We start from the raw sequence: 121896 nt of genomic DNA, 5'->3' as shown, positions 1-121896 counted from the left end.
CGCTGACGCTGCTGATGACAACGACGTCAACGTCGCTTAGTTGTTAATCTATGTCGTCTGTTGTGGTGGGCGTTGTTGTTGTTGTTGTTGCGGCGCTGACTACGTTTTGGTGACGGAAGGCAGCGACAGCGACAGAGCAGTGGCGTTAGCCGCAGCAGCGGAAAGCGACTGCGAGTCGATCATTACCCACAAAAGCCAAGCAGTGCAGATTTTCGCAGCAGTTAGAATAGAGACGCGGGCTTTGGCGTTGCTGCGCTGCGCTGCCGCTGCCGCGATAGATACTGCGACTACAGCTGTTGATATATATTTGTTGTTGTTGCTGTTGTTATTGTTTTTGTTTCTACTGGGGACCGCCTCTGGTTCTTGTTTTGCCGTTTAGTTTGTTGTAAATAGCAGCAGTAACAGACGAATTGCTATTGCTGCTGCTGCTGCTTCTGCCCTTGTTGTTGTTGCATTTTCAATTTTTGTTCGTCGTTATAAATTGAGTTGAAAGAACGCGTTCCAGCTTAGTCGTGTTCCAGTAACGGTTCCGCGCATTTCGCACAAACAAATAAAACATTCAATCAAATCAAAATAAAATCCAAAATCCAACCAAATCGTAAAATATTTATATATATTTCAAAAAAAGATCTATATATATATTCCAATAAAACCAAGCAAGCAGGAGGAATTTCCTCGACGTGTGCAAAAAGTCACAGCTGTAACAACAACAACAACAACAAAACACACACAGGTGCGCAGTCCACAGCAACAACAAAAAAACAAAAAAAAAAAACAGAACATAAAAGTTGCAATTTCCTAGAGCTTATTCCGATATAGTCGTACATATACATATGTATATTCATATACTCGTACATATGCATGGCATATGAATTTTTTTTTGTATCTGTTTGGTTTTTATCGTCAAACGCGCCAAACGTTAGAAGTGTGCCAAGCTAATTGTTTATTTTTTGATTTATTATTAATTTCTTCAATCCACAATTGCCATCACCACTGGTCTCGCCTCGCCTCGTCCCGTCCCATCGTCTCTAATATCCAGTATGTCTGGTAGAATTCTGGAAGACTCGCCCAATGCGCGCATCAACAAGACCATTCTGGATCGCTATCTCTCGCTGCCGCTGCAGGAGAATGTCGTCCAAGCCACCTATGTGTGGATCGATGGCACCGGCGAGGATCTGCGCTGCAAGGATCGCACGCTAGACTTCATACCGCAAAGTCCAAGCGGTAAGTGCAAAACACAATATTCCCAGCATAGAATTCATAGAATTCTTATATGTGGAGCGATGTGCCAGTGTTATTATTATTATTATTATATTTACTAATGCAGATGCAGACATATAGTAGATGAGTAGGAATGTCTTAAACATCATTCTAAATGTGTGTAAAATAGTTTGGAGTGGGGTTGACACTGCTAATAGATTTCTTTAAAAAAAAAACCATTAAAGATTCTTGAATATCGTTCAAAAATTTTGATAATTTCAACACAAATATATAAATGCTTTGTAGCAGAATGTTATTGGTACTTTTCCAAAACATTCCTATTAATAAACCGATATGAATACATTATTATACATTCTGTATACATTCTAGAAATACTCGTTTTATAAGAACAACTAAGTGCTTGAAAACATTTGAAATATATTGCAATTTTTTCTAATATTAGATATTTATTGGAATCGAAATCTGTTCCTAGTGGACTATCATATCATTCTCATATTAGAATTATATACCTGTTGAGAAGTTGATAGAAAGGCATGGCTCGTGTTCATTTAACACTTCAAACAATTTGAAAACACGACAGATTTAGTTATGGAATTCTATATTCTGTAACAAGGATTTTTAAAAACAATTTAAAATAAACTTTCATAGGAAATGAATACATCATGAATATATAAAAGCTACAGGTAGTGCTCACAGATATTAGTTGAGAAGTAAATAGATTTTCCACTGAAGTCTTTTCGATCTACAAATTCCGCTTGTATTCAAAAGATGTGACGAAATCAAATTTGTTGACCGTAAATTGCTGTGTTTTTTTGTGTTTTTTTTTAACAAAATATTGATTACCCCACATATGTGTAATAAAAACACTTCAGAATCTTTAATTGAAAGCAATCTAAATGCTCATTAGGCGTAATTGCTGGATTTAATTCGTGTCTTTTTTAATTGCTTGCGGAAATAGGAGCAGTGGGAGCCTGATAAAATTTTGACCCTTAGGAATAAAGTAGGAGCCACTGTTCGGTCGGCCTAGACATGGCAATAGACTTAGCAGCTCTTATCTAATCTCGGACAAACCCATTCCCATTCGATGTGACAGTTGTGAGTACGCCGGTAATTTATGGGCGCCATCAGCAGACCTACAAATGTATACGTTGTTGCTATTGTAGTCGATTTCTCGGGCACTGTAAATATCGCTTAGCAATAATTAGAAAATAATTTGGCCCTGGCGTTCGCTCGCCAAGAAGTTCAACGTCAATGTCTTTGAATTATACAGCCAATCAAATGAGACTCTTTCTTATTTATTTATTTTTTTTAAATACTAATCAGGGCAGCTGAGAGATCATAAAAGCGCGCGCTTTTTTTCACTGATCACATTTCTCAACAAATTTGAATTTTGCTTTGCTTTTATTTCTATTTTGCGACGCATTTGCTAGCTACGCACTTGCCTGACTTGTGTTATATAACTGAACGATTTGAACTTTGTTAATGTGTGCTCGGAAGTGTGTGTAAAATCGTACTGATAATGATAATGATGCCCAAAAGAGCTCGGCCTGTGTGTGACGGCATTGAAATGCTGCCCATTCAAGTGGGTTTCATTATGGATTTCTAATGCGCTCATTAAAGATTTAACATTAGCGTATATTTTGAAAATACCGTAAATAGATGTAGCATATCGTGGAGATGCTGTTCCACTAAGCCGATCAAATCGGATCACTAACCAGTTCAATGAAAACCTTCAACTTGCAGCAATTCAAAAAGTCAACTTTCTTTTAGGGAAGATTTTGAAGCCGACAAAAAAGACGCTTAAATTAAATAGAATTTTCAAACTTTTGTGGAGCTCATCGGCTTCCATTTCTACTTCACTAAGAGATTTTTGCAAAAAAAAAAAAGAACCAAGATGTTTCCCAAAAAGAAATACAATAAAAATAATTCTCAGCTGAGCTATGTAAATCATTATAAGAAACGATAATTCTGACACATGAGAAACCCACAGATGTTATTTGTTTATCACCGTTTTACCCCTTTTCTGGGTCAAATAGCCGAAAATCACGTTTGCAATTCTAAAAGTCAACTTCCTTTTAGGGAAGTATATATATTGAAGTAAGATTTTGAAGCCGACAAAAAAGACGCTTTAATTAAATAGAATTTTCAAACTTTTGTGGAGCTCATCGGCTTCCATTTCTACTTCACTAAGAGATTTCTGCAAAAAAAAAGAACCAAGATGTTTCCCAAAAAGAATTTAAGAAATACAATAAAAATAATTCTCAGCTGAGCTATTTAAATCAGTATAAGAAACGATTATTCTTACACATGAGAAACCTACAGATGTTAGTTTTTTTTAACCGCCTGTTTACCCCATTTCTGGGTCAAAAAGCCGAAAATCACGTTTGCAATTCTAAAAGTCAACTTCCTTTTAGGGAAGTATATATATTGAAGTAAGATTTTGAAGCCGACAAAAAAGACGCTTAAATTAAATAGAATTTTCAAACTTTTATGGAGCTCATCGACTTCCATTTCTACTTCACTAAGATGTTTCCCAAAAAGAATTTAAGAAATACAATAAAAATAATTCTCAGCTGAGAATCAGTATAAGAAACGATAATTCTGACACATGAGAAACCCACAGATGTTATTTTTTTATCACCGTTTTACCCCTTTTCTGGGTCAAATAGCCGAAAATCACGTTTGCTGATTTTAAAATATTTCTTTTTAATTCTAAATGTTTTGCGCACAAGAAACATAAACTAAAAATAATTTCATAGTCAAAACGTGGCCCCTAGAATAGAGAATACAGAGAGCTTTAATGGTCAACCATAAACCTCTTCGTTTAGATTTTCTGTGGGCCGTGGCAACCAAGTTTGTTAACAGCAGCTCACTATACTTTTTTATTGTTTTATTGTGCTCTATTCATTGGCTCAATGCCTTGGACAACATTGCGTATGTGTAATATTTATTGATAACAAGAAACTGTGGCGTACTTGTTCAAGTTCTACAAGCGCTGTATTAAAAAATACAAACTTGGCATAAAACAAATCACATAACAACAATTCGCTGGCTCCATTTTCTTGTTAATTGTTGCCAAGGCCAAATCGGCGACGGGCACGCGTAATACTAACTATATATATCGTTATATCGTTATATCGTAGACAGGAAGTGCGGGTTTACGCTGCTTTTGTGTCTGCGCTCGTGTACGCTAGAACATTGTCTAGAGCACTGGCCTTTGCCCTGGCCTTATCACAAATGACATCACGCATGCACGCACGCACACGCTCACGATCACGCACGCCGCATGTGTAGTTAACACACAGTAGCACCAACTGACCAGCAAACAAACAGTGCATCAAATCAATATCTATATGATAAGCGAACAAAAACAAATACAAAAACAAAAACAAAAACAAGGACAAACGAAAGAATTCATTGTTTTTTTCTCATTTCAAACTAAACTTGATGTTTTATTTTGAATTGTTGCTTCATTTAAGATCCGTCCTATAAGGACAATTATGAAATGAGTTCAAGATTAAATGGGCTTCAAAGATAACAGTTAAAACTTATTTGGAAGGCTCTAGTTGACCCGGGCGGAGTCCTTTGATGCTTGAGTTCAGTTTTTTTTTTTTGCCCATTACAATACTTGCCTATAAATTATTCAAAACTGTTGCCGAGGTATTTGCTGCTTTTTTTTATTTTCAAATATTTGTCTCAAATATAGCGTTCATTCAAACCGATTCTATTTGCCAACTTACTCAAAATTTGACTTGCTTTTGATATCTTTTTTGCAAATATACAGCTGCACTTTATTTTAGTTCTGTTAACAGCAAAAATTCTGAACAATAAGTATATAATCCAACTATGATTATATAGAAGCATTAAAGAGCTTCAGATGCGATCCATTTTGTGGAAAGAATTAATGCCAATTCCAATTCACTTTTGTTTGACTTAAGTATAGATATCTGTACTACTTTGTGTTTAATTTGTTTGGCAAATGAAAAGATAATGGCAGCTACTAGTACTTATTTTCAAGTCTAACGATTTATGGCTGCAACTAACTTGGCCAACAACTGCAACTTGGTAACTGAATGCTGCAGAGAATTGGAAAAGTAGTTTAATTTCTCGGAAGTAAATGCAAGAAAAGGCAGAAGGAGGAAAACAATAACAAAATCGTGCCATGCGCGTAGCAACAGTTTAAGAAGCATGGATAACAACAACAACAACATTAAGTCACAAACAAGCAACTCGTCTGTCATTTTAATTGCCTTGCTGTTGCACTTGAATATTTTGTTATTATAGTAACAGCGCGCCATAAAAATACACACACACGCAGACACACACACACACACACACACATACATAGGTAAGCACTAAATGCGCGCAATTACTAATTAAGAATCTGTGTTGATATTTGCGCTTGCGCTTTTTATTACTCACACAAAAAAGCAACGCGAACGCGCCCAGGCACGAGCAACAAAATGAAAAATCCAAGTATATACGAATATATACATACATATGTAGACTGAAATGCATTGCAAGTTGCGGGCCATCCCCCGCCCGCGCCCCAAAAACTGAACAGAGTTCATCAGAAATGTTCGGTTTCCATTTTATTATACAAGTAAGTGCTCGCTCACTTGTATTTTTTCCTCTCAGTCATGGTGGCGGCGTTTTGACGAGCAAACAAAAGCCTGAGGTGTCAAAGAAAGCAAAGCAACAGCAACAGCAACACGTTTGGACATTGTTGTTGTTGTTGTTATTGTTGCTGCCATTGTTGCGGTTCATGCCATTGTTGTTATTTGTTTTGGCAGAAAGCCACACAGCTGTTCACGTCGCCGTCCCATGTGTCGTATACGCAATGTCGCAGCAGTTCAAACGACGCCGTCGCGATGCCGACGTCAACGCGTTTTTTCTATTCTATCCGAACACGAATGTCTACAGCAGAAACTCGTTATAGTTTTTGTTTTTGTTTTAGCTTGTATTTGAGATAAGACAACAGGTCTGGGCAATGGGTCTGGCCAACGGGTCTCCCCAATAAGGAGTTTTCGAAATTTCCGCCAGCCATTTCCGCCTTCCACTTTCACTTCCTAATTATAATACTTAATTAATTAATTTATTTAAAAAGAACTGCTCTACATAGGAGCAGTGGGGAAAAGCTATAGCACATTTATTATAGTCTACGAATACTTATTCACTGAATTGAAGCTCGTTTTCGAAAAACAAAAGCGGCACAACTAGATGTCGTGAGTCCATTTGCTATTATTGATAATTCCTATTAATCATCAATTATTTACACAAATTTTCATTTGCTATAAACAAACCAAAGCTGCTCAGGTATTTTGCTTTTTAATAAAATATTTATACTATGCGTTCGATAATGGAAGATCTTTGTTCCATCCATAAGCAAATCAAATTGTGTGCGAACATGAAATATTTTGTTTATAAGCTAATTTCTTTTGCAGAAATTGTTCGCTCAAATACGCACTATTTAGTCGCATTAAAACGAAAGGAAATTAAAATTGCTTAGCCTATAATGCGATACAATTTTGGACTATGGTTCTAGCACGTCATAATTTGTCGCACAATTAGCAAAGGCGATGAAACAGAAAAAAAAACGAAGAAACAAAAAATTAGCAAAGGCAGTATCGGCAGAAAATTGTAAAATATAAGCCCTACTTGTAAATAAATCCATATTAGCATCCACAATTTATTTTACAAATGAATCCACCTATCAAGAACACATTAAGCTTCCCATAAGCTCAAGCATAAATGAATATTAGTAGATTATACCTATTTGGAGAACATTTAGAAACAAAGCCGTACATATTAGTATATTTATTTATTATTTGTGTTTGAAACTAAAACAACAAGATAGTAGAACTATTTATATTATTCGCTTTGCTTTTAAAATTCGTATTCGGAAACCCTTTCAACTGGATACAGATCTGGAAAGCTACTAAGCAGAGACACAGCATTGTCTCAGAATCTTTGTTCTGTAGAGATGGGTTTTGGAGCGAATCTAATGAACAACATCTGTCTCATAACCAAAGGAAAGTTCTCGTTTGATTTAAGAATTGATTTAATTATAGTTTCAAAGATTAGATTTAAACATAAATTGCATCTAATAGTTCAAAAGTAATTCTCGATTTTGGCAATTTATAACTACTAGTGAGTTAGTTATAGGCAAGCAGACTTCCCTATAACATCTGATAGCAGGTCGTTTTAATGGGTGTATGCTGTACCTTTATTTAATCATAAATACTATATATATGGGTTTTGCCAACTCATTGCTTGAACTTGAAATGTGCAATGTATGGATGGCAGCATTATTTCTCCATCGTCTGCCTCTCTAATTGACTTGCAATTTCAATTTCAATTTCAATTTGTTTGCTTCACATTTTGCATGTCACTTGCAATTAGGGGGGCCAGCCATATCCAGAGTCAGAGTCGCAGAGTCGCAGAGCCGCAACCAACGGTTAAAGGTCAACGCTTTAATTGAAATAATTGGAAATTGACATTCACGCATGCATATTTCATGGCTCTCCATCCACCATCCACCACCCACCACCCACAAGACACGTGCTCTGTCAATAATATTGAATGCATGTCAAGTGGAAATTGTAATTGTTGTTGTTGTTGCAGCTAAGTGCTATTATTGCCGCTGTTGTCAATCAATTTGATTTAGGTTTTGAAATTCAATTGCATTGCACTTATTCTAAATTATAGAAGACCCCCTACCTTGGCTGCCACAACTACATACATACTCATACACATATGTATTAGGGATGAGCGCGTGATCAAAATCATCGGCACAATAGCACAGCTTTGTTTAAAATTTACCCAAAACCGAACAAATCAGATCAGTCGCTTTGAAGACGAAATCAAACATTTTCCAAGCTTACAAAAATTTGAGAAGAAGTATTTAAGTAATAGATACTAGATTTATATTATTTAAAACAATAGCTGTGAATTTTGTTTTTAAAAAATGCTTCTTTTTTCATTTATTCTTTCATTACTTCTCAAAGAACAAGTATGTTTTTAAAATGCTCCAAAAATATAAGCATAAGATTCAAAAAATTCTGTAAATACTCCCATAATATAGGAAAGTCCAAAAAACTAAGTAAATAACATTGGGGTTCGTTTTGAATTTAATTTGAAACGCATTTAATATCCATTTAATACCCGTCATTATTCGGGCATAGACAATATGTTCATATGGCCGACAAATTTCTTTGGTATATTTTACCAAACTTTTAAATTAGCTGTGTTTTGTTTTGTTTAGTTCAAAGGTTCTTTATGGGTTTCAGATCTGAGAATGAATTGGCCACTCAAGGACGCCTAGAACTACTTTTCTTGAGTTTTATGAATATTATTTTTTTGACTACATTTTAACACGTTTCGTTTGTCTCCATATTCTCTGCACAACTATCTCTAACGACAGACCACCCAGTGTGGAAGTCATTTGAATAAGAGGTTTAAAAAATCACCTTTTAAACAAATATGTGAATATTTTCGATTTGAAATCGAATCGTGTTTGCCACTCTAATTACTTTTCTTTTACGTTTCGCTCGATTCTCTGCACAACCATCTCTAAGGACAGACCACCCAGTGTGGAAGTCATTTGAATAAGAGGTTTACAAAATCACCTTTAAAATAAATATGTGAATATTTTCGATTTGAAATCAAATTACTTTTCTTTTACGTTTCGCTCGATTCTCTGCACAACCATCTCTAAGGACAGACCACCCAGTGTGGAAGTCATTTGAATCATAAGTTCTTTGTTGACCACTTGAGTGCACGATTGTGGGGCTCATTGATTGACATTGCTTATGCACTTTTATTGGAAGTTGCTAAGCACTATCATCATTATCAACGCACACATAGACACACACTTGCAATGTAACGGTCATTGGAAGTCAAGTGCAATCAATAATTTGCCAATTCGAATGGCCTACAAACACTTGAAATCGTGTGCAATGTGTGCATTAGAAATTGAATTACTTTTATTGTACGATATTGGAGCATTACGAAGACAAATTGCAGGCATTTATTGAGGCCTATTTGTTGCTAACCAGCAGGTAATAGCATTGCGTGGCCTCTAATAACATTTAATGAGGCCTGATTGAAGCGCAACCTTTGGTGGGGAATTACAATTTGCAAACACACTTGCCAATCAAATTACTCAAAAGGTAATAAAATATGAATGGGTTTTTTTTTCATTCAACAAATAATTCATGATCCATCCTTTCACAGCACTAGTTTGCCAAACACAAATCATGAGCGGCAATTGAAGTCAGAAATGCAACCTATTCTTATAAAAAAAAAAAAAAAAAAACCAGCGATTTATAAGGGCCTTTAACTGAACAATGGAGAACTGAAAACATCAAAAGCATTCAAAAGGCTTCTTGTTTGTGCAAAACATTGCATTAAAAGGCACGGTGATTTTTTCAAGTAAAATAAACTCTTTTTGCCGAAATAACAAGTCCTATTGTTAACAATCAATATTGTTATATAGCTATTTACAATTCTATTATTAACTGCAACTTGTACTTTGCTGCAATTTCTGTCTACAAGATAAAAAACAAACCAATTGAAAACTTTCCTGCAAATAAATCACGTACGAGCGTAGCAAAATTTTTTATTTACAGCTGTTTAGTGAAGAAACAAAAAACTGCTCATTAAATGAAAACAATATATGCACATAACCTCAACTTTATACATATGCATATAAATAGATATATATGTATGTAGCGCCTGTTACATGCCTTTTCACACATTTCCAAAGCACTTGGCAAGTTCAATTTTCTTGCTAATTTGTGGTCGCCCGCAACGGACGCATATACTATAGGGACTTAGTCAGAGATTAGGTTTCAACCTGGCCCAACTAATACGAGTATGCTTGCAAACCTAATGAATATTCACACACAGTTCCAGCGACTTGTATTTCATTAATCACTCGCTGGCTATCAGTAGAGCCCCCTAGCCCACTATGTACATAATATGTTTATTTAAATACAGATATAAATGTATATAGCTTAAGCGAGAATAGAAGAGGTGTGTGGAGGGGCCCGATATCAGCTTGTAAATGTAAACGCGCTTTCAAGGTCACCCCCTTTTTTGTTGTTGTTTTTACAACAACAGCCTCCATTTCCCAGCCCGACAAACTTAAGCGCAAACGCAAATTTGCATAAGTGGTATTTTTCTCATTGAAGCTATTTATATGTAGTTGTTGTTTTGTTTTTATTATTATTGTATTATTTATATAACAATGCACAACAACAAAACCCAACAACAACAGCTGCTTGCACGCGCAGCCCGCCCAGCAACGCTTTTTTCTTTTTTCTTCTTTTTTTGTTGTTGTTTGGTTTATTTATTGCAATAGAATGTAATAATATTTTGTTCTTTTTGATGGACAGCTCTGAATATTAAAATGCAAGTCAAGTTTCATTTACATAGAAAAAAACAAAAAACAAAAAAAAGTTAAACAAACTAGAAATAATAACAGCACGAAATGAGGATAAGGCTGATGATGCTGTTGTTGATGAAGATGATGTTTGATTGATTGAAGATGATGATGTTGTCGATTACACCCCTCGCCACTTGAATAGGACCCACCCACCCCTTAACTCTGTTTTCTATCGCACACTGCTCCAAAAAAAAAACATGCCAGAGGACTTCTTTTTCATTTTAGAAACTTAAAATGTATGACATTTTTGTTATTTAACTGGAAGTTCTTTTTATTCAAGTATCTAGAGAAAATTATTAATCAAAAGCCGGCAAAACGTGGGCTACTAATTTTGTGCCATCACAACAATTGGAATATTTTAGATTAAAAAATGTCTGCCTTATTAAAGAGGCTAGGACTGTTTGTTGCTGACGATGTTGCTGACGAAAATGATGATAATGATGTTGATGATGCTGATGATTAGGTTTGTGTAAGACTGTGGGCGAAATTAAATATGCCTGCAATAATTTCATTTATACTATACATATACTATATACTTAGTATATTAGTATGCTGCATTAATTTATTGTTGTGCAGCGCTAAATGGAAAGTGTTAGCTAGCAACAGGAAATGCTTGATTGCAGCAGCTGGTATTCTTGTTGCTTTTGTTATTGTTATTGTGGTTAGTCGCTGGGCGCGAAATGCAACCGAATACCAATTGGCACTAATTAATTAGAGTAGTTCATTAGCAGCGCCAATTTGTGGGTTGTAAACCAGCACTTGTTTTTGAAGGTCATCTGCTAATTGCTATTTGGGTCAGCTCTCTAATTTGGCTTTTAATGCGAATTGAAATCATCAGTCACTAAACGCTATTCAGTACAATCTATTTAAGATTATCTGGATTGGGATCAATAGTTGAAATACTTCTTAAAAGTTCTGAAGATTTTGAAAAAATCAAAAAAATATCTAACACATTTACAGTAGAGTAAGATATTAGATGATATTGCAGAGACTGCAATATGAAAGATGATATATGTAATTTACTGGAGTGCAAGAAAATAAAACTTAAAAAGAAAAAAAATAATTTAATATAAAAAAATAAATAAACATTTTTTTTAAACTTAAAAAAATATATGTTTATCAAGTATTAGGAAGACTAAAGGTTGTACAGAAAATACAGCTTAGTTGGAAATAATACCATGGTTCTATGATGGTATGATGACAATTTAATAATAATAAACACATTAATAATCCTCAATTTTAGAATCGCATCAAAAAAGCTATAGTTTTAGTTGGAATTTTTAAGATTTGGAGGTAAAGAAACCTGTCTTCTAAAAACAAAATTTACCGCTAAATTAACTTAAATTTTTCATCTCTCTTAGGGAATCGATAAGTTAATCAGTTTTTTAATGAAAACTTTATTCAGCTTAAATCAGAATTTAAGCACAAAAATGAGCAGGATCTTGGTTTTGATGGGAAATAATTTCATAGATCTTCAACCCCTTCTTCCCTTGATTTGCGAGTTTAAGATTTGGTTTAGTAATGGGGGTTTCATAATTATCTGTTGCATATTTTGAAAGCTTTTTTAACAACTTGCTCTCCGATTTTCTGATTTCTTATAGAGCTGCCTGTTTGGAATTACGATGGCAGCTCATGCTATCAGGCAGAGGGCAGCAACTCGGACACATATCTATATCCGGTTGCCATCTATAAGGACCCCTTCCGTCGTGGCAACAACATTTTGGTCATGTGCGACACCTACAAGTTCGACGGCACCCCCACCGAAACGAACAAGCGCAAGACCTGTCTTGAGGTGTGCGACAAGGTTAAGGATGAGGTGCCATGGTTTGGCATTGAACAGGAGTACACATTCCTCGACTTTGACGGCTATCCATTGGGCTGGCCCAAGAATGGTTTCCCCGGACCCCAGGGACCCTATTATTGCGGTGTTGGCGCCAACAAGGTGAGTTAATTCCGGACTTAAAACTTTAAACTGCAACTAACGACAAATGCGTTCCCCTTAAAGGTCTATGCTCGCGACATTGTGGATGCGCATTATCGCGCCTGCCTCTATGCTGGCATTAAGATTTCCGGCACCAATGCCGAGGTGATGCCCGCCCAATGGGAATTCCAGGTTGGTCCATGCGAGGGTATCTCGATTGGCGACGACTTGTGGATGGCTCGCTTCCTGTTGCATCGCATTTCGGAAGAGTTTGGCGTAAGTAGCAACAAATCCGTAGCACTTCGATTAGAATTACCAACTGATGGTAAAAAAAAAATTACAGATTGTGGCCACCCTTGACCCCAAGCCCATGCCGGGTGACTGGAACGGCGCCGGTGCCCACACCAATGTCTCGACAGAGAGCATGCGCAAAAATGGCGGCATCCGGGACATTGAGAAGGCCGTGGCCAAGCTATCCAAGTGCCATGAGCGTCACATTCGCGCCTACGATCCCAAACAGGGCCAGGACAATGCACGTCGTCTGACCGGCAAGCACGAGACGAGCTCTATTAACGATTTTAGCGCTGGAATTGCGAATCGTGGCTGCAGCATACGCATTCCCCGTGGCGTCAACGATGACGGCAAGGGCTACTTCGAGGATCGCCGTCCCAGCTCCAATTGCGATCCCTATTCGGTGGTGGAGGCCATTTTGCGCACCATCTGCCTGGACGAGTAGAGGGGGCTGGAATGTTGTTGTTTTTTTTTTTTTGCGGATCTGGACCCAAATCGAGAAATGGCTTTATTATTATACCTATGCATACCATACCACATACATAACAATCGATGCGAGCAGCGGAACGATTTAGTCATAGCAGTCAGTCATAGGCGTAGCCCCGGGCGATCGCACATTCTATATATACCTAACGTATTTCTTGTTCGAGTACAGTGTCAAATGCAGAACTAAAGTTAAAGCTTTTTTTAATTTTTTTTTGTTTTTTTTTTTTTGTTTTTGTTATCATTATGTTGAATAAGCATTGTCTTGCTTTATGTTATTAGAGAAGAAAAAAAAAATAGGCAACTTCATGGCACCAAACGATCAATTTACCTCTAAGCATAAAACAGCCGATAAAGACAGGCATCCCATTCCCCATTCCCCATTTCCCCTAAACATTTAACCCCAACTGCACGAACACACACATCCTTGACCACGAACAAGCTCAAGCTCAAGCAAAGAAAGAAAGAAAGAAAGAAAGAAAGAAACGATATCCCTACATAAGACAATTATATAACTGTTAATGATATTAATTAATTACATTTAAACCTATACTATATACTCTCTAGTTAAGTGAATGCACCAAAAAGAATAAAAAAAAATTATAAAACATTTCGAAACAAATGGCGTTCGTAACTCTCCTGGAAGGCTTCAAATTTGGAAACAACTGGCTTATCAGTGCATCTAAAAAAAAAAATCATTTCCAAACGTAAACTTTAACAAGAAAGGTAAAATTTTAATGATTTAGTCAATCATACAGTTCAGTTATACCCCACCTAAAAATCTAAGGAATGTGGCAAAATTTCGGCTTCTTAGCATCACTTACCTTTTTTAAATTATAGGCATCGGACAAAAATCCCCATTCGACTCAATACAACGATTAAGAAACACTTCAAACGAGTGTTTTAAGTCCTTCGGAATGGCGCTTTCCTTTGATCAACAAGCTCAATTTTCAGAAAAGGTAGCCTATACGTAGAGGTTTTGACAAAAACTCAGCCACATATGCCGATCGATGAGACTACATTTTTGGTAAACTAAGCAAGAACACTCCTTTCGCAAACCCAATTGTTCGATCACAAGTAAAATTTATAAATTAAATTAAATCGTAAATCACCTTGATTAAATGATCCGAATAATATTGCCTTGTTCTCATTTAAGGTGATATAATGTTTCGAAGATGATTCTATTCCTTCAGCTATTTGGAGTAAATAAATTATTAAAGATAGTTTTCTTATAGATGCCATTTTCAGAACTGGACCACATAGAAATGGGGAAGCACCAGCTTTCAAATAAAATAATAATCATTAAACGAAAAAAAAAAAACAAAAATAATACAGTCGAACTGAGAACCCCCTCCTATTTTTAAAATATAAATCGTTGATTTGGAGATATTTAATTCCATTTCCATTAATTTGGGAGAAAACGTTGGAGGATTTTTGAAAAAATCACTCACTTTTTCGACTGCATTTTCGGGAATCACGAATTTTGGCTGACCAGCATGTTTTTCGTCAATCATCAAGCCATCACGACCATTCTAAAATCACGTATACCACTCGTGGGCTCTGCCAAGATAAATAATTATTACCATAAGCTTGGTGCATCATTTGAAAATAATGCTCAATAGCCTGAAGGATTTGTTTTCGTTATTCCTTTTTATTGTCAGACCCAAGACACTGCAGATTCCATTAGTAGAAGCATTCGTTTACTTCCCATAGATTATTCTCTGATGCCTCCTCCTCCTGATGAAGTCTTAAATTACAGTGACGTGTCAGCTATCCTATTATGATTCGTAGATATTCTGTTTAGACTTTCCTTTTGATAACCAGACACATAGAAACATTTATTTACCATCTTTGATTTCTCTCGTGTAAGCTTTCCCATTATTTATCACAGATTTTATTTTTTATAATTTAGCAGCATTTAAGATTTGTTTTTTTTTTTCAGTTCTACATTTAATTGTTTTGGATTGTTTCCTCCTCTTGCTTTGCGATGCTTTCCATTTGATGGTCCACTAATCAATCGTATCTTCCACTTCCATGCACATTTTATAATAGAAAGACCCCGTGGGTTCTTCAAATTGCACGTGCTTCAGAATCTGGGTTGTAATCTTGATGTCCATTTCGTAATCGTCTGCGACCCCTTGAACTGCAATCAGTTCTAAGAGCTGCTCGTCTCGCTTGATAAGCAGCTGGCGGGCGATATGAATTGCAAAATAGAATACACATGTGTTGATTTTCAGAAATTCATTTATTTTATTTATGTTCCATCTCATTTATACTAAAATGTATATATGTATATATATATATATATTTTTTTTTTTTTCGACTTGGGATTTTTCAGTAGTAATTCATCATTTTATTTTATGTATAATTTAATTACTACATTCATAATAATTGCATTTTGCATTTGTTTGTTGTTTCTTGTAACGTTTTGGTTCACAAAATTCACTTAAATTCTAAAAAAAATCTACATTTCGTTTCTGCTTTTTGCAAATATCAATCAATATCGAACAATTACAACAAAATAGTATATCTCCAATATTTTACTCGCATGCATTTTAAATTGAAATCAAGGTGCCCGAAGAGACATTCCTTTTTTAATATCATTCCTAGGTAGTAGTATGTGTTGCTGTCAAACACACTTTACACAAATTACAACACAAAATTGTGGAAGGTATATTAACTAAAGTGTAAACAATAAACTAAGACAACTAAACAAAAACAAAAAAGCGGACTCCTAATTTGTAAAATAAAAACTAATTAAGAAAACAAACTAGCAAGGGAATTTCCTTTTCTTCTCTTCTTGTTTTGTTGTTGTTGTTGTTGTTGCATTTCTTTCAGCAAAGAATTGGAGGCTTCAATTAATTATATTCTGTATAGATGATGTGTGGTTATTTAGATTATTTATTGCGCCCCGCCAGCTGACAGCCACAGCCAAATTTTATTTAATTTTCGCACCGTCGGTGAGAAAATGAATTGCGTTTCCCCCAATGGATCGGTCCAGTCCCCCATACATGAGGCGAGTACGAGTACATATGTGTGTGTATATCTGCTGTATCATTCGCATTTAAAATCAATTTCAATAAGCTGTGAAATGCCTTCACACTTTATTTATTTAACAAATGCTGTGATACAATATTTAAATTGCTTCTACCATACGACGTCGAAAGTTCAAGCAACTCTATGAGTCAGGGCCCGAGACCGAGACCGAAACCGAAACGAATCAGACGACTCCACATATCTATAACTATTTAGGTTTGTGTGTGGTTATTATTTGCGGCTACAATTCACATGGTCTGGCTCTATTTCTTGGTATTTATACTTGTTTAGTAGATATATTATCGAAATATTTACACCTTTGCGAAGTGCAGCTAGTGCGTCTAGACTGTTGGAAACAATTGATTGCTAAGCAATTTGCCAATCTAATTTTTATCAATCCATTCCCCATTCAGGTGGAAATATTTTGCTGCGCATATTTATTTAATTGTTAACTTTTCAAATATTTCTATATAGGTCAGTACCGGCGGCAGCTGACGTTGAAAGCGAACTCATTATAGCTGTACTTTTCTGTCGTTTTTCATTTGTTTGGCTGCAGTTTTGGCTTCTATTCTCTTTAGCTTGGCAAAGTAATTCTTTCTTATCTGTAGATGTAGATATATAAGTATATATATATATATATATATATTTTCCTTTGTTTATATATTGATTCTTGGTCACCACAACAATTCAGATATGTATTTATGCATGTGTGTCTCTCTAAGCTTTCATTGACTTCTATATGTTTAGTACTAGTTTATTTTAACTTTGTTTTTTTTTTTTTTTGCAAAATTTCAACTGTTTATGTTTTGATTCTTTAAGTACTTCGGTCACAAATTAAACAAAAAGAAAAATAAAAAAATACAGAAAACAAAACGTAATAGAAACAAACATTAAGAGTATATACTTATAAGTAGTATATGTATAAAACTATGATATCGTCCCATTTGTGCGCAATATAAAAAATTAGCTCGTTATTCGAAATAAAAATACATACAAGTACATATATATTAACATTTACATAAAACTTAGCGGCTAAACAATTATCGAGATTTTCGTTTCTTTTATCAGCGAAGGCTATAAATACATATACTCGTACATTGTATATAATATATAATGAACAAATATTGTTTGTGTATAGTAATAGGTGTAAGTGTATATGTATCAACAGTTTTCAATTTAAGTATAATATTAAGTATGTATATTTCTTGAATGCTTCTCCTCTGCTTGCCACAAATTTTTGTTGCGATTGAAAACAACAGGAATACACGAGTAAGTGTCTAAATTGTAAATACAAGTACACATACATACAAATAAGTAGTATAGCGAGCAGCAGGAACATGCGACAACGTCATCTTGTTTGTGGGAATGTGAACCCCCCCTCCTAGCAAACTATATATGTATATGTATATACTACATAGTATAATATTGCTTTATCTTTGTGTTCACAACTGAGGGACTAATACTGGCAAAAATTGTGCTGAACATTGAATTGGAAATGGAAATTGTTGTAATTACAAAAATTTGTGACACTCTTGGGCCTTAAAAGAAAACATTCTACACTAAACAATTAATTGTCATGAGAAGCAAATGGTTATCAAAAACAATAATAAGAAAACAGAAAAATACGTTTTTTTTTTTTTTTGGAAGCGCTTTGAATGCATTCGAACACATTTCTTCCTTCCTACATAACATTTAAAAAAAAATAATAATAATAATAAAGCAAATAGAATTGTGAGGATGCGGAAAATAATATTAAAATTTTGGCATACGTTTGCAACAAACACTCGAGTGCTTAATTAAGATTTTCTGTTTTATAATTAGTCATTAGTTTGTAAAGTCAACATCGAAAACATTTTGCCTGTAACATGCACTCTATATATATGTATATACTTGTATACATACAAGTATATGTGTATGTATGTACCTATGTATATATATATAAATATGTATATATGTATACATATGTATATTATATTGCACTTGGAAAACTTCACTAAAATGCAGTTGATTTCTGTTTAGCTGCAAGCTGCCGAAGTTGTTTTTGTTTTTGTTATTGTTGTATTGTTTTGCGCTGTCCATATGCTTACGAATATCTGTGTACACACATATATCGTCTACAGTATTATGTAATAGCTATATATATACTTGTATAGTAGCTGTGGCTACTCTACTATGCGTGTGTCTGTTTGTTTATCAACTACAAATAACGCTAGTCAAGTTTTTAACCGAATATCGTAACTCAAAAATGTCGTCTTTCGAATATCGTGTTCTCGAATATCGTATTTCGAATATCGTAATGCAAATATCGTTTTCAGTTGACTTTTTGTTAGAGTTTTGAAATGTACTCTTGTATTATTCTTTTTTGAGACTATTTTTAAGTGTATTTTTTTTTTTTTTTTTTGTTATACATTTTGGCAACGCTTGTTAACATTATGAAAAAATTCGCGCTTTTTTCGCGCTTGGTTTCTGCTAAATAGCTTTTGTGTATCATATTCTTTGATTTTGCTTCGCTCATTAACAAATTCATGTATTTGTAATTATAATGATATATGTATGTAATAGAATTTATGGAAATGTTAAAAATAACAACAAAACAAAAATTGTGTGAACTCATGTTTCATTCTCGATGTTTCTTTCTTCTTTTGTTTCGAGTTGCATTTTAAAACTTACACTTAAAAATGTTTTTGTTGTTGTCGTGCATAAAATTCATAATTTATGTTCAGTATTATACTTTACTTTATATTTAAAATACATACACATTTCATATTTCGCCATGTGCTTTCTTCTATGTAAACTATAGGTGTTTAACATTACAAGTGTTAACGAAACAGAAAAAATATGCTTCAATAATAATAATAATGATGACAATAGACTTTGGAATTAAATAAATAAATATGAGTGTTAATTAAAAACATAACAGCAGTAATACTTAAGAGTAATGTAAATTTAATAATAGTAGCATTACCGAAAAAAAAACAAAAAAAAAATATCACTAAATTTAAATAATAAAAATATTTTGTATACAAAATATATATAGATAATATTTTAATTTAAATTCAACTACTTATATGAAGTTTTCAATATTTCTGTGGGTCATTGTCGCTGTGCCCGTTCCGACGATGATGGGATGGGATGGGTTTTAATGGGATCCGCACAGAAACATCTATACCGATGTTTTTATATATAGATATAGATATATATGTTTATATATAAATACAGCTGACATATTGCATTGAATATTATGTGGATAGCTCCGTACTCCCGCGCCGTACCATATTCAGATCGTTAAAGTCAATTTCATTGGACTCTATCGATTGGATCGAACCACTGCGCAGTTTATTGGATGGGAATTTGCCGCGACTTTTCAGCGCCGTTAACTGCAGCGGAAATTTTGGCCGATTAGTGTTGTGGTTGTTGTTGCATTGTTGTTGTAGATGTTGTTGTTCTTGTTGGTATTATGTGCATGGGTGCTTTGATTTTGTTTAACTACGCTCTTTCATGTTATCATTAGAGAGTTGTGTTTTGTGTTAAGAGAAAGAGAGAGAGAGAGAGGCACGAACCAACACCATCATACACACGCATAAAAGCACGACAATGAAATAGAAACACAAAAGTTGGATATCGTACGGAAGACAACAACAGCAAATGTGTTGTTATGTGCTTACGTAACTAGTATGTATTATATATGTATATGTATAGTATGTGGAAAGCGTGTTTAAAAATTTTCCTGATTATTGTTACAAAAATTAGATAGAAATGATCAAGCGATTCGTGTTGGCATGCAAAATATAATTACATCGATCGGGTCGAGTGCAGATGTGATGATGAAACGTATTTGATTTCAGCTTTCATTTCGGTTTAGTATGTAAGCATGTATCCTGTAACAACATACAACAGATAGTGTGTCAGAACACATAAAGCAAGCCCATACAAGTCTATAAAAGCATGTTCGACCGTGTGATCGTCTGTCTGTCTGTATGAACGCAAAAATCTTAGAAAGTATAGCAAGTACAGCCACCAACCTTGGGGTGCAGGTTCCCACATAGGTTTTGTTCTTTTCATCCCAGCCCGTTATAAATATTTGTCTAAAATTTTAGTGTAGCTTCTTGTTAATGTAGGCTGGCTAAAACTGGCTAAATCTCCGCTTATGTAAAATTAACTGACATGCCATTCTTTGTGAAATTTTTCCTAAATTTTCAGAATCAAGCTGCGAACTTTAAAAGCTGCAGCTTTTCAAAGCGATGTTAAATAGTGGCAAACGGTTTTTGGGTGGCATTAAAAATAAAAACACCTTTTTTTAAGCGAATGTTGTAAAGCATAAATCATTCACTGCTGTAGCTAACAATATAGAGATAAATAGTAGTGGAAAAATTAGCATACATATGTATATAATTAAGGACTAGCGACTATGAGATCTTTTTGATATTGATGTATATAGAAGACAGATCAAATTCGTATTGAACATATAAACTGAAGGAAATTTGAAAACCTTGGCAAAAGGCAAGGCATTGCAGACAAACTAACCGAAAAGCATTAAAAAAATAATTTGGTAATATAAGTATTATCTATGACATGCTTCAAATGGTAAAGATTGGAATTCGAAGGTCTAGAAAGGTCATGCAAATATAGTGGATCTGAGCTAATCAAGTGGTACAATGGATATTGAAATGGAGGTATAGAATAGGAAAATAGTATCAAAATACATTAACAAATAACATCAGGCATGAGTAGGGATTATGATCAACTTTACTGGTCACAACTAGGAGTCTATAAACGTATGTATACTTAGGTAATTGGCATACAATGATTTGAGCAGTAATAGAGACCTTATAATGCGGTAAGTTTCAGTTTTTTAGTTGCTCCTTTCTTTTTTGGTTGTTGTTCTTGTTGTTGTAGAGTTGATTAAAATTAAATTAATGTTATGGTTAGGGTTGAATATAAATAGTTGGCTGATTATTTTCGATTAGCATTGCGAATTAGCTTAGCTTATCCATTTCCACGGTTCAGTGTCGGGACTTGTTATAGGCGTGGGATACTAAAGAAGAGACAAGTTGCGTGTTTTGTTCGATTGTTTTTTTTTTTTTTTTTTTGCATTGTGTGAAGAAGAGATTTTGATGAGAAACAACAAGATTATTACAAATATTTTTAGCATAGGTTTTTTTTTAAATGTAACCAAAATCGAAAGAAAAAACGCAAGAAACAAAGAAGCGGCTCAACAAAAACAATAAAGCCATGGTAGCGCCGACGAATGAGGACCTTGGCAAGCGCTAGCGACAATGCGAGGCTCATTAAGGACACAGTTTAAGCTTTTGCTGTCCCGATAATGGGTGCCGTTTACATTAATTAGTTTGCGAATGTGAGGAGAGTGAGTGTATTAGGTGTGATGGAAAAATGATTTGATTTTATTTATTTTTTCGTTTGTTTTGTGTCTAGGCATTGTTTCTGGTGCGCTTAGTAAATGAGAAAGGAAACCAAAAACCAAATGACTGAATAATGGTGAAAATATTGGGATAGCACCTACCTCGGCTTTCATGTCGGCCAACCTGTCCTGCAGGTCGCGCACCTTGTCCGACTCGTCCAAGTTGGCGCGCAGTTCGCCCTCAGCCAGCATTTCGGAGTTCTGCAAAGAGGACAGCAATATTTAATATAAAGATTAAAGTTATAGTAAAACAAGAGAAGTTCTCTTATCCCCTTTAATTATTAAACAAAGTCGACATCAAAAGTTTTAAAAGAAAAACTTGTGAAAGAACTTGTAAGCTGACATCAGAAGTCGCTGGATTTGGAGGGGATGTGGTAGGAAATGGCTTTGCAAAGCAATAAAGCCCCTCTCGAACAGCCTACAACTATATTGACTCTATTGAATCATTCCTAAGGTAGCTATATAAACTATGGAGGCTATATATTAGCTATATGGGTGGGATATCGATTCGTCTCATTTTCATTCCGTCTGCCATTTGCGATTTTAAAAAGAAAATGTAGCAAAACCTAAACTTTTTTATTACTACGCTCTAACAAAATAAAAAAAAATATAAAAAAAAAATAATAATAATAATAATAATAATAATAATAATAATAATAATAATAATAATAATAATAATAATAATAACAATAGTGTTGTAGTATAGCTGGTACAGCGGTATAACGAGATAGGAACAATCAGTTGGAATCACACTGCAACTTTCATAAGAGAAGAACATATCTTAAATAAAGATGAAAGATTTAAAAAAAAATTATGCTTTGACTGTTAGATCTGTTTGTTCTGGCCATTCGTCCGAAAGATCTTTCAGGTTTTTAAGCATCAAGCTAATTAGTCTTACGATAAAGCGAATTTCTTCGTCAACAGCAGGTTCTTTAGAATTTGCCATTCCGATATTTAATCCCAGTTGACCAGCAACTAGTTGAACATTTGGATAAGTAAAAGCCCCTATTCTGGCACTTGGCAGAGGAGTTGAGAGCTGCGGCATAGTTGATGTGGAAATCGTATCAGACATGTAATCTTTTCTTGCTTTCAATTGCTATTTTCGTTACGTTTTCTCTGATCGATCGGGAATTCACAAAGCAGGAATGGAATGGAATTTTGTTACCATGGTTGGCAAATCGGATCAGACGGACATCAATTTTTGTGTCTATGAGCGGACAAACCTTTGTTTCCAGTCGAGATATCTCCTGTTTCAGTTCGGCAACCGTTTGGCTTTGCTCGGTGAATTTGATTTTCACATTCATCAGTTCATCCTTCATGCGAGATTCCAAATCCGAGTATCTACATAGTGAGGGGGGGTTTAGTATTATTTTTCTATTTTCTGTGCATCTTCTTCATTCGCCTCACCTGTGTTGTTGTTCACGCGCCTTGTTCGACATCTCCTTCTCGCGCGACACAGCCATTTCCAACTCCTCCTTCAGCTTCTTGTTCTCCTCATCCTGGCGACGCAGCTGATTTGTTGAGACCTGCACCTGTGTCTCCAGCTCCATGACCTTCAGACGCAGCTCCTTCAGCTCCGTCAATGTTTCCATTTCGCGTATACGCGTGGTCATCAGCTCCTCCTCGAGCTTCTGTGTGTGCTCATTCGCCTTTGAGTTGTCAAAGAAATTGGTGAGCAACTTCTTGGGCGTCGAGTCCATGGCGGCTGTATTGTGTTCATTCCGTTGGTTCTCGGCCAGCTGGCGTTGCCATTGTGTGCTCAGCTCTTGAACGCGCTGTTTGAGATCCTTCAGTGAGAGCGAAGCCTCGGCTTCGCGCAGTTTACTGGCAATTAGCTCGTCCTGCAAATGCGCCACCGAATTATCGGGCGTGCTTTCGCGCAACGTCTTCTTATCTTCCTCGAGCTCCTCGATTTTCGCCTTCAAATTACGAATTTGATCCTCGCTCTCGGCCAGAGTCTGACGCACTTTGACAAGCTCCTCCAGCAAACAGGAGACCATTTCGTCACGCTCCTTCAATTCCTCCTCCTTGGTGCACAGCTCATCGATAGATGATTGGCGAGAATTGTTCTACATAAACGAATTTCAATATCATTAGTGGGATATACGATAATAAAGTGCAAGTAAGCAGTCAAGCATGCAGTTAATTACGATTAAAGGTTGTTTAAATGTTACACAAGTATATGAATTGTAGAGAGGCTATCTCTTGGACAGTAACTTATCAGGATTCCTTCGAATGAAGGGCGCTTCAATTTACAAATGTTAAGTGAATTATGTTTATTTACATGGAGTAGAAATATGCAGAATAAATTGAAATATTAGTAGTTAGTAAACTGATTCATGCAATTACAATTTCTAGGGATTACGTTTCTTAAATCGAATCAAAACTTTCAACAATTAGTGCTACTGGAGATGAAAAAGCTCGCCCGAGAACGAATTTTACTTACGCTATCGATAGAAACATTCTGTGTATGCGTTGCGCAAGTTTATTTTTTATTTTACAAGTTGTTTATAACAAGTTGTATGTTTAGGGAACATTTTGATAGATATTTTTGTTTAATACCACAACCATGGGAAATAAAATAGAAATAGAACATCAGTTATTAGCAACGATTCTCACACTCTTTTTGGGGGTTTTGCTTGTTTTAGTTACAAAACTTGCTGAGTAAACGATAATTGAAACTTACGTTCTCCTGCAGCCTTAAACTGAGTCCTCGGACCTCCTCGTTGGCATTTTCCAGCTGATGGGATACCTCCAGGAAGGAGCGACGTAGCTGCATAAGTTCCGTTTGGATCGCATAGCTGCAATGGAAACCCGTATATACAGAGAATTAATTTGAGAATTAGAATTAGTTTGAATTAGTTTCGTACGCACCTCGTCTCCTCCTCCTCGGCCCGCGACACCTGACCCCGCACCAGACGATCTGCCAGCTCGGCACTCTCAGCCTCGAGCAGCTCATTGCGTTGCTTCAGCATACAATTCTCACGACGTAAGCGTCGTAGTTCTACCATCTCCTCCTGCTCCTTCTTTTTCAAGTCTTGATACTCTTTCTCCATTTTCTTCATGCGCTTGCTGTTGATCTTAATCGAGTAGGCCAGGTTGAAGAAGCCCTCGGTATCGGCCTCGACGCGACCGGGCAGCTCTTTCTGGAAGAACTTGAGCATGGCCTCCATGTCCAGGCAAAGCAGCGTCTCCTTGCCCGTCAACAATAGCGCCAATGCCACCTTGAATATGAACTCCATGCCCTCGCTGAGGAACACGTCCATAATGCGACAGCTTAGGTTCACATTTAGTGTGGTAGTGTAGAGGGTCAGGAACCAGCTGGAGGCATACATTGTGGTTTGAAAGCCCTGCTGCTGGAAGTGTATGTGCATATCGGGAATTTGCTCCTGCACCAGATTCTCCAGTTGGTACATGCAGAGGCCCAGTTCCGACATCGAGGGCTTGAACATGTGACGCATACGATGCTGCTGCATGATCTGGACGAGCACTGCAAAGGCCTCCTCCTCGGGCATCTGCATGAGCAGCAGTCCAACAATGAAGCCAGAGCCCTGGCAGTAGCCCACCTCGCGATCATGCAGCGAATAGGCCTTGATCACATTGAAGAGGGCCTCCTGGCCGGGTCCATCTTTCTCCTTGAAGAAGTCCACCTCGGGATACGTGCGGGCAATGTCCCGTCTGATCACCTTCTCGCATGCCGATGTCGCCTTTATATAATCCGCATACTGTTTCTTATCCGCATCCGCTGCCCCACTCAATTGCTGCCACACAATCGCCCGAAAGTGGTGCGGAATGCCGCGACGAACCAACTCTCGTACACAGGGATTTTTGCGCTTCAGGGCACCCTCCCAATCATTCAGTATGGTTGCCCAGATGGTCCAAATATCCTCTTCAGCCACCGAGTTGCCGCCTAGTGTTATCAAGAAACGATATAATGTCATACTGGTTTAATGATCGGGACTTGAGCTGCCAGCTAAACAATAGCAATGGCAACAGCAAAACATTCTTAATACTATTTCCCAACTATTTATCTTTTACGTATCTGTCAAATCGTAAATATCTGACGTATTTGTTAGCAACGTATCTGAACTAAGTAATTTAGTGGGTTTCAATCGAAAGTAGTTTTGTGTTTTTAATGAGAACCCAACGATAATAAACTTCTACCCCAAAACCTTAAGTTGATTTCTGCCTTCAACGGAAGAAAGAAAAGTTTATGAACGCACATAAATTTTCGCTTTGATTGTTTATTAAACCCCCCCCCCCCCCCCCAAAAAAAAAAAAAACCGTCAGATTATCTGACGTGTAGTCAGAGCGCCTATAGTCGATAATAGTTTAATTTTTCGACCATTTTTGGATGCAAACAGAACGATTAGACTTACATATACACAAGAAGTAAAAGAACTAGAAAATAACAGACAAGGTCAATTTCTGGATGTGGAATAAATACCCGTCAGAAAAATTGTTAATTAAATTTTTGCAAACAGAACGATTAGACTTATACACAAGAATTTAAAGTAGTAGAAAAGAACAGACAGGGTCAATTTCTGGATGTGGAATAAATATCGATAGTAGTTTTGCTATTTGGCTAAAGAATGTCTCTACACCTTGTCAATAATTGTCAGAACTCTTTCTAATCTAGCTAGCACCTTAAGTCTTACGATCTGCAATACTTACTCGATGTGAGGCTTATTTGACTCGTATCCGAGTTCTTGCGACTGTGCGTGGAGTGGAGCGAGTTGAGGCTCTTCGCATCGCTCTCGATCAGCTTGTTGGCGGCCTCCAGTTTGGCTAGCAAATCCAATTCCGAGTTGGGCAAATTCTCTTCGGCTGTGACGCACTTCACCTCCATTTTCTTGTTGCTCTCCGTCTGTGGCTGAGTCGCTGTTGTGGTCAGTGTCATTGCAGACTTGACGAGCGAAACTGCTTGGGGGGCTATAATGTTGGAATTCTCCTTCTCCTTTTCTCTCTCTCTCTTTCTCTCTTTCTCCCCTTGTTTGGCTCACTCTTAAGATGCGTTTATTGATGTTGGTTTTATTCTTATTGCAGTTCGATCTCCAACGTTTTCCCTTATTGTTGATTGTTAAATGTGCTTCTGGATTGTATTTGTTGCTTCAGTTTAAAGCCTAAGACCCCAACGATTGCTCAGCGCGCTGCATAGTTCGGCTCTTCACTGCAATTAAATGGGAGATACAAATTGATAATTAGAAATATGTCTATAATGCTATATTCGCTTACATACAATTAATAATAATGTAGTGATGTTGTTGAATGGAAATCGACAGCCACGCTTATAGTCTGTCTGTCACGTAACTCTTGATTTGGCCAACTAATGCCTCGAATTTCCAAACTCACAACTCACTTTCAATTTATTGGACAAGAGTGGAACCTTTTAATGTTGACATTTAAAGAAGAAGAAGACAAAATTGAAATATGCGTGCCACATAATACGAGCAGCGCTAACAACAAAAATTTAAGTAAACCATGTTCTTGTTCTTTTTTAAATAAATTTCATTGACTTTTCTCATTGTTTACACAATACGTGCGCCCCAAAAAATAAAAAATTGAAACAGAAGCCTGCTCTGGGCTTTTACGCCGAAGCGTCTGTTTCTGTTTTGTACAGAAATGATAAAAAAACGCCGCCGACTGCCTGTCTATATGTGATGGGTGTACGTATCTATCTAGCCGGGTATCTTTGTAGCTGCCTTTGCTGGCGAAGCAGCCAATAATACTTGAACAAAAGTGCCTAATGCGCATGACGACCGAAATATAATAACAATAATAATTTATAAATAAATAAATAGGCCGTCTAATTACTTAATGGACATGGCCAGCCAGCGGGCAAATTACAAGCCAACAGAGAGCGAGCAGCCGGTAAGCCGGCCCATTCAAATGATCTACTGGCAAAGGCCCGGCAGCGTTACTTTTTTCAAATGACACACACGCCTGTGATTGCCGGCTCCCTGACCTAATTTGCAACTTTCAGGCCAGGCCGGGCCAGGCCAGGAGACAAACAAAAGGCTAACTGGGCCAATGCCACTTGAGGCAATCACAATGACCAGTCCCAGACCATTTACATGAGCCTTTTGACCTTTATGAGTTACAGTACGAAAGATATAGTTTATAATAATAATAATAATGGACCTCAGCAGTTCCTTGATTGTAAGATTCAAGGGGATAGGCAGGGGGAACGTTGACCCCCCCCCCCCCCCCCCTTAAAAACAAATTTTCCATACAAAGTCGACCTTAGAATGGAACTGAGTTGGATTTGTTGAAGTTTTTTCATTGGTCATATGTATAAATTATTTTTTAAATGCATCGTGCATTATTAAATCAAAATTTTAATTTTTTGGCCCCCCCTTTGGTAAAAGCTGCCTACGCCCTTGGTAGGATTTCAATATCAGCTAATATCAGGAAGTAGTTTCAGTCTTTTATAGAAAAGATATGAAACTAACATTTTCATAACACAACAAAAGCTTTGGGAACCACCAGTGAGAGCTGAATATTCGATTTATAATTATCGACTAAATCGCTTCCCATTGAAAAGGTGAATTACTTGTATTTTAGTTTAAATTTTCTTTTTGTGAGACCTGGCCGTATAAAGCTTATCTTGCTTTCTGAATTATAGGACTGCTGGCGACAAAAGTAGATTTGTAGTCCACAAATATGCTCGCTAAGTTTTGGGATTCTCTATAAACCAAATTATTATTGTTATACGATTCGAATTGTTAATCGGATATTGACACTGTTTGGGTAAAATATCTCACTTATGTAAATAAAATGTAACGTTATTGTCTTAAAATTGCCTAGTCTAAGTACATTATTACAACACCTTGCAGATCTGCCTTAGCCATAGTATAGCTTCCTATATCTAGGCAGTGCAAGATTCAGGTATATTGATTCGCCTTAAAGTAAGTTTTCAATTTATTTTTTAGATAAAAAAAACGATAACAATTGTGTAATTAATACAAGTAAGAATATAGTTATTCGATCTGAAAAATTGAAGTCTTAGATATTGAATAGTTTCCTGGGAGTTGAAAACTTTCATTCATTTTTGTATATACTTTGTAGTAGTTTTTCGATAAAAAAAAGGTCGCAACAGATTGATCTTTAAAAGAAAATACTCTATTGCAGAAGAATAAATTACTGAACTAGTTTATGAAATAGCTCTCATTTTTTTTCAAACTGGAATTTGTTATTATTTCAAACAACTCAGCTAGAAATTCAACATTTTAATCATTAAAATTTAATGTATTCGGTAGTTCAAATATATTTGTATACCCTGTGCCCAATGCCTAAAAAGACTTATTACTTGTAGGGTTGGGCAAGGTATGCAACAGGTAGAACCATCTTTGTCGTTTTATCTGTCTATCTGGTTTGATTTCGCAAACATTTGATCCTATGATATGTAAACTCTCCTAATCCCTAGTCAACCCGAGTTTATTTTATTTGTTACCCTTCATTATCCGCTACAGAGTTTCGTCAATGCTATCCACAAGCCTAAAGCTACATGAACAAAACTTTGCATATGTATGTAAATAATAGATAATCTCTACCTCCATTTTAAATTAAATTTAAAACTGAACACATCAATTAAAGCCCGAAACTGAAGTTCAACAAGTTTTGCAATAATTTGGTAGCCCAAAAAAATTAGTCATCATATACTAGTTATACGTGAGACGTTTTAGGCAGCTCCCACACAGCGACGAGTACATTTATACATGACATCAATGTCCAAAACAGGTATTACCCATGCATGGCATGCAAATGATGGATGAGCATCGTGCTCGATTTTTTGTTGCTAGCCAGGGAGATAACAAATTTAGTTTTGAATTGCACAAAATAAGCAACATTGCATAAATCTTTATATCCATATAAGTACATACTATATATATATATATTCATACATGACTATTTTATATAAAACACCATAAACAATTACTTTACATCTAAAGTGTTAATGAAATCCTTCAACATACATTGCATTTGTGCTTCATAATGTTTTTTTATATTTAACTATTTACATAACATATAAGTGATGTTCGTCTTTCTGTCCGTCTGTATGAACGCAAGGTTCTCGGAAAGTATAAGAGCTAGAACAAGCCAACTTTGTATTCGTACTTCTCTAAGCCATAGGCGTGTCAAGTTTGTGTCCGTTCCCGCAATTATGGATTTTTCCATAACTCTCGTAAATCTTAAAATTTTTTACTCAAACGTAAAAATAGTAAAGAAACTTATAGTTGGGCCCGCTCGGCCCCAACACTCCATTCTTGTGTATATTACTTTTTGTAACAGCATTGTGCAACGATATAGATATGATGAAGGAAGGATTATTGTTTGGTAAGCCATGTGACGCGGCGCGTCATGTTAAAATATGCAATCGATTGTTGGCTATAAATTACGACATCGCATGGCAGTACAAGATAAGGATAGCAATGAACTATATACTATACATGCATACGAGTACATGGATGATTCATTGGCAGACGACGCCCACAAAACGAGAAAGATACGAAAGAACATATGAATCATACATTACACCTTGGGGCAATAAACCGCCAAACTGTGTTCCAAATTGTTTCGTTTCGTAATCACACAAAATCGAGTATTCACGTAAGTTCAAAGTTACGTAAAAAATGATGTTCCTTTTTTTTATCCATCACTTAATTCAATTTAAAATTCGTTGACACGGCAATTGCAAGTACACAAATGGACCTTCTCCGCCACCCCAAAACATACACACACACACACACACACACACACAGACACACGACAGCTTCCGCATGTGCAACGAAGCGCAGCGCGCGAAAACAATAACAACAATTATATAGTAACAAAGCAAACAAAAATACATAACATAATACATAGAAACGGGTGGGTATACGAGTATACGAGTGTGTACATACTTATATAAAAAACAAACAAAACAGATGCACAAAATAAGTAATAAGTGGTCACTCAGTGGTGACCCTGCAGTTCGCCTTCTCCGAGCCAAGCTACCAGGAGTAAGCATAACTAGACTCACGTCGAACAACAAAATGGGAACACTATATCTATAACTATAAGAAAATTGTAATCAAAATGTAAATAATATTTAAAATTGGAATTTCTTTTCATTTGCACACATACTCGTATATCAACATTTTATGAACAATTTGTTTACGTTAATTTATTATTGATCAAATATAACTAGCAATATCTAATCCATCTAATATAGGCAATATCTATTTCCTTTATATAACAAAAAATAAAAGTAAAAATCTAACATGCAAGAGTTCCTACGAAACTTAAAAAAAAAAAACCAAGTTGCACAGATTTCAATTTTATTGAAGTATACTGATTGTCAGAAGGGTTTTGCATTTTAAAACATACTTCTGAAAGCTGCTCTAATAATAAATCTATTAAATAAAAGATTCTTATGCTTTAAGCCCAAGCTATAATCGATACTAGTGAAGAAAGTTTTTTTTTCGTATTCACATAAGACGTTTTGGTCTCCGAGATATAGGTGATTATAGGAGCGCCCCCCATAGGGGGGAAGTGGGGGGAATTTCAAAAAAATAAAACAAACTTGTATAGCGTACACACATAAGGCATCTTTATGCAAAATTTGGTGTCTTTAGCTCTTATAGTCTCTGAGATCCTGGTGTTCATACAGACGGACAGACAGACATAGATCGGCGAGTCGATTGTCATGCTGATCAAGAATATATATACTTTGTGGTATTTGCCACGCCTCCCTCTGCTTGTTACATTTCTCATCTCTCGCAAAGAGTATAATTAAAATATAAATATATAATATATATACATATATATAATATATAATACAAATTAAGTCGACTGTGCCACAAATTTACGAATCTCCTGCTACGATTTGCAGTTCCGAGTGTTCCAAACGAAAATTTTTATCGATCTTAACTAATTTCGATAAATATTGAATTTTGAAGAAGGTTTTTAGGCGCTGATACGCAGCCAAACAGATCTGCGGGGCAAAACTTTTCTTTTTTGAAGGGCGCTACAAAGACGAAACTTGTTGCCATCCGAGCAATGGGGTCATTTATCTATTGGGTCGTACGCTCTGAGTTCGGCAAATTTCGTTTCATTTTGGTTCGTTGCGGTTCGACTTGGTTCGACTTGGTTCGACCTCGAACGAGAGACCGAAGTGTGCAATTTTCAGATGCGAATATGAGATGAAATACTACTATTCGTATACATATGTATGTATAAAGAAAAGAGAAGAAGGAACAAAAGTGCAGCTTAAAATAGTCGCGATAAAGCAATTTGCGTGCGAACTTGTGAATATATATGTACATATGTATGTATGCATGTATGTATGTGCATACATATGTGAACAAATCAAATTCTCGCACGCAAATTAAGGCAATAAATAGAAAAAACATATTCAAGTCCAATAATCGTATACGCAATATGCAATATGCGCAAAGGCCAAATATACATACATATGTAGGTATGTATGTACATACATATGTAAATATGTATGTTGTATGTACATGCATGCACAGGGTGTTGATTATGGGAGCGAGCTGTGGAGCTGCTATTTCTGTTGTTTTTGTTTTTTTGTTGTTGTTGTTGTCTTTTGAGGCTTTTGGTCAGCGCCAGCAGGCCAACAAGCACGCTAAAGATATGAGCCACATAGCACACTTTTAAACATCGATACGCTGCGATACGTGTTGATTAGATTGTGAAACGGCAACAACAGCAACAGCAACAACAACAACAACAATAGCAACAGCAGGCAAAGCAACACAGACAGGGAAAGCAACGACAATGCCCAGCAGTAATAACAATAACAACGTGGCGAGTTAGTCAACTTTAGTTCGTGCTCGTGAGTGTGAGCGTTGTCTGTGTGCTTGTGTGTATGTTTGTGTGTGTGTGTGTGTTTGTGTGTGTGTGTGCGAGACACAAAATCGCAATACCAAATCTGTTCAAAATAACAAAAAGTTAGTTCATTTTCACGCTCAGTGCGCAACGTTGAGTCGCATGCACACTGGAGAAGCGCAGAATATCAAAAGCCATTAACGCCTCCCAAAATTTAAAAAAAAAAATCCGAAACAGAAACAACAAAAAAAAAATAAGTGAGCAACAAAAATAATAAACTGCTAGAGAAGAAAATGAATCGATAAAACATATAAACAAGGTAATAAGAGACAGAGAGAGAGACGGAGATAAAACGAAAACAATTATTGAAAATCAACATAAACACTTAAAAATAAAAATCATAATAACCATCGTCAACAACAACAGCAATTATAAAAAAAAGGTATACAACTAACTTGAGATCCATAACAAAAGCAACACACACACACAAATAGCATACAAACACAATTTTGTGCACACACTCCCGGTCAATTGAATGGGACAACAGTCCACTGATCTAATTCTTCAGTAATGTTTAAATAAAATTTACACTAGCGGAATTGGAATGAATACTTCTGTTTAATTCCGAAAAAAAAAGACAGAGTTGTTTGATTCCGCAAAAGATTATGGAAGTCTTCAACAGGCTCAGGATGTGAACAATTTTCAAGCTGTTCCTAGTGATTGGCCAACGTTTTCATATCCATGTTAACAAAGCGTTGCTTATAGTTGCGTTTACTAAACAATTCCTTTACAAATCTTAATCCGAACCCATCAACTGAAGAATCAACCAAACTCTTATCATAGATATCAATAAAAAAAAAAAATCTCAAATATTCAAACACATAAACACAAAGACTTCAAGAAAATGCTTATCGTTGTGTTTACTGAACAATTCCTTTGCAAATCTTAATCCGAACCCATCAACTGAAGAATCAACCAAACTCTTATCATAGATATCAATAAAAAAAAAAAAAAAATCTCAAATATTCAAACACATTAACACAAAGACCAAGTCTTCAAGAAAATGCTTATCGTTGCGTTTACTAAACAATTCCTTTGCAAATCTTAATCCGAACCCATCAACTGAAGAATCAACCAAACTCTTATCATAGATATCAATAAAAAAAAAAAAAAAAATCTCAAATATTCAAACACATTAACACAAAGACCAAGTCTTCAAGAAAATGCTTATCGTTGTGTTTACTGAACAATTCCTTTGCAAATCTGCATCCGAACCCATCAACTGAAGAACCATCGTAACTCTATTCATGCCTAGATATAAAAATGAAAAAAAAATCTCAAATATACATACAAACACAAAAGCACATCATCTTTTTTTTAAATCAATTAACGTTTAGAGATGAGCAAATATTTGCCGTAAATAATATCTGAAATCTTACGACAAAGCACAACCGAACCTATTCAGTTGATCGAGAGTGTAGAAACAAAGACAAAGCGAACGATCAGGTTGCTTCACTTTCAGTTGCCGCTCAGTTTTTTATTTCAGTTGCTTTCGCGCAAAACAGGGAGCACAAGGTTAAACGAAGAGGAGAGACAATAGCCGTAAAGGGGTTATGACGGCCACAACAGTGCAGCCCACGCAGCAGACGACGGCGAGAATGGAGCAAGTGAAGATGTCGCGACACTTGTCGCAGTCAAGTTCGTGCACCAGTGTAAGCACCCTTACGACTCCGGAACTTTGCGAAATCTTCTATGTGGAGAATCGACGTAAACAGCATATGAAGATCGAGGTGCGGTTGTGTTCCCAGGGCGTCTATTTGCGCCGCCAAACCGAGACCGAGTACGTTAACGAGCAGCTGATACCCATTGAGGACATCATTGGATCTCGTTGTGGGCCGCGTCTCAAGAAACGTGCTCGCGGCGGTCTCAGTTCCTGCAAGAATCCCAGCGAAACACAGAACGATGAGCCGGCGGCTCCACAGGCTGACGCCGATAATAGTGCATATCTTTATATCTACGCCTATTTGAAGCAGGAGAAGCCGCTGCGACGAATACAGACTTTGCGGATCTTACGCTTTCGCTCAAACAGTGACTATGGCTCCAATTTACGGACCGCTGCGATCTGGCATCGGAGTATACGGGAGCACAAGATGAGGTCCAGCAGTAGAAGCTGGGACTCGGATGGCAAGCAGCTGCTCATCTTGCTCAATCCCAAGTCGGGTTCGGGCAAAGGGCGCGAGCTCTTCCAAAAGCAGGTAGTGCCACTGCTGCGCGAGGCGGAAATACAATATGAGTTGCACATCACGACGCATGCGCAACACGCTCAGGAATTGGTGCGCACGCGCAAGGATCTACTCGAGCGTTTTTCGGGCATCATCGTAGCCTCGGGCGATGGACTCTTCTATGAGGTACTCAATGGATTGATGGAGCGCATGGATTGGAGGCGAGCGTGCAAGGAACTGCCACTTGGCATCATACCCTGTGGATCCGGGAATGGATTAGCAAAGAGCGTGGCCCATCACTGCAATGAGCCGTACGAACCGAAACCGATTCTTAATTCGACGCTCACGTGCATTGCAGGCCGTGCCACGCCCATGGATGTGGTACGCGTAGAGCTGGCGCAACGCAACAAACACTTTGTGAAGTATTCGTTCCTCTCTGTCGGCTGGGGACTGATCGCAGACATTGACATTGAGAGCGAGCGGTTGCGATCGATTGGTGCCCAACGCTTTACACTGTGGGCCATCCGGCGACTAATAACGCTGCGCACCTATCACGGCAAGCTCTACTATTTGCCGATCTCAAAAAATGCCGCAACACCCACGCCCAGCAACGTCCCAGCCAGCACTGACCGTACAAGCGACGATCCCCAGGACGATGCCCAATGCGATCCCGATGTATCCGGCCACCTTGCCGCTCGACTCTCGTTACCTGTTAACACAACTGAGTTTAAGGATCTAGCCGACGATGATCCGCCGGACGACACAGGCATCACGCTGCCAGCCAATGGTGAGGATCAGGATGAGGATCAGTTTGTCGACGCCCTGTCCATGGATCGATCCATGTATCGCCAGCATGGGGACAGTTGGCATTCGGCTTTCTCTCGCCGCACTGCCTACTACTCGATTGCGGGACAGAGCATGCGCTCCAACTGCAGTCGTACGCCGAGTCTAGCCCAGCGCATCGAAGCCGCCAATGCCCAGTTTGCGGAACTGGTGCCCACGGGCACAATGCCAGCACTACAGTTACCTCTGCCCACTGACCAGGGCTGGATATGTGAAGAGGGCGATTTTGTGATGGTTCATGCCGCCTACACCACCCATCTGGCATCCGATTGCTTTTTTGCGCCCGCTTCCAAACTAAACGATGGAATCATTTATCTAATGGTCATACGAGCCGGTGTCAGTCGATCCCAGTTGCTGAACTTTCTGCTCAGCCTAAACGATGGCAGCCATTTGCCCGAACCCGATGATCCCTTCATCCGTGTCGTGCCCGTGCAGGCGTTTAGGATCGTCCCCAGTGGGTCGCAGGGCATTATGACAGTGGATGGAGAACTTGTGGACTATGGAGCCATACAGGCCGAAATCTTTCCCGGAATGATCAATGTGATGGCCACCAATGGGCAATAGCGTACAAGTACCATTGTTCCATTACGTTTCGAAGCTCAATATTTTTATTGTAATTTTTTTTAAACACTTTACACCTTTTTTTTGCTAGACCTATTGTAGTCTTATGTGGTAGTAAGTATTATGCAAGTTAATTCTTAACAGTATACATACATACATATGTATTAGTATGTGTGATTGGTGAATCGATAGATGGATTATGTTATAATTATTATTATTATATTTCTGTGTGTTAAATGTGTGTTTGAAATCCACACAAATAAAAGGCCTCCAAGGCATTAGCCCCCACTCAGCTGCAGTTTCGATTAGATTACGACAATTATGTGACGCAGATCATTCAGTTCAGCTGCTGGCTCCGCGATTTCAAGTGCAAGTGAGCAAAGCCCAATACGCCCAATACCCATCCAGCTATAAATTAATACAAATCGGTCGTATGCCGCACCTTATCTTGAGACTCGACGCTTGGCTAGTGGGCGACGTTCAAGTGAATTTTATGGAGGGGCCGGAGTCATCAATGCTCTCCATTATGATGCAGCGATAATTGTGGCCATGGCAACGAACAGTGTGTTCAATTCTAAATAGTCCAATTGTATTTGGAGAGTATATGAACTTTAGAAGCAGTGTTCTATTTAAATTTTCCTCTCAAGTCAAGATAATTGTTGCCGATCGTTTTCACTTTTCCTGCAACATTAAGGCAGCGGAAGTGTCTTCCCTCACCCACAAATGCATTGACAAGTTGCTTAGGCTTTTCAGAAAATAACGAAACTATCGATACATCGATTTATTAATTGATCAGAATAGCACATTTCTGTAAAATATCAATAAAGTGTAAGCAAAGAAAAAATATCAACAACTCCAGCAGGTATAGTCGACTTTTCATACATGGCCTGTATAGTGGAGCTATATAAAGAAATCAAGCGTATCAATGGCTTTTAATTATAGCACCACTATCGATTGCTCCTTGTTTTACGGCATCTTCAAAAGACCCATTTGAAAGTATTGTTGCATTTATATAAATATTTAAACAAGAAAAGAGAATGTCGAGGGGGCTCCAAACTCCAGAAGAAAAAAACAAGAAAGGAATGCAAAGTCACTGTACCACCCTCAAAAAAAAAAAAAAAATTACTAAAAAAATTTAATAATTTAATTAATTAAATTAAATATAAAATACTCCATATATGCATACATACATTTATATATTTATATATACGTATACCAATTTTGGTTATTCTAGCTCTTATACTTTCTGCGATCCTTGCGTTCATACAGACAAACAGACGGACAGACAGACAAACGGACATAACTATATCGACTCGGCTTGTCTTCCTGTTCAAGAATATACATACTTTGTGGGGTTTGCCACGCCTCCTTCTATGTGTTACTTGTACACTCGCACAAAACTAATATACCATTTTACCCTTTGGGTATAGGGTATACAAAAACAATCTTGATCTGCCTAAGGCTTAGGAAAGCCTCGATACCAAGTTCGGTTATTCTAGCTCTTGTACTTGCTGAGATCCTTGCGCTCATACAGACAGACGGACATGGCTATATCGACTCATCGTCTTATACAGATCAATAATATATGTATGTATATACTTTTAAGGTTCTGCTACGCCTCCTTCTCTGTGTTACATACATTCGCACTAAGCTACAGGGTATAATTATTTGATTCTTTATTCCTTACTGTTTGTGAATGATTAAGAACTCGTGGGTATTAAATGAAAGAAATGTTTATTTTATGTACTTTAGTATTTATTACTAGATCTGTTTGTTTTTCAGTTATCTATAAAATAGTTTTGATGCCATCATATAATTGAATGCTATGTGCTATTTATAGCTAAGCCTAAGTCTATTTTAATAGACCTTAAGCACAAATTAATTCCATCATTGCTTCGTTCCACATAAAATATCATAAAACTCCCTGCGCTATCAGTTCTTTTAAGCGAGCTATTTTATCAGAGCGTTTGCACTTCTCACCTCATTCAACATTATCTACGACATGCCCACACATTCTATATAAATATAGAAAATTACCAAGAATTACAACATTTTCAAGATAAACTTGTTAACATACAGTGGTTAAAAATTGTTCATTTCAAAGGAGGTGTAATTGTCCAGCGAGTGATGTTATTTGAAAAGTTCTTTAATTACCAAACTCTTCACAACTGTTGTATATAAAGTGTTAGTTGAAGTATCATCTTGGCAATACATCCACCTATAAATAATATGAGTAAGAATATTACAGAAAACATGCGGCTGGCATGAAGTCTTGAAGTACTCATAGACACACCCACATGGACTTTTGCGAACATTCCAATCGAATTCTATTATACATTTGTATTCGCTTTAGAAGAATTTCATTTTGTTAGCCCGCTAATATGTGTTGTTCTAAGCTTTAAGCTTATGGAAAATGCATTCATTTCAGACCCTGACGTAACTCGTCCAGCGAGGCATTGGGGGCGTTGGGGCCAGAGAAGGCAACTGGCACAAGTAACAACGCCCTAGTGTTTGGGATGAGGATAACGAGACACGAACGAGGACATGGCATTGCATGCCACAGCAAAAATTCTCATATTTTGACACATGTTAAATGTAATTCTCTTAACAGAATGTGCAGGTATATGTACATACGCCCATGTTCCTCAGCATACGTGAGCAGCAGCGAGAAAATAAAACCGACAAACTGACAAAGGCAGAGTAATGTAAAAAAACAGGTAAAGAAAATCCATGGATGGCTCCAAGGAGACTAAATTGCATTATTTTTTTAAAATTCCAGAATGACTTCTACATTGTCTCAGTTTTAAGCCTGAAAATATTACGCCTTGAACAGCTATATGATATAGTCATCTTAGAATATAATAAAGGTTTTAGTTGCAAACATTTGTTGGAAGCAAAATTTGCCTTGAAATGAAAAACTGCTCTTTGGTCGGATTCAAAACTTGTTCAGCATTATAAGCTAAAAGAAGTTTACTATTTATCTCGAAAATGTTTAATATTTCAAATACATCGATTCATCGATTAAAGACTTGGCTGTTAATTTTGGACTTTACACCGCTAATTAGTATAAAGCATTTCTGATAATGATAATGCATTTTCAGAAACGCCTTGGATGTCCTAGCGCACTAGCGAGGCACCTGGTTTCTAGGCCCAGAAAGAGCATATTATAAAAGTAAGTAAAATAAAAAAATAAAAGGTAAATAACATTATAATCTTCAAGCATATTTTATATTCTATAGAAATTTCAAAATACATCTAATTCTGTTTTTACACGGTATTTTCTTACACGATTTTGATATAACACGGTTTGAAAATTAAAAATTTCATATAAACTTCTTTAGAGATAAAGAAGGAATCCCCAATTTTTGCATATGATCAATGTCTCTTTTTACACGGTTGTGACTGGAAACAATCAACCGTGTAAAAACAGAACTAGGTGTAATGTACATTGATTTAAGTGCAATCCTATAGATGTATCCTATGGACAATTGTTATATTCCCCTGTGACGTACAACTCTTAATCCAGTTGCCACAATAAATAGCAGTACACCTGTTTAATAAAATGTAGTACATATTTTTTCATAAAAGTAAAATAAAATGCCTTAATGCATACACATTTTCTAGACAATTTAAAAAGGTCGTTTTTTGTTGAGCTAGCAGGTTTAATTTTTTTCTGTGGCATACTTTTAGGCATGACCTAAATGGCTTGCGTTTTTTATTTGATGGGGAACAAGGCAAGCGCTTACACACACACGCACACAAACTCGCACCCGCACTCACACTTCGAAAGAATAACTCAGACTTAATGGCAGTAACAAAAACAAAAACGAAAACCAACAACAACAACAGTCCTCTCTCAGAACATATAATAATGAGCGGACAAGAAAAAAACGTACTACAAGTTGGGTTTTTGCTGCCGAAAAAATAATGTGGACAGACAAAGCTTTTGTTTTGATGATGACTTTACTTGAAATATCCATATCCATATTTATGGCTCTTGTGGCGCGATAATTCCTAAATATGTAGTACATTCTATATGAATATATTTGGCAGACACAATTATATGGAGAGAAATGCCGTCGAGCCGTGCTCAGAGATCTTGTTAATGGCGCTTTTGTCGGCTGATAGCACAGTCGCGGCCAACGCCACGAGCTTTCAAAGCCAGTGAATCATGAATAATACTTACATATATATACTATATGTTTAAATTTCCAGTCTGATTCATTCATAAAAAGTCTCGTGCGGCGCGCACTATGCTACAAGTATCCATCTATCTATGCACATATATATGTACATATGTATGTATGTACACATTTTTATGTGTTATATACACACACATGTGCTTATTTGCTGGCTTGCTTATAGAAATGTGCACATAAATATGTATCTGCGGTTTCTTACCAGCAGCAGCTAGAGACCCTCGAGTTGTATCTCATGTGGTAAGCGCACACAAAAATATACGAGTAGCATCCAATCCAAGCAAGAACAGCCATGGTAGGCAACGGTAACGCGACTCGGTTTCGTTTCCTCTATTTTCTTCAGTTATTTTTCTGATACTTTTTTTTTGTTTTGCCGCCAACGACGACCAGAGAGACCGCTTGCTGCTGGCCGCTTGGGTGCCGTCTATTTGCCAGCTACCAAGCAAACACCGTTAGTTGACTGCCCACACAAGCACAGCACCCGGGAGTACAGTGTGCATCGCCTATCAGCTACAATGCATACACTTTCATTTGCAGAAAATATTTCATAACATTTTACATTAAGAGCACTGTCAGCAAAGGTTTATTTTTATTTGTCGGGGATTTTTTCATATTTGTGCCTTCAATTCATTGAAAATCTTTGTTGTGCAGTGTGAGAGAGGTTCATCTTTAAGAGCCAAACAAATTTATAATTACACCTAATTCTGTTTTTACACAGATTTGATTTAACACGGTTTGAAAATTAACAAGAGAGAACGCTACAGTCGAGCAAGCCCGACAGTGTAATACCCTGTACCCAGGTAAACTTCCGTCACTGAGTTATATGCGCCCAAAGCAGCAGCAAAAAGAGGAAGAAGAAGAGCGAACTTGTTGCTGCAGTTTGTGGGGGTTGTACTGGCGAGAATTTGTTTCGCTAATAACTTTTCTTAGAATTGACCGAATTGAATAAAATTTTGAACAACAGTAGACAATTATATATAAATTATGTGTGCAAAGTTTGGTTTAGGTAGCATTTGAAATGTGGACGCTATTGACGAAATTCTGTAGCGGGGGAAGGGGGGGAAAATTAAAAAAAAAAACATAAACTCGTCCTTACTCGGACCTAGGAGAAGCTGGATGCCAACTTTGGTTATTCTAACTTTTATAGTTTCTGAGATCCTCGCGTTCATCCAGACGGACGGACAGACGGACAGACGGACGGACATGTCTAGATCGATTTCTCTCGTCATGCTGATCAAGAATATATATACTTTATGGGGTCGGAGATGCTTCCTTCTGTATGTTACATACTTTGCACAAACCTAATATACCCTTTTTACCCTACGGGTACAGGGTATAAAAATTGTATATATAGTTACACGACTTTATTTTGCATATGATCAATGTCATTTTTTACACGGTTTTTTAGGAACCGATCTACCGTGCAAAAACAGAATTAGGTGTATTTATATTAGTATACATAAAACTTGTATTCGTGCCAAATATGTATATATCGATTGAATTTGATTCAATATTTCTTGAAATGGCACAATTCTTTCTAGCTAACTGCTCTTCAAACTTATCTTCATTTACTGCGATTTGGGGCACGAGTTTAGTTTATAAACAAATGCCAAGTTGGCATACAAATAATCAATAATCAGAAACAAACTACAACACAAATGTTACCATGAAACATTATAAAAACCAACATAAATAAGTAAAATTTTTCATCTAAACATTCGAACTTATTAAGAATTTCAAGCACTTACAATTCAACTTCCCGAAAAAAAAAAAAATATATACAAGGTGCGTTCTTTAAAATATATTTCATGACAATCGGATAGATAGAAGCCAAGTTATTGGAACACTTTTGTGTTTGGTAGGGAAACGTGATCCTGAAACCAAGTGTCGAAGCATCCAGATGAGCCAAAACCGAAACAAAGTGAAGATAATGTTGCCCGACAATGTGACTGACTTTTTGACAACAAATCTAATTTTAATCGCCAAAACCATTAGCTATTTGGAAAATAGTAGCATAATCCCATGCAAGTAAAGCGCTCTAAAAACGTCAAAGCCACTTAAAAGGCTCTTTACCAACATTCCGAACAACATGCCGGCCAATGGCCTAAAACACTCGTTCTAAATGCCTCGGAATCTTTATGATTAATGACTATATTTGATTAATCATTTTTGCCAACATCTATTTTTAGTAAACAGTCGTGTTTATCTTGGGTCTCATCTTATATAGCTTAAGAAGGCCTATTAGCCATGCTATAATTTCTCAATGTTAGCTTATAGTCTTAACGCTTCCCTAGCCATTATAGAGAGTTTCTAAATTGTATTTGTCAGCAGTCTATATTGTTGTTGATATGAGACTTATGTATGATAATAAATAAACCATATACTACGAGTATATTCCCCTAAATAAGCAAACAAGTTTCATGTTTCTGATTTCTGATTTCTGCAGACGAAATGTGCGCCATCAGATGTCTTTTCATAATTGTTTATAGCTTTAATTAAGCTGCGAACAGACCTCAATTTGCGTTTTGAATTTCATTTACATAATCGCAGCCGTTTGTTCTTCATGAAAATAAAAACCTCCACATATACACATACATACTTGTATGTCTAATAACGGTTTTAGACACTTGACTGCAATATATTTAGATAATTGTACGATCATTTCCTTTTGAATTCACGTGCGAAATTAGTCATTTTTTTTAGCGAAAGCTGAATGTATAATTGTGGCATTAATGAGCGACATTCTTTATACGCGATTTTACCTGTACACCTGCCTACATACATGCTTTAATATTCCAATAGATATACACTACACACATCCACATATATATTATACATTTGTATACAAGTATATATAAATGTTCGCATTGGCAATAATTTTGTTGTGCATTTCATATCGCATTTTATTTCGCTTTTATCTTTTGGCATGTTTCTAAATGTCTCTCTTCCCCCTCCCGTCCCCTCCCCACCCGCCACAGTGCCTCCATTGCCAACACCCTCACCATGATGATGACAACGATGATGATGAGCCAAGAGCCAACATTCAGCTGCCTGCCTGGCTGGTTCGTTAGCTGACTGGCTGACTGGCTGATTAGTTGGTTGCTTAGCCAAAAGTTTAGTCAGAAACCTGCTGGCGGTGCGCTGCGGTCTCTGTGCGGTTGTCACAACCCAAATAAAATTGTTGTTGCTGGAAGCTGAAATGAATAATGCATTCCATTCAGTGGGGGGCTTAGGGACGACGGCAGACACGGATGAGGCATTTAGTTAAGCTTTTCGCTCTCGTCTCGCACGTTGACACACACACACAAACACTCATTAAATGCATTAAAATTTTCGCGCTACTCTCTGGCCCCGACGACTATGAATGACTAAAGGCATATCGTATGCGCAAGCTTTAAGAGTTTCTCGGCTGAATTATTTTGTAGAAAACAATTTTTAATCGCATAATTAAAAATACCTTCCTAAAAAGATTTCAGACTACAAATATGGAAACGATCGATAACCATATGTCATATATGTATGTCATTTAAAGTGATCAATCAATAAGAATCGACATAACATGATCTTTAAATGTTTTTATATTTGTTGGCATACTACTTATATCATAAACCCAGTAATGGAGAGTCGATCTAGAGAAATGTTATTGACATTAATGGAAAAACTGAAAGCTATTTGAATCTCTATATATATAGAACAGTTTGTGGTGACTGACTGATTGGTAATCAACGCACAGCCCAAACGGTAAGAGCTAGGAAGCTGATATTTGGACACAAGATCCCTCTCAGAGTGAACGTGAGCACTAAGCACGTAAACACAATCAACACCCCACAGCCCAAACGGTTAGAGCTAGGAAGCTCAAATTTGAGCTCAAGTATTCCATCATATGTAGTGTAGGTGGGAAAATTCGACCTCCAAAGGGGGGAAAACGAGCTTAAAATTATTAGTTATAGTGTTCATGTGTGTGTACGTTTAACGAAATATTTTGGCAAGAACAAAAATGTAACGGACTACTAAACAATCATCATGCCCATCATGGGCACTAAGGATGGCTTTTGGAAAATTCGACCTCCAAAGGGGGGGAAACGAGCTTAGAAATATTAGTTATAGTGGTCATGTGTGTGTACGTTTAATGAAATATTTTGGCAAGAACAAAAATGTAACGGACTACTGAACAATTTTTTGTCAAGAACAAAAAATGTTCATTTAAATACCTTAAATGCCTTCCTACTGGTAATTAATAAGGTGAAAACATATGTGTAGGTCATGCGCACACAAAGTAAATACAATTTGGAATATTATATTGAGCCGGGTTAAGGCGGGTAATACTTGCTAGCCTTTTATATACTAAGGGAAAGTCAAAAAGCGGCTCAAAAATCAAGGTTATAATCGTGGTGTTATGCATTATGAATGATTTCCTTCCTATGAATAATATTATTAAACAATTAAGAAGCTTTAAGTGGAATGTAAGAAGATCTACTGAAAAGTATTTTTTTGACAGCTTCGAGGATTTTAAAAAGCGTTTTAAAACAAGACCTGATTTGAGGGCGGATACACTATATAATTATTAAAATATTCACATATATTTTTTGTTACAACATTTTGTCAACCTTTTCTATTCAGGCAATGGAGGAGAACTCATTTGCTGGGCCAGACCCTTGGTTCTACTTATTTACTGGCCATGATATGTCGCTTTGGGTCAGATCTGTTAGCCTAGTACTGTCAAAATTCTGGCGAGCTCCTACAAACCCAAATGTAATTTGAGCTCAATCATCAAATATGCATGATGTTTGTTGGTCACGTGCTGCAGCCACACCCACCTGCACCCACCTGCACCCATCCATCCATCCAGCTACGCCCGCCGGCAACGCGCGTTCAGCTCAGCTCATTAACCCAATTTCATTTCATTTGCTTTTTGCGACTTTGTTTGTTAGCTGACTGGCCGGCTGGCCAACTGATTGACTGACTGACTGACTGACTGACTGAGGAGCAAGCCCCGTTGACGCCGTTTTGACGTCAATGGCCGCCACCTCATTGGCTTTGTAGCTGTATCTGTGCGTTGCAATTAAACGTTATTGCGCGTCAAGGCAGCGCCACCTTTGTTTATTTTAAAGGGTTCCAATGGTTCCAATAGCGAAACATTGTTGGACACAAGAACTGAACTGATCTGAGCAGACCAGGACAGACCATACCCGGACCCGGCCAGACTAGTCGAACAAGACAGAGTTGGCGATTCATTTGGCATCCGTGGCTGGGCACAAATGCAATTTTAAAATTAATAGCAGAGTGGCGACAATTTGTTTTAATTAATCAAATTGAATGGCGTTTATTATGATGCTGACGACGCCGCCATCGTCGTCAGCAGTGTTGTCAACGCGACAAAAACAATAACAACGAGGAAGGCAACCATATGGCGATACCATGGCGATAGCATGAAGGCGTCGAAAAAGGGGTATGTGTGGGTGGGTAAGCATGTTAATGAGAACAACAAACTAAGACTGCGCGAAAAACACCAGTCAACAAATTAATAAATAGTTGATACAAACTATAATAAGGCCTTCAATTTCCATAGCAATTGCGAACAGTTAACAATGGAAGGTTAATTAAAAGATAATGAGGCACTGAATTTTCACAGTTTCAGAACAGTTTTTCAGATTCTTCGTAAGCTTTCGTTTGCAATTTTATTTATGAGCTTTCACTTAAATTGAAAGTGGAGTTTTTCTAATTAACCTTTGACGAAGATGTTAAGTGAGGCTTTGCCTTTGTTCTTAAAATTTAATTCAGTTTCAAAACTTGAGAGTACTCTTAACTTTTTGAAGGCAAAGTCGAACTCTAAACAAGAATCTTAACAGTACACAGTGCGTTGAAAAGAAATCTGCATTTTTAGGTATTTTGATCAAATGCGACCCCGTCTTAATTAACTTTGTCGAAGATAGAGACTTCGACTTTAACATCATCTTTAAGAATTAGTATTCAAGCTCGAAAAAAAGAATCTGATCTATAACACTTGACTAAACTAAAGAAAAAGCTTTATTTCTGAAGCTTAAAATTGACACATTTTTGAATCCAGCAACAGAAATAATTGTTTGAAAATAATATCCGGGTTTTGAGGCCCTTCTATCTCGTCTTAATCATTTTTGACGAAGATGAAAACTCAGGCTTCCCATTTCTTTTTAAACTTTAATTCAGCATCACAAGAGTTAAGATGAAGAATGAAGAATCGTTATCTAAAAAGCTTAACTAAAACTCATCAACCAAGGAAACTGAAGATTCGCTATTAATTCTTCATCTATAAAAGTCATTCAATAAGATGAAAACTGAAGCTTCATGCTTATTTCTGAAACTTAAAATGGGCGCTTTTATTAATTTAAGTTGGCAAGACATCATCATCATCATGTAGATTGGAAATTATAGCTCCAAATATGTTAATATAATTAAGACTTTTCAAATGGAACACCTAAAAATTTGTCTGACTATGTAACTTAACTGTTGTGGCTCTAGTTCTACCTTTTCGCCGTCAGACATTAGATTTATATTGCATAGCTGCATTCTATAAATTCCAGCTGGTAGTCTAGTGTAGAAATAAGTGGCTTTCTTCATTAGTTAATGAAACCAATTGTCCGCCACAACTTCTTAGGGTTACTGATTAATCTTTAACTGCCGTTTCATGGGAGTGCTTCGAATAGCATGCAATGCAGGAAGAACAAAAGCAATCAAATATTTATTTCGTTTTGCTATCAGAAACATGGAGAAATTTGTAATTTACAATTCTGAAAAAAAAGAAGAGAAAAAGGCAACAAAAGCATACAAAATGTTAGAAAGGTTTAAACTTAATGGAGAGTTTTTTAAACCAATTTTGTCGCTTTTGTCTGTACATTTAAAAAGAAATTGATATCATTGGGGCAAGTGGGGCTGCATAGAGGAAGCTGTGAACTACGAAAGGCAATAAAAACAAAATTTATCAGCTCAGAGCGATGGCGACAACGAAGACGACGACGAAATGGGGAAATAAAATGGGCGAACTAAACATGTCTGGCAGAGTATACATATATACATATGTATGTGCTTCTTATAAATAAATATGAACAATCCATATGTGGTTGGTGCATGTATAGGTTAGTACTTGTACAAAAATATAAATATGTACACATAAGAGTACATATACATATACAAATCGAAACTTAATGCAGCTAGGCAAGCAACTCTGATAAGAGAGAGCGGGCGATAGTCGTCAGAGATTCGACGCGTAAGTTCCTCAATCGTTCAGTCACGCTTTAGCTTCAATTGTTTAATATACTCGTATAGTATAATCAACTTTATCAGCAACGAATTGACGCAGCAAGCTAAAGAAGAGGGCGTGCGGAGTCAGAGTCGGAGTCGGAGTCGGTCGGGAGTGGAGTCTAGAGAATGAAAGCCCCAAAATGTACGAGTATGTGGCCCAGATTCAAGCTCGAATTGGGGGCGTCAGAGGAACGAATATATGGTATATATATGTATATTTGCATACACACAACAATGCATATGCATGTGTCTGTATGTTTGTGAGCCAAATTTGACTCTCACTTGGTGGACGTGGCAGCCCAAAAACAAAAACATTGACAACGAGTCAGAAACAGCCACAAAACAACACACGTGCAAATACAGAAGGCAAAAAGCAAACAACAACAGCAATTACGAAATGGGCCAACAAACAGACAGACACACACACACATACACACAGAGACACACTCTCTTGAACAACAACAACCAACGATCCACGCTTGCCGCTCCCTCGAAACGCACTTGTTGCCACTCGCACTTGGAAAATGCATCAAAAATAACAACAATTAACATGAAAACAATCGAATTTTCAGTGACCCCCTTTCTCAATCAATAACCATTTGATTGACTTACAGTGAGTGCACACTAAAAGGGAACACTCTCTCATCGATTAATGCTGCTATTTTTTACACTCTGAACAGAGCTACTCTATGTGTTCTACTCTATGTGTTCTTAAACTAATTATATTAGAAGAAGAATTCGTCATCATACTTTCCCAATTAAAATTACTTACAGTGAGTGCACACTAAAAGGGAATACTCTCTCATCGATTAATGCTGTTTAATTTTTATATTTTTTGTACTCTGAACAGAGCTACTGAAGATATTATCGGATGTTTAGGGCATAACTTCATCTATGAATGTTTAAGATTAATTTTAGTTTAATTTAAAAATTTATATTTTATTTGTTCTTAAACTAATTATATAAAAAGAAGATTTCGTCATCATACTCTCCCAATTAAAATTATCATCGATTAATGCTGTTTAATTTTAATATATTTTTTGTACTCTGAACAGAGCTACTGAAGATATTATCGGATGTTTAGGGCATAACTTCATCTATGAATGTTTATGATTAATTTTAGTTTAATTTAAAAAGCTATATTTTATGTGTTCTTAAACTAATTATATTAGAATAAGAATTCGTCATCATACTTTCCCAATTAAAATTACTTACAGTGAGTGCACACTAAAAGGGAACACTCTCTCATCGATTAATGCTGTTTAATTTTAATATATTTTTTGTACTCTGAACAGAGCTACTGAAGATATTATCGGATGTTTAGGGCATAACTTCATCTATGAATGTTTATGATTAATTTCAGTTTAATTTAAAAAGCTATATTTTATGTGTTCTTAAACTAATTATATTAAAAGAAGAATTCGTCATCATACTTCCCCAATTAAATCATTAACTTGAATAGACCTAATTTTTTTTTTTTTTTGGTTTCAATTCAAAAATACTGCTTTTAAGTTACCTAAGGTTAGATCGAATATTTTGATATGGGAAATAATTACCATATTTTATTCATCTTGAAAGTTGTATAAGCCAGTTTTTGTTTCTAAAATCCAATTTTTTAAGCGGAATTGACATTGGTAAAGCGAAATTTGAGACGGAATCATATCATGATATTCTCGATCAAGAAATGGTTCACTACGTGAGGGCGTACTGTATCTGCAAGTCCATGGAGGGTCTCTTGCAACTAGCTTAGCAGAACACCCAGAACACTTCAAGGTACACGTGGCGTCATTTCAAGATACACTTGTACGAGTATGCACACATTTGTGTGCATCTGTGGTTTCAATTATCGCTAATAGAGTTATTTATAGACAATACAACACAATACAACTTCACAGACACAGATGCAGATACAGATATAGATACAGACACGTGAGTCAATCACAAGCCAAGTAAATATGGCTAATGACGATGCCGATGAGCTGTTTCCCCAATTGCTGCCAACAATTATGCATTGAGACCGAAAATAAAGCAACTTCAAAGAAATTCAGCCTAGTTTCTGGCACACATTAATGTGAACGTATACTTATGATTGCAATTTCGACAAAATGGAAAAAACTAAGACAAATATATACACATGTAGTAAATACTATACATACATATATAAATAACTGGCTCTCAAAATGTAGCCAGCAAATTGTTAAAGTGAGTGTCGAAAGATTGCAGAAAAGTAAAAACAGCAATCTGAAGCAGACAAAGTAACGCTATCTATTCAGTCGCCGAAGATAACATGCTCTTAAATGCTTTTTATTCTCAACAAAAATTGACTCTACTTTTATACATAAATTAGTCATAAGTTTCTGGAATGGAATGATTTCTAAATTAAAAATCAGATTAAATGTAAAGCTGTACTACAAATATGTGCCGGTAATTTAAAGTGAAATCGAGCGGGTATTTGAACATGGATAATTCCTTTTATTTTGAAATTAGCAGCACTGTCAGCTGTATCAAAATTTCTTCATTGTTTTCATGTAAACATTTTGAAGAAAGTGATTTGTGCAATTTTTACAATGTCCGAAATTATTCAACATAGAGGGGAATTATCTGCAGCCAAAATGTTAAGAATATTGCAGAAGGCTTTCAAAAATGAAGCTATGTAAAAAACACAAATTTCTGAATCACATGAAATGTTGCAAGATGATCGAGAAAGCGTTAAAGACAAATTGTTGCTACAACTAGAGAGCTTGATAGATTTGATTAAATAAATACAGATTTTAAAAGTTACAACCAAATATTTGTAGACAGTAGTACAAATACAAGTTCAAAAGAAACTCATTCACTTATTTGAAAATTTGAATCAGAATGAAGATTGAAATTATTTAGAATTCCTACAAACAGCATCCATAGAAACGGCTCTTAATCCAAATAGTTTATGTTAAATTATAAGTCTTCATTTGTTAAAGAAATCTTGTGAATGAACATCAATTTGACAGAAAGGAACAGGCACTTGACTGCATTACAAATGTCGAGACTTAGTTTATAATACCTTATATAAGGGTATAAGCACACACGCATACTGCCATGTATGTATATAGGTTTATACAATATTAACAACTTAGTGAGCTGCAAAATTGAAGCCGTCGTCTCGCAGAAAACAACAACAAAACTGCACATTCACGAAGCGAATTTGAAATGCCAACACGTACGAAATACTGACATACATAGATGTGTAAAGTTCCGCTCAAAGAAATATGTATACACACGTATATATACTACATAAGTTTATATTAATGGATGTGTTTAAGCGAATGAATGCAAGCAGAGTTATGAAGCTAGTAGGTGATTTATTTTTTACGCTAATCAGAGACAATAACTTCATTTTTTAGAGGACTATACTGGAGCACTACGCAGATGATTCGCACGGAAAAAATTTAAAAGAGGTCTGGAAATGAAGAAATTGCAAATACATTCTTGACTAAAAACTGAACTAAATGAATACTTGAATTGTTGAATTATTAGTATCAATAGTTTAATTTATTCGAAGATTAATTTATTTGAAGGAATATTAGTTATTTAATTTAATGGAAATGAAGAAATTGCAAATAATTTCTTGACTTAAAACAGAAGTAAATGTAAACAGTAGAATTGTTGAATTATTAGTTTTTAATCAAAAGATTAATTTATTTGAAGGAATATTAGTTATTTAATTTTTCAATTTATTAATTTTCTACGTGCATGAAGTTGCAGGAGACAACACAGTCCAGAAACCCTATCAAACGTATAGTATGAGTTGCATGGCAGAAATATTCCAAAAATCGAGTAGAATCTTAAAGTCCGATACAATCAATGTTGTAACAATCATTCCTATGGCAGCTATATGATATACCGATGTAGTACGCTGATTTTGATGATTCAGATTTTAGAAAGGCAGACACTATAATAATTGAAATATATGTACCAAATGTGGTTTCGATTCGGAAATAGCAAAAATGTTTCAGCCTGATTGTTGAAGCGATCGTTCTTATGAAAGTTACACAGATTTTAAGGAAACTTAAGAATGAGACAGCAAATTTCCAAAGTTGAGTTTAAGCACAAAAAAAAGTGTACTAATCGTATTTTTCCCACCGATCGTTTTTATGGCAGCTATATAAAATAATAAGGCTATATTTGGTTTATCATAAACTTACGGCTCTACGGGCGGACTCATGTACATAGAGTCTGCCAAACCTCCCTCTGCCTGTAACATACACTCGGCATTTACTTGTAACTTTTTGTAGTACACTCTTCAGCTCTTCTAATGGGAATCACTCTGATTACACACTGAAAGCGATCTACAAGTAGAATCGAACTGAGTGAACTTAAAAGCTAAAACTCAAAACTGAATTTCTGTGTTTCTATTTATGTGGGTGGGAATGTTTGCATCTGTATTCGAAAGAGTCGTTCATGTGTGTTTGTGTGTGTGTGTGTGTGTGTGGGCAGATACGATTGTATCTTCAATGCGTTCGCTTTGCACTGTGTTGGGCTTAAAGGAAATCGCTGACACCGCCGCCAATTGCAACAGACGGCAACAAAATTTCAAAAATGATTGGCAACAATGCAGCAAAGCACAAAATGTCGGCAGCATTACCTATTGTTATACTACTAGTTGATGTTTTTTTCTTCTCTACTTTTTTTTTGTTTTGTTTTGTTGCTCGTTTTACATAACGGTATAAAAGCGGGCGCGCGCGCATAGACAGACAAAGAGGCAGACACAACGGCAGCTGCGCAATGCCAACTCTGTACACACAAACATATATGTATATGGAAAATGTATATACATATATGTATGTATGTAGATGCAAAACATGGCTAACTTCTGTTTTTGATGTGGTGTTGCTACTTTTTAGTTAACAAATGCTTATTGTTTTGTTTTGTTGTTGTTGTTCTTTTTTTTTTCTTTATTTACAAACACGCACACGCACACTCAGACGCACACGTTCACGTGAGCATCGCATTTCTCAAGTGCAAATCATTTTGACACATTTTTGCGGCTATTGGCGAAGGTCAAAACGCTTTGTAGTTGGCACTACAAAAAAAAATAAAATAGAAAAAAAAAACGCACACAGAAATGTATGCAAATATCATAAAAAGCCATGAATCTAAAAAGCAGAAAAACACACTCTTTAATACACAATTGCGCGCAGAAACGCTTGAGAAGATAATTAATAAAAGTAATATAAAAACAAGCCAAACAAAAACATATTTATGTACACTTCACTTTAAGAAGAGACGTCTAACGTCTAAGGACGCGCTAAAGGCCATTGTCATCAAGAATTCAAAACAGAAACGATCACAACAGCTGGAGTACTTTTCGAGTACCGCTCTCAAAGAACAATCAGATACTACATACATGCATACATAAGTATATAAATACATACATACATAGTATATACATACATAGGTAGATTAGTAGTTATTGCAATTTGTCCAATTATCGAATGGCGCAAAACTGCAATCGAGGCCAGTGCACCAAACGAAGATGTTGCATCTACTTGTAATTACAGCTCTGAAACGAAGAACTGAATTTGAGGAAAAGAACCACGACATCACAAAACGGTCAGCCACGAACACGTGCAAATTAGCGGGTCTTCAAAGGTAACTACTAGACGTGGTGTTCAAGTTTAGTGTCTTTTAATAAATGGAGACACTCCCAGTCGTGATGTCAACTACATTGGAAAAGTTAACTTCATTTTCCCACTCGAATGTACACATGTACACATGTATGTACATATATTAATAAGCACAACGACACCCACATTTCCGCGCATACACTGCACAAAACAAAAGCGACGCATTTTTTTTTTTTTTTTTTGCCAAGGATGGCCACTTTTATCAAAATGCCGACCACTTACTGAGTGTGCGTGCCCGTCTGTCTATCTGTCAGTTTCTGGCTTACTATATTTCTCTATTTTTGCATACACACATACTACACATGTTTAGCATTGTTTTATTTGCTGCTGTGTATAGTTTTTGTATATGTCAATGTGATTTAAATAAATAAACAAAAGCATGACCAAAACGTAGCCACCACAACCAGCATTCAATTTGAATAAAACGCACGCACGCGAGACGCACATAAACACATCTACACACACAGACACACACACATCTGCATACAAATATACTTGCATACATAACATTGACGCGTAGGTGTGTGTCTGACGCCTGCGTGGACGCGAACTGTGACAACATCCCTGTAGCTCGGGAGGTGTAATTTTTAATAGATCCCTGACCAACCTTGATTGATTGTCATTCCTAATTAAGCATACCCTGTCGCTCTTAGTGGGAGTGTTTCAATGGCGGCAAGCTTGTAATGTCTTTAATTGACCTTTCGGATCTGGGCGCTGATGTTTTTTCATTTACGCAGCATTTCCCAATCATTGGATGCGTGCTGCAGAAAGCCGGTTCATTGGTCTAGCATGTTCCACAGTTGCCACCCACCCGAGATTAGACCAGTTATGGCTGTTGAAAATTCTTATTTTATTATTTGTATTTTTTAATCTTAATTTGTCTCCTCTTTTCCAACTATATTGTTCTTATTTACTTCACCTTTCTAAATATTAAAATCATTGAGCTAATTAATTTTGTATACTGCCAACATTAAATAAATAAATAATAAAGATAAAGTACTAGAGTAATACCATGCCGTGGTGGGTCGTCTGAACTACAGGGGAAAGTGGTGGCAAGGTGGCACAGCTCTTGTGTGCAAAGTGGCAACGCACATGCATACATTTGTATGTAAGTATGTATGTATGTAGATACATTAATGATACGGCACGGGAGAGATGACAGCAAGTGAGAGCGAGAGAGTGACAAATGTGGGTGGTTGGCAAATTGGAAGACAAGGTTACAACAACAAGACAACAAAGCAGCTGATGCGGTAGGAACAGGACGAGCGAATGTTGTTGTTTTTGTTACTGCTGCTGGATAGGCGGTGTAACTGGAAAAGGGAGAGAGAATTGTCGTGTTGGGTTGCTCTTGTTGCGCTATTTTTGTTGTTGTTGTTGGTCCATTTAAGGGCGGCGGCGTATCACACGCATACACCACACATACACATGCATATGCATGTACATAGGAACTGCGAATGACTGATGATCTTGATGCGAAAGTATATGATAAAAAAAAAGAAAAACAGCAAGGCAAGCGTAAACTATTTTATTAATGCGCGCTAACAAGAAAGTATAAAATTTTTAATTTTTCGACTACCAGCAGCAATAAAAACACCGCAGATTTAAACACACATGCATACATACATATGTACACAATTTGCCAACCACAAGCATTTGCTGGATAGAAAGTTTGACTTTTGGATATGCTTCTTTTGTGGCTATTTGTTTTTTATTTTTTGTAAATACTCTGCAGAGGTGTACGTTTCATATTTGATATGGTTTGTATATTTTCAGTACTTTTTTTTACCAAGCCCCTTGTTTGTGGCCTTAACCCGCACCTTCCCACATCTCCAATAAGAATCCGATTCAGAGCATATACCCATACATACATACAATGAACAAATGTGTGTATGAAAATATATACATATAGTATGTGTACATTTGATAAGTGTCTTTAAACTTCGGTCTCCTTTGTAGCTAACGTTTTTTTTGTGTTGCTACTATAAATTAATGTTAAAGTTTCTTTACGACTCACCGTTTGGCTTTCGCGTTATTGTTGTTGTTATTGTGTTATTGCTGCTGTCTCTATTGTGGACCGCAAATAGAGCAACGAGCGTGCGGCGCGGCAACTTCTTTTGTGGCAGACAAAGCGACTGTTGTTTTTTCTATCTGAAGCCTTTGTTTTTGTTGTTGGCCACTACTGCAACTACGACGGCAACGGAGACGCAGCAGCAGTAGCAGCAGCTACAATAAAAAGCTCACGTTGACGGCGGCGTCGTTGGGTTCTTATTTTTTTCAATTAAAAATGCATTCAAATGCCATGAAATATTAAACGATTCATGCTATTTATGTGTGTATATGTTTGTTATTTCGCGATTAATATATTGGTTTTCGCTGAGGCAGCACTAAATTAACTTGAAATTTTGTTGATGAGACCGAACTTGTTTATTGTTGTAAACGTCACTGCTTCTCCTGCTACTCACTCACGCACGCACAAGCACACATACAAAAACAGACACATTCAACACAGGCGCACTGACTGCCGTTTTCTTGTTGGAGTGCGCTTGTTTGGTAACACAGACTACTGCACACACAGACACTCTAACAAAATACAATCGCTGATGTTTAAAAACTGCACTTGTCAATCAGAAAAAACACATTAAATCATATAGAGTTCTAAATGAATATTCATGAGACTTTCGCTATGCACAATCGAATTTGCAATTGTTTGTGAGCACGGACCATGAACAGTGACGGCCACTCAAACTCCAATTGACTTCACTTTTCGCACTGCGAGAAGACATAGTGATGCGAGCACGTACCGATTACCCGATTACCCGACTACGCCTCATCGATAATATCGATGCCGAAAACTGCTAATCAAACTGCTGCTCGATAATAGCGTTGCTACTACTTTATACTCGATTTCAATCGGTGCCATCGGACATTGACATTGACAGTTTGGCAGCAAGCTGGGCTGTATTTCTATATTGTAACTCATAATTCTGTATTTATATTTAAATTGTAACAAATTAAAGCTCTAAAGTCAAATCATGCCCGATACTGAGCAATTGCCCGAAGGCTGGGAAAAGCGCACAAGCCGCTCCACTGGTAAGGCGATGTAAAATTTTATATTTACCGGCAAGCTTGCAAAATTGCCGCAAAAAAATATTAAATAAAAATGCTTGACTTGCAAATTTATGCTGCAACGTTTTTCAGGTCTAAGCTATTACCTCAACATACACACCAAGGAATCGCAATGGGATCAGCCCACAGAGCCGGCAAAAAAAAGCGCCAGCGGCGGCTCCGGTTCAGCCGGCGAAGGACCAGATGAGGTACAATGTCTCCATCTACTAGTCAAACACAAGGGCAGTCGTCGCCCGAGCTCGTGGCGTGAGGAGAACATCACACGCACCAAGGAGGAGGCCCAGATGCTGCTTGAAGTCTACCGCAATAAGATTGTCAACAACCAAGCCACATTCGATGAATTGGCTCGTTCCTATTCCGATTGCAGTTCAGCCAAACGTGGCGGAGATTTGGGAAAATTTGGTCGCGGTGAGCAGCATTTATTCCCATTGTGCTTTGAACTCCCAACTTATTTGTTTTTTGACTCTCCCTTTCCGCTTTCGCAGGCCAAATGCAACCGCCTTTTGAGAAGGCGGCCTTTGCTTTGAATGTGGGCCAACTCTCCGAAATTGTGGATACCGACTCGGGACTACACATCATTTTGCGCAAGGCCTAATGCCCGCGAATAAAATTAATTCCATTTCTTGTTTCGTTCGTTAGTCAACAAATTCGCTATGAAGCAAACCAAATTACACATTTTCATTGTAATTATCAAAAAAACGCACGCATAAAATAAACTTTTTTCCAGTTATTATAAATAAGTGCATCACCAATATATTTATGTATGTATACTTACGTGCTATTAAAGGCAACCTCATTCATCTCAGTTGATTTAGCGATTGATGTTCGGCACAGGTAGACGAAATGTTGAACCAGAACTTGGGGTAATATTTGTTTCTTCCAAAGCTGGATGAAAAAGTCGACTCTTGCAAGCAATTAACGAATAAAACGTTTTAGGGATTTCAGGCAAAAAGCTAGTCCAATTGACACGATGGCAGATAAGCATTAACTGGATGTGATTCTCGAATTAAGTTTAAAAAAAGTTCCAGAGTTATGGGAAATCTCTTATATATACATATATACGTATAATGAAGGAGAGCATCAGAAAAAACTCAAACTTGCCCTTTCGCGGTCCTAGGAGAACGTGGATACAAGTTTGGTTATTCTAGCTCTTATAATTTGTGACATCCTTGCGTTCACATAGACAGACGGCTGGACACCGCTATATCGACTCCTCTTGCAATCCTGTTCAAGAATATATGCACTTTGTGGGATCTGCCACGCCTCCTTCTGTGTATTGCATACATTCGCACTAAACTAGTTAACCTTTTTATCCTTTAAGTATAAATTTGTTTTAAAATGCGTGTTTATATCTTTTTTATTCACTGCTTAAACTAACCACAAGTGTATCCTAAATTCCTGCGAGTAACTTTATTTCTTGACGAATCCCAATTTGCTGGCCAACAATTTGGCGCCTGGGGTTTTCTGATCGATCAATAGTTTACGCAGCTCCGCCACATCAATGACCGCTTTATAGCTCTTGAGCAGATCGGCACTGTCCTCAACCAGCTTGACGAGCACAAAGCAGCCGCGATTGACGCTGAGCCATTGCTTCAACTGTAAAGTGGGAAATGTTTAGAGCCCATTACTGGAGAAATGATTTGTGTATACTCACCACATCCGTGGACAATTGCTTGAGCAACTGTGCACCAAACGAGGCGGCACCATTTTCTCGTTTGCTATCATTCTTGATGATTTTTTTGAGCACATGATGCATGCCAGCATCCTCAATGCCCGCCACACTTGGCACCGTTGTTTGGTCCTTTTTCTCATCCTTCTTCTGTTGCTGCTCTTTTTTGGACTTTTTGGGAAGCTTTGCGGTCTCGTCCTCGTCCTGCTCGCTTTGCTCATCACTACTGTTGTCCTCGTCACTACTTTCCTCCGATTGCACGTTGAGCAATTTTTTGCGCTGTTTGGTGGCCTCGGCAATAACAGCCTCAACATCTTGTGGCTGCTTCTTTTTCTGCGCATCTCCGCCATCCGCAGGCAATGCTGATACACGCCAATCTGGATTTGCAACGACTTGAACTAACGCTCCAATGGCCCTCTCATAGTTCTCAGTCGTAACTGCAACAAGCAATGATGTTTTCAATTTTATAGCATTTAATATATGTTCATCACCACTCACTATAGTTCAGAATGTCCGCTGTGACAAGTCCAATGTGACTATTTGAGAGCCAGAAGGCAGCATCCTCCGCAATTGCATCGGCAATGGGCGCCTCGATCTGTTCAAAAATCTCCTTGCGGCGCGCCTCCTTATCTTTCTTTCCATACGCTAAGCCCTCCTCGATGGTCTTTATAAATCCGGGATGGAAACACGATGTATCGCCGGGCGCCACAAGCCATTGAATAACACGACGCCCATAAGGACTGGCCACCAGGGTTTTCAGATCTGCATGCAAATGATCGTAAATTGCCTTCTTGGTCGCCTTCGTATCATCCAGCGAGTTCAGCACAGCAATTAGGAACACATGGCCATGTTCGTGGGTGGCAATCTTAAGCAGATGCTCCTTGATGTTCTTGATGATGGCCTGAAGCGAAAGGAATAATTATTATGTTTTTGAGACTCTTAAAATATGAGGCGCTCACCCGTCGATTCTTAGGCGTTGACTTGTAGAAGCATATAATGGCCGCCTCGCTGCCATCCTTGGTGGAGAGCATATGCGGCACGAGAGCAGCAAATGCGGTGACAGTCTCCTCTAGCTTCTCCTCATCACAGGCGCGCACATATTCGAGCATGACGGCATGAACCAGCGAACTGTCCACCAGTTTCTTATTTGCCACGTGATCCAAATTGGCCTTCACAGCACCCATAATGGAGGCCTTTAGGTTGCTGGCCTCCTTGTATGTGTCCTCCAGCGTCTTTACGTTCGCATCCTTGGCCTTCTTGTACAGCTCGCCATAAAATTCTTGGCGCATGAAATTCCGTTGTTGGGGCGTGCTCACATTCAGGTACAAGCTGTCCAGTAGACTGCTGGCAATATTGTGTCCCGCCAGCCGGACTATGTTGCCCATAAGGCTGTCCACGAGCTTGCTTTTGGTGGCGGGTGCGCCATACTTAAGCATGCGCTTGACACAGAACTGGGCGTACTTGGACTGGCACATTTCGATGACGTGGGGCAGCAGTTTGTCAGACAGCTCGGCACGCAATGGGGGCGCCGCATATTTCAACATACATTGGAGCACGCGGGCTGTATCGTGAGCCTTTGCAATTTTTGAAATGGTATCACCAACATTCAATAATTTGTATATTTGTGCCACCAGTTGATCCTTCTTCTCTGTGCGACGACTGGGCAAAAACAAATTAATTAATTTTGTGTGATTATGTTGGATAACTCGTTGTAGACTTACCATCGAAGTTTCTCATAAATCTGCTTGGCCTCCTTCGTTATTTCATAGGTGTCGCGAGAGCTTTTGCGCTTTAGTTTTAGGTCCTTCTTTTCCTGCTTGAATTTGGCCCAATCCTTTTTTTCGCCTTCGCCGCCAGCTTGTTGCTGCTGCTGTTCCTTCTTGCCCTGATACGGTTTTCCATGGAATTTATTGTTGCCGCCTTGCTTTTGCTTAGTGCCGTCGAAACGCTTGACTGCACCATCTTTATAGGCTACTTTACCACCGCCGGCAGAAAATTTTTGAGCGTGCGGCTTGGACTTCTTGCCCTGCGGCACTTCCTTGGCAGTCATTGTTGGCAACTTTAGCTTCTCCAATAACTCAATTGAATTCCTTACCTCTACACGTGCTGTTGGAGCGATAACGATTGTAATAGCCAATCGAAAGCAAATAGTCGAACTCAACGGTGCGATTATTCCCCTTCTGTATGTATTTTGTAGTTGTCGATTTCACCACAAATATTTGCGTTGACACAAAACTGCCTAATTGATGGGGTAGTACAAAACATCGATGTTGTTCCCATCTGTTATCGATTGTATGCCGCGACAAAACATCGATATATACAATAAAAAACGAATTAAATTGTTATGCGTTTTTATAAATCACAATTTTTAGACATCATTCAAACGTAAACATTTAAGCAACATAGTAGAAACATAGGGAATTGAACAACCATTGCTTTTTATCTAGAGATTTGAGGAACAGAAGCTAGTCCAATAAGCCCGAAGCAATTAAATTTCTAGACTACCGGTCTCGAAAAGAAATCGCTCAGATGGCATGGCAGGTATTTTCGGGCTATCCCGTACAAACTTGGAAAAGACCCTCTAATTGTTTCCGAAATTTAGAATGGCCAGGCGATAATGCCATGCAGAAAATACCTCGTCGAATGTATCAGTCGGAGTTTGGTGCAATTATTTACCAAATTTAATATAAATATATTCGGGTATACATTAATTAACTCCAGTTATATCTCTTTGAGAGACTGGCAGAGATATCTTGCCATTTAATCAGAACAAAATCTAATTGAGCTCATTTAACAATATTATCATATCATGTAATAATCCAACAGCATAATAATCTATAATTATGGGAAAGAAAGCGACGTTTTTATGGAGAGGGAGAAAAACATTTGGGTGGTCTTTGGTAAGCCCACATTTGTTTTTGGAAACAATTAGCAATACATTCGTGCCCATCGCAGAGAACCATCGAAACCATCGGTGGTATCGATATTTGCACCGATAGTTCGACACCTCTGTATAGTACAGTCGCTCTTCTTGGCCACTTTCTATGTTCCTTACGATTTCGCGGCAAAACAAAACGGCAAGGGCAAACAATTTGTTTTCATACGCTTGTTAATTCTTACTTTGTTTACATTTGGTGCAAAGTGCTTTGACCTCGGCGTGTTGTTTTTGTTTTCCTTCCGAAGCTGCGCAGTCCGTGCTGAAAAAAATGTCAAAACTTGGCAAGAGAAAAATAGTTGCTGCCGAACTGGCCGATGCGGACAGCGAGGCAAAGCAAAAGAATGGTAATTCCAAGGCGGGATCAAACGCGAACGACGATGAAAACTCCCAGGACAAGAACGATACGGCTTCATTGGTTAGCGAGAATTCATCACAAAGGCTTGGCGGCGGCAAAAGGCGAAAGGCCTCCAATAAGGCGGCAGCAAATTTTGCAGTTGAAGCCAGCGAGTCAGAAGATAGCGAAGAACCGCCATTGAATGGCAGCAAAAATGCCTCCTCCAGTAGCAGCACAGCTGCTAAGAAGCCACGCAAAGGCGGCAAATCGAAGGGTAAAGCGGCTGGCAAAAGCGCCAACAATAAAAAGTCAAAATCCGTAGAGAGTGATGATGAGAAAGAGGACGAAGAGGATGATGGTATCGACGACAATGAAATCGAGTATGAGGTGCGTTTATTTAATCATAATTAATTTTCCGACAATCGCTGACACTTGGTCTATAGGTCGAGGCCATTGTGGGTCACAAGATCATCCGCAACGCCTTACACTTTTGTGTCCGCTGGAAAGGTTACACTCAGGATGAGGACACCTGGGAGCTTGAAAGCGACTTGAACTGCGATGCGCTCATTGCCGAATATCGCAAGAAGGTGAGTCTCACTGTCTCACTCTCTTTGCAGAGCAGCTCTATAATTTGCCTGCTCACACCCACACACAACCAACCACACACACACTAAACAAAAACCTATTTAGGTGGACATCAATGATAGCCCAAGCAAACCGAAAGGTAAAAAGGGTGCCGGTGGAAAGTCACCGAGCAGCGCTGGGCGTGGTCGTCCCTCCGGCCAAAAACAATCAAAGCCCAATGCTGATTCCAGCGATCCGGACAAGGAATGGGCCGTGGAGCGCATCGTGTCGTGCGTCGAGGATGATGAGCATGGTATTCTCTATCGCATACGCTGGAAGGGATTCGGCGCTAAGGACGATACCTGGGAGCCAGAGTCAAATCTGTCGTGCCACAGTCTAATCGAAAAGTTCAAAAAAGGACTTGAGTTGGAGGTTAATGTCGATGCGAAGCATTTGCGAGAGTCCCCGAAAAAAACTAAGCGACTGGTCAATGAGACCACACCACGTTCCAATTTGCACAATCGCATTGGACGCTCTTCCAAGCGCTCAGCCGCTAAAAATCGGTAAGAGCTCTATTTATATACAATATGCTGATTGATTGTCCACCTAAAATTGGCCATGCAATATATCTTTCTTTTATATACATAGATATCAAGATTGTGTTCCATAAATATTTTCATGACATGAGCCACGCCATTATTCCCCCAATCAGTAACATTCCTAAAACGGTATAAACTATTAATGGTTGGTGTTAAGTTTTATATTCAATTCTTATTCAATATTCGCCTTCCATGATTTGTGATTTAAATGTAAGTGCGGATGAGTTGACCCTTAGAAATCGTTTTTTTGCAGAGAGGACAGTTTTGGTACAATGCAGGATGCATTGCAGAATACGTGTTCACACTGAGTTGATTCCGGTTCACTCAGCCTGGCTGCCTGCCTGCAAGTATCATTCATAGCAAGTGTTGGTGCTGTTTAGCCGAGTTTTCTGCAGCCCCTCGGATGCAGCCGCTAGCATCCGCCGATGTGACACGCCGATAGGCCCTTAAATCAATGGCATAGTGGCTTGCACTGATATCATTCAGACTAGTATATGCCCATCGAAGTACCTCGGATGTTCTTCCTAACAACTGTATGATCGAAGCTGTGTCAAACGCCATGGTATACTTGTATGCTGTTGAAGAATCTGGCGTATCTCGATTTGCCAAAAAATAAGTCGAAGTATTTCCAATGGCTGAGGTTGATGCTTCAACGCCACTTGATACATTGTTCTGCGCGTTTTGGGTCACTTCCTCGGCCTGTTCGTCGGCTTCAGTGCTCAATGGATCCACTAGTGGCGGCTTTTTTAAATGAAATTACCACAAATAAGCTTGCCAGGCACTTTTTATATACAACTTTAAAATAAGGCCCCGGGTCCGGCCTTATATATATTATATATTTTTGGTGGCCATTGAATCTTGTTAGAGACTTTTGTTCCAACTCGACTGATTTACGTTTCAGTTCGAATGATTTTTTAAGAAATAGAAAGTTTAGGTGCGATTTATTTTTTTAAATGTACAATGCCAATTTTGAGTGGAATAGCATCATTATTATAGGAAAGAGAGAAAATATTGCATGCCAAATAAACGATCAATGCACATGATCTAATACCCTCTGTCTCCCTCTTTTCTATTTGCAGCGTATTTTATGGAGAGGAGTGAAAAATCACGGATACATCAAAAATAACTGCAGAGATGAGGAATTGGCGTTTCCCCCTCCCCTTCCCCAATCCAATAAAGTAGTCTACGATTATTTATCGTAAATTCAACTGTTTAGGCAATAGTCTATCTGCAGGTCTGTGGCTGGCGAACGTCCGCCACCACCGATGCTTTAGCTTTAAGTCCAATGTGTATTAGACCCCATACTCACTTATATACACAAACATAGTAGATCTTAAGTCCAAATTTGTTTATTTAATTCTTGTACTCTTAGAACCGTCACAAAAAATAACTTGATTTTGTCGCGTCTGTCTCCCCTGTAGCTTTTAGTTTAAGTCTGGTCTACGAGCCAATCTGATTTTCGAAATAGAGCCCTACACTTAAGACCGATCTGGAAAATCGGCTTTACTATGGAGCTCGAAATTATGTGTATGTAGAGCTCCTCCCCACAAACATTTGGCACCACTTACCCTAGTGTCGATTATATTCATTGTGTATGAATATGGAAAAGTATATATATTAAAAAAAATATAAATATAAACAATAAAATACTGCATGTGCATTTTATATATTCATGTATAATTATCATTTACACCCGAAAACACACATTACCATTTTAGAACTGAAAACTGGAATGCTTAAAACAAAGGAAGTCCCCTTTTCTTTTAGCTTGAAAGGGCCTACTTGATTTCATGTTTTCCCAGTCAAATCAGAAATAGTATATCCAATAAACAGTTGCACTCTATTGAAGATTTATGGGTTTTCTTCCCATTTGCAATAAATTTGTTTGTTTTCTAAATGGAACTAGATTATAGATTCTCTTTCCATTTCCACTTATTTGGTTTATTTTCTAAATAGAAGTAGGTTTTGAGGGAGCCTGTTCCCTCAAGACTTAAGGGAAGTTATTTGTCTTTTCAAAGTTTTGAGTTCTATGCTTACCTTTTCTTTAATCCTAATTATGTAGCAGTCCGAACCGGATGTTGTGCTTGCCCTTTTGAAGTATATATCCACAACTATTTGGATTTTTCATATCTTTTCAATACGAATTTACAATTGCAGTGACTTCGTAACATAAATGAAGGATGAAGGCATTTCACTGATTTGATTAAGCGGAAGGTAATGTCTTCATTGTAGAGTCTTAGCAATTCCATTCTTAATTTCGATCGAAATGTGTTTTATTCAGTTTAACATCCAGACAATCTATAAAAAGTTGTATGGATAAATATTGAGTTCAATATGCACAGCTCCAATATTCAAGTTATTAAGTTGTGACGAATGCGAATTTAAATAACCATTACATCCAGACTGTTCACAGCCAGGCATACGAGTATAGAATTCGCAACATTTCACTTTGCATTAATTTTTCATTACTGGCCAGCGATGGAAACTGCTTTAATTAAAAGCTACAATTCATAGCTTTCTTTGACTTGCTTAAGGTTTATTCCCATATCATCTTTCGTTTGGTAATCAGTTTTCTTCAAACAAGAAAATAATGAAGGTTAATTAACTATGCGAATGCTTAGAGACCCGCTTGCAGACCAAAGCCCGGACCCTTGGGCTCTTCGGACAATGAGGTTGGTTTGCCTTTTGGTTCGCTAGCAAAGCGTCCGTTGCGTGGGCCTGGTGGCGATACCTTGTCGGCCCTCAGATCGGCTAAAATTTCCTTCATGTCCTTGGCCGTTAGATCCTCCTAAAAAGATGGTTAAGTTAGGTGAGCCTCTCTAAATAGTTAATTGCTGCTTACATAGTAATCATCGTTGACCGCCACCATGGGAGCATTGACGCAAGCGCCCAAGCACTCCACCTCTGAAATAGTGAATTTTTTGTCCTTGGTGGTATCGCCGACACCAATGCCAAGCTGCTGCTTGCAGGTCTCCAGGATCTCGTCGGAGCCGCGCAGCCAACAGGGTGTTGTGGTGCAGACCTGTATATGATACTTGCCGGTCGGCTTGCGCATGAACATTGTGTAGAAGGTGGCCACCTCGTAGACGCGCATATTGGGCAATTCCAAAATCTCGGCCACCTTGTGCATGGCTGATATGGGAAGCCAGCCGTACTGGCGCTGCGCCAAATCAAGAAGCGGAATCATTGCGCCTCGCTTGTGACCCTCCGGATATATGCTTAGAATGGCTTCAACGCGCTGCAATATCAAAATGTATTAACAATATGTACATACATACATATGTATAATTGTCTGCCAAGGGACTTGCATTCACCTTTTTATTTTCTGGTGTGAATTCGAAGGGTATATTGGGATTATCTTCGGGAGTATCCCGATGCACGAACAAATTGTCGCTGGTTCTTGCACCACTGGTGGCGATGGCGCGCAAGCCACCGCGCTAAAAGTAAGCAAAATATATCGTTTTAACAGCGAATACAAGAATTGTTATTGTTGGTAAAATGACAAATTACATAATGTGCTTCTACAATTTGGTCATTTTAGCGATATAGCGCAATGATTTGACTTACCACGGCAGCCAGCGTTTTATTGGCGCAACTGGTAAGCATTTTGCGTGCTAGAAATTAAAAAATTAACTAAACGAATGTTTTGTTTCTTTTTTTATAAACGGTCTCGGCTGGCCGCGGTCCTATAGTTGCTATTTCTCTCCATCCACCACGCAAAGGCAACGATTAAAAACATCTGTTTTTTTGCTTTCGACTCACCTATCTGGCAACACCAACACAGTAGTGAAAAGAAACGGACTGTTCAACACTACACTTTGCTGTGGCGTCTGCCGTTAGAAATTATTTAGCGGCATTGAGGATTCATTCGGGATATACATGAATATCAATATTTATATAAAAAAGAAAGTGATTAAAATGGAAAACGCCTACTTCGGACATGTCCAAAAATATATCGATGGCTTGTGTGCATCCGACGGACGTTTAAAACAAGTCATCGCTGATTTTGAGTTTGAGCTCAAAAGGAACGAGGAGCTGCGTGAAACTAATGCGCGTGGGTATTCCTCAATTTTATTTTTTGTGTATCACTTAATTTTTCCAATTTCACTCCCGCATTTAGGCTTAAACAAAGATGTGGAAAAACTGCGCTTTGAAGTAATGTTAATTAAACAGGCAAGCGCAGGGCTTACAAATCAGGCCACCGGGCAAGCCCATTGCGAAAAAGCACTACATTCGATGTATGGAAATGTACTTGAGTTGGGGCATCTCTTAAGTCACGATAAATTCAAGAATGTGGTGCGTTTTGAGATGATGACCCTAGAAAAAGATGTAGAAGAAAAGATGGAACTTTATGACGAAATGCAGCAGGCCGAGGACAAGCGCAATGTCGAATTGGAAAATCGTCAAATTGGTATGTAAATATCATATTACGTGTCCAAATTATATATAAATTCTCTGGCGTTTGTTGCGTTTACAGTGCAGGAGGTGCGCAAGGCCCAGCGTGATTTGCAAGAGGCCTTAAATGAGCACGAGCGCCTCGAGCTACAGCTCGATCAGCAAAAGTACATATGGGAACTCAAGATAGAGCGTGCCACAGAGCGGCGTAACGAACGGATTGTGTCCTTGGTAGCGCTCTCCAAGGAAATTAAAGAGTTGCGAGAACAGGTGAGCAGAAGTTCTCGATACAGGCATTTGTTTAATCACAGAAACGTTAACTAAATAAAAATAAAAGACCTAATAGACGAGAACACTTGTAGAAGGTGAAAAGTTTATTTTCACCAATTTTATATTAATTCACGAAAAAAGAGAGATCTGTTGAGAAAGATCATTATAATCTAAAAAAAAAATTATTTTATTAGAAACTTCCATTAATGTTTACCAACGTTTTATAAATTAGAGTACAGCCAAAGTCCTTTATACGATAGATGATATGTTTAGGGTGAAGCTCAGTTTTGAATATAAAAAAATGATCCAAAGGTTGTATTGACACATTGTCAATTATATAAGTCAATTATAAACCCTATTTAGGCTTTAAAAAACTTGAATAAAACATATAACAAATATTTATTTATTTACTTCGTATGTTCCATCTGAAACAGCTAAACTCTTCGTCGGTGCGAGAGACAGAGCCAATTGTTGAGATGGACCCGCCACGTCCTTACAAACCCGTCGAGCTGCTATCTGCAATGGATTTTTTACAGAAATATACAGAGAAGCAACTTGCTGGAACCTCGGAATCAAGTACTACAGAAAAAAATAACAAAGAGGACAAGGACAAAAGTCGCATAACTAAGAACGTACATTTCGACCCCAATCCAGTAATTGTGCACATCCCTAACAACGAAATGGAAACAGGAACCGAAATGGAAACAGAAACTGAAACAGGAAGCGAAACAGAAAATGAAACAGGAAGCGAAACAGAAAAAGAAACCGGTTCTAGCTTGGATGAGGAGCAACCGATCAGTATCAACAACAACAACAATGTCAATAACAACTCCAACACAAACAACAACAGCAACAAGAAATCACTGGTGAATGTGCTGTCCGAGAAACCCGAAATCCAGAGTGTGGAAATACTTCCAGATCCCTCCCTGTTCCCTTTTCCAACTGCTAACCAGACAAACTTAAGTCGATATGCGCCCCTCATGCGTTTGCGAGAAGTGGCAGACTTTGAATGCGAAAACCAGGATAGGAACAATCAGAAAGATCCACAACCAAGTGGTCCACCAAAAAATATAACTCCCAATATGGACCTTGAGTGCACCAAAGATAATAAAAACACTCGAAAATGTGTACCACCAAGTGTCCCACCAAAAGATAAATTCCTGAATATGGATCGGAAAGTTCCACCACCAAATGCACCACCAAAAAATAAAACCGTGAATATGAGCTTTGAGTGCAACAAAGAGAATAAGAACGCTGAAAAATGTGTGCCACCAAGTGTCCCACCAAAAGATAAATCCCTGAATATGGATCGGAAAGTTTCACCACCAACCGCTTTACCAAAAAAAAACCCCCTTAATAGCAAAGAGAATAAGAAAGCTCGAAAATGTGTACCACCAAGTGTTCCACCAAAAGATAAACCCCTTAATATGGACTTTACGTGCAACAAAGAGAATAAAAACACTCAGAAATCTGTGCCACCAAGTGTTCCACCAAATGATAAATCCCAGAATATGGATATGGACACTGAATGTAAAAACCAGAACAAAAACAATTGGAAAGTTCCAGAACCAACTGCTTCACCAATAGATCAAATCCTGCATATGAGTATGGAAATGAGCAGTGATTGTGGCGATAACTTCTCAGAAACGATGCAAATGGGACAGCCTACTCTTGATTTCTTCCTTAATTTCAGCGACGACAATGATGACCAAAGCCAAAACAATTCGTACTTTCTGTAAATCCATTGGGAATCTCTTATTATTTATAGTACGACGATGATATGAAACAATTATGTTTTATTTAGTTTGTATTCATAATTTAAGCTTTTAAACATTTTCAAACTAAATATGTATTTCTTATAAGAAGTAACTATTTTCAAAGAACCATCTGAAAAACAAAAGTATTTTATTCCATTTTTATTTATATTCACTTATCCGAGCCTTTAAATATTTTCGAAAAAAACCAAAAATGTATTTTAAATATGTCCAAACAGAATTTAAAAAGAATAGTCTACATTTCTTTCTAATACGACAATGATAAAGGAGTGTTCATTTGATTAGGCAAAAACTATCTAATAAAACAAATGTATTTTAATTCTTTGTTATTATTTATTATTATTTAAAAAAAAAAAAACCCAAAAATGATATTCAAAAATGTCCAAACAAAATTTTATAAGAATAATTTCTATTTATGTATATCTACATACTGCTTTTTATTTAATTTGTATTCTTAACATTTAAAATGTTCATATTATAAGGTACATGAAGACACTTTTTCAGTTCTTTATATTTCAATCTCTAATAAAACAAGTGTATATCCATTCTTTTTTAAATCTGTTCGTTTTAGTGAATATGCCTTTGAATACTTTCAAGATGTTCAAGCAGAAATTCTTTTAGATTGTCATATGAAAAAGTAAAATTGTTAGGCTTTGATTGATCCGGTTTTTTTTTTTTTGGAATTCCTCAGAGTGTATAGATAAGTATGAATAATATAGTTTTATGTTAATTCATTATATCCTTTTATTACACCTATTGTTTTCCATTTTCCACAATCTTTAACAATAAATATTATAAAATGATTGTGAAGTGGTTTTAAGTTATTGATAGCGTGACCTAAAGCTCTTTGAATGTCAAGGATTAGTTTAGAAAAGAATACAATTTGTATACGATTACATAAATTTACTACATTTTAGTTAAATACTTATACAAATTATATAGAGTCAACAATTTCTTAGTTTCAGACCATAGTCAAAAAAATGAGTATATTTGTTTATTATTGGACATAGGAGAATCGGGATCCTTGCGTTTATACAGACGGACGGACATGGACCCTTCTACCCCATGGGTCAGAGTATACAAATATTTACCCCTAAACAACGGCAAGCTGCCATTGTTAACATCTGCTTTAGCTGTTTCATCTATCTTGCAACGCCAGCCAGTATTCTGCAAAAACACATTTATCAACACTGGATTCATAATGGCGTCTGCCGTTATTAATCAGACGTCTTGAGCTGATTTGCACGTTTTCTGTTTGATACATACGTACATATTTAGAATAACGAAGGTGCAAAAATGGAAAATACATATTTTCGGAATTTCCTCAAGTGTATACGCGCATCCGATAAAGGCTTCAAACGCACCATCGCCGATGTGATCAAGAGCGAACTCGATAAACAGGACGAACTGCGTGCTACCGAAGCGCGTGGGTATTCAAATTCGCGACATTTAATAAGTTTTTTCCTTAATTTGCATTCACATTTTCATGTTCAGGTTTAACTGCAGAGCTCAATAGCTTGTGGGCCAACCACATATTGATTCGACAGGCACACACAAGGCTATTGGAACATAGGATCGATCAGGTGATCGGGGCCCGTGACAATGTTGCGAAGGTACTTGAGTTGGAAAATCTTTTAAATCATGACACATTTAAAAAAGTCTACAATTTCGTGGCCAAGCAGAATGAGGTAGACTTACGAGATAATGCACACCGAAATGCCGTATTGGAAGAGGGGCAAATTGGTGAGTGATTGGTTGTTATGTATAGCCTTGTAAATATGTGTGTATCGCTTACAGACCAAAGTCTGTGCAAGTTGCAACGTGAACAGCAGAAGTTCTTGATGCTGGATCAGGAGAAGCATTTCAGGGAGCAAAGCACAACCACGAGTGTTAATTTAAACAATATGGATGAGCATGTTCCGGAGTTGCGCATGAAGGTGAGAAAATCTATAAGCAGAAGAAAGATACTTATGTATATAATTTTCGTTATTTATTACAGTCACCCGAGCTGCTGGATGAAAAATCTGTAAAATTTATAGGCGAAGGCCTCTCTGCAAAGAACATCTTGGTTAACGATCTAGTTGATGGAAAACCTAGAGTCTCAGAATCAAACGATTCCAAGTTTGTTGTCGTTGATAACAAACATACCAAAGAGCTAAATAAAGGCATTAGTCAGGCCCATTTGCACTTCAAAGAAGCCTTAGAGGCCGCCTCAAAAGACAACATGACATCTCAAACAGACACCGCTTCCAGCAAGGATAAAGATCAACAGATCACCTTCAACAACAACATATATCCACAGTCAGTTGGAATCCAGAGTGCGAAAATACTTTCGTCATTGTTGTTTTTTGATCGGAACCATTATTTGAAAGTTGTGGAGCCTAAAGCTGATCCAAAGTTAAATGGATTGGACAATTTAATGAACTTCAAGAGAATGCTTTCGCCAGACCTTGAGTCTAGCAATTTACCAGTAGGAGTTTCATCACAAGATAGGGCTATAAATAGAATTTCTTTCAGTGATTGTAGCGAAGTGAAGTCGCCAGCCAATGACGTCTTCAAGCCCGTCGATGAAAATGTTGACGAAAACGAAAAGCCATTCTAAACATTTACTTTTTTCTAATAGTACCATTATAGCATGTATAATGGTGTTGCTTTGCCTGATGAATAAGAGAAATGGAATATTTATTTTTTTTTTTTAATTCTCGTATGAATTCTGGTATGAATAGCCTTTTTTTTAAATTCTCATATGCTCTATTCCTATTTCCTATTCTATTTTAAAATAACCTTGCTCACTGTAGCTTTTAGCTTTCGAATTACAGATTTTAATTTTACAATATTTATAAAGGCCCTAATGAGATTGAATGAGTAAATAAATAATATTAATGTGCCTTAAAGGAATAAGATGCATTAATTGAAGTTTAAAATGCATAAAACAGTTTGTCTTGACTGGTGCGTGGTCCAAACGGTAAGTATATCTTAAATATTCTTTCACAATATAAGTAGGAGCACTAAGAAGCGGTTTTGCTAAATTCCAACTCCAAAGGGGAGAAAACGGGTTCCAAAGTTTGTTTGAAATATATGTATTTTTATTCAGATTAACTTAAAGTTAACTTGTGCACAATAATTATAATTAACGTTTGTAAAGCAACCATACAAACTTTGTAAAATACGGACGGATATTTGTAAAGTTCAATCAAGTTGAGAGTTGACTGAATATTTTTATTTTATTTTTATATTATTCATTTGATTCCATTTAACAACCAAGAATACTCCAGTGTATTGAAGTTTTACCTATAATGCTATCGTGCGGACTATTATCAGTTTGTATTATTATTATACAGGATTTTACTTGTTGATTTAAAAAAACAAATGGTGAAAATGTATTTCGAGTTATGAGTTACCACCTATCTGTTTCGTATCTAAATCACGCACTCAAACGTATCGATGGCGCCTTGCAGCGACCAGCTGTCATCAACAGAGCTATTCTCTTTTGTTATAGACTGGCAACGCTGTGCGCATGTGTCATTCTCCCTTTTGTTTTTTATTTCTTCACACAATACTCTTGCGCTCGTAAGTGGCCGTCGTGTGAGTACGCGGATCGAAGCACAGAACTGTGGCGAATTTGTTTATTAATTTGCAGCAGAGAGCTGACAAAAAAAACATGAAGTGTTAAATGTTTTAGAATAAAATGAAACGCTGTAGTGCGCGTAACTGAGACGGTTTAGGCAAAATTTCAAGTAAAAAATAGTGTGAAAATTGGCAAAACAAGAACGCGTTGGTTGGTGGTCGGTCAACCAACGACAGTTTGTTGAGCAGTAGCAGGCGTGTTTTTTCAGTTTTTTTTTTTTTTGGTTTTTTTATTGATTAAATTTTAAGTGAACACACACACTCACATACAAACGCGCAATTTTTTAGTGGCGCGCAAACACACACATACATACACCATACGAAACAACAAAAGCATTCTCTGGCCGACACAAAGGAGTTGAGCAATAACAGCAGCAACAACAACAACACCATCAAATTGCATGGACTAAATTGTAGGCTTAAATGAATAAAGTAGTACAAATCGTGTGAAACAAAGTCACAAAGTCACACACACACACGCACACACACTCTAATCAGTCGCACACAAAGCAATAGCAAGCGGAAAAAAAGTGTAACACACGCGTAACAAACGCGGAAACTGCAAAATAGCTTCTGAAGGTTCTAGTGCCAGTGTGTGTGTTGCCTTTTTTCTGCAGCTCGTGCATAAGTTAAGCGGTTGTAGGCTGTAACAAGTACAGACAACCAGACAACTGCAATAGCACCAGCGACGAGAAGAGCAGCCGCAGTAATTGCCCGTCATTCAATCAAACAGAGTCGTGCTATGTCTTGTAAGGTGGACCGGAGCAAAGGCTCAGCGCTTATCAGCGGCGCTGACGGCGGCGTCGGCGGCACGAACGGAGGTGAGCTAACAACAGACAAGGTGGACGTCGACGGGGTGCTTTTGTTTGCCCTAGTGTTATCAGATTGTATGTCGGCTATGCTAATTGATCTGCATTAGCGATGGGAGGGATGACGTGCCACGATAATCAACTGTCTGCACGACCAGAATAAATGTCAGGCCAATGTTCACTTTGCTTATAATCAGCTGTTTTGTCGGCTACGCTAATTGATCCCCATTCAAGATGGGCGGGATGACGTGTCTCGGCAGTCAGCTATTTCTGCTCGACCAACAAAAATTTAAAAAAGCAACGGCAACTGGAATTTATTTTGTTACGCTGATTGATCTATGTATATGAGAAAGGGGAGGACTGACGTTTTATGGCAATCAATCGTCTAAGGGTATTCCAAGAACTGTTTCGCTTGGAATTTTTTCGTTATTTATCAGCTGTTGATCAGCGGCTACTAACAAAGAACTTCCATATACTATGTGTTTATATTGATATCGTGGGTAAAACACATATATACGAGTACATATTTAAACATGTTGCCATAGACTTTGAAAAACACTATTCTACTCTTTCCTTCTGAACGATATAATCCAACGTATTTGGAGTTGGTTATATTTTAAAGTACAAATGCATTTCAACTATATTTTTAATTTTAAATTAATTTAAATGTAACTCAATCATCGGGGCTTTATCTTGAATATAATAGCTGTCGCCATATCTACTTATTTATGTCGATAATAGAGAATATGTTCTAAAATATATCTCTAAATATTTTAAAGCCTACACAAATAAAAAGTATTTCCATAGATTGATTTAAGCATGAACGAATGAATTTTTTAATGAAGATAGTAATACCAATCTATTGAAATTAATTTCTTTTATTAAATAATACTGCCGAATATACTTATGTATAAAATGCATATAATAGTTATACAAAAATGAATGGGAAATTCAGACATCAAGGTTAGTGGTGCTTAGATGATATCGTGCGTGAAAAAATTTGGCATGTGTTCTCCACCCCAAATTGTCGGCAATGCGGATTGCGATTGTATTGAATATGTCTTCATTTAATCCAATTTAATTTCAGTGGTTGATAAGACTATAGTGGAGGACGATATATTTCGTAAAGTGTCTGCCATGAATGGCACAAATAAACCACCGAAATTGTCGCAGCAGTTACGGCTGCAACAACAACAACAGAACCAGGAGAACCAGCAACAGACACAGCAGCTTCAGCAGCAGCAGCAACAACAGCAACAGCAGCAGCAACAACAGCAACCAGCAACGCCACAGAAACAGGCTATGTCAGCGGATGAGCGCAAAGCCACAAAGAAATCTCTAGTCATTGTTGCCGCAATATTTGTGACCAGTCTGATCACAATGTGCTATGTCTATGCAATATTTCCCGAATTGAATGAGTAAGTGAAGATCGAAGATCAATTTCAATTATCAAATGTCAATTGTCAAGTACACTCGACCACTTGATTGAGTGGGTGGGCGTTGTGTTGAAAAGGCCATTCCTTATTGCTGTTTAAAATTAAATTTAAGCTAACAATATGAGTTTCCGTATTTTCCGCAGTTTTGTTGGCATGAACAGCTGATCGACAAAATGAATTCTTAAACAGCAATCAGGAATGCCCTTAATGAGAGAGTTGTATGTAGAGAGAGAGAGAGAGAGCTAGTAAGAGAGGGGGGAGTGTTCGTTGGTATCTTTGCATTTAAATATCGAGACCAGACAAAAGTATAATGCAGATTAAAACAATAAGGAAAATAACTGTTGCAATTATTACGCTGATGTGTCCCAAGCGCATTTGCTTTTATTTTGCTCTTCTGTGCTGTGCCTGTGTGTGTGTGTTTCGAAGCTTTATTAGCAAGGGTTACACACGCACACACACACATTCATGGCTGTCGAGTCACGCCACTCGGCGCTAACAATACCAGCGCTAATTTAAGCTCGTCATAAATACACAGACACACACAAACTCAAAGAACTCATTTACACCTGTATAAAAAAAACGAACTGCAAAACACGTAACGTATTTGGACATACATCTGTATGTCTGTACATACATACATACATATATTTTAAATAAAAAACGTTGCTTCAAATAACTCGCTTACGCGAGCGAGAGAAACAGATCCATTCTCGCTATTTCATTTCAATTGCGCTTACAGTAGAGATGAGCGTGGGCCGTGCAGTATCCCAGCGTGACGTTGATTTAAAAATATTTTAAAAGGGCACGAATGAGAAAACACGAAAAGAACACGATTTATGAAGAAAAACACTTATAATTATTAAATATTAAATGCATTCGCTGTACATACGAGTATATCTCATTAAATTCCAAGCATTTGTGGATAGGTATTTTATTTGTTCAAGCCTCAAAGTTAAAATAAGCAATATAATAAAAAGATTAAAGTTTAAAATATAAATTGAGATTTTATAAAATAAAATGTAGGCGGTTAATTGAGATAAAGCATCATTACGTATCACTGTGCTGTATTTGATTAAGAATACATTTATCAAAAACAAATGGTTCACCAATTAAGTCTCTGGTATTTTAATGCAAAGCAACCTAATTGAAACTTGATTTGATTTCAAAAATCGCACCTATCCGCATATCATGTAGGTGATTTCGAAAGTCAGTGTCGCCCATGAGCAGCACTAGTTTACAGTTATACATACATATGTATAAGGCATGCATGCGTACGAGTATTTACAATCATATATTATATTTTCGCTTTTTTTCTCTCACGCTCTTTTTTGCAGATCGGAAAAGCAACATTTGAAAATACCACGTGATATACAAGATGCTAAAATGTTGGCTAAAGTTTTGGATCGCTATAAGGACATGTATTACTTTGAAGTAATGTTTGGCGTCGTCGTTGCCTATGTATTGTATCCTTTTTAAACAAACAAAAAAAACTAGGCAGCAACAACGACCACGTGGGCGCATGCCCAATAAGATTATGGAAGAAGCTCTCGCGCACGCACACGCACACGCAGACGGACTAGCTCGACCTTGACCCCATTCAGAAATGCTTGCTGGGCAACTCAGCAGCGCACCTAAAAAGTCAGTTTAGGCCAAAAACAGCGTCATGCGGCGGCCGCATGTTCACGGTCAACACACAAACACACACGTACAGACATACTTATAGACGTATGCAAATTTGTATTTGTTGATTTTATTATGTGTGGCGGCCACGCATAGTTTGCATTTGAACGTGATCGTCGTCGCTCTTGTAAGAAACGAGCAACCACAACAACAAAGCAGGAAGAACACACAAAAATGTAGAAGAGCAGCCACACAGCTTGGGGGTATTCCTGATAGCTATTTAATTTTTTTTGATTTGGCTTAGAGTGAATCAAACTCAAACAGAAGACGTAGCGATCACTTGCGCTTTATGTGTAGCTTAAATTATTTATGTATGTACATATGTATGTACATATATTTTTAAATATAATACAAGAAATTGCCAAAAAGTTCTTCGTAATCGCAACTCTTGCACTTATATATTAAAGGCAAAGAATGCGATAAATGGCCTTCTAGGAAACTAAAAACTAAAACAGAAATCATTGAAAATCAAACAGAAATTAGGAATACCACTGAAGCTTGATAACTGCACATCGCACTGTTGCCATCTCAGCATTAATATCAATGGAACAACGCATTCTCAGACAGACTGACGCATTTTATATTGCGCTCCTGCTCACACGTGTGGCGCTTACGCGCTACTGTTGTCCATTTTGATTTGGCTAGTTTTGTTGACAAATACATATGACGCATTTATTATTGCGTATTGTTTATTATTTGTATTTTGTTCACACGAATCCGATTTTAAATATTTATGTATGTACATATGTATGTCGAACAGCATATAAACAATAGCTGTTACATACATACATACATATATAAACACACACACGCAGGCATACATGCATACATACATACGCCATTTCGCTTATTAATACGTAGAGTGCGATCAGCTGTTTTTGCATTTTTCGCACATGTGCGCACTAATTGGCAATAAGTTGTACATATGTATGTATGTATGTATCAATTGGCATGTATTTATAGATAAATGTATGCACATTTTTTTTTTGTCCCCCTGCACGTACATACATACATATGTACATATGTAAGTAGCAAGTATTCTTGAATACATACATACATAAATTGACGAACATACATACAGACATGTTTGCAGCTATTTTGTTTAAATTCTTTCAATGTTATTTTTTGTTGTTGCTTTTTTCTGTTATCGTACATTTGCACAGTTCGTGTATGTGTGTGTGTGTGTGTTTGTGTGTGTTTGTGTCTGTAGGGGGGCACGTGTCTGTGTGGGATGCGCGAGCCAAGTGTCAACCCAATTGGTTGGTTACTTGGCTATAAATAACATCGAGCAACATACAGATACGGGATCTGGTCTTCAGCGAACTACATACATACAAACATCCATCTGATCTGCTCATACATACATTATATATGGTCCAGATTTGCTGAAGATTTGTTACCCAAATCGTATTACCCACTCACTGTACTGGGTATAACAAGTTCAGAGTGGAACGATAAATCCAATTACATATGTACATACATCTGTACATGATATGTACATATATGTATGTCGCTGATTCCTTATTTTAATGCACACCTCGTTCTTCAAGGAATCACAAAACAACCATATTTTATAAAGCTGACATAGAAATGTTCCTTTGAAAAATATCTTCATTGGTTCAATATTTGTATTCCTTAGAGATCTTCATCCGTTTCGTTTTTCATAAATGTTGAACAATATTTTCTCTTTCTTTAAAAATGTATGAAAACTGAAACAAATAGTTTTTTGAAACTTACATAAGAGCGACAAATCCATCCGATCCAACTGATCCATATGATAATGTTTCTCATTAGACAAGCAATCTTATGTTAATTCTTGGTTATAATTACACACATATATATATATATATATATATATATAATTTAAATTGTAGCTCCATAGATATGAACATCCAATGTTGTGTGCGAGAGAGACTTCCAATTATTATAATCATTCTACTTTTCTTTATCTGATCAATTTTGAACTGCTCGAATTGGGTTTTGCCTTAACTCTGATGATATCTTACAGCCTACAAACATTCGCCATTCCTGGTTCGCTATTCCTATCGATCTTACTTGGATTCCTGTACAAATTTCCCATCGCATTGTTTTTGATTTGTTTCTGTTCGGCGCTGGGCGCCACACTCTGCTACACCCTTTCGAATCTTGTAGGACGACGGCTGATTCGTCACTTCTGGCCGAAGAAGACGAGCGAGTGGTCCAAACATGTGGAGGAGTATCGCGACAGTCTCTTTAACTATATGCTGTTCCTGCGCATGACACCGATATTGCCGAATTGGTTCATCAATCTCGCATCCCCGGTAATTGGAGTGCCTCTCCATATTTTTGCTCTCGGCACTTTCTGCGGCGTCGCTCCACCTTCGGTTATTGCCATACAGGCGGGCAAGACTCTCCAGAAGATGACCAGCTCGAGTGAGGCCTTCTCCTGGACCTCCATGGGCGTCCTTTCAGTCTGCGCTTGCGCCTCCTTGTTACCGGGCTTGCTGAAGAACAAGTTTAAAAAGAAGAAGAAGCAGGCGTAAGCCGAATATGGAGTAACAGCGGGAGAGGGAAAGAGAGAGCGAGAGAGAGAGGGAGGCGAAGTTTACCAAAAAACAAAAACAAAGGAAAAGAAAGAAGAAACGCTCGTAGTTCCAGGGTTGTTGAGATCGAGAATTCGACTGATCCAATGGACTGCTGTTGGCTTGGGTTGTTTTAAATTAAACAAATATACATACATATACCTATATTTATATTATATACATACATATATATATATATACATATACGAGCGTATACATACATGTGTGTATTTCATTATTAATTTTTTAGGTTCGCTTTTAGTTGTAATAGTTGTGTATGAAAAAGTATGTATAACGATATGCTATTTCCAAATTACAAAACAAATATATATGTGAAGAAGCCGTTGACTGTGTTTAAAGGATCGACATCATTAGTTCTATTTATACACGATCAAGTTTTATATAATAATAATCATAATAATATTAAAAGATGAATTTGTTGCAATAACTACAGAAACATATTGAAAGAGGAAACCATAAACTAATAATTATAAGATAACCTACAATTTTTTGTAAACTTTTGCATGATATTTTTCCAATACTTTTATTGCTTTTAAGTTAGTGAATTTTTTGTTTAGTGCTATTGCAGTATTTACTAGAAGTGTTCGATGTAAGTAAACAAATTTAGCAAAACCAATTGCGTATGTGTGTGCAAGTAAATTTATTGATGAAACATTAAACACTCGACTTTTAATTCTCGGGAATAAGATTATTGGGATTATTATTTATTTATTTTTTATCCCTTTATACACTCCACTTGGAAGCATAACACAGGTATCCTCCATTCGTTTCGGAACCTTCCTCTTCTACTTCCCTGCGGATTCCATTCCTATACAGCTATATATATATAGCGGTTTATATCGCGGATTCTGCGCAAGAAATTCCGAATCGAATCCATCTAGCGACATTACCAATTGAAAAATATTGTCGTACTGAGCAACGTGTTGCTAATTTGACCGCTAGATAGCGTACATGAAACCTGTTAAGAAAAGCCATCTAGCAATGATTGGGAAAATTTGCCGCTAGGTGGGAATAGTTGTTTTCATTCTTGGGCGCTAGGTGGAGATAAGAAATTTACGTACTGCTTACTCGTATATTCGCTAGATTCCAGATGGCAGTTAATCAGGATAGTCAGAATTCGAAGACGTAACTGCCATATAATTGTATTATATAAATATATACATACTCTCGTTCGCTATTGACAGGAGTTTAAAGTATTTAGATATAAATTTTCTGTCAAAGAACTTCAAGAATAAGACGCTAATAAAAATAATAAGAAGGGCGATTGAATGAAATTTTAATAATAATAAATATTAGTGGAAAATTATAGAATTCTTCTAAAAGCTTTACTATCGATTCGATATGTCTATAAAAAGGTGTTTGTCTGAGTCAAAATTTGGTTTTTGTTGGTTTATAGAAGTTTTTGGAAAATTTAGTCTCCAAATGGGTGTAAAAGAGCTTGAATATGATTTTACTTTTTATGTTAAATGGTTAAAAAAACGCAAAACAAGCAATTTTTACATATTTTTTTCTGGAACTGCAAATAACGATTATTCACTTATAAGTATTGGCTTTGAGAATACGAGGAGTTGTAATTGTTCCTGCCTTTTTCATAGGAAATAAGGACACAATTTATATATATTTTTAAACAATAAGCCAAGCCGAATACTTAAAGTACAGTTTTTGAGCTAAAAAACATGATTAAAAAATATTTTTGACAAAATTACAACTTGCGTTTTAAATTTGAAAAGTAATGATTATTGTTGAAGTTGTAAAGTGTAACTCAAAATTAATCTTTATATTTTAAGAGAATTAATAAAATGAAAAAAATTCATTATTTTGTAAATTATTATAAGTGTTACTTATAAAGATTACTGTTCCTGATTTTTTTATCCCGCATAAGCTTTATGTTTGTCTGCCTATCTGAGCTAAAATTTTGATTTATGATTCATTAAGCATAATAATGAGGTTTTGGTAAATTCAACCTCCAAATTATTTTAGATGAGGGCTATCTATATATATTACTAATAGAGCGAGTCAAAAGTAAACTAGAGAGCCTCAATGCAATTTTAAAATTTAAAGAGCTGAATTTTTGGGTGTGCATCCATCTCCATCTACCACTACTCCTCTCTAGGAGTAAGAAAAACATCTTCTACTTAATGAACTATCAGTGTTGAGAGAGTTTCGCGAGCTCGTGTGTCGCAAAAACATTTATTATGTTACTAAGTCGAGCTAGAGAACTTATGTGTCTTAGAATTACCAGCCAGGTTTAATAGTTAAATTAAAAATGTACTCGCACTCATAAATCTCGGTGGTTTAAAGATGAGAAACGATTTTCGTGCCCTTGACTATGTTGACAGTGAACGGTGTAAGTATGTCCCTTCTGCTCTGATTTCTGGCATCTTCAACGGCAAAGTTTTGAGCTGCTCCTTGCCGCCCATAACCGCGAATTGATGTCCTTGCTATCTAGATACTTTGCGGCTTGTGTTCTAAGTGTGTGTTTGTGTGTGCATGTAGGTGTGTGTGTGATCTCGTATATACAAACATATTTATAATTCAAATAATTGCTGTCGCCGGCTCGCTATTTTGCGGACTATTTTGTTGTTGTTGGACAACCCTTTTGTACTCAGCGTTATTGTTTTAATTACTTATAGTTGTTCTTGCTGTTGCTGTTGTTGTTGTTGTTGTTGTTGTTGCTTTTGCTGCTGCTGTTGATGTTTTCGCGCGGTTTTCGCCGCCATTTGATTTGTGTACTTAATTAGTGGCGTAAACTTTGTAAACGGATTAATGGTCTTTACGCTCCTTTGTCGGCTCTGGTATCAAAAGATTTTTAATTCAATTTTCCATGGCTAGGCAAATTGTTTCAAACTGTCTGCAACAATTCGATATGACGTTGTTTCCTTTTTTTTGGCACCACATGGTATCTACGAGTATGTGATCAGCATGATAAGACGAATCGATGTGAAAATGTCTCTCCGTTTGCCCGTCTGTATGAACGCCGATAGCTTTGGATTTATAAAAGCTAGACCTTTATTATTATTTTGCAGACAAAGTTGGTCAAAAGCCATATTAGTTTATATAGCTGCCATAGGGGTGATCGAGAAAACTTTATATGTTTACCACGATATTGTGTACAACCTTGGTATTTCAAAGTTTTCAACAATATTTTACTATAAACTGAAGTTGCACAGAAATTGAGGATTTCTAGCCTATCCCTACCAAAGGAACGATCGATAATGTCTCACTATATTCCGAAGTTTAATTGAAATGCAATAGTTTCTTAAAGTTGTAGTGTTTTAGAAGAGGGAATGTTTACAGGGCATACAAGAGTTGGAGAATAAATGTAAAATAAATGGCAGTATTTACGATTCAAAAGAGTACAGATTAGTGTCAACTAATTAATTAACATGCATATGATCGAAGCAACTGGCTTGGATTGTGGTTTAAATTTATAGCCAACGGGTACTCCCCATCTCCGTCAAATGTGGCCCACATCTGGCTTAGAAGCATTACCATTACCAACGACCTTTATAGCCACAGGTGTTACCCACATTTTGTAACGTGTGTGCGTGCCAATCGGATTGTCGCTGCTATTAGTCTTATCTTTATCTATATGGCACAACCATTGGCCTAGTAATTGATTTGGAATGCTAAACAAAAAAAAAGCAATATGTTTTACTTTTCGTTGACTACTTGTGTGTGGCTTTTTACGTTTTTACTGCCATCATTATTTCGAATGGAAAGCGGGAAAGAAATGGGCGGTAACAAGAAAGATGAAGCAAATAGTGATACAATTATATTGAATTGATAGAGTAAATTATATATAGTAGTATGTGCAATGTTTAAGCCAAGAAAAAGCAATTAAATCTTCCTATTTTGTTTACAAATCTTGCAAGTCAGTCAACAAATAAAAAAATTTACAAGAAGCTATATTACAAAATTTGATTAATCATTTAAAAATGTGTTAGTTTTTCAAGCTATCTTTCCACTTGATTTTATTTGTTTTTTTTAGAAAGCTAATGCCTGTTTTGAAGCACTTCTGGCTTTACAGTATTTATAATATAGTGTCTGCTACGCAATCATCTTATTATGCCATATTAAACCAAGTAGTTCTCAAAGTTCAGATACGGATAGATATAGAATCGACAAATTTTTGGCATGCCGCCAGCGGAATTGCTTCCCATGCCACAAGTTTTCGATCAGATGTGGCCAGCTTTAAAGATCTACTTTGCTTTCTGAAAAGCATGGGTTCTCAGTCACTCCCTGAAGGATATTAGGGATCGAAATCTTGGTTAAAAGATTATTTCCAAACCATAATAGAGCGCCCTTTGTGAGGTTATGTTCGGGTTGCATTTCGTCTCATCCGACCACAGGAGCATTTCCTTGGCGAGAACCATTCTCTTTCGATAGACTCGGCACTTTTCTGGGTCTCTTTGCTTCTAGATTGTTATTATTTAATGTTTTTGCAATATTAAAATAAATAAATAATCAAAAAAAAAAAAAGACTTCCAACTCTGTTGCTAATTTTCTTTTCAGCTCATCATTTTTGTGGTAAAATCAAATTCGGGAATACACACATGGTGTTTTTTTTGGCAGCTAGTTTAGAGAATAGTTAGGGGCTAGGGGGCTTTTCTAGCTGCCTAATTGTGTGTGTGTGTCCTAATTGTTTAAACTTATTTATGCACTTCATTAGTCGGAGCGGAGGCGCCCAGCGTGCGCTTAAAAGCTTAACTATGCAGACGCGTCCCTTCAGGCTGTTTGGCTTATGGAAGCGGAGTGGGGGGAATGATATTTATTGTATATACATACATATATTAACACCATTCTGTTGATTATTATTTTTTATTATTATTATTATCTGTCTGGTCGTTCGTAATCTGTTCGCAGTGTGGCTGGACATTTGTGATTAAACGGATTTGTAGCTTATGAACAGTCTAATTATCCTGAAAAAGTAACTAAATATATGCATATATATATATATATATATATATATATATATATATATATATATATATATATATATATATATATATATATATATATATATATATATATATATATATATATGGTTTACAAGTATATATAAGTACGTATGTGTATTTTTTGCGATGCGACCTTCGAAGTATGCGTCGCACCAGCAAACCAAATCTTGGTTTGCTTGCTTTTCGCTGCCTCGACAATTCTGCGTGGCTGGCCGGATGCCACTTGAGGCTGCAGGGGCTGCCTTTTACTGCCCGTGTCAGCATGTCTGGCAATTATGCAAATCAATCACCCTTCTCCAACCTCCCAGGCCCTCAGTCGAAGGGCGAGCTAAGGCGATGCATGCCAACAAATTGATAATGGAACTGCGAGTGTGTGGACAACGTCTTGTTTAGGGAGTTCTAGGGAGGCCAAGAGCTTTATAGCCAGCTCCTCTGACTAAAGGAACACTACTTGGGCTTAATTGCCTTTAGAAGAGCGTTCCAGTCGTAAACCCAATCTACCGCTAGCGCTTCTCTAAGTTCGACTTGTCTGTCCCCTTCTTCTCAAATCTAATTAGCATTTCAAAATTTTCTACATACAGCTTATTTCTCTGGGGAAGTGGTTTTCAGATTGTTGCTCCTAAAGACTGATCATATATGTATGTAATACCTATAACATGTGGTCTATTGTTCCAGTATCTTCTGGGCGCTACATAACCTTTAATGCGAGTTTAATATTAATAAATAGCTATTTTGTGATTCAAGATTAATTCTAAGTTACAAACGTTAAAATAAATAAATAAATAAATAGCTACCTTGTCTAATTCATACATCTTTTAAAATTTGTTGGTTTTATTAACCAAAATGATGAGCTTTAAGCTCCTGCTGTGCTAGAAAACTCTTTTATGAGAGCCACTGTCACTACACTTGGAAAGAAACCCCTTTTCCCTGTTCATAGTTGAATGAGCGTCCAAATACTTGTTTCAACTAAAAATTGTTAAACATACTTTAATTTCATTAAGTATCCAAATAAGTAATACCTACTTATAGTTTGTTAACTGCTTAGACTTTGCAATTCTACATTTGATTTTTGATTGATTTTTGCGCGGGTTGAGAGAATGGAGAACAAAAAAAACAAAGATATGGAAAGCTTTTACTGTCTTTCAAGGTATTCTTCATCCTCCATTCAAGATTTGGAATCTCTTTTTCGTCACAGAAGACAGCTATCGTAGCTGGGGTTTATTTTTTTATTTAAAAAAGGAAATCAATTTCGAGTGCCAAGCAAGGCAAGGCAATGTTTTGGGTGCCCAATAAAAAGTTGGAAGGATGATCGGGAATGACGATCTTTACGAGAAAAGAAATGGATGTGTGCCAGAATAGTACTTGGAATAAAAAAATCGCGAAAAGGCCGGCTTTTTCGAAGAAATAAACAAATTAATGATCAATTGGTTGAATGCGAACAATTATTGGACAAGCTTCTTTGGAATCGTTTTGGGAATTGTCTACCGTTTCCCAGTAATTTCAAAAGTAATTATCTTTTTTGGATAAAAAATAATTATACAAAACCTGGGAAAAAGCGCTTCTAGAAACTACTTTCTCAATATACTTATTAATCTTTATGATGTTCATATTAATTTAAATCTATTAAATGGGCAAGATTATTTTAATATTTGTAACTTGGAATTAATCCAAATTTCGATACATACTTATAAAAATAGATGTATAGCTCTGGGTATACTTATGAATCTTTATGATGCACATATCAAATTTAATCTGACAATTCTATTAAATGGGCAAGATTATTTTAATATTTATAACTTGAAATTAATCTTTATTAATCTTTATGATGTAAATATCAAATTAAATCTGACAAACCTATTAAATGGACAAGATTATTTTAATATTTGTAACTTGGAATTAATCCAAATTTCCCCTGTTATACTTATAAAAATAGATGTATAGCTCTGGGTATATTTATTAATATTTATGATGTACATATCAAATTTAATCAGACAATTCTGTTAAATGGGCAAGATTATTTTAATATTTATAACTTGGAATTAATCTTTATTAATCATTATGATGTGCATATCAAATTTAATCTCACAATTCTATTAACTGGGCAAGATTATTTTAATATTTATAACTTGGAATTAATCTTTATTAATCTTTATGATGTAAATATCAAATTAAATCTGACAAACCTATTAAATGGACAAGATTATTTTAATATTTGTAACTTGGAATTAATCCAAATTTCCCCTGTTATACTTATAAAAATAGATGTATAGCTCTGGGTATACTTATTAATATTATGATGTACATATCAAATTTAATCAGACAATTCTGTTAAATGGGCAAGATTATTTTAATATTTATAACTTGGAATTAATCTTTATTAATCATTATGATGTACATATCAAATGTAATCTGACAATTCTATTAACTGGGAAAGATTATTTTAATATTTATAACTTGGAATTAATCCAAATTTCGATACATGCTTATAAAAATAGATGTATTGCCAGAGCACGAAGGCTTTCAGACTGGTTATAATTATAGGTTTATATATTATTTAAAAATGAGTTTTATAAAGTACTTAATATTAACATTGCTTGTCTCTGAGAGTAGTTGATTTGGTATTCGTGTGTCAGCTTTATATGTCCAAGTCGGAATCTTGTGTAAATAGTTTTAAAATATTTTCCTTATTTTCCTCTCTCCCCCTATCAACTATCGTCACCCTCGTCATTATCATCATCATTATCATCGTCATTATGATGCTCTTAAGCCATGCCTGACCTATGCACAAACGAAAAACATTGAAACACTCGGCCGCACAAGGTCGTGGGGAGCAAAAAGAAAAGCGGGCTGGGAAAGTGGCCGGCATTTATGTAGGTAGGTAGGTAGGTGGGCAGCGAGCTTTGTATCCTTTTTTCCAGCAGCGTTTTTTAATTGCATTCAATGTGCCTGATGAGAGCTAAAGCGTCGCTCCAGACCTCCACTCGACGCCGGCAATTGGGCGCACATAATTGCAAAATATTTGTTAAGTGCTTTCTTGTTGTTCTACACATATATATTATATATATATATTTATTTTTTTGGGACACCTATTGCGTTTGACGCTGCCATTAACAGTTAGTCAAATTATTGTACACCCGCCAGACAATTGGGTCGCAATGTTTAGCATAATGTTAATGTTAATTTTTTTTCTGTTGTTCCCTCTTCGTAATGGCCGGCCATGCAATCTGAAATCGAGACCTGTCTAATTGCCGCGTCTAAGCATCGTGAGCAGAAGCTGCTGTACAAAATGCCCCCCCCCCCCCCCCACACACACACACACACACACACACACACACACACACACACACACACACACACACACATACACGTAGCTCCTACAATAGGTACTACGCTTGAATGCCTTTAGAGCAAGCAGATTGGGATCTAAATCGTTCCATTCGAGCTACATGGTTGCTCAACAGGCAGCACTTAGAAGGCGCCCGATCTGTGACCAAACCGAACATTCAACATATAGCCTGATTGCCTGATAGACTGATTGCTTACATAGATGGCGGGATAGAATATATGGTTCCTGGATTAAGGGTCCTTTAGATCCCATCTATGTACAAGGGATCAAGATAATAATTTTGACTTAGCAAGCATCCAAGATTTCTTGCTTGAAGTTGAGTTTTTTTTTTTAATTTTTAAAAATTTAAATTAAATATATATTATACAATAATATACTTATGGGGTAAGAGTACTAGCTACTGAGACCTACGACTGTATATTTCTTCTAGGTACAAACCTCAGAATTAGTGCTGGACGAAACATCAAATGAACTTCCCTATGTTTAAACATGAATAAAAGCTTTTTTAAAATTCGTTAATAGAAGTTCGATGCATCGATGTTCGTGCCCTTAAAACATCGAAACATCGATGTGGGTAAACATCGAGCTCTACTCAGAATACATTCCGAGTCCCAGATTTTATCAATTAAATTACAAGATTGAAGATATTCATATACTGTTTTTATATAAATAGCTCGAATTTCTTTTTTGTTAGTTTGTTTTCTAAAAAATATATTTTATTTGGACAGTCAGCTAGGTTGCTTGAAAATTTATTGAATTGTTGTGAGCGAAATAACTGCTATACTGCTGTCAATTAATTTATCTCAGTAAAACACATTTGATCTGAATTTAATTAAATTATTTCCCATCCACTTCTTTTTTTAGTGCATCTAAGTACAACTTTAAAATACTCGTAAAGTTTCTTAAAGCATAATATCTAATTCATAAATTATAGATCCATCAATTCACCAATTCATTTTTATAAATACCTTTATTAAAATTAATTCTTTATAATAATTCATATTATTTTTTTAGTTAAGCTTAAGGCCATAGCTTTTCTTACATTTAAGCTGTATATCTATACTATATTATTATAAAGAGGAAAGATTATTTGGATTTAATAGGCACCGAAACTACTGGACCGATTCAAAGAATTCTTCCACTGTTGGGAAGCTACACTATCCCTGGGTGACAAAGGCTATATTATACTTGTATTTGCGAAAAAAAAATAGGGATCCTTACTAATACAACAATAATGTGTAAAAACGTACAAATAATTACCTAAAAAATTCCTAACATCGAACAAAATATTGTTCTACGACTTTGTAGAACACATTCATTCTATATATAGCTTTATTAAAATTAAAAAAATTAAAAATGTTAACAAAAAATGTTTACAATTTTTTTTTACAAAAAATGTTAACAAAAATGTTAACAGAAATGTTAACAAAAATGTTAACAAAAATGTTAACAAAAATGTTTACAAAAAAATCGCGACAGCATATGTCTAACTATTATAGTTATGTCACAATAACTGTTCTTTTACTTTAAAAATTTAATTGAATTGCTGCAGCTAGTAAATGAATAAGTAAATAAAGAAAAAATATTATGTTTAATGATATACATATGATGTATACCATATACCAGTATTGTATACATATATGTTCTGTTATACATATATATTTAGAGATGTTGGTCCAATGCGTATAGTACATATGTCATTCGATATCTCTCTGACTTGCTTGGCTTCCAAATTCAATTCACTTTGCCTTATCTTGGCGCGCCGTGTGTTCGGCGTTTATTATTATGGGTGTGTAAGCGTGTGTGTTAGAACTCACACATACACACCGACACACACTCCCACAACATCCCGTAGATACAACTGTGCATGCCAATATATGAGTATTCCTATATACGAGTATGGAGACCATTCGTCTAGGCTTCATCTTTGGCAGCTTAGTCGTGCTTTGTTTGTGCCTAGCAGACATTGGCTTCATGTTGTTTAGACATACACACACACACACGCACATATATAGTGTGCATGTATGTGCTTGTTTGTGGGTTTGTGAGAGCGTGCTCCGCCTGTCTGTTTGTTAGATGTTTAATTAAATGAGATTGAAAAGCTTCAATTATTCAATATAGACAGACAAGAAGACAGATATAGAGCAGCGGGGGGAGGGACGGGAGGGAGAGAGTTGGAAAGATAGACGAAAAACGGACAGAAGGATGAACAAAGGCTGTCTACGCATCAATGTTATTGCATCTATTCGTGCGAATGCACAAATCGCAACCAGAAGAAGGGCCACTCAATCGAAGATTATATGTGTATAGTAGACTCTTTCGATATACAAATACACTTTCCCCTTGAGGAGAACGGTTTGTTGCAACTTTTTTCAACATTTTTCAAATTTGTATTCTATTTTTATACACATCTCTCTGAGATCATACTTTATATATGTTCATGAAACGATATTAGAGCGTTCCAAAGTAAATGCCAGCTTTTTTCAAAAGGCTTCATGCTAATGGCGAACATTCAAGTATAGAAATGTTTTCCAATGATGTGTCTCTGACCTGAAGTTCCCAAATTCTATTTGCACTCTTTTGTTGTGCAGTGTAACAGAAAGCAGTGAAAAGGAAATTAGTAAAGCAATATGTACACAAACATGCCAGCACATGCAGACATAGTGGCGAGAATCGATTTGGAAATACATCATCATAGGCCATGGCTTTTAATTTGAAAAATGATCAATGAAGCGTTGCAAAATTATAACTAGAAATTAACTCCCATCCCCGCATTTTAGAACTCTCTATCTACAACACATACTAAGTACGTAGGTTGGCAGAACGCGCAAAATTAGTTGAAGTGTGGAGCTCAAAAATAATAACTTAATAATAATTGGAATTGGGCGTTGAAGCGTTTTTAGTTGAATAAATAAATATGTAAATAAAACCAAAAAATTGAATAATCTGCTGAATTCTATTTAATTAAGTTTTAAAGGCGTGCTTTTAAATCAGTTGAGCTAGAATTTAAAATAATTGCCTTATTAGCCTACAATTATATTTTTAAAAAAATACAAATTGAAGAAATTTTTGATTATTTCAATTATTTATTAATGATCTAATCCATTGTTCCATTTCATTTGAAAGCACTACTTTCATAAACTCCAGAAAATTACTTAGCAATCCTAATTATTTAAATGATCGGAATGCTGATTATAGAAGAAAGAAAGGAAGAAAGTCTTTTCTACCAATTTCTTTTAAGGCGCGGCTATATATATATATGTATATTGCCAGTGTGACCGAATCTTGCTCAGCAAATAATACTAAAATATACCATTTACGCTATAACTTTTGTTGAAATAAATTTTATGTGGCCGATTTTAATGAAATTTCCGACTAAAACTCATAAATGCGTAATTTTGTTACGAAATAAAAAAAAAAAAAAACAGAAAATTATATAATGTTTAGATTGATTTTTGCTGCGATCGTTCCAACGATTGGCATGTAACATCCCTATTTTGAAAATGAATAAAAAAACCTTTTTGATATTAAAATTTATGTCTGTAACGATTGTTCCTATAGCAGCTATACAAGGGCGTAGGCTGCATTTTCTAAAGGGGGGCGCCAAGGAATTTAAATTTTGATTAATAAAATAATAAGTGATGCATATGATTAATAGAAAAATTTCAACAAATCCAACTTAGTTCCATTTTAAGGCGAAATAGTGCGCCATAATAATGAATGTTTGGTCGAGTTCATATGGCGAAATTTTTTTTAGGGGGGGCAACGGACCTTGCTGCTATATAATATGGTGAGCTGATTTTTATAAAATTGCAGGCACTAACTTAACTACCAAATTTGTTAAAGATATATTTACAAACAAAAAATATATTTTAATCGATCTTTTGCGCTGAGCTGTCTTTTGGAAGCTTTCAAGAAGAATATGTCTACGCAAGGTTTGAGATAGCATGGGGCCACTTCTTCTTCCTAGTAAACCCTTTTATACTACGGGTATACGTAGCGTATATTTAAAAAACATCTAGCAAGGAATTTTAGCGATATCTATAATTCAACCGTTTCTCGAGAAATGCTTATAGCATATGTAAATTTCCTGTAAACGGACATTTTATCCTAATTGGAAATTGGAAAATTGTTGGCTTCTTATTGTGCATGGAAAAAAAGATCCGATAGACCCCTTTAATAAAAGCGGGCACTGAGGAAATGAAAACCCTAGTCATAACACTTCTACTTCCTTGCAGGACTTCATTTTAGAAATGAACTGCTTTTTAAAATTTTGTTGCAGCATTTCAAGAAATCAGCTTAACATCTATAGCCAGCGTGTAGCCAGTTTTTCGGGCATGGGCTCACTTACATGGAATCACCCCAAGTCCATATCCGGCCAGGCCAGGATTCCGCTTTCCGCTCACGATCCGCAGCATCTTTAGCTACGAGTATGACAAATGGCTTCAAGTGTTGCCAAAACTTCGCTCTCTTCAGTACGAGTATGTCTTCTTCTTCTGCCCGTTTGGTGTGCTGTTAGGGTCCGATGAGGACGCGGTGGCTCTCTGCGGGTCTGTCCTGATAAATGGCAGCGCATTAATTAAGTGGCAGGCGTCGCTTAGTGGCGGCTGCTTATTAATTGTGTAATTGATAAATGAAGTGCTTGAGTGCGTTGCTAAATCGATGCAGATGATGTGTGACTGTTAATTGTGCATATGATTATCGTTGCCAGCCAGCCAGCCAGCCAGTCAGACAGGCAGACAGACAGACGTGCCAATGCCAACGCGTGTTTATTAGCCCTCTTTACACGCCCACAACAAGCGCCGGCAAACCGTCAATCACTTGTGCAAAAAAGTTTGCGCAATTCTCGCTTGATCGAATGAAATGAAATGTCAAGCAACAGCAGCAGCAGAATGCGTCAGACCGAAGAGGCAGGATTGGGGGGCCCTGGGGGCATGATGTCTACAACTAATTATAAAAATTAAGCAATAAAAACAAGCAAGTCAAATCAAAATGCGCCACAGCGGCTTTTTTGGGACCAGCGCACAAAACATTTTCATTTAACCCAACAAAAAAAGAGCGAAAAGAAAAGAAAGGAGAGCAGAAAAATAAAATAGAATAAATGAAAAGAAAAACACTTTTTCTTAGTCCAAAAGCCAAAAGCCATAGCCGCGTCCTATCCCTAGACCCAGTCTCATTATTCACTTAACAAACGTGTCGCGACCTTAGCGAAAACTTTTCCCGGCGCCAGCAACAGCGTTGTTGTTGCCGCCAGCGTTGTCGCAATTCTTTTTGCAACGAACAGTGGAGAATAAAAACAGTTTCCAATCATTTATAATTCTCCCTAGTAGATATCTGTGCTTTATCATATAACTAATTTATTTTTAAAACAGCTCAGTGCTTGAAGACTTTTCAACTGTTGTTCGACTTTCAAATTGCTGTTGCAATTTTCTCTTTTTATAAAAAAAAAGTAATAGTAAGTCCCCGATTTCGCAATTTAACGTCGAATATAATTAAGAGATAATAACCAGAGCCAGCAAAGATCGCCAAACTGAAGGATAAAAACGCAAATTTTTCTTTCTTTCTTTTTGGTCTTCAGTTCAAATATTCTCATTTTAAATTCTACTCGTATGGTATAGGATTTTCTTTTCTTAAACCATTTTTAATAATAAAAAAAAACAAGTTATGAACAATTAATAAGGAATTTATGAATGAATACTCTCTTCTTTAAAGTCCTTTAAGATCCGATATCGGCAAAATCTAATATCTCTCTCATAATCATAAAAAGATATGAATAATTAATAAGGAGTTTATGAATGAATTAAATTTTAGTTTTTAAATTGAATTAAATTAAATACTCTCTTCTTTAAAGTCCTTTAAGATCCGATATCGACAAAATCTAATATCTCTCTCATAATCATAAAAAGATATGAACAATTAATAAGGAATTTATGAAGGACTTGCATTTTTAGAGGCATGATCAAAGTTTTAAGTTTTTATTAAATTTAACAAATGTCCAACCAAGGACAGATCTTAAAAAAAATTTAAAGAGATCAAAAAAAAACTTTTTACATACTAATATATATTTAATATTGTGTGCTTTTAAGTCCTTTAAAATCCGATATTGCCAAAATCTGATAAATTATGAGTTGTATAAAAGAAATTGTGGTTTCTTTGTCTCAAGAGATTATCGCATAGAGTATTGATAGATTTATGAAAGAAACTGATAGCTATTCAACGAGATATATAATTTTAAGTATATTTAATATATTTAATATTTAACGAGACCAGCAAAAGGTAAATCATGAGAGCTTGATCGAATAATAGTTGTATCCAAAAATTAATGGAAAGGAAAATTCTACAGATAGAAAAGAGCAGAGCAATAAAGAATAGTTGATAGCTTAAAGAAAAACCCATATTTTTGAAGGGCTTACATGGTTTAAAATGAATTTTAATCAACAGATTGTTAAAATATTAATTTGTTGTGAAATTATTGCAATTTTTATCAAATACTTCCATTAAGTATATATATATTTTTTTTTCAAGTTTTATTTATTTATCGAATCTTCTCTCAGGAAGACTTACGATAGGTAGCCTAATTTTAATCTAATATAGTTCTTTAATTAATTACAATTAAGTATATGGATTATTTTAGTATACTACAATATATTATAGCACATATATAATATAATCAAAATTTGCATTTTTGACTTGCTTCTAATATAGCTCTACTTAATATATTTCCTCTTTTGAATTTGTTGTAGCATTTGCTTGCCTTGTGATGATCTTAAATATTTTCTTGTTAATGTTTTAAATTAAGTGCAAGGATTCCGCTCCTTCGATTAAAACATTAATATTATATAGCAATGCTTTAAATCGAATTTACAAGTTCTATATCTTCTACAAGTATTCTATTCCATTGTAGCTCGTAGCTGGCTTAAGGGGAGCGTATTAGAAAAGTTTTTGCATTTTTAACTTGTTGTTGACATTCTGCGAGCCTTCAGCCTTCACATCGTTTGGACGGACCAATGGGCCGTCACAGCGACGGGCTGGCGGACTGGCGGACTGGCGGACTGACGGTCTGACAAGCGACCACTTTTTATTTGTCTTTTGTGTCAAACGACGAAAACGACTGAGACGACTAGGACGACTAGGACGAGAACGACACGGTCGGCACCATGGGCTGCACATAATTTCAACTTTTGTAGGCCAACATAAATACTTGATTAAGTAAATCCACATTTGTAGACAGCGCTGAACAAACTTGAGCCGGCATATGGCAAAATTATGTCGGTGACCGCACACTCACACACTCACACACACACACACACACACACAGCATTGTGCTCGGTCTTGCCTGCCAGTGACTGGCGCTCAACCTTTTATGTTTGTTTATGTATTTGCATAATTTCTTTAAAAAATAATAATACAAAAAAGAGAAAGTGCACACGCACAGTCGCACAAGAAAAGCGTTGAACGCACTCGCAGGAAATTATATTCAATTTCGGAAATATTTCGCAGTCTACTTTTCAGCGTCAACGATTTTTGTGACCACCGAGGTGGGTGGCTTAGCGCCAAATGCACTTCAACTAGGTCTATAATTTACAAACCATACATAACAGGATAACATAAATACAATTGGGTGGCACAAGGCGTTCATTGGGGGTCGTAGAAAGCCTCTGTTAACGACGATGGGATCGGACAAGTGAAAGGAAATTGTGCCCGATAATCAAATATAGCAGAGGCGCTCAACATCTCATCTCTCTTATGGGTCGACTGAACTTATTTTTGTTGCTGTTTTGGGCTCACCAAAAAAACAATTCACATCGATATTACTGTGACTTTTTCCTGTTCCAAAACTCAAATTGAAAGTCCGGGTCAGTTGGTCTACTTGAAGAAGAATCTGTTCAAGAACTTAAAATACATTTCAAATTCAAATTATTGGGCTTTATTTTTGAATGTTACTAAAAACTCAATAGACTTCACGTTTTTAATTAATTGACTCTTAAATTATAAGCCAGCCAATCAATAAACTGAGGAATCATGCTGTAAATTTGTCATTAATTAAATACAAAATACTATTTATTATAATTATGTACATCAACACGATGGGCTGTCGATACAGATTGCAATAAATGATTAAAATAAATGTACAATATTATAATAAATAAAGAAGTAATGTACAATATTAATGTACACTAAATAAAATATAATAAATGAGGAAGTAATGTACAATGGGCTGTCGATATAGATTGCAATAAATTATTTTGATTAAAAATACGTTTTAATTTTCACTTAAAATAAATGTACAAAATAAATGTACACTATTAATGTATAATAAATAAAATATAATAAATAAAGAAGTAATGTACAATGGGCTGTCGATACATATTGCAATAAATTATTTTGATTAAAAATACGTTATATTTGCACTTAAAATATGTACAATGTACAAAATAAATGATTAAAATAAATGTACACTATAAATGTATAATAAATAAAATATAATAAATAAAGAAGTAATGTACAATGGGCTGTCGATACAGATTGCAATAAATTATTTTGATTAAAAATACGTTATATTTGCACTTAAAATATGTACAATGTACAAAATAAATGATTAAAATAAATGTACACTATAAATGTATAATAAATAAAATATAATAAATAAAGAAGTAATGTACAATGGGCTGTCGATACAGGTTGCAATAAATTATTTTGATTAAAAATACGCTACAATTTTCATTTAAAAAAATTTAAATGTACAATAAATAAAATATAATAAATAAAGAAGCAATGTATAATCTATTAACGCCTTTGACATGATGGGTGGAATTGTATTTCTACTTCGCCAGCTAAGCCGCGATTCACAGCCAAATGTTGTCAGAGAGACGTTATAGACCTAACAAACTAAAAAGAATAGTAAGAATCGGAGAAAACTTAATTCCAATAAAGAGCTTATTAGACTAGATTTAAGAAGAAAAGAAAATCAGCAACCTGGTGGGGCAAAATTTTATTGCCAGTTTTGAAAGAATAAAGAGGGAGTGGAAAGTAAATGATAAAGGTCATTGGAATAAGAGAACATTACTCGAAAACAATTGTGCACAGCGTAGTCAATTGTACATCTAGAGACAAGGCGAATAGAAAACTTTACTGAAAAGTGAAATCATATGCGATTTGATATAAGTTGAAAATTTCAAACCGTTCCAATTATCGTGCCGCTTTCGAAAAGCAAACAGTCTATGCATCATTTTCTTAATAATCCTTTGACAAGCTCTTAGCTTACTATTTGTTATTTTTCTCCACTACACGGACAGTGGGTGGATAATTAGGCGTTGCTACCAAATTAGTGCGCAACTAGTAGTTAGTAACCACTAAAGAGTGCAAGCATAATGTTCTTAGTGAGCCTTTGAAGAGGGAGCTTAGTTGCATATCAGCTTGTTGTATATTTTTGAAATGCTTCGTGACCGTGCTTGACAAATTGTGTAGCTGAGCTACAAACTTATTAAAAACCGACTCCGAGTCCTGTAAGCTGTAAGCCAACGAGCACGATTAGTGCTCCACAAAGTAATTAGCTGCATGACTCGTCGCCAACTGACAGCTCTTTAATGCCTGCGCCTGTCACACTCGTACATACTATACATAGGTAGAACTGGTGAAGTGGCTCAATTATGTACCAGGTTAGAGCAGAGTTACGGGTAAGTGCAGCAACACTTTTGAATCGGCAGGCGCCAGGCGCCAGTTATTTCAGTTGTCGTCCTTTGATGCTGCCTGGAGACGTTACAATTTAAATGCCAGCGTCTGCTTGTCAAACGCATTGACAGCTTTATGGATGCTATAAGCGGTATGAGTGGCATCCACTGATGTAGTACACACACAAACACTCACACGCACACACGCACACAATGTACTCACATTCGCATTTAGTTTAAATCCTGAACAAATCGACTTGAACGCATTAAAGTGTGCACAAAGGCGCAAAAAAATAACAGAAAAACACCAGAAAAACAGCAGAAAAACAGCAGAAAAGTCAAACAAAAAAGAAGAAAAATAAATGCGGGAATAGAACGGAACGCGGCGGCAAAGCACAAAAGCCCAAAGCCGAGGCCAAACAAGCAATCAACTTAAGTATCTCTCAAGCAAATAATGAAGCAATGAAATAGCCAATTTAAATCAATGTGCCGCAAGTTGAGGCGCAGAGGGGCGTGGCACAAGCACAACAAAACAAAACAATAAAGCCAAATACCAAATGACTTTTTGGCCAAAGTCAAAATGCTGACATGCCAGCTGCCACTCAAAACACAGGTGGCTCTGCGTCAGATTACGCATACGCCCCGAATTCAGTCTGAAAATTATGATTTCAGTTTTAATTGATTTCACATTAGTTGTAAACCTTTCCGAAAGCTTCTTAGCTTGACAGTTGAAGCTGCGTTTCAACAAAAAAAAAGTAATTTCAGATTACAGAAATGGTGCTAGAGATTACGCATACGCCCCGAATGCAGTCGGAAAATTCTGACTATGTTTTGAAAAGCCAGAGATCCTCCCTCAGGTAATCAATTGATTTTACATTGCTTGTCAACATTTTCGAAGGCTGAAGGTTCGTTGCCAAATTATAAAATATTTCAGATTACAGAAGTGGTGCTAGAGATTACGCATGCGACCCGAATCCAGTCTGAAAATTATGACTAAGTTTTGAAAAGTCAGAACTCCTCTCTCAGTCAATCAATTGATTGTTCTTTATCAGTTAAAATTTCCGAAAGCTTCTTAGCTTGATAGTTGAAGCTTCGTTTCAAAAATAAAAGTAGTTTCAGATTCCAGATGGCCCGAAAAGTTTATAATGTAAAGGAGGGATTTACTTGAATTGGTTCAATTTCTTAAAATTACACATTCCATTATTATTAATATTTTTACTATTAATGGTTGTGTCTCGCGGAAGAGAAAGGAAAAGGCGCTGCTAATAGCTTTATGTGCTCCCTAACCCCACCTTTCTTATGAAGGAGATCAGCATAAGTCCACTAAAACATTGTCCGTATTGGTCTGATATTCCAAAAGCTACACTGTTTCATTTGCTTCGCTGACTAGCTAGATCCTAAGTGGGGTTCTGGGTCGACGAGCCTGCCTGTGCCATTTCCAGAGATTCCAGAGAGTCCTTGTCATGTCGATTTTTCTCGTCATTAGGAATATATTTCCTTTCCCTTTTACAATAGGCTTGCTTTGTAAAATGGTTCAACATGTATTTATTCCATTAGCTTCAAGGACGCACACAGTCGAGTCCATCTGCAAGCTTAAACTTGCCTTTAGGTGTTAAGCTAGGTTCATTTGTGTTCCCAACACTCGCAGCTTATGGCCTAAGCTACAAACTGTACCTAAATGAGACATAGAATTTAATTTAAATTGAAAGCAGGCTGCATTTCTGTCTGCACAAAAAAAAAAACAAAAAAAATTAAAAGAATAATAGACTTAAAACTTTTGCAGCCAACTGGGGAGCTAAACTTCTGTGCTTTGCAAATTAAAGTTGCCTGTTAGATGCAAAATGCAAAAGCCTTTTGAGCCTGTAAGGCAGACAGGCAGGTCGGCAGGCAAGCCCTCCGCCCTCGGCCCACCGCCCAGTGCCATTTGCTTGCCATGCCAAATACGCATTAATTTTGCTTTGATCTTGCAACAAAAAAGGTTTTTGGACGCCCTTTGGCAATTACTTGGGCGTTGCGTCTAATAAGCGCCTACAACAATGGAAGCAACAACAACAACAACAACAACAAATACTCGTACAATAGCAATAACAACAACAACAACAAGAAGAAATACTAGTAGCAGCAGCAATGACAGTCTGCAATTGGCAAACGTTTACAAAACATCACCTCATGACACTGCCAGCCTCAAGGCTGAAGAAGCGAATGAATGGGGCGTTGCCAGCTCAGAGAATTGGAGCTACGGTTCTGAAATTTCATGAGCTACATTTGGTATTGGTATTTGTCAACGAAGCGAAGCCACGAAATTTGGATTGTTCTTGAATGCGTAGCATTATGAAAGGGAATTCAGTTAAAAGGTAATATCCTTTGCTTTGGTTTCGAAGAAAATATGTGAATTCCATGTAGAAAAAATTGTCTATTAATATAAACATGTTAATTGTGCCCAAGCGCTGTAAGGCGCTCTTTTAGAACTAAGTAATGTCACACAATATTTTTAAACAAACCACTGCGAATGTATTTGGGTATAAATAGACACTTAACACTCATGGCTAGAACTCTCTTGCGAATAAAACGCAGCAGGAATTTAGAAAATACAATTTTTTAGGGCGGTCCCAATACAGTTAACAGTGTCTATTCAATAGACAAGTATATCAATATTTAAATCAATCTTTTCTTTGCACTTTTTGTTGTTGGAGGGAGGCATTACTAGACGTTATTGTGTAGTTTTTTCTTTGGCTTTCTTATCTCTTAAGTTGAAATTATAACGTTGTATTAATAAATATCTTTATTTTATTTTATAACATGATATTATAATATAAATCATAGTTTTTGTGTATGTATCGGCAGCACTAGTTGTTGATTTAATAAATTAAATTAAATTAAATTAAACATGTATCTCTTATTACGTTAGGGATGTCATATGGGTTACCTTATAACTAGATTTATTTATTAATGTTCCCTTATGGCTTTTTGGTATTTATCTGTGTTATAATGTTTCAAGATTTTGTTTGTTGAAATAATGCCAGTATGAATTGCTATTGATTTTTAAATAAATAAAAAAAATATATATACATACATCTTATAGTGAGTTCTGATGCAATTACTAAGTATATGGCAACATAAATGCTTTAGCTAGTAAAATTTTCACAAAAAAAAAAAAAAAAAAAAAAAAAATGGATCTAAAGCCGTCCATTGCTTACCTCAAGATAAATTAAATCGTTAACCACCTTGATTAAATGTTTCGAGTAATATTTTTTTATTCATTTGTTTTCCTTTTTATACTCTGTACATGAAATGTACAAGAGTATATTAGGTTTGCGGGAGCTGAAAAATGTAACAGGCAGAAGGAGGCGTGGCAGACCCCACAAAGTATATATATTCTTGATCAGCATGACGAGACGAGTCGATCTAGCCCTGTCTGTCTGTCTGTCCGTCTGTCCGTCTGTCCGTCTGTCCGTCCGTATGAACACCTGGATCTCAGAGACTATAAGAGATAGAGACACCAAATTTTGCACGAAGATGCGTTATGTGTGTATTCTATACGAGTTTGTTTTATTTTTTTGATTTTCCCCCCCACTTCCCCCCTATGGGGGTTTTCCCGATTTTCCATTCGTATAATCGCCTATATCTCGGAGACTATAAGACCTAGGAACACCAAATTTTAGTCCCAGATGCCTTATGTGAATACGCAGAAAATGTATATTTTGGAATTCCCCTCCCTCCCCCCTCTACCCCGCAAATCGTAACTCCCGTAATTCTTGGAATTTCGAACTAAAATTTTGGAAATACCCCCAGCTAGTTATTATGTGTCCGTATGCCAAATTTCATTATGATAGACCGATTTAACAAGAAGTTATAGCCATAAATAAATTTGCTGATGCAGCGCTGCTGCAGCGCTGCTCAAGCGCTGCCCGCGGCTGTTGTTGATGTTGCTGTTTGGTTGACTGCGAAAATGCTTACACAGACACGAATTGATGCGCATAGGCATACATACACTCACACAGACGCAATTGCTATGTAAATGTGCAATTATAAACCCTTTACGTGAGTTCGAATACCGAGAGACGTAAAATCGATCAAATTTTTTTTTTTATTTTCTTAATTTTTTTTATTTTCTATAATTATTGTAAACATATGTACAGAGTATTTCAAAGTCGGGACACCCGACTTTAGCTTTTTTACTTGTTATACTCTGTACATGAAATGTACAGAAGTATATTAGGTTTGCGGGAGCTGAAAAATGTAACAGGCAGAAGGAGGCGTGGCAGACCCCACAAAGTATATATATTCTTGATCAGCATGACGAGACGAGTCGATCTAGCCCTGTCTGTCCGTCTGTCAGTCTGTCCGTCTGTCCGTCCGTATGAACACCTGGATCTCAGAGACTATAAGAGATAGAGACACCAAATTTTGCACAAAGATGCGTTATGTGTGTATTCTATACGAGTTTGTTTTATTTTTTTGATTTTCCCCCCCACTTCCCCCCTATGGGGGTTTTCCCGATTTTCCATTCGTATAATCGCCTATATCTCGGAGACTATAAGACCTAGGAACACCAAATTTTAGTCCCAGATGCCTTATGTGAATACGCAGAAAATGTATATTTTGGAATTTCCCTCCCTCCCCCCTCTACCCCGCAAATCGTAACTCCCGTAATTCTTGTAATTTCGAACTAAAATTTTGGAAATACCCCCAGTTAGTTATTAGGTGTCCGTATGCTAAGTTTCACTATGATAGACCGATTTAACAAGAAGTTATAGCCATAAATATATTTATTGCTGCAGCGCTGCTCAAGCGCTGCACGCGGCTGTTGTTGATGTTGCTGTTTGGTTGACTGCGAAAATGCTTACACAGACACGAATAGATGCGCATAGGCATACATACACTCACACAGACGCAATTGCTATGTAAATGTGCAATTATAAACCCTTTACGTGAGTTCGAATACCGAGAGAGGTAAAATCGATCAAAATTTTTTTTATTTTCTTAATTTTTTTTATTTTCTATAATTATTGTAAACATATGTACAGAGTATTTCAAAGTCGGGACACCCGACTTTAGCTTTTTTACTTGTTTTAGTGTTGGCGAATGCTTTTTTCAAGATAAGACTTCAACAATCTCTCTGATCTACTGTCACTTTCTTATAAGTTCTTTATTACATACAGGGTGTTGAGATCATCTTCTACAGTGCTTGTCCATCATTGTAGCGAAGATCTTTTTTTTTTTATCGGCCGCTGATTCGCTGGGATTTCATAAATGTTGGTCAGCATATTTATTTTGTGTAGTGTGATTGGAGCATGGCCTACCGCACACTCGCATTGATAACAATGATAAATATTGATTTTGTAGAGCAACAACAATAACAGCAACAACAACAACAACAACAAAAAGCAAGGCCAATGCCAACAACAATTACAACAAGCAGCCCAAAGCAATTGCTTTTAGGCCTCGTAAACATTTTTCCACACTCAGAAAATGATGGGCATATGGCATATGCGAGCCACGCCCACACACCAAAACGCCTTTACGCCCATACGCCCGTCTAGACATTTCCACATAAAAGTGGCGTGCGTTTCTCGCATGGTCGATGGGAGTCCACTTCCTCCTCCACCTCCAGCCCCGGCTCCACCTCCAGCTCTATCTCGTCCTCCATCATCAGCGGCTGTTGGCACATTTTTGTAATTATGCGACAGATTCATTTTTGTTTTCGTTCTTGTTTTTGTGCTTCTTGTGTACATTTTGCGTTTTTAATGGCGGCGCTTTGCTTGCCTAATTTGAAGCGCACACGGCGCACATTAATGAGTCCAGACCAGACCAGACCAGACCAGAACAGAACCGAACCACACCAGACCCCACCCGACAATAGTTGAGAGAATAGGACGGGTCTTGCCTAAAATGCTCCGCAGCAGTAGCTGGGCGGGGGAGGGGACCGGGGCGGTTCGGTTCGGTACCCAAGACAATGCTAAGACGTTGACAATTGTATACAATAACACAAAAGGCAAAGATAAACGGCACGAGCGGGAGATGCGACAACAACAAGAATAATAACAATAACAACAACAACAACAACAACAACAACAACAACAACAACAGCGGCAAAGAAACAAACAAACATGACATGAAATTATATTGCGCATACGACCCGTATGCTGCAACGATTAAATAAGTTTTTGTGTAATTCAATTTGAACATTTGCCATTTAGGTGTGAAATTAATGATGATGAAGTATTGAATGCATTAGCTGTATTTTAATTCCGATTATAATCGAATGATAATGCACAAAAATTATGGCAGCTTTTCTAACCACAATTTATAATAGTCTGTGCTGTTGAAGAGGGAGGTGAAGATGTTGAGTCCTCGAAAAGTCTGAGCATTCGAACATGTTCTCCCCCTGATTGTGATTGCCTTTGAATGCAAGTGAAGTTTTTAGAATCGATAATTGTACAAAAAACGAATCAAATAAAATGAGAATCAGCTTAATAGAATAATTATCAATTAATATTGATGGTTATTAAAATGATCAGAAAAGAAGAACTGAAAATAAATTTCATTGTTTTGCTGCAAATGCTTTGCATTAAAAATGTAATAAGCTGAACGAAAATATACTCGAACAAACAAAATATTGTATATTTATCTTTATCCCGAGAAGACCATAATCCAGAGCCAGTAGACGCCAACTGTTCGACACTGCAACCATTTTGATGCCTCTTGACGAATAAGTACCATACATTTGAGCAAAATGAACACAATCAGTAAATTATTAGAAACAATAAGCTTTAAATAATTATATAAGTAATAATATAAAATAAATTCAAACAAACAAACAAAACAAAATATAGTATTTTTATCTTTAACCGAGCACTTGAGCTGATTAAGTTTAGATTAGCTTAAACCAGTTGCGAATTACTAGGTAATTATATTAAAAATATGCGTCGTTGCAGCGCCGGTGCATGTACTTGTATACATGTTGGTGGCACCTCAAGCAGTATACATTTATATTGTTACATTACAAATAAGACAAATAGAGAAGCTAATGTTGGGTGTCCCGACTTTGAAATACTCTGTACATATGTTTAGAATAATTTAAAAATTATAAAAATTTAGAAAAAAAGTTTAATCGATTTTACCTCTCTCGGTATTCGAACTCACGTAAAGGGTGTATAATTGCACATTTACATAGCGATTGCGCCTATTTGAGTGCATGCATGTCTATGCGTGTCTATGCGCGTCTGTGTGAGCATGTTTGCAGTCAACCAAAGCACCAGCATCAACAACAGCTGCGGGCATATATAACTTCCTATAACTTCCTGTTAAATCGGTCTATCTTAATGATTTGTCATACGGACACATAATCACTAACTGGGGGTATTTGCAAAATTTGAGTTTAAAATTCCAAAATCAGAATAAAAAAAAAAAACCTGCCTCGGGCTCCTACCTTCTGAGATCCTGCCGCTCATACAGACGGACAGACGGTCGGTCGGGCATGGCTATATCGACTCGGCTTGTCACCCTTTGTGGAGTCTGCCACGCCCTTTTTACCCTTTGGGCACAGGCTATAAAAAGTTGTTTGGTCTTTTGAGGCATAAAGTGTCGCTCATTAAGCACATCAATTAATTGTTGTTGTTGCTGCTTATAATTCTGGGCGTATTTAGCTTCACGTTTCATGTCGAATGAAAAATAAATAAAAAAAAGAAAATGCAAAGAAGCAAAAATAAAAGCAAATTCATTGTGACATTAACAATCAGATGCCAAATAAATGCAGACAAACAAATGGCAGTCAAAGCTGACACATTTATGTGTGTGTGTGTGCGGGTGTGTGTGTGTGCGGGTGTGTGTGTGTGTGTTGGTAGGTGTGTAGGTGTGTAGGTGTGTCTAACAGACAAAAAATAAAACACGCATTGACACTGTGCATTCATTTTGGTGGCATGTGATTTTTTTTTCCTTAATGCTTGCTTTTCGATTGCTACAAAAACATTTTGTCTAAATGCCTGTCAAGAGGGGCGTGTGTGTGTGTGTGCGTGTGTGCAAGTGTGTGAGTGAGTGTATTAATGTGTGTTTGTTTGCATGCATGTGTACGCTTCTAACAATTCATAACACATACTATACATATGTATGTATGCATATTTGTCGCCATCATTCACAGTCGATTTTCCGATCATTTTACGCGCATTTTGTTTCGATGCCAATACAAGCGTGAAACTCAATGACAATAAATGAGAGGCAGAGTTGCCAGAGTTGCCAACACCATTCATTCGTCTCGCATCGAGGCAATGTGCCAAACGAAACGAATCGAATCGCATCGCATCGAATGGAATAGGAATAGAATACAATTGTCCCTAAATGTTGCCTTCCTTTTGATGTTTTTTTTCTTCTGTATTTATATTATTGTTGCTGTCGCTTTTGTTGCCGCCCGTGCATTGTATTTTTTGACATCGCTATATACATGCTATACAAGTATATATATATCTCAACAATAAAACAACAAGCAACAAGCACAATGATAAATGGCGCTCAAACATCAACAACAATGCCAGCTAAAGCATTGAGGTATGAGAGCGAAGGATACAGAGTAAGAGAAAGAAAGAAGGAGAAAGAGACTATGAAAAAAGGCAAAATTGCTTTTCACATGAGGTAGGCCCATGGAATTTGGCCCCCGGGCATGGACCCCATGTGGAATTTGGGCCCAAGGTCGCATTTTCAACGTTATATTCCAAACAACAGATCAATCGATCTTAAAGCTGCAATTGCCGGCTGTCTGAGGGAATTATTGGTACTACTTCATCCGATTCAAAGTAATATACTTGTAGATGCAGAATTACTGGAATTGACTGAAAATTGTCGCTGAAAACAAAAAAAAATTTAAAAAAATCTTGCTAGCCTTTGTTTTATTTTTAATGATACAAGTATATATTGAAGAAGAGAAATTGTGATCAATAAAAATTTTTCTAAAAATTCGAATAATGATGAAATAATATTACGGAAAATAATAAGATATAATGCAGATAATAACAATAAGAAATGAAATGATAATATCAAGACAATAATATAATGAGAAGATAATATTAAGATAATTATAAGATAATAAGAGAAAAATAATATGAAAATAAGTTAAAAATAAGATAAGCAATAAGAAAATGAAATGATAATATCAAGACAATAATATAATGAGAAGATAATATTAAGATACTTATAAGATAATAAGAGAAAAATAATATGAAAATAAGTTAAAAATAAGATAATAATAATATAGCAAGAAGATAATCTCGATTTGATTTAATGATATGATAATAATAAGATACTAATTATAAAGGTACATATTATAAGATTGGATAATTACAAGATATTGAAATTATAATAATAAGATAATAAGAGATATGTAAGATAATAATAAGATAAAATGAAGATATTTTCGCTTGATTTAATGATAAGATAATGATAATAAATCTTACGATAATAACAACATAATAACTAAATGACAATAAGATACTTGTATTTGTAAGATAATAAACATATAATATTATCACAATAACAAGAAGATTATAATACAGATAATAGCAAGATAATAAGATATGATAATAATAATAGTAATAATAGGAGAATAATAATTTAATTTTTTCAGGCAATAATATCGAAATTTTTTGCCATAAATCGAAAGCAAGCACAAATGTATTAAGACGTGAAATGAGTGTAGATTTATTAAAATTGAAAATCAAAAGTGAAATGAAATTTATGATAAGGCCGAACAAAAAAGCTCTGATGAATGGTCGAAATGGGAAAACATTGTCAGAACTAAGGAGAGAGCTATGTAATCGTTGCAAATACTCGTACATATTTTAATTATGCATTGCATATCAAGCCATTATTTATTTATTTTGATAGAGCAACAAATGGTGCTGTCGATACTGATTACTCTATAAGATGTTTTATATTATATTATAACAAAGATAAAGGCAATAAAGATATAGAATAATATTATGTTATACCTTAGCCATAGGCTACAACAACAGGTGGTGTAGTAAGCAGAGTTCTTGACTTGCTGCTTTTCGATTATGGCCTTGGACTTGAATCCAAATTGCTTCCACATTTATTATTACGTTCATGACGGCTGCTGTGCGATTTCATAAGCACCACTAAGATAACACGCATACGACGCGTGGGCCCCGATGTACTCGTAATTTATTGTAATCGGGCGAGCGCGATTTTGTGCGCGCCAGCTAACAGGAAAATAAACAAATACGCATGCAAATTACAAAACAGCTGATAAGCAAAAAAAAAAGTAAGACACAACAAAAATTGCGCACCCTTTTTTATTGTCTGTTTACCCCAAAGCGGGCTTAATTGCACAACCAGGAGCAACAAATTGCACAAATATTTATTGGTATGAGTGGAAGATGTTTTTTGCTTTCATTTATTCAGTTAAACAAACAAACAAAGTGATGGTTCATGCTACTCTAGGCTAGTTGCTATAAAAAATAGAATGTATTTATTAAATAAATACATATTTCATATATAAATTTTTAAAAAAATTTTATTGTTTATTTAGACATTTGCCACAAAATGGAAAAACACTAGTCGATAAATGTTAATTAACTGAAATTAAATGCAACGCGATTTCCTTTCCACCAAGCTAAGTGCACCATGGAATTAATCAGAAAATTGCACAGTCCGCCGTTTTAATTGCAAATGTTTTTTTTTTTTTTGGCTAAAATACACATCAATGTGAAAGGAAGAAGAACAATAATAATAACAATGGCAAATGAAACCCTTCACAAAAAATGCAACGCTTTGCGGTGTTCATCAAGCAGCATGAAATGATAGTTGGTTGAAAAGCAAACAATGCACAAATTGAGCTTCCTCTCTCGTTTTTGGAAATAAATTCAAATTAAACGACCCAAAAAGTTTGCTTCGTGTACCCAGCACTGTGTGTCTCCACCCACTATGTATAATGTTTCCGCGCTATTGTATTACCAATTATAATGCAAAACCATCGGAGGCAACAACATTCTCAATATTTAGGTTGGTTGCTATTTTTGTTCTTTTTTCAGAAATGAAGAAGTTTCTGGTGCAAAAAATATTCTTAAATCATATCGTTTCTATGGTAGCTAAAATTTATACCTACCTGAAAGATTATCTACTTATTATTATTTATTTATTATTTAGCATACAAATTCCATAAAAATGAAATACAAAATTTGTGTGAGTAATTTTTTGGATCATTAAAACCCCACCAAACTCAGTTATGGAATGGAAAACTTGGATCTTCAATCAACACCAAATATTTAGCTCTGTTTCATTTATTTTTTTATTTTTTATAGTTGTGGAAAAGGGCCTACGCTTACGAAACAGGGAAGCAGGCAGAAATGCCTCATGCTGATAGCTCGACCGCTTTATTTATTGTTAAGTCGTATCCTACTTCTAGTGGTTTCTTCTTCTACGTAATACCATAGTTAGTTGTGTACAGATCAGGCAGCTGGTTCTGAAATATAAACTGAACTCATGTCAGTGCATTATAAAGAATTTTCCATCTTAACCATTAAAAGAACTGATTTTTTTCACATTGACAGCTTTGTTTGTCTACGAATTAATTAAATAAATACAATAATATTTGTTGAATTTGTTTTACGAGCACTATTCACCAGAAACAAGCCATTTTTGTTTGACACTCTATTAATTGAAAAGTACTAAGTAGTGTCCAATAAAATTCCTCCCTTATCTCTACTTTAATTCGAAGGTCGTTTAACAATTTGTTGGGCCTGGCGTTTAATTTGTGGAACAAAAGTTGTATGCCACAAACAGACAAGTTCCATGAGATTCGAGGCGTCCTTGATCAGTCGCCAGCTTAAAAGCTAACAATGCCATCGCTGTGAGAGGTCAAGTTTGAAAGTGTTTTGTCTCTGGTCTGCAGTTTATATGTGTTTTGTCTTTCAACAATAAGCTGTCATCATTTTATAAATGAAAATCAATTGAGGGCAGCATTTAGGCAAAATAAATAAGCACACAATAAATGCAATAAATGTTAAAAGCGTTTAGGCGGCAACTAAACAAAACCATTGGCAACAAGTTCAAGCGCCAATGCGCTGTCCAAAACTTTTCGGTATCATCGCACAGTGGTTTAATTCGAGCATATTTTTGTCATATATAATTTTGTTTTTCATTTGATTTGCGCAAACATGCTGACAAATAAAAAGCTAGACAAACAAATAGGCTGTTGGAATTGGACGAATATAATGTCTAGCGTCTTTGTTTTTGTTATAAAAAACTTAGTTAAGTCTCTTTTTTGAACAGGTACCGGCTCCACTGTGGATGGCTTAAAATTGCGGCTGTGGCTGCGGCTATGGTCGTGGTTGGCTTTTATGAACATTTAATATTGTAATTTTGTTGTTGAAGCTTTTTAATGGCTTTGTGTTTGCTCGGCTGCTTTGGTGCTTGCCAGAAACAAAAGCGCAGCGCATAAATTCATCATAAACGTCGACATTATTAGCTAAATTGACATACGGCTGCACCCAAACAAACACAAATACACACACACACACACACACACACACACACATATATATATATACACTGCAGCAACTTTGAACAGTCAACGTCCAAAAGAGCTTTTCTGTTGCGCATTTAAGTATGCTACAAAAAATAACGAAAAATCAAAAAGTTTGCCTGCCAGCCGCCTGACCGCTTGTCTGACTGGAGTTTACGGGTTTTGAGTTTTGAAAAGCCCAGAATTTAAGTTAATGCATCAAGCTGCCAATCAATGGCGTCTGCACGCGACGACAGTTCGAAAGAGCACGGCACATTGCTGGGAATTGCATTTTCCCCACATGTTGTTGAGCGCCTTTGACGAAAAAACCCTTCTCCCTGCTCCTTCTACAACTGATTTGAAGCTAATCCGCTTCATAGTTAGTTTCACTCATTAAGCAAGTAATTGAGTAATTTCGACACATCTAAGGACATTTGTATAGACCCAAGTAAATCATTAATGTGCTCGTACTTAATGCATCATTACCTATCCTGCATTAAGCAGTAATCCAAAAAGGCCATACATAATAAGTCTTCTCTATAATTTATTACTGTGTGAGCTCAATTGAATGGAATTATAATTAATAAAAGATTGTGAAATGTTTGCATGACATGCACACTGAATCTTTGTAATTTGGTTATTATTGATTTGAATATTATGCAAACGTTTTGGAAATTGTAAGTATGCATTGCGTAATTGCAAAATTGATTTGCTAAATGTATTTAGGTCGTACATGGTGGAGGAAAATCTGAATGAATCAGCAATTAAAAGCAATTAAAGCTTTCGCATAGCCTTTGTGTTTCTTAAGCTGAACAGCATTACGCATGATGGCCTGCTTAAAGGTGCATATTTTTTCCCCTGTTGTAGCATTAATTAATTATAATTAAAAAATGGTTAGATTAACTTGGAATCGCGCAATGTAATATCGTTTCAGAGTAGGCATTCGGCATAAGCATGATTAAAAAAAAATTGTTTGATGCCAAGTGCAATCCAATAGGAAAATTGTTGTATACCCCTTTAATGTACAATTGGATTAAGCTGCCGCATTAGGTGATAATTTACAAGTTTAATAAAGTTTAACAAGTTTAACAAATTTTTAGCAAAAAAAAAAAAACAAAAAAAAAATTGCACTTCTAAATTCTGTAAAAAAATTTCAAACTGTGCTGCAGGTCGATTCGCAACATAATAATGATAATATTTAAAAAAAATAATAATAAAAATAAAAATGAAATGAACTTATTAATAATGATAAGTTCGTATTGCTTCCTCAGGCACTCTATTAGCCAAAATTTTCCGTTTCGCATTGTTTCCTGTTTCAAAACTTCAAAAGAAGACTTTCCCTTTCGTAAAATATACATTTAATTTCATAAAATAAATTTCATATTTAATATAAAAATATTGCATTGCATAGTTACATAGATTTAAGCGTGTCCTATAGATGCATACTTTAAAAAATGAAAATGAAATAAACTTCTTGGTTACATTAGGGTTTTTCATATATTTTTTTTTGCGCAGCAGTGAGAAAGAATCTTGAACACGCTCCCGAATCCGAGCTCCTTTCATATCCTTCCAGGATATTTGGAACGGTATTCACTGCAAAGACAGAGACCACTGTAGCTGATGGCTGATGGCCGCACGTGCACGTGCTTGTGCATAATCGAATAACGATTGTAGTGACACCTGATCGCAAGCGCTGCTGCTTGAGCTTGACAAGGACGAGGATGGGTAGGAGTAGGAGGAGGAGGAAGAGGAGGAGGACTGCCATTGGCAGCTACGTGCCAAATGTAATCAAAGTTGCCGCCAACAACAGCAACAACAAATGCAGCCGTTTGCTTAACGAAAGCTAAGCTGATTTGCACGCCCACGAAAGTGAAACCAAAGCCACAATCCAGCCAACACCCATCTAGCCTTTTTCAATATTCGTGCATACAGTAGATGAAAAAATAAGTCATACTTAAACAAAATCCACATTATTTTAATTAATTATTTGTGTAGATTTCATTCTTGTATGCATCAGAGATCGCTTGGAGAGCCTCAACCTAAATACGGAATTTGTTTATAGTGACGAAGTTTTTAACTCGCTTTTTTTTGGCAATATTTTATATCAATAAAACCGAGTTTTTATCACACTGGTGATGAGCAAAGACAGTCAAAAGAATGGGAGGGCGAAACGACTTCAAAGAAGGCAAGAGCAGGGCGTAATTTTTTTTTTTGATACATTGCTTTTTTTTTAAAGAAAATATAGTTGTTGTAACAACACAATCAAAATAATGATCAGTTCGTATTGCTTCCTCAGGCAAAAAATTATGCTGTTTGGATTATTTCCTTTTTCAAAATATAAGAATTTATAATATTTAATTTAAAAATATTGTAAATATTGCATTGTACTCGTACATTTACATAGAATTAAGTGTATAGATGCATACTATGGACAATTCTTGTATTCCCCATTAATTGTCAACTAGCTTGAGCTGCCATATTGGTAGCAGACTACTGATTTAATTAATTATGAAATATAGAAAACATATAATTAGAAGAAGAATCGATACATAGAGAAAGATAGAGAATAAAATTAATAAGTATATGGAGAAAGAAAAGATGATTGTTTTCCATTTTTTTGTTGTTAAATTCTGGAACTACTTACTATTTGCCTCCATTAGAAAAATATTAACGCGCAGAAATAAGGTTTTTAAGAGGTAAGCATTGTCAGAATACATGTATAGAAGACTTATAATTAGAAGAAGAATAAAATTAATAAGTATATGGAGAAAGAAAAGCGCAGAAATAATATTTTTAAGAGGTAAGCATTGTCAGAATACATGCAAAGAAGACTTATAATTAGAAGAAGAATCGATACATAGAGAAAGATAGAGAATAAAATTAATAAGTATATGGAGAAAGAAAAGATGATTGTTTTCCATTTTTTTGTTGTTAAATTCTGGAACTACTTACTATTTGCCTCCATTAGAAAAATATTAACGCGCAGAAATAAGGTTTTTAAGAGGTAAGCATTGTCAGAATGCATGTATAGAAGACTTATAATTAGAAGAAGAATAAAATTAATAAGTATATGGAGAAAGAAAAGCGCAGAAATAATATTTTTAAGAGGTAAGCATTGTCAGAATACATGCAAAGAAGACTTATAATTAGAAGAAGAATCTATACATAGAGAAAGATAGAGAATAAAATTAATAAGTGTATGGAGAAAGAAAAGATGATTGTTTTCCATTTTTTTGTTGTTAAATTCTGGAACTACTTACTATTTGCCTCCATTAGAAAAATATTAACGCGCAGAAATAAGGTTTTTAAGAGGTAAGCATTGTCAGATTACAAATGCAGCTCAGTGTTTGCAAGGCAAGTGCTGCTGTCTGTGTGCATTTAATCAAGCTTGCACTTTCGGTTTCGTTTCGTTTCGCTCCTACTTTTTTGCATTCCACGTGCGTGTGTTTGAGGCTGATAGGATGGGGGGTGGGGGTGTTGGGGGGCGGGGTGTTGGGTGGTGTGGTTACTGCGCATTTCATTTGGCCAAGTGCAGTTAAAAAAAAACGGCTGTGCGTGCTGCTTTTTAATTTACTTTACATTCTTTACTTTGGACAAGGGCTAAGTTTGCGACTAAAAGAGTTTTCGGCCAACTTTTCCGCAATGTTGTAAAGAAATTATGAAACTTTTCGCATGAATAAAACGCCGTCGGGCCAAGTACTTATCGAAAAAACACCAAGGGTGCTGTTGCAGGATGCTGGGGGGTGGGGGCAGCGATCGAAATTGAAATGTGCACGCTGCGACGCCGGAAGCTGAAATGTAAAGGCGTCGCACAGTGGGGCCTTCGGACTTTTTTCGTTGCAAAAATCATATCTTCTGAACGGCTGAAGCAATTTTCCTCATTCAAATTTTGTTTGAAAGAAAAATTCTTAAGCTTTGAAACAAGTCATAGCGCATTGTGCTGTGATTTCTAGGAGCTGCGCAATGTGTGCTCAAAGTTGGATTTTGTTGCCAGTGCAATATTTGCCTAATCAAACTAATAAAAAACATTTAATGATACAATTATTTTCAGTTATGTTATATTTTTAGTTTTTAACAAATTAAAAATTGAACAAAAAATTGTTTAAATATTACAAATTTTTTTTAAATTTAAAAATATTGAAAATTTTTTTTACATACGTATTTCATGGACAGCGCCTCCGAGAAGTGATCCGTAGCTATGGCTTCTGTGACATCGACAAGCTTTCTTTTTCTTGTAAAATCCGAGCATTCTTCAATGGATTTCGTTGGTCTTCCTCTGGCTCGTCCAGTTGATGTAGAGGGTACATCGTCCATTGATGTATCCAAGTACGTAGTCGTTGATAGCCAGATTTCATATTTTAAATCAAATTTCTGCTTGCTATATCCTACGCTTATCCATTTCTGTTTGATTTTAGAATAAATTAATGTTAAAGAAAAATCACTTTTAAGGTATTTAAACGTAAATTATATTGAAAAATACTATTCACTGCTAGTTAGACACAACTGATTGCTTTTTAAGTCAAAATTCGACTATTACGCTGCACCAAAAATATTGGCAATATATACCATTTCTAAACGCATACCTAAGATAATAAACTAAAACCTCTTTTTGCCTGTTCAAATGCTTTAAAGCAAAGAGATTACAATTCATGAAAGGGTCAAAAAGATTGCAAGACCTTCACCTGATATTGTAAATTACACTACCTGTAATAAATGTTATGCATAATTTTGGTTGCACAATATTAAATGTGGATCAAATAGGACCGCTTAGGTATATTTTTGTATCCATAATGCTAAATACAATGTTCCTAATAGCCGTTACAGCGAATCTACCTGCAATGCATTCTTCTTCTTATACCCGCGGCAGCGCCTTTTTCGCTGATTTTTTTCCGAAGTTGCGGCACTCTTTTTGCTCTGGTGCACACCGGCGGATCCGGGCGGATGAAAGTTTTATTGCGTTAGGTAAAAGAATATTTAAGGAACATATTTTGAAAATATGGGCGAGGTACTTTTGGGTACTTTTTTTTATTTTCCATCAAAGTTGAAAAACACCCTAAAAATAGGTAGTTTAAAAAATAACGTTTTCTAGATAACTACGAATACGAAAGACATAGTTTTTATTAAATAATGCATAAAATTAATTCATCTAGCAATACAAATCAAAACATCAATGATTCGTTTCATAACTTAGCTAATATTATACCTGAAAGATGAAGTATTTGCATCAAATTGAATTAATTGTTGCGAGCTTAAAAAAGGGTCGACTTTGAGTGCACATATGTCCTAAACTATAATTCCGATTTTTTTGAGAGTAAGATTTTCGTAATCTTTGCAAAAAAAACTATTAGACACGTTTATTCATTACTCCCAAAGCGTTCATGAAAATTTTGATTTTCGCAAGCTGTTTCGGCCTAAGGCCCCACTGTGCGTCGGCTGTCGCCTCTATAAAGAGAGCCAACTTTGCAAATTAACTAAAACCATAAACCGTAAATCAAATTCATTTACCGCGCACCAATAAAGGTTAATCATACGCCATGGTGCACAAATCAGCAACAAAAAAAAGAGAGCACGAAAAACAAAAAAGTGCCATAAAAAGAGGCGACACGTTTCCGCACAGTGACTTCAAATAGTTTGCTATCTGTCCAATTGAAATCAATTTGCGAAAGTGTGAAAAAAATTAAGAATCACACAATTTTGGATCATCTAAAATATAGACTACATTTACATAGTATATATTTAATTTAGTGTGTAAACTGGCACAAATATCTTTAAGTCTATAATACTTATAAAAATGTATTAAAATGTCAATAAATAAAATTGTGGAATGAAGTGTAAAAATATACCCATAATAATCAAACTATGGAAATAGCTTGGATGCCACAATTATAAATCATCTAAAAAAATATATATCTTTGTAGGAATGGGTGATAGTAGGAACACCCCTAATCACTAACAATAATTAAGTAGTGACCGAATAGTGATTGAATAGCGAAGAAGTAATAAGTAATCGATAATCGATAATAACGAATAACAGGGAAGTAAGAGGTAAGAGGAATTGATATTGACCAGCCAAAGTAGGAGGACGCTGTAAAAGATTGTTATTTGCAATGAACATAAGTAACATCGCTAATTTAAATAAACTGAATTAATCCAACATCTTTATTATTTTTAATAAATCTGCATTGTCTTAGATAAGGTATCAAAATATAATTATAGGCGGTAAAATAACAAACTGGTGACTACAAAACAAATTATATAAATATAATAATAATTCAGGGTATTGCTTTCAGATTTATAATCGAACGATCTAGAGTGAAATTTTTTTATAATTTAATTTATAATTATGTAATTTTTTTTTATAATTTTCTTTTAAATATTTGTAGTTTTCATGTTTTTATTTATGTAATTTTAAATTGTAAAAGTAACATAATACGACAAGCTCGTAATGGCAAAAAATATCACGCTTTTAAAACGGGCATCGACTCTAAGAAAGAAGCAACATAACTCTCTTTTTAGATTATAGAATATAGCCATAAATATTATTATGACGTAGAACAATGGTGTGGCCTTAATACGGCATTGGAAACCAATTAAGCTTTGAAGTATGTTTTTAGAAAAGATATGTGTTAACATTTAAGAAGTGAAAATGAGTTTTGAAAAAGACAAAAAAAACTCAAAACAGTTAAAAAAAAAAAAGAAAAAAGGTTAATGGTCGCCGTTGGGATTGACTTTCGCGCCACATTGCGATGACCGACAACGACAACGATAATGCGAGGCTCATTGTTGACATCGGCGATAATGATGATGACGGTGTTGCGCTGATGGTCCGTCTCATGGTCATGAGATGACGCAGCTGTTGCGTCGGGGAGCACGTCATACCTACATAGGCATCTCCTCGATTGTCTATGTAAATGAGCACGGGCATCGCCCTCTCTGGTTGTCCTCCCCGGAGCTGGTACTTGGAGCAGCAGCAGTTGGCAGCACTTGAAAGATGCGGCGCCCCGAAGACGCGCACAACTAAAAGCAATCTAAAAGTTGTGTTTCATTTATTGACAATTTGTTTCAAAATAATTGCCAATGGCAACCATCAAAAGTTCGCATACATACATATATACTTTGTATGTATGTATATATGTATGTAAGTACCAGCTCGACTCGTTGCGCCAAGTGGCATCAATGATGATTTTTTGGGCCTGCGACTATGTCCAGCACAATATTGGCCCCCTTCTGCCCAGGTTGGCAATACAGTTTATTTGGTTTTATGCATGAGCGCCTCACAAATACGCGTGCCTTCGGTTAAATAGTTAAGTGACCCCCCAGGGGCAGGCGCTGTTAGGCGAGAGAGTATTCGCGACAGCCTACCAGCCAGAGGCACCTGTTTGGTGACTCTGACAAAAATAAATGTTCAATTACAAAAAAAAATTTTATTTTGGAATTTAATTTGACAAGCGAAAAAACACCCCTGAAATATATCGATAAATAAAACCCCAAGTATTTAAAGTACCCATAACTCACGCTTAAGTGGTTTCAATTTGTTTCCAAAAAAGCGGTAGAGATTAGCAAAATAAATATTATTAATTATAATGTATACATAATTATTACAGTACCTACTTGTTACTATTAATAATCGCTGTCTGTGCAACCCTGCTGTGAACAGTTGCACAGTAACAATGTTATCGAAACTCTGCCTATCGTAGGCTCCAAAATAGTATAAAACTATGTCAGCACACGGCTATTCAATTCATTTACGTTTGGTGTCGCTGGGGACAGGTCCGGGAGTTTTTAGATTTATTTTTTATTTTCCATTTTTATTTGATACGAATTCTTTTGGTATATAACGGTAAATGGCAATGTAGCGATATAAATATTTTTTTATAATCAAATATTATTTATTTTTCTTGAAATGTATTTTCCTTTTTATGTTCGAACAATTGATTAATTTTCTTTACTACGGTAAATTTGTTTTATGCACAATGACACGCAGAATTCAACTGTTTAAAAATGTCAGCACTTTCAAATAATAATCGCGTTTCATATGTTCATACATATATTATTTATTAAAAGTTTTTTTTTTCAATTCATTGATAATTAATGTAATTCAACAAATAATTTAGACCGCTATAGCGGCACGATAATATGGACTATAAATGACAATAAATCATTCTTTTTCGGCTGCCTTTAATAATTGCATGAGTTGAATTAATAAAAAAACAAATAAAAAGAAAATAAAAAAACAAAATACAAAATGGATTTCATTTAAGAACAAATTCTTCTGCAGAGGATATTTTAGGTATTGTTGTAGGTATAGGTTTGACCAATCGCGATTGAACCGGAAGTAAATGAACGAAAATCAGAAAAAGATCCGATTCTGATGCCGTCTGAGCTGCCTGCATTAGTTCTATTTGCTAAGAGGGTTCAACCGTCTGGCTGTATGAATAAATGCCTCGTTGTGTGTGAAGAACAGGAGTGTGACGTACGAGATTTTTGCTGATTGACTGACGACTTCAATCATGATTGACGTAAAAAAAAACAAATGAAGATACAAAATACAAAATGGGTTTGATTTAAGAACAAATTCTTCTTCTTTGATAGATTTGTAGGTATAATAGGTTTCATCAATCGCGATTGAACGGGATTTAAGTAAATGAAAGAAAATCAAAAGAAGTATATAGAAGGTGAATTTTCGAACAGTGTAGTAGGAACAGCTGTATGGCACGATCATGCTGGCGCCAGCTGCCTATTCTGCCTCTGCTCTAGAGCCACACTATTGATTTGCCTGCAGCCCATCGGCCAAGCATTTCGTCAATGTCAATCGTCAATGTCTGCCTCTGCCTCTGCCACTGCCACTGCCACTGCCACTGACAGTGTCCACGTCAATCGGCTTGCCATCCATGTCCCTGTCCATGTCCATGTCCATGCCCATGCCTTTGACAAATATTTGTTTATGTATTTATCGACTGTGCTTCATTTCTTTCTTCATATTCCGCCTGCGCCTTGTTTGTCTTGTATTACTTACGCCGCTCGTATTTCACATTTCTTAACTTGGCCAATGGGCAGCGCTTGGCATTTTGGTAACTGGGCCATTAGTTACGACTATATATGTATGTGAATGCGGTTGAGTTTTGCGGTTGTGTGGTTGGCAGGCAGGCATCATAAATAGCCAAACAGCCGTTGCACAGACATTGCATATTTGTGGCATTCGCTTCCACTGATGTGCAAATAGTAGAACAGCAGGGCTCTTTGACAGCAACAGCCACACCAGTCAACGATTTGCAATTTGAGGCTATTCCAAATAGGAGCCCACATATTGCTAGTCCAATGATGACGCACAGTCGAAATTGGTTTTGGGGCTTGGGGGTTTGTTGCACGATATCTGCAATTAAACGATTCACGTAAGATGAAGCGATGTCCCAAACGACTTTTCAAATAAACGGGTCGGTGCTTTCAGTTTTATTGTGGTTTATTTGTCTTTTCTTTTGAGAAGCAGTTGGACAAACAAAAATTGTAAGGCAAGATTGTCATAATTTGTTTGTCTTTGCTGATCTGAAAATCTTACAAAAACTGTTATAGGAAGAGGTGTATTCAATGCTTTACTGAACTGAAAATCTTACAAAAACTGTAATAGTAACAAATATTTGAGGTGAATTCAATTCTTTGCAGATCTGAAAATCTTACAAAAACTGTTATAGGAAGAAATATTTGAGGTGTATTCAATTCTTTAAATCTTACAAAAACTGTAATACTAGCAAATATTTGAGGTGTATTCCATTCTTTGCTGATCTGAAAATCTTACAAAACTGTTATAGGGTTTCTCCCTATTTGAATGATTGTGTTTTAATCAAATGTTTTAAAGCAACTATTTGGAAAGATTCATACAAATAGTAATTCTTTTATATAGGATTATGAAAATTACTTATTTGAACCTTCATTGCAGTGTAAATTATTAGATTACAGTCGAAATCGCACAGCATCAGCAAAAATAATATTTGTTTGTGTATTATATGATTAACAATATGCCAAATAGTCCCGTGGCCAATCCTATGAAGTTTTTTGGCGATTGGATAAACAAAATACGAAATAAAAAATGGTGATGCTGAAATTTATTCACTTCAAAAAAATTCGGATTTAAATTTGAGCCAAAAAATCAATCTATCAGCTCGAATTACACCAAATATATTTATGAATTAATCATTCGGATCGTGGTTCGCTAAATTGTACGTATAACCTAAGACTGATAAGATTATATATATAAATTAGGGCATAAAAACAATCAAGTATATATAAAACACAATTATGCATGCAAAACCGATAAGTCCAATTTGTGTTGAGAATGGAAGGCGTCCTAAAACTAATTTAATGGAATATGAGTTAAGCCCGAGTTGGTTGGAACTTTGTAACAACTTGATCAGTACTTGTATATCAGTATTACTTCTCGTTTTCTCTTGATTATTTGATCTCGGAAGGTATATACTTATAGACATAAATCGTCTCAAAATGACCCTAAAAATGCGGCTGCAACTAATTAAAGTTCAGAATATAAACACTTGACTATTTACATTTAGTTGCATTTTAAAATGTATTTGTTTGTCTTTTGAAAAGTGGAACGCAAAAGTTTTTCTGTCAATTATAAACACACAGACAGACATACTTATGTTTTTTCCGTGTAACGGAAACATTTTCTTTTAAATACTGTTTGTTTTCCATTTGGTGCGCTGGTTGGCTTCAAAGGCCTCTTTAATATTTTTCGACCCCAATGGACGCCAAGGCGCATGTGTGTGTGTGTATTTGTGTGTGTGTGCATTTGCAGAAATATTGACAACTTAGTGCCCCAAGACCGACGAGCCAAACAGCTACTAGATAAGTACTCCGACATTGTCAACAATCTGCGCCACAAATGTGTGGAGCTCCAGCGAACAGGATGACTAGAGGGGGTCGGAGTGTGGGTCGCAGAGCGCGTGGGTGTTGGTCTTTGTAGCCAAGTCAACGCAGCAACTTCAAAATATCAAAATAAAACGGTAAGCTGCTTATTTATTATATATATATAAAAAAAAAAACATTTATTTTATTTGTACATTTCATGTTGGCGGAATCTTTTGAAAGCTTTTTACAGTTGAGATTTTAGTTTTACTTTTCAATGTGAATTAAATAAAAAGAAATACACATAAGACAAAAGAATGTGTGTTTAAATGTAATTTAAATTTGTTGTACTTATTATAAATAAAGGAACAATAGGCAAAATATCATCAAAACATGAGAGTTGGAGAGCGTTATAGATGAGCAAGCACGACCCTTTACTCTGATAAGGTGAGGAATAAGGTTTGTCCTAAGATCGTGCGAACATATTCGAACCGAAGTTCGTCATGTTTTCTGGTGCTGTAGCTTGTGGGATTGGAGTTTTTTATGAAATACTTGTACATGTAGAGAATTAATCATGAAAGAAAGGCGTATGGGGGTAAATCTACAAAAAATCAAAATCTAGGTTGTATGTAGAATATACTAAGTTTGGTCAGTATGCTGCCTATAGCCAGCCGTTCATTCAGACAGACGGACAATTTTTAGAAAATTTTGTACAGGATATAAGAAGCATTTGGCATATGATTTTAATTGCAATTCCAATGAATACAGAAATAGATACCTGCACGTTCGTAAAAATGCAGAAAAGAGAAGACAAATGGGTTAAACAACAAAATAATATGCACATACATGTTTATTGTGTTAAAATTACAGTTCAATTATTTAACGAAATTGTTATAAATTAAAAAACTAACTAGACCAAAAATGTCTCTATAAGAAATATGAAGTAATCTGAAATTAATTGAGAGTCTAACATTTTTAAAATGCAATAATATTTACATTAGAAAATACTTGCAACTCAATACGCAATTAATTTAATCTTAGAATTAGGCAATGGAATCAAAAATCGTTTTCATATTTCCGGCGAAAACTGCCTCTGAAAGGTGATGTTCGTTTGAAATCTAATCTGGACATGCATACTTGTAAATTCGTGCAACAATCAAATTTTTGAAAGCAAATTCCAGGTACTGTAATGGAGTCAGTTTCCAGTTCCCAGTATGAATGCACTCTTTGCTGCATTTCCAGAACTTAATCGAATGTTCCGCCCGAAAAGCTAAAAGGAAACTAAGCTGGCTTCTTGGTTATTCGCAGAAATGCAATATCAC

General features: G+C 36.3%; 9 protein-coding genes across 15 annotated transcripts; 6 read left to right on the top strand and 3 right to left on the bottom strand.

Annotated features, from left to right (window-relative positions):
• Positions 1–538: 538 nt before the first annotated feature.
• LOC115628771 (glutamine synthetase 2 cytoplasmic) lies at positions 539–13982 on the top strand. The gene is made up of 5 exons (XM_030524986.1): positions 539–733; positions 1040–1224; positions 12271–12611; positions 12675–12866; positions 12934–13982. The coding sequence occupies exons 2-5, from the start codon at positions 1041–1043 to the stop codon at positions 13324–13326; spliced, it is 1110 nt and encodes a 369-aa protein (XP_030380846.1). The 5' UTR covers positions 539–733; position 1040; the 3' UTR covers positions 13327–13982.
• Positions 13983–19496: 5514 nt separating this feature from the next.
• Positions 19497–56156, bottom strand: LOC115628670 (ecotropic viral integration site 5 ortholog). Of its 3 annotated transcripts, none has more exons than XM_030524839.1 (9): positions 55436–56156; positions 26494–26989; positions 24694–25729; positions 24506–24620; positions 24266–24283; positions 23227–23888; positions 23043–23160; positions 21922–22020; positions 19497–19777 (listed from the first exon to the last, which is right to left on the bottom strand). In XM_030524839.1, exons 2-9 carry the CDS (start codon positions 26717–26719, stop codon positions 19640–19642), a joined length of 2412 nt encoding a protein of 803 aa, XP_030380699.1. In that variant the 5' UTR covers positions 26720–26989; positions 55436–56156; the 3' UTR covers positions 19497–19639. The 3 variants fall into 3 exon arrangements, with proteins under 3 accessions (XP_030380699.1, XP_030380700.1, XP_030380701.1); XM_030524841.1 differs by having other exon boundaries at positions 19636–20278; XM_030524840.1 differs by lacking the exon at positions 24266–24283 and having other exon boundaries at positions 55436–56155.
• Positions 32824–36566, top strand: LOC115628672 (sphingosine kinase 1). Of its 3 annotated transcripts, none has more exons than XM_030524843.1 (2): positions 32824–33094; positions 34199–36566. In XM_030524843.1, exon 2 carries the CDS (start codon positions 34266–34268, stop codon positions 36279–36281), a length of 2016 nt encoding a protein of 671 aa, XP_030380703.1. In that variant the 5' UTR covers positions 32824–33094; positions 34199–34265; the 3' UTR covers positions 36282–36566. The 3 variants fall into 3 exon arrangements, with proteins under 3 accessions (XP_030380703.1, XP_030380702.1, XP_030380704.1); XM_030524842.1 differs by having other exon boundaries at positions 34186–36566; XM_030524844.1 differs by having other exon boundaries at positions 32895–32971; positions 34186–36566.
• Positions 56157–56362: 206 nt separating the features above from the next.
• On the top strand, positions 56363–57299 carry LOC115628733 (putative peptidyl-prolyl cis-trans isomerase dodo). Its single transcript, XM_030524936.1, has 3 exons — positions 56363–56511; positions 56620–56955; positions 57033–57299. The coding sequence occupies exons 1-3, from the start codon at positions 56454–56456 to the stop codon at positions 57140–57142; spliced, it is 504 nt and encodes a 167-aa protein (XP_030380796.1). The 5' UTR covers positions 56363–56453; the 3' UTR covers positions 57143–57299.
• A 278-nt stretch (positions 57300–57577) lies between these two features.
• LOC115628694 (protein penguin) lies at positions 57578–60336 on the bottom strand. Of its 2 annotated transcripts, XM_030524872.1 has the most exons (6): positions 59938–60336; positions 59176–59875; positions 58715–59117; positions 58202–58653; positions 57926–58143; positions 57578–57861 (listed from the first exon to the last, which is right to left on the bottom strand). In XM_030524872.1, the coding sequence occupies exons 1-5, from the start codon at positions 60264–60266 to the stop codon at positions 57958–57960; spliced, it is 2070 nt and encodes a 689-aa protein (XP_030380732.1). In that variant the 5' UTR covers positions 60267–60336; the 3' UTR covers positions 57578–57861; positions 57926–57957. The 2 variants fall into 2 exon arrangements, with proteins under 2 accessions (XP_030380732.1, XP_030380731.1); XM_030524871.1 differs by lacking the exon at positions 57578–57861 and having other exon boundaries at positions 57887–58143.
• Positions 60337–61272: 936 nt separating this feature from the next.
• On the top strand, positions 61273–64298 carry LOC115628708 (M-phase phosphoprotein 8). 2 transcript variants are annotated; one of them, XM_030524902.1, is made up of 4 exons: positions 61273–61875; positions 61932–62075; positions 62179–62615; positions 63731–64298. In XM_030524902.1, exons 1-4 carry the CDS (start codon positions 61423–61425, stop codon positions 63750–63752), a joined length of 1056 nt encoding a protein of 351 aa, XP_030380762.1. In that variant the 5' UTR covers positions 61273–61422; the 3' UTR covers positions 63753–64298. The 2 variants fall into 2 exon arrangements, with proteins under 2 accessions (XP_030380762.1, XP_030380763.1); XM_030524903.1 differs by lacking the exon at positions 63731–64298 and adding an exon at positions 62701–62795.
• An 860-nt stretch (positions 64299–65158) lies between these two features.
• Positions 65159–66370, bottom strand: LOC115628703 (NADH dehydrogenase [ubiquinone] flavoprotein 2, mitochondrial). Its single transcript, XM_030524884.1, has 4 exons — positions 66219–66370; positions 65966–66088; positions 65494–65889; positions 65159–65439 (listed from the first exon to the last, which is right to left on the bottom strand). Exons 1-4 carry the CDS (start codon positions 66255–66257, stop codon positions 65269–65271), a joined length of 729 nt encoding a protein of 242 aa, XP_030380744.1. The 5' UTR covers positions 66258–66370; the 3' UTR covers positions 65159–65268.
• Positions 66371–70387: 4017 nt separating this feature from the next.
• LOC115628756 lies at positions 70388–71693 on the top strand. Its single transcript, XM_030524972.1, has 4 exons — positions 70388–70517; positions 70586–70834; positions 70889–71028; positions 71091–71693. Exons 1-4 carry the CDS (start codon positions 70388–70390, stop codon positions 71691–71693), a joined length of 1122 nt encoding a protein of 373 aa, XP_030380832.1.
• Positions 71694–72679: 986 nt separating this feature from the next.
• Positions 72680–79547, top strand: LOC115628724 (transmembrane protein 41 homolog). The gene is made up of 4 exons (XM_030524924.1): positions 72680–73539; positions 74615–74945; positions 76298–76426; positions 78652–79547. Exons 1-4 carry the CDS (start codon positions 73461–73463, stop codon positions 79163–79165), a joined length of 1053 nt encoding a protein of 350 aa, XP_030380784.1. The 5' UTR covers positions 72680–73460; the 3' UTR covers positions 79166–79547.
• Positions 79548–121896: the final 42349 nt, after the last annotated feature.

The sequence above is a fragment of the Scaptodrosophila lebanonensis genome, unplaced genomic scaffold, assembly GCF_003285725.1.
Source record: "Scaptodrosophila lebanonensis strain 11010-0011.00,11010-0021.00 unplaced genomic scaffold, SlebRS2 tig00000123-arrow-arrow-pilon, whole genome shotgun sequence".
Taxonomy (NCBI): domain Eukaryota; kingdom Metazoa; phylum Arthropoda; class Insecta; order Diptera; family Drosophilidae; genus Scaptodrosophila; species Scaptodrosophila lebanonensis.
Note: the sequence above shows the minus strand (reverse complement) of the source record. Positions and strands in the feature narration are given on the sequence as shown.

Bases quoted from the DNA above. Each gene is read 5' to 3' on its own strand.
- LOC115628670 (XM_030524839.1), bottom strand. From the start codon at position 26,719: ATGACACTGACCACAACAGCGACTCAGCCACAGACGGAGAGCAACAAG. The intron at 23,161-23,226 runs GTGAGGCGAATG...CTCACTATGTAG, and splicing joins GCGCGTGAACAACAACACAG to ATACTCGGATTTGGAATCTC. The intron at 22,021-23,042 runs GTTTGTCCGCTC...TCCTCTTTGCAG, and splicing joins TATCTCGACTGGAAACAAAG to AACTCCGAAATGCTGGCTGA.
- LOC115628672 (XM_030524843.1), top strand. From the start codon at position 34,266: ATGACGGCCACAACAGTGCAGCCCACGCAGCAGACGACGGCGAGAATG.
- LOC115628756 (XM_030524972.1), top strand. From the start codon at position 70,388: ATGGAAAATACATATTTTCGGAATTTCCTCAAGTGTATACGCGCATCC. The intron at 70,518-70,585 runs GTGGGTATTCAA...TTTCATGTTCAG, and splicing joins ACTGCGTGCTACCGAAGCGC to GTTTAACTGCAGAGCTCAAT. The intron at 71,029-71,090 runs GTGAGAAAATCT...TATTTATTACAG, and splicing joins TTCCGGAGTTGCGCATGAAG to TCACCCGAGCTGCTGGATGA.
- LOC115628771 (XM_030524986.1), top strand. From the start codon at position 1,041: ATGTCTGGTAGAATTCTGGAAGACTCGCCCAATGCGCGCATCAACAAG. The intron at 12,612-12,674 runs GTGAGTTAATTC...TTCCCCTTAAAG, and splicing joins GCGGTGTTGGCGCCAACAAG to GTCTATGCTCGCGACATTGT. The intron at 12,867-12,933 runs GTAAGTAGCAAC...AAAAAATTACAG, and splicing joins GCATTTCGGAAGAGTTTGGC to ATTGTGGCCACCCTTGACCC.
- LOC115628703 (XM_030524884.1), bottom strand. From the start codon at position 66,257: ATGCTTACCAGTTGCGCCAATAAAACGCTGGCTGCCGTG. The intron at 65,890-65,965 runs GTGAATGCAAGT...TTGATATTGCAG, and splicing joins TCACACCAGAAAATAAAAAG to CGCGTTGAAGCCATTCTAAG. The intron at 65,440-65,493 runs GTAAGCAGCAAT...CCATCTTTTTAG, and splicing joins CGGTCAACGATGATTACTAT to GAGGATCTAACGGCCAAGGA.
- LOC115628724 (XM_030524924.1), top strand. From the start codon at position 73,461: ATGTCTTGTAAGGTGGACCGGAGCAAAGGCTCAGCGCTTATCAGCGGC. The intron at 73,540-74,614 runs GTGAGCTAACAA...ATTTAATTTCAG, and splicing joins CGTCGGCGGCACGAACGGAG to TGGTTGATAAGACTATAGTG. The intron at 74,946-76,297 runs GTAAGTGAAGAT...TCTTTTTTGCAG, and splicing joins ATATTTCCCGAATTGAATGA to ATCGGAAAAGCAACATTTGA.
- LOC115628694 (XM_030524872.1), bottom strand. From the start codon at position 60,266: ATGACTGCCAAGGAAGTGCCGCAGGGCAAGAAGTCCAAGCCGCACGCT. The intron at 58,654-58,714 runs GTGAGTGGTGAT...TGCTTGTTGCAG, and splicing joins AGCGGACATTCTGAACTATA to TTACGACTGAGAACTATGAG. The intron at 58,144-58,201 runs GTGAGTATACAC...CCCACTTTACAG, and splicing joins AGCAATTGTCCACGGATGTG to TTGAAGCAATGGCTCAGCGT.
- LOC115628733 (XM_030524936.1), top strand. From the start codon at position 56,454: ATGCCCGATACTGAGCAATTGCCCGAAGGCTGGGAAAAGCGCACAAGC. The intron at 56,512-56,619 runs GTAAGGCGATGT...AACGTTTTTCAG, and splicing joins GCGCACAAGCCGCTCCACTG to GTCTAAGCTATTACCTCAAC. The intron at 56,956-57,032 runs GTGAGCAGCATT...CCGCTTTCGCAG, and splicing joins TTTGGGAAAATTTGGTCGCG to GCCAAATGCAACCGCCTTTT.
- LOC115628708 (XM_030524902.1), top strand. From the start codon at position 61,423: ATGTCAAAACTTGGCAAGAGAAAAATAGTTGCTGCCGAACTGGCCGAT. The intron at 61,876-61,931 runs GTGCGTTTATTT...CTTGGTCTATAG, and splicing joins ACAATGAAATCGAGTATGAG to GTCGAGGCCATTGTGGGTCA. The intron at 62,076-62,178 runs GTGAGTCTCACT...AAACCTATTTAG, and splicing joins TTGCCGAATATCGCAAGAAG to GTGGACATCAATGATAGCCC.